The 137057-nt window shown below is 50.3% G+C and overlaps 5 protein-coding genes and 1 non-coding gene across 35 annotated transcripts; 3 read left to right on the top strand and 3 right to left on the bottom strand.

Moving 5' to 3' along the window:
* Positions 1-10278: 10278 nt before the first annotated feature.
* On the bottom strand, positions 10279-13907 carry HEXIM1 (HEXIM P-TEFb complex subunit 1). Its single transcript, XM_002748091.6, has one exon. It carries the CDS (start codon positions 13190-13192, stop codon positions 12113-12115), a length of 1080 nt encoding a protein of 359 aa, XP_002748137.3. The 5' UTR covers positions 13193-13907; the 3' UTR covers positions 10279-12112.
* Positions 13908-18081: 4174 nt separating this feature from the next.
* Positions 18082-29508, bottom strand: ACBD4 (acyl-CoA binding domain containing 4). Of its 23 annotated transcripts, none has more exons than XM_078373338.1 (12): positions 29051-29508; positions 26798-26970; positions 26372-26512; positions 26076-26200; positions 25692-25812; positions 25536-25620; positions 25166-25286; positions 24850-24936; positions 24496-24656; positions 24340-24415; positions 22906-23045; positions 18082-18838 (listed from the first exon to the last, which is right to left on the bottom strand). In XM_078373338.1, the coding sequence occupies exons 4-12, from the start codon at positions 26161-26163 to the stop codon at positions 18710-18712; spliced, it is 1008 nt and encodes a 335-aa protein (XP_078229464.1). In that variant the 5' UTR covers positions 26164-26200; positions 26372-26512; positions 26798-26970; positions 29051-29508; the 3' UTR covers positions 18082-18709. The 23 variants fall into 23 exon arrangements, with proteins under 23 accessions (XP_078229464.1, XP_078229470.1, XP_078229465.1 ...); XM_078373344.1 differs by having other exon boundaries at positions 24340-24397; positions 24496-24566; XM_054255924.2 differs by lacking the exon at positions 18082-18838 and adding an exon at positions 20924-21516.
* A 181-nt stretch (positions 29509-29689) lies between these two features.
* Positions 29690-51870, top strand: PLCD3 (phospholipase C delta 3). The gene is made up of 15 exons (XM_002806824.7): positions 29690-29966; positions 41366-41527; positions 41610-41838; positions 42214-42343; positions 43594-43822; positions 44137-44338; positions 44491-44635; positions 46211-46363; positions 47490-47642; positions 47750-47900; positions 49020-49136; positions 49802-49968; positions 50149-50284; positions 50365-50514; positions 50672-51870. The coding sequence occupies exons 1-15, from the start codon at positions 29804-29806 to the stop codon at positions 50758-50760; spliced, it is 2376 nt and encodes a 791-aa protein (XP_002806870.2). The 5' UTR covers positions 29690-29803; the 3' UTR covers positions 50761-51870.
* LOC118154155 (U4 spliceosomal RNA) lies at positions 35383-35520 on the top strand. Its single transcript, XR_004744052.1, has one exon. It is a non-coding gene; the product is annotated as a U4 spliceosomal RNA (small nuclear RNA).
* Positions 51871-56831: 4961 nt separating the features above from the next.
* Positions 56832-97767, bottom strand: NMT1 (N-myristoyltransferase 1). 2 transcript variants are annotated; one of them, XM_002748089.7, is made up of 12 exons: positions 97611-97767; positions 77928-78036; positions 72826-72970; positions 66077-66195; positions 65073-65164; positions 64132-64248; positions 62836-63006; positions 61903-62011; positions 59639-59809; positions 58928-59095; positions 57811-57948; positions 56832-57189 (listed from the first exon to the last, which is right to left on the bottom strand). In XM_002748089.7, the coding sequence occupies exons 1-12, from the start codon at positions 97739-97741 to the stop codon at positions 57169-57171; spliced, it is 1491 nt and encodes a 496-aa protein (XP_002748135.1). In that variant the 5' UTR covers positions 97742-97767; the 3' UTR covers positions 56832-57168. The 2 variants fall into 2 exon arrangements, with proteins under 2 accessions (XP_002748135.1, XP_008995050.1); XM_008996802.5 differs by lacking the exon at positions 58928-59095.
* Positions 97768-98042: 275 nt separating this feature from the next.
* On the top strand, positions 98043-135842 carry DCAKD (dephospho-CoA kinase domain containing). Of its 7 annotated transcripts, none has more exons than XM_054255934.2 (6): positions 98043-98183; positions 103401-103507; positions 124001-124164; positions 124832-125035; positions 129822-129909; positions 134562-135842. In XM_054255934.2, exons 3-6 carry the CDS (start codon positions 124053-124055, stop codon positions 134851-134853), a joined length of 696 nt encoding a protein of 231 aa, XP_054111909.2. In that variant the 5' UTR covers positions 98043-98183; positions 103401-103507; positions 124001-124052; the 3' UTR covers positions 134854-135842. The 7 variants fall into 7 exon arrangements, with proteins under 7 accessions (XP_054111909.2, XP_054111908.2, XP_008995051.3 ...); XM_054255933.2 differs by lacking the exon at positions 103401-103507 and adding an exon at positions 98768-98872; XM_008996803.5 differs by lacking the exon at positions 103401-103507.
* Positions 135843-137057: the final 1215 nt, after the last annotated feature.

The following is a 137057-nucleotide window of genomic DNA, read 5'->3' as shown; positions in this document are numbered from 1 at the left end:
CTTAACTTTTACAAAACTTTTAGAGACATGGCTGCCCTCCTAGAGGGAAAAACGAACTATAGTAATTCCAGTGTAATCTTGTAAGATTACAGAATCTTTAAAGATTTTTTTTTCCCACAGACTAAACAAAATCAGAGTATTTTGTGTGCTACTAGTGCATTGTTACTAGGTAACCTCTGTTTTTTGAAATTCCAAATAATTGAAAGACCACTTCTGTAGATCCTTAATATATGTAGCGTTTAGGAGTTGAGGAGATCTGCTTTGAAAGAATAAATTCTTAACCTTACATTATAGCTGTAGCAGCTTCTTAAAGAAGTTTAAAGTTTGAAGTGAAGTTCTTTTATTGAATTGCAGATTAAACCGTCTTATTTCCTACTGCTTGAAATCTAAATCCAGAGAGATTTGTGGCTCAAGGATATGTTCAAATAAAAGTTTTGTTGCTAAAATGTCAGTTAAAATTATGCCTAGGTAGGCTCTGAAGTAGCAGAGGCTCTGACATAGCAGGGTGACTGGCAGTGATTTTGTGGGTACCTTGTGATGAGTCTCATCAGTTACAGATGGTCAAAACATTCCTAAGCCTTTGGCCTTACTAGCAAATATCTTAAAAGTTTTACTGAACTTGGCACAGTGGCTTACGCCTGTAATCCCAGCACTTTAGGAGGCTGAGGCGGGTGGATCACCTGAGGTTGGGAGTTCGAGACCAACCTGGCCAACATGGTAAAACCCCATCTCTACTAAAAAAACAAAAATTAGCCAGGTGTGGTGGTGTGTGCTTGTAATCTCAGCTACTCAGGAGGCTGAGGCAGGAGAATCACTTGAACCTGGGAGGTGGAGGTTGCAGTGAACCTCAAACCATTGCCCTTCAGCTTGGGCAACAGAGCAAGACTGTCTCAAAAAAAAGTATTCCAGAACTGAAGTCCTGCTCCTCTTATTAATTTTCTTCAGTTGGAGTGACGACTCCATAGCATTAGCTGTTGTTTCCCTCTGCTCCCCAGATGTGTTACAACTGGATTACAAAATAGGGATCATCTTTGACTAGAGTTCTCAATCCAAAACTAGAACCACTTACTCCTAACTGAAGCATCAGTACACTTGATTCCTACTGTGGGTTGATTTTTGACATACACTACGGCATGTTGGCTCTACACTGACCAAGAGATAAGAAGAGTTAAGAAAAGCTAACCGACTTGGTAGGAGTTAAATAGTTACAGGAGCAGAAAAGGTTTGCAAAGATTATCTTTTTGGGTCTTCTGTCAAGAATTTAATAAGGGACGATCCTAGACACTTGTGATACATCATTATGAAGTAATTTTTTTTTTTTAATTAAGAGACGGGGATTTGTCATGTTGGCCAGGATAGTTTCAAACCCCTGACCTCAAGTGATCCACCCGCCTTGGCTTCCCAAAGTGCTGGGATTACCAGCGTGAGGTGTTTGGCCCATTAGGAAGTAATGGATGCTACTAAGTGGCAAATACTGTACCAGCAGCAGAAATTTGTTACTCATTTATAATACTTATAAATGAAACTTACTATTTTTAAGATTGACCCACAGCTTTTCAATTCTTTGCTAAGAAAAATTGGGAATAGGCCAGGCATGGTGGCTCATACCCGTAATCCCAGCGCTTTGGGAGTCTAGGCTGAGGTGGGCAGATCACAAGGTCAGGAGTTTAAGACCAGCCCTGCCAAAATGTTGAAACCCCATCTCTACTAAAAACAACAACAAGAAAATACAAAAATTAGCCAGGTGTGGCGGCAGGCGCTGGTAGTCCCAGCTACTATGGAGGCTGAGGCAGGAGAATCGCTTGAACCCGGGAGGCAAAGGTTTCAGGGAGCCAAGATCAGGCCCCACTACACTCTAGCCTGGCAACAGAGTGAGACTTTGTCTCAAAAAAAAAAAGAAAACTTGGGAATAAAACCGGTTTATTTATGGCCTCCTGGTTATCTAAGGAAAACACAGGACTGAAAATTAGGAGCTCCAAGCTCTATTTCTGTGTGTGCTGCCACACTTGGTTGGCTTGGCCAGAGGCCAAATACTGATGATGAGGCCAAACTGGTCATTTTCTTGCTGAGTCTATTGTTCATCTACTGTCCAACCAGACTTTCAACTTCCTCCTCAGCTCTCCCCTTTCAGATGTGTTGTGTTGTGCTTTTATGACAAATTCTACAAACTATGTTCATCAGTTTCCTCACTTGAAAATGGGATCAGTGCTCTCTCCCTCATAAATTCCCAGAGGAGTAACTGGTCTGAAGTCGATATGTAAACATCTACTCCCTGTAACTTTGTTATATGGAAACTTCACAACTAATGCTTCAAAGATTATTGGGGCAGTTGGAAAGCCTGCCTTACCAAAGTTGTCCATAGCATCACAGAAGAGCCATCCAAGTAGGCTGAATGAGGATCAGTCTTTCAGGTTACCCACTGGTGGTTGCTGTGAAGTCCCGGACACTCATTTTGCTTAATGGCCAAATCCTAAGGGCCAGTGACTATGTTTGAGTAGGATTCATTGACAGAGGAGGAGTGTTGTGGTTTTTTTTCTCTTTTTGGGAGATGGAGTTGTGCTCCTCACCCAGGCTGGAGTGCAATGTTGCAATCTTGGCTCACTACAGCCTCCACCTCCCGGGTTTAAGTGATTCTCCTGCCTCAGCCTCTTGAGTAGCTGGGATAACAGGCATGCGCCACCACACCTGGCTAATTTTTTGTATTATTAGTAGAGATGGGGTTTCACCATGTTGGCTGGGTTGGTCTCAAACTCCTGACCTCAGGTGATCTACCCACCTCAGCCTCCCAAAGTGCTGGGATTACAGGCGTGAGCTACCGCACCCAGCTGATTATTATTCATATGTTTCCTACTGCCTATATAATTGCAGAAAAGGAGTGTTTCTTTACAAAGCAATTCTCCCTCTTTGGGATGAAGAGGCTTGCTTCTGAACTGTTTGGTTTCCAAGTTAATTTTTTTTTCTCTTTTTTTGAGATGGAGTCTGGCTCTGTTGCCCATGCTGGAGTGCATTGTCGAGATCTCGGCTCACTGCCACCTCCACCTCCCGGGTTCAAGCAATTCTCTTGCCTTAGCCTCCCAAGTAACTGGTATTACAGACGCGTGCCACCATGCCCAGCTAATTTTTATATTTGTATTTTTAGTAGAGATGGGGTTTCACCATGTTGGCCATGCTGGTCTCAAACTTCTGACCTCAGGTGATCCGCCCACCTCGGGCTCCCAGTGTGCTAGGATTGCAGGCATGAGCCACCGTACCCAGCCAGTTAATTTTTTATGATCCTCTGTTTAGGTGTCAACATCCTGTTCTTGATATTTTCTCTATTTAAATCGTCCATATGATCAGGCGCAGCGGCACATCCCAGAACTTTTGGAGGCTGAGACGGGTAGATCACCGAAGGTCAGGAGTTTGAGAACAGCCTGACCAATATGGTAAAACTCTGTCTCTACTAAAATTACAAAAATTAGCTGGGCATGGTGGTGTGCACCTGTAGTCCCAGCTACTTAGGAGGCTGAGGCAGGAGAGTCGCTTGAACCCAGGAGATGGAGGTTGCAGTGAGCCAGGATCGCACCACTGCACTCCAACCTGGGTGACAGCAAGACTTAGTCTCAAAAAAAAAAAATTGTCCAAATATATTGCTGTTTTATTAAGTACATTTTTAGTAACTAGAGAGGAAGACAGAACTAACCTATGAGATACTCCTCTCTATCTCCTAATTTGGTCTTTTGCCTTTGCTTAAAGGTTGTTCAGGGTTAAATGGATATGCAGAAATCCTTTTTTTTTTTTTTTTTTTGTGAGACAGAGTCTTGCTCTGTTGCCCAGACTGGAGTACAATGGTGCAATCTCAGCTCACTGCAACCTCCCCCTCCCTGGTTCAAGTATTTCCCCTGGGATTATAGGCACACGTCACCATGCCTGGCTAATTTTTTTGTATTTTTAGTAGAGGGGTTTCACCATGTTGGCCAGACTGGTCTTGAACTCCTGACCTCAGGTAATTCGCCTGCCTCGGCCTCCCAAAGTGCTGGGATTATGGGTGTGAACCACCGCTCCTGGTCGGAAATATATACTAATGTAGATTTCAGAATTTCAGAACTCCAAATTAATTTCCTCATCTGGCCCTCTGGAGGCTAGATGAAGTTCTGTTTAATAGTTTACAAGACAAGGATTGCTCTCATTTTCTCAAATTCTTGTGTTTGGAGCACTCTGAAGTTGTCCCATTTTCCTTCAGGAATATATATATATATTTTTTGGAGACAGATTCTTACTCTGTCACCCAGGCTGGAGTGGAGTGGCACTATTTTGGCTCACTGCAGCCTTTGCCTCCAGATGCAAGTAATTTTTTTGTCTCACCCTCCTGACTAGCTGGGACTATAGGCATGTAGCACCATGCCTGGTTTTTTTTTTTTGTTTGTTTGTTTGTTTTTTTTGATATGGGGTCACATTGTGTCACCAGGTTGGAGTGCGGGGGTGCAATTTTGGATCACTGCAGCCTCCACCTCCTGGGTTCAAGTGATTCTCCTGCCTCAGTCTCTTGAGTATCTGGGACTACAAGTATGCACCACCATGCCCAGCTAATTTTTGTATTTTTTAGTAGAGATCGGGTTTCACCATGTTGGCTAGGATGGTCTCAATTTCTTGACCTCATGATCCGCCTGCCTCGGCCTCCCAAAGTGCTGGGATTACAGAGGTGAGCCATTGCTCCTGGCCAACTTTTTTTTTTTAATTATTACATATTTTTACTAGAGATAGGGTTTGACCACGTTAGCCAGGCTGGTCTCGAACTCCCGACCTCAGGCCTCCCAAGATGCTGGGATTACAGGGATGAGTCACCTCACCCTTCCAGGAATATACTTTTTTGCCCACTGCAGACACAGAGCTTTTCAGCCCTTTACACAAAGTCAGTGAATATGTCAAATAGAGTATATCTTCAGAAAATAATTTAAAATTCCTTACTGAGTTTTCCTCTTGAAAAAAAAAATTTTTTTTTGATACGGAGTTTTTCTGATGTTTTGCGCAGGCTGGAGTGCAATGGCAAGATCTCGGGTCACCACAACCTCCGCCTCCCAGGTTCAAGCGATTCTCCTGCCTTAGCCTCCCGAGCAGGTGGGAATACAGGCATGCACCACCACGCCTGGCTAATTTTGTTTTTTTTTTAGTAGAGATGGGGTTTCTTTATGTTGGTCAGGCTGGTCTCGAACTCCCGACCTCAGGTGATCTGCCCGCCTTGGCCTCCCAAAGTGCTGAGATTACTGGCATGAGCCAGCACTCCTGGCTTGAGACAGAGTTGTGCTCTTGTTGACCCAACTGGAGTGCAGTGGCACGATCTCCACTCTCCGCAGCCTCCGCCTCCTGGGTTCAAGTGATTCCCCTGCGTCAGCCTCTTAAGTGCTAGGATTACAGGCATGTGCCACAACACCTGACTAACTTTGTTTTTTTTTTAGTAGAGACGGGTTTCTCCACGTTGGTCAGGCTGATCTCGAACTTTTGACCTCAGAAAGGTGATTTGCTTGCATTAGTCTCCCAAAGTGCAGGGATTACAAGCGTGAGCCACTGTACCCCGCAAAAAAAAAATTTCGGTTACTTTTTTTTTTTTTTGAGGCCGAGTTTCACTCTTGTTATCCAGGCTGAAGTGCAATGCTGCAGTCTTGGCTCACTGCAACCTCCACCTCCCAGGTTCAGGTGATTCTTCTGCCTCAGCCTATCAACTAACTGGGATTACAGGCATGTGCCACCATGCCCAGCCAATTTTTGTATTTTTAGTAGAGACGGGTTTCTCCATGTTGGTCAGGCTGGTCTCAAACTCCTGACCTCAGGTGATCCGCCCACCTCAACCTCCCAAAGTGCTGGGATTACAGGCTTGAGCCACCGTGCCCTGCCTTCAGTTACCTGTTAGTCAAATGTAACTGCTCTTGGTGCTATATTGAAGGAAAGATCATGCTAGCTCTTAGTTTCGTGCAAAAATAATCACAGTTTTAGGCTGGATGTGATGGCTCAAGCCTGTAATTCCAGCACTTTGGGAGGCCAAGGTGGACAGATCACTTGAGGTCAGGAGTTGGAGGCCAGCCTGGACAACATGACAAAACCTCGTCTCTACTAAAAATACAAAAATTAAAAAGTAATAGGAAAACCGTGATTATTTTTGAGATGAAGTCTTGCTGTTGCCCAGGCTGGAGTGCAGTGGCACCATCACAGGTCAGTGCAACCTTCACCTCCCAGGTTCAAGCAGTACTCCCTGCCTCAGCCTCCTGAGTAGCTGGGATTACAGGTGCCCACCACCACGCCAAGCTAATTTTTGTAGTTTTAGTAGAGACAGGGTTTTGTCATGTTGGCCAGTCTGGTCTCCAACTCCTGACTTCATGTGATCCGCCCGCCTTGGCCTCCCACAGTGCTGAGATTACAGGTATGAGCCACTGCGCCTGGCAACATTCTCTTAAAAACAAAAACACTTTTATTTCTAGCCTCAACCATTTACACTTTGCATGAGAAAGAATATTAAGTGGAATTGTTATTCCAGTGATCTTGTGCAAATGTGAAAAATAGTTACTCCCCCCCCAGAACAAACCTTGAAACCCCACAAACTCAAGTGTATTTAAGTACTTAACATAGAAGTACTGTTTAACTAGAACCAGCTTTCTCATCACACTGTTGTGAATATTTGTTGCTAGCTGTTATGGGTGTAAGTGACCACAGGAACAACTGATGGATTACCTAATGTTTGACTAAATATAGCCAGCCCTTGAATAGGTAGACCATTTGGTTGTGGATGTCGTTGAAGTCTGTGGAGTCCATCTTCGGGGTTTCTCTAACTTTTGAAGTCACTAGGGCAGAGTATATTTATTTCCTTTTATCAAAGTAAAGTCTTGCTTTGTTGCCCAGGCTGGAGCGCAGTGGTGTGATCTTGACTCACTGCAACCTCTGCCTCCCAGATTCAAGCAATTTTCCTGCCCCAGCCTCCCGAGTAGCTGGGATTACGGGTGCCCGCCATCACGTCTGTCTAATTTTTGTATTTTTAGTAGAGACAGGGTTTTGCCATGTTGGCCAGGCTGGCTGGTCTCCAGTGCCTGACTCAAGTGATCCTCCTGCTGGGCTTCCAAGTGTTAGGGTTACAGGCATGAAGCCACTCTGCCTGGCCTGTCTAATCTTTATTATGCCTCCTCTCTTTAGAGATACCTAGTCTGTTTTTCAGAACTAAACCAATCTGTAACTCCCTGGGTCTCTCTCCTAAAACTGAAGTCTAAAGTACTCTGTCTCCTGAGGACTCTTGAAAAGCTGTTCAGCTGGCTGTGACAGTTTGGGAAGCAGTTTTTCCTGATTGAATACCTAGGCCCCAGTAGGAAAAAGAACGAACTGAAATTGCTAATTTGTAAGCCTGTTTTTTTTTTTTGAGACAGAGTCTTGTTCTGTCGACAGGCACCAGGCTGGAGTGCAGTGGCGCGATCTCCGCTCACTGCAACCTCAGCCTCCCAAGCAGCTGGGACTACAGACGCGCACCACCACGCCCAGCTAATTTTTTATATTTTAGTAGAGACAGGGTTTCGCTATGTAGGCCAGGATGGTCTTGATCTCGACCTTGTGATCCTCCCACCTCGGCCTCCCAAAGTGCTGGGATTACAGGCGTGAGCCACTGCAGCCGGCCAAGCCTGGTCTTTTGAGCAGCTCAAGTTAAAATGCTTGGCTGAGGACTTTAGTGAAAGGCTAGAGTGGGCTTGGGGATCATTTGTCATCAAAGCCCCCGGTTAATATAGGTAAATCAGTTGGGTGTGTTGGTACCCATCTTTATTCCCAGCTACTCAGAGGTGGGAGAAATCGGTCAAGCCTAGGAATTTGAGGCTACAATGAGATATGATAGTGCCACTGCATTCTAGCCTGAGGAACAGGGAGACCCCAATTCTTTTTTTTATTTGAGACGGAGTTTCACTATGTTATCCATAAGGCTGGTTTCAAACTACTGAACTCAAGCATTCTGCTTGCCTTGGCCTTCCAAAGTGCTAGGATTACAGGTGTGAACCACTGTGAAACCCCAGTTCTTAAAAAAATAAATAAATAAAGGAGGGGGGGCTGGGCACTGTGGTTCATACCTGTAATCCGAGCACTTTGGGAGGCTGAGGCGGGTGGATCACGAGGTCAGGAGTTCGAGACTAACCTGGCCAACATGATGAAACCCCATCTCTACTAAAAATATAAATATTAGCTAGACATGATAGTACGTGCCTGTAATCCCAGCTACTTAGGAGGTTGAGGCAGGAGAATCGCTTGAACCCAGGAGGCGGAGGTTGCAGTGAGCCAAGATCGCACCATTGCACTCCAGCCTGGGCGACAGAGCAAGACTCCATCTCAAAAAAACCAAAAGAAAACAAAACTTTTTTTTTCTTGAGATGGAGTTTTGCTCTTGTTGCCCAGGCTGGAGTGCAGTAGCGCGATCTTGGCTTACCACAACCTCTCCCTCCCAGGTTGAAGTGATTCTCCTGCCTCAGCCTCCCGAGTAGCTGGGATTACAGGCATGTGCCACCACGCCCAGCTAATTTTGTATTTTTATTAGAGATGGGGTTTCTCCATGTTGGTCAGGCTGGTCTCGAACTGCCAACCTCAGGTGATCCGCCTGCCTCGGCCTCCCATAGTGCTGGGATTACAGGCATGAGCACTACGGCACCTGGCCTAACATTTTTTAAAATTACCATATAGGGCCGGTGGCTCACACCTGTAATCCTAGCACTTTGGGAGTCTGAGGTCAGCGGATCACGAGGTCAAGAGATTGAGACCAGCCTGGCTAACATGGTGAAACCCCGTCTCTACTAAAATACAAAAATTAGCTGGGCATAGTGGTGCGCGCCTGTAGTCCCAGCTACTTGGGAGGTTGGGGTAGGAGAATTGCTTCAACCTGGGAGGTGGAGGTTGCAGTGAATTGAGATTGCGCCACTGCACTCCAGCCTGGCGCATGGCGACAGCGAGACTCTCTCAAAAAATAAAAAATAAAATGTAGGTAACTCATTCTCCTCTCTGCCAGGGGAGCAGTATGCTGGTTAAATGTTTCAGTAAGAAGTATATAAATAGGCTGGGCTTGGTGGCTTACACTTGTAATCCCAGCATTTTGGGAGGCTGAGGAGGGCAAATTACTTGAGCCCGGGAGTTTGTGACCAGCTTGTGCAACAGGGTAAAACCCTGTCTCTACAGAAAAAAAAAGTAGCTGGGCATGATGGGAAGCACCTGCAGTCCCACCTACTTGGGAGGCTGAGGTAGGAGGATCGCTTGAGCCTGGGAGGTGGAGGTTGCAGTAAATTGAGATCACAACACTGCACTCCAGCCTAGGTGACAGAGTGAGACCCTGTCTCAAAAAGAGAAAAAAAAACTAAACTAAAAAGTATAGAAAGTATTAATAGAAAACTGAAATTTTGAATAAAGCTCATCATTCTAAGAATATAAATGCACAGCCGGGTGCCGTGGCTCACGCCTGTAATCCCAGCACTTTGGGAGGCCAAGGCGGGCAGATCATGAGGTCAGGAGTTGGAAACCAGCCTGGCCAACGTGGCGAAACCTCACCTCTACTAAATATACAAAAATTAGCCAGGCATGGTGGTGCGTGCTTGTAATCCCAGCTACTCAGGAATCTGAGACAGGAGAATTGCTTGAACCTGGGAGGCAGAGGTTGCAGTGAGCCGAGATTGTGTCATTGCACTCCAGCCTGGGCAACAGAGCGAGACACTGTCTCAAAATAAATAAATGCAAAAAAGGTAAAATGCTAGTGGCTTTGAAAACAAAATTCAGACATACTTGCATAGCTTAAGGTAAATTGAAATAATAGTGAAGTAATGTATGAGAGTTACTTATAACTAGGTTTTCTAAAACATAATTTTTCTGATGATAAATGCATTTCTAGTCCTTCCAAGATTCATTTTGTAAATAGCATTTTTCTAGTATTAGAGGAAATAAGATTTTTATAGTTGAATCCCTTTTATTATTATTTTTTTATTATTTTTTAAAGATGGGGTTTTACCATGTTGGTCAGGCTGGTCTTGAACTCCCGATCTCAGGTGATCTGCCTGCCTTGGCCTCCAAAGTGTTTGGATTACAGGCGTGAGCCACCACACCCGGCAGTTGAATCCCTCTTAAAGAAGAGGGTCCAGTATCAGAGATGATCACTGCTACATCCTATAGTGCAGTCAAAATGAGGCTTCAGCTCTGCACTGTAAAGCCAGAGGGCACTGTTGCTGCCTTTCCAAGCAGCTGTTTTTCTGGGGCTGCTGCATGACGTCATAGCAGAAGAAAAATTAAAAACACGACGAAAACTTTCAAAATAAACGTTTAATACAATTTTCAGACCAAAGAAAAACATGATCATACATTGTCTCCAGTGGACCATATGTGCCAGAACAGGACCAACTCAGTCCAGCTTTGAGGGCCCTGATTCAGTCCTACTGGTTTAATCTCCCTTGATTTATTGATTTGTGTATGCTTCTTATGCATCACAAGGTGCATTTTACTCTTGAAGTCCGTCACCTCCACCATCGCCATTTAACTGCAAAAGTATGCTTCCTAATGGGAGGGTTTTCTTCCCCCTTCCCTGCAGGGGTTCTTATGCTTCAGGGAGTATGACAATCCTATGAATCTCTTGAACCTTCTCCCTAGAAAAATGTACATATAACACAAGTCTACAAATAATTTCATGGGGTTCATGGACCCCAAGGCCCACAATGGTTTCTAAGACCCCAAGTTAAGGAACCCCTATGCTAGTGATTTGAGCAATGCAATTGCCCTCGGGCAACACTGACACAGGGCAGGTGAAGGGCTGGGTTAACCAAAGTGACAGGAAGGAATAATCTTGTAAGTTCTATTTTGATTTTGGGGCAAAAATTAATTAGGGCCTCCCTGCATTTAAGAGCAGAACTACTCAAGAACCTAAGCAGCTATCCGCATAGTTTATGCAATTTAGAATAGGGCTGTGCAAGGGAATGCACAGGGTTCCTCATTCAGCTGAGGACCTCATTTAGCTCCTTAACTGGAAGCTTTACATTTGATCTGCAGTGAGGGGACATTTCTAATTTTAGTTTGACCCACATGGAAAGGTGGATAGCTCTTATTCGTTTTTTTTTTTTTTGGATAGAGAGCACTTAAGTATTGGACAATTAGGGTAAGTCCTTGGTATCCCCTAAACAGCCATTTCCTTCATAAATCCAGTATTTCCTACCTCTGAACATGTCAGCCAGCTGCCCGGCAAATTAACCATTACTTGCACTAAGTTTGCCAAGAGCCTCTTCCAGCCTTATGGGGGATGGGGGTGGGAAGACATGACAGAAAAGCAAATTGTTAGGAATGAAATGGGGCTGTCAGTTGTCTAACCTAACAAACTGCCAAATTAGATTTACATTTTTTGTTTTTAGGCTTTTGAATGGGCGAGGGAGTTAACTTTAAAATTTCAGATTGTAGCCACTTTCTACTCACCTAAACACTCAACACGGGTTTGTTTATTTTTCCAGCATCAAGAAAGAAAACCAAGGCACTAGAAAGCAAGCAAACTTAAGTATTGAAGATAATTAAATCTTTATATTTTGCCTGAAGTGTATATTGTAACATACTTAAACTCATTCAAGGAAAAAATTGGCAAATTGAAATTCTCCCATTAAAGATTGTTATTTTTGCAAACTGACAAATTTAACGATTTCAGTACCCCTCCCCAAAAATGCAGTCACATAAAATAAGTCAATACTATTTTGAATTAGCTCTAGAAATCACACTGAAACTGTTACATTTACAAATATTAAATTTATTATAACTAAAATGAATTTAATTGTTCTCAGATTTGGCCACCTTATAGCTCCGTTTAAGGAGGGGATTTTTTAAAAAACAAAAACGCATTATAACTTGGTCAAATTACTTTCACATTAAGAAAAAAACTTCTAAAAAGAAAAACAAGAAAAGCAACTCTTCAGTTTCACATAAAGAACAGGAGAAAGCACGCAAGCTACATCATAGCTAAATTTACGAAACCAACCAAAGCGAGGGGGATTTCTTTTCTGATTATGTGTCATAAAAAGGTCCACTGTCTTATATACACATGTATATAATGTTACATTCCATCACTGTAAAAAGTCCCTTTTGCCCCCCTCCCCCAAAAAGTTTCCGTCTAGTCTCCAAACTTGGAAAGCGGCCCTCGCTCCTGCTGCCGGTGCAGTTCATTCTCGGTCAGCAGCTGGAGGTTCTCAGCGCGCAGCCGGTCCAGCTCCAGCTCCAGCTCCCGCACACGCGCGTCGTCGCTGCCCAGCCGCTTGCTCTCCAGCCGCAGCCGGTTGTTCTCGTCCTCCATGCGCGAGAGGCACTTCTCCAGCTCCAGGTACTCCTTGACGAGCTCCTGCTTGCTCATGTTCTGCAGGCTCTCCGTGTGGTACCGCTCATAAGTCTCGGAGAAGTCCCGCTGCAAAAACTCGCTGCCGTCCCCTCCCATCCCGTCGCTGCCCCCATCCTCCTCACCCCCTTCTTCCATGAAGTCGTCATCGCTGGTGTCGTCGGATTTGGCGGCGGCCCGCTTGGAGTACAGACCGGTTTTGAGATCCGGCTCCTCCTGGTCGTGATCATCCATGAGAAACTGCGTGGTGTTATAGGGCGCGACGGGCTGGCCCTTTGCGAACATCTCGGCTCGGATCCTCGAAGCTCGCAGGCTCTGTTTTTCGTCGAACTTTTTCTTCTCCTCCCAGGTCAGCTTGTAGTACGGTTTCCAATGCCGCTTCTTTTTGGACGGGCGTCTCCTATGTTTTTTCTTGCCTAGCTGTCTCTGCTGCTGTCCCAACTCCTCTTCGCCCCCTGCGGCAGGAGCCCCCAACTTGTTGGCCTCGGAGTCATTACAAGACTGAGCGAGCAGCTCGGCCTCGGGCATCGGTTCCTCTTCTGCCGGCGGCGGGAAATCGCTGCCAGCAGACAAATCGTCCCCATTCTGGCCCTTCTCTCCCTCTCTCGGGCAGCTAGATTCTGGACAGGCCTGGGTCTGCAAGGGAGGCGGCTGGGACTCCAGGCTCCCTTCCCCCTCCGGCCCCAGACGGCCACCCAACTGGGGGAACGCTCTCGATTGCCACCTACTGTCCTCCTCGGGCACCCGCTCCTCCGCGCCTGGGGGGCGCTCAGGGTTCAGCTCTTCCTGGACAGCAGCAGCACCTGTACAGTTGCTAGTTTGAGGCTGGTGTTGATATTCTGACAAGAATGGCTCGGCCATGGCTAGTAGAGTCCTCGAAGTTTGAGAAATTTTGGCCAGTAAGTCCTTTAGGAAAAAAATGGGTTGTTCTTTAAAAAAAAAAAAAAAAAAAAAAAGTCCAACAGAGTCCTCTTCAGTTTGTAGTTACTGCAGTGACGCCTTTAGCCAGTCCTTCCATCAGCAAACTCCAATAGCAATTTGGGAGCTCAAGTCAGTAAAGGGTTAAGCGCCCACAGTGCGGCCAGCTAGCGGGTCCAGGGGGGTGCAGCGGCAGGAACAGTACGTAATGTGCGAAGGTGGGCCTCAAACCTCCAAGCGGAGCACCCCAACAATAAAGGAGTTGGTGAGCAAGGTGATGAGGGTAAGTCCACTGGGTGAAACCCAGCCCCGAAAGGGTTAAAACTACCGATGACGCTGCCTCCGAGGGGCAAGATCCACAAAGGGTTAAATCCCCTGCCGCAGAGCCCACAAGGGGTTAAAGTCCCGGAGTCACCTCCTCCCACTTCCACGGGTGTCGCTTCAACCCAAGCTCCCAGTTCCCCAGGCCCGGCCGGAGCCTCAGCAGAGGACAGACAAACTCATCTCCCCTTTGGCTCGATGCTCTGCTCTGCTCAGTTCTCCTCCGCCTCCTCCTCTTTTCCTCCCTCCCTCCTCCCCCTTCCCACAGCTCCCCTTCCGCCTCCTCCCCCGACTTTCCCTATCAACCTGCCTCTCCACCTGCCAACTTCCAACTGCTGCCTCCCAGCCCGCTGCACCCCTTTTATATAGAAGCGTGTTCGCTCCGCCCATGCGCATGCGTAACGGAGTTTCCATCGTGGGGAGCCGGGAGTCGTAGTTCTTATCTTTCGGGCCCGCCGTTCTCGCGCGCCGTGCGACGTAGCCAATCCCATAACGCGTAGGGGGCGTCACCCAGGTTGCCTCCTTCCATCGCTTTGCCCCCGCTAAAGAAACGCAAGCGACCATTGGTCAAAAGTCACCAGACTCGCTGAAGAAGGATAGCCAATCGCAGAGATGGGGCGGGTTCTGGACCGTACCATTCTGTTTCTGGAATACGAGAAGATTTGATGGCCTGTGTGAATGCACACAGAATGTTTTTATGAAAAGGTGCGTTATAAAGGCTATTGTCGTATTCTGTTCTCAGCGTAAGGGTTCCGAGGGTTATAAACCTTTAGTAACTAACGAAAGAATGGTTTATTCCTAAAAAGTAGTCCCTAAAATGTAAAAGAATTAAATTCTAAAAAGAGATGTCGGCCCACGATTGCTTACTCGCGAGTCTTAAGATTACAGAAACGGCTTCAAGGCGGGTGGTGAGTGCCTGAGACTGACACTTGCGGAAGGATATCGCGAGTACATTTTGTTAAAAACGAAAAGCGCATGAAGAAGTAAACAGATGAAGAATAAAAAGTGCCGCCTTAAAGGGACAGTGTGACTGCCTTTAGTGCAGCAGGCTCGCACTAGGCCTCGGAAGACGAAAGGGCTGGTTCGAGTCCCGGTGACGCCGACCCCCGGATTGGTCTCGGGACCCTTAGGTGAAGGTGGCCGAGTCGCAGCCTCAGCCCGGTCTTTAAAAGCCACCCCGCCCCAGGGGCCAATGCAGACTTGTGATTCGCGGCCAAGCCTCTTCCCTGGGCCGAGATCGGAAAGCGCGGGTGGGGGGAAGGGGGGGTGAAGGCCTCGCCCCCAGGCCTCAGCTTCTGTAGAAGAAAATGGCCTCCTGAGGCCGATTTGGTCTTTTCACTTCCCACCGGGATCATTTCCTGAGCCGGGACAGGGGAGGTCCGGGCCAGCCATGAGGCTGTTTGTTGGGGAGGGGTTCGGTATGAATACTGAGTTGAAATCATCAGCCCTGGCTATCCGAGAGGGTATCAGGTCTAACCCGCAGAGGCCCTTCATCAGTGGGCACTGGGCAAGACTGGGAGGGAAGGATGGAGGAGGACTTGCTCCGAAACTTGCGGTAGGGGATTATGGCACAGGGCCGGGGGGGACGATTTTCCCTGGAGCGTAGTTTCTCAGATAAATTCTCCAGACTAAAGCCCCCAGCCCTCCAAAAAAGGACTGAGAGGACCCGGAGAACCCTCCATACCAGTCACCAGGGCCTAAAGCGCCCTTTCCACTTCTCCCTCGCCACACACCTAGTGACCCTTTCTTCTTACTGCTTCCTTAATAGCATCCCTGACATTCCAGCCCGTTTACACTGTGCACCTTTTGCGCACAGAGCCATGTGACCTCACCACAGCCTGGCGAGTTAGGCACGATAGGAATGACTGTCTCCATTTTACAGATAAGGCATCTCTAAGACGCCAGAAAATAAGTGACTTGTCCAAGGTCACCTGATAACCAAGAGGCAGTCCTGGCTAGAGGGCTCGGGTCTTTGTGACTTCCCCATGCCATTTTTCTTGGTCACAAACACAAAACCCCGTTTTTTCTTAAAATCGGGAAAACTGGATTTCGTTCTTTCCATTCCTAACAGCTTCAACCTTATTCAGCCTCTATATCATTTGGCAGACAGGAGGGTACAAAAAGAGGTGGGATGCCATCCTTGCCTTCACATTGCTCATGGACTGTGGAGAGGCCATCAGACCACAGCCAGCCAAAATGGCGAGTGAGGGAAATCCTGCTGGGAGCTGATGAGCCGGGTGCGTGGGAGCTGGGAATTGTGGACAGGTATCAGGAGCAAGTGACTTCCAGGCTGGTTCTGAAGGATGAAGAGCTTTTAGGCAAAGTGGCATGAAGGGGCATTTTAGGAAGACCAAGCATCATGTGCCAGGAAGGGATTAGTCTGGGACTTCGGTGGCTCTGGGCAGTATGAGATATGGAGGCGGGGGCCAGTGGTGATGGGCACAGCCAGTGGAGATGCCTCCAAAGGGAGTCGCAAGCATGCGGGCCTCTGGGCACAGCTAGATGTTCTGAAAATCAACACCCTGGTTTGTTTCTCTGGGCTTCCAAGAACTCGGGGCCACCTGAAAAGCTCCCCGCTCCGTATGCCTTCATCCCTTAGAAGGCTTCCTGGGAGCAAGAACTGCCCCTCAGAGCGCTCCTAGAGGAAAAGGGGTTTTGCAGAGAATTTGGTTATCAGAGACCTCCAAATTGTTACCACATCTTCAGACTCCAGAGGATTCTGGAGTACCCCCAGTTAGAGCATTTGGAGGGTACAGCTGAGCCCAGCCTCAGTGTCCTGGATGGCACTCCACTTATGGTCTCATTTGTCATATTGGGGGAGGAGTGGACAGACGAATAGGTTGTGGAATTTTTTTTTTTTTTTAGAGTCTCGCCGTGTTGTCAGGCTGGAGTGCATTGGCGTGATCTTGGCTCACTGCAATCTCCGCCTCCCGGGTTCAAGTGATTCCCCTCCCTAAGCCTCCAGAGTATCTGGGATTACAGGCGCGCACCACCATGCCTAGCTGATGTTTGTATTTTCAGTAGAGATGGGGTTTCACCTGTTGGCCAGTATGGTCTCTATCTCTTGACCTTGTGATCCCCCCCGCCTCGGGCTCCCAAAGTGCTGGGATTACAGGGGTGAGCCACTGTGCCTGGCCTGAATTCTAGGATTCTGTCAGGGGGCCAGGCAACCTTACTATTAGCTGGGTTTTAACCCTTTGCCACGCATTTAACGTGCCCTGTCACTGCTAAACCCCAGGACTGCTTTATGAGGAAGAGATCAACCCTATTTCACAAACTAGGCCACCCGAGCTCAGAGCAGTTAAGAATCTTGCCCATGTTCCACAGCTACTGTGAAAGTGGTGGAGCTGGCTTCAGCACCCCGCTCCCCACCTGCTTCCCCCATCGAGGTGGCCCTGCCTAGTGCATCCTGCTTGCTGCAGTCCAGCCTTATCACAGCCTGTGACTCTGGCCTGAGCCATGCAGAGCAGCACCATCTAGCTTCAGGGATGCCTTCCCGGCTTGGAGAGGAGGGATGACTTTGGCTGTGGCTTCTGGTAGGGCCAATGATGGCCAAGCCTGGGGCGGTGGTCCAGACTAGGAGCTGACAGGGAACTCGGGAATCAGAACTGCTTCTTCCTCACCCAGGGGTAGGAAGGTCCTAGGGCCCAGGTGGTAGCAATGGCGGGGGGCGGGGGGCTCTAGTGGGGACCCTGGCCAGTGGACTTGGATGCTCTGGCACCAGTAGGCGCTCAGAGCAACCAGTTTCGCCGTTGAATAATACGGGCCGGGCTGGGCCTTGGCTTGAGCCAGGGTAGACCAGGGACGACAGGGCTGGTGCTGACAGAGGGAGGCCAAGGCCTCTGGCCTGTGCCCCCGGGAGGGCGATGCACAAGCAGGCGCTCGGCCCATCCGGACGAGGGCTTCCAAGCGCGCAGGGCCCTGCCCCCTACTCAGGGCGGGGCGAGGACGAGGCTCTCACTGGGCCTTAGCCTTCCAGAAAATTCCCTGGGAAGGCCCAGGCCCGCAGGTCAAGGTGGGGCACGGAGAACGGGCAGCTGAGGAGGGGGCAGCGAAGACTTCTGGGGTCGGGGGCTCCGAACCCCATCCCTACGCTCGCAGCGCTGGAGCAGCCGTCGTCCCCTTCGGGCGGGGACCGAACCAGGTCCCAGCCCCGCCCAGCCGTGTTCCTCTCCTCCCCACCGCCCCCCAGCTCGCTCGGCCCGGCGTCCCCGACCGGGCGGTGGACAGGGCCGCGCTCTGGGCCAACCCCCGGGTCCCGCTCTCCTGAGGGCGCCCCCCTCCCGGCCCGGGCCGCCTTTGGTTCCCCTCCCTCTCCCCTCCACACCGAGGCCTGTTTTCTCCTTCGCTCGCCCGGGGAGGAAGGAAAATATTCCTCATTCATAAACACCAACCGCCGGCCTCCTTCAGGGCCATCAAGGGGGCACTGGGTGGGGAGCAGAAAAGGGACTTGGGCCTCGCGCGTTCCCGGCCCCTCTCCCGCTGCCTCTGTGGGGGACCAGACAGCAGAAGATTATGGATTTCTTTTATTTAGTGAAACATTCGTTTGTAAGTGAATCTTCAATGAAGACGTTCCTGAGTGTGTATGGGGGCGCCGGGGGCCAGCAGGGGAGGAAGGCGAGCAAAATCTGAGCTCACACCCCTCCCCCGGGGCCTGCTCACTCCTCCCAACTGGTCCCGGCCTCCTGGCCTCCCTCCCGCAGCCTCCCGGCCAATCATTCTTCCAGGCCCCGGCCCAAGTCACAACTTGCCCAAGAGCTGAACCTCCTCGGGGAGATGCAGGGGTGGGAAGAGAGTCAGGTGACCCAGAGGATGGGCAGGGCAGGGGCTGAGACCCAACAGCCCCGCCCCCCCCACCCGTCACGGGCCAACCCAGCACCAGGACCTGCACCACAACTGCAGTCTCCCCGGAGAGCCTGGGGTGGTTGCGGTGGGGAGGGAAGGAAGCCTCCCTGTGAAGCTGTAGGGAGGGGTGGGTCTTATTTGACCGCCCCGCTCTCCGCCCCGCTTTAGAGGAGGAGGTGCGAAGACAAACACTGAAGGGAGGAGGAATTTTGAAGGCTGTTCTTCTAAAGCCTAGGAAGGCTCAGGGCACACCAAGATAGTATCAGTTGGCTGCAGAGACCCCTCCACTGACAGTCACCTCTTTTGGGTCCGAAACATTCGGAAGAGCCACTGGACAACGAAGGGCCACAGGAGGAAGAAGAGCAGCGCAGGACCCGGGAGCCCAAGGGGCCATGGCCTAGCACTGGGCCTGGGCTGTGGCCTCTGCAGCCGAGAGGGAGGGAGTCAGAGACCAGTCCAGGCCTCAGCACAGCCCTCCCTAGGAACCTGCTTCCAACTCAGGGGGAGATTGGGAAGACCTTGCCCCCGAGTCTGCACCACTAGAAGGGAAGTGGCCCCCAGGGTGGCCCTGACAGGTTGAATGCCAACTCCCTCCCACTTCTCCCTCCCCAGGGCAATCCCAGTGTCAAGAGAGGCTGGAGGGGCTGTGGGGCTGTGGGTAGAGACAGCAGCTTCTCTGCCGTCTTCTCTGGGCCACAAAGCAATGACCCGAAGACCCTATGTTGTAAAGGATGTGCTGCATATTTCAAATGAGGACCCTGGGTACCCAGATTTTAGTTTCCAAGTGTGGTTCTTCACTAAAAAGGAGCTAAGGCTTCTTGGAGAAGTGGCTGATTCCAGGTCTGGGGCAGGGAAGGTGGGAGTGAATGTGGGCGCCTTGCATCAGGAAAGCAAGGTCGTTCTTAAAGCTTCGTCAGATCATGTTATGAGAACACAGGACCCGTTTTGAAAGGGTCTCAGAATGGCCCAAGTTGTGACTGTGAGCATCAAAAAGAATGACTGTGACTCGTGGGAATACTGAATCTGTGAAACCCATGAGCCCACAGTGATACTCAAAATAAGAGAAAACTGAGATTTTGTCACCATTTAGGTGGCTTTTAAATTAATTTCTTACTTTAAAAATAGCGAAAGAGAAAGAATTAAGCACATATCCTCGCTTTCCACTGTATTCAGGGAAACCCAAGGTGATGAGGGAAACAGTACACAAATTATAGCTAATAGATGTTAAAAGAATCAGAGAATTTAAAAGTCAGCTTTTTTTTTTGCAATCACTAAATAAATTATTGACTCAGGCAAGGATTAGCAATTGTCAAAAACTGGCAGATGGAGTTGATGGGGAACTGGATATTCTCCAACTGCAGGAGGAAAACATGACTTCACAATGGTGGGATCAGACCCCCTTCAACCATGCCAGCGGCCCATGCTACAACCACTAATGGTGGGACATCCAGGTAGCATGTGTCCTCTGCTTTGAAAAAAACACCTCTGATATAGTCTGGTCCAAAATATTGTGGTCTTTGGTTTGTGTTTTTTTTTTTTTTTTCTTTTAAAGACGAGATTTCACCATGTTGGTGAGGCTGGTCTTGAACTGCCGACCTCAGGTGATTCACCCGCCTTGGCCTCCAAAGTGCTTGGATTACAGGCGTGAGCCACCATGCATGGCCTGGTTTGTGTTTTTTTGGGACAAGGTCTCACTCTGTTGCCCAGGCTGGAGCACAGTGACACCATCATCATTCACTGTAGGCTCAGTCTCCTGGGCTCAAGCAATCCTCCCGCTGTCGCCTCTGGAGTAGCTAGAACTACAGGTGCATGTAGCCATGCCCAGCTAATTTTTTTTTTTTAGATGGAGTCTTGCTCTGTTGCCCAGGCTGGAGTGCAGTTGGGGCATCTTGGCTCACTGCAACCTCCGCCTCCTGAGTTCAAGCGATTCTTCTGCCTCAGCCTCCCTAGTAGCTCATCTGCCACCACACCCAGATAATTTTTTTGTATTTTTAGTAGAGACGGGGTTTCACTGTGTTAGCCAGGATGGTCTCGATCTCCTGACCTCATGATCCACCAGCCTCGGCTTCCCAGTGCTGGTATTACAGGCATGAGCCACCATGCCCAGCCCTAATTTTAAAAAACAGATTTTGTAGAGACGAGGTCTATGTTGCCCAGGCTGGTCTCAAACTTCTGGGCTCAAGCTATCTGCCTGCCTCAGCCTACCAAAGTGCTGGGATTATAGGTGTGAGCCACCATGCCCAGCCCAAAATGTCTAATTTGACTCTAATCCAGTGCTTAGATCTAACTTCCAGTTCACACGAAATACATATCCAGGAACCACCCATGAGGACCTAATTAGACTTGAAAGGTGGAACATTCTATAGGGCACCCGCCCAGACTGGTGAGCAAGTCAATAGCAAGGAGAAAGACTGGCCTAGATTAAAAGAGAATTGGAAGGGGAACAGATGCAGTGTGTGGTCCTAGACTGGAAAAGCAGAGCAGCTGGAAAAGGCAGTTTCAGGATAATTGGAGAAATTCGAATTTAGATTGAATATTTGATGACATTAAGAAATTAGTAATTATGTGTAATAAAATGTTTGGGCTAGGTAGAATGTTCATATTTTAAGAGCTATGAACCCCACTCTTTCAGGGTGGAACATCGTGATGTTTATAATATATATATATATTTTTGGAGACAGGATCTTGCTATGCTGCCCAGGCTAATCTCAAACTTCTGGGCTCAAGTGATCCTTCCACCTCAGCCTCCCAAAGTACTAGGATTATAGGCATGAGCCACCATGCTGGCTTGTAGTCTACTTTTAAAATCTTCAACATTTAAAAGTAGTAAGTGGTAAGAAAAAAGAAAAGGGAGCCGGGCACGGTGACTCACGCCTGTAATTCCAGCACTTTGGGAGGCCGAGGTGGGCAAATCACAAGGCCAAGAGATCCAGACCATCCTGGCCAACAGAAATGCTGTCTCTACTAAAAATAAAAAAATTAGCCGGTCTTGGGGGTGCACACCTGTAGTCCCAGCTACTCGGGAGGCTGAGGCAGGAGAATTGATTGAACCCGTGAGGCGGAGGTTGCAGTGAGCCGAGATCGCACCATTGCACTCTAGCCTGGCGACAGAATGACACTTCATCTCAAAAAACAAAAGAAAAGAAAAAAAATAAAGCCCTGTTGAGGGGGAGGGGCAGTATTGAAAGGTTAGTCACCATGGATCTGAGGAAATCCCGCCACTGTGGCTCACACCCACCATGCTGAGTGGGTTAGGAGTCACCCCAGAAATACCCCACATCTGGGAACCCAGCCCTCTCCTGCCTCCACCACCTCAGGCTTTTCAAGAACAGATCCACTAAGAGTTAATGGCGGGTACCAGCTTTGCAGGGAGACAGACTAGGGGCCACTCCCAGCTCCATCGCTTAATATTAATCATAACAGCAGTAGTAACAACAGAACCAACTGGAGAAGGCTTTCTGTGTGGTGGATGCTGCGAATCCTCACAGCAGCTCCAAGAGGCTCGCCCAGGTTGTGTGCCCTCAGGGAGCCTTAGTTTTCCCCTCTAAAAGGGAGGTGAAAACCCCTATTTCAGCCGGGTATGGTGGCTCACCCCAGTAATCCCAACACTTTGGGAGGCTAAGGCAGGTGGACTGCCTGAGGTCAGAAGTTTGAGATCAGTCTGGCCAACATGGTGAAACCTCATCTCTATGAAAAACACCAAAAAAGTAGCTGGGCGTGGTGGGGTGCACCTGTAATCCCAGCTACTTGGGAGGCAGAGGCTGGGGAGTTGCTTGAACCAGGGAGTAGGAGATTGCAGTGAGCCAAGATCTTGCCACTGCACTCCAGCCTGGGCAACAGAGCAAGACCCTGTCAAGGGGGGGGGCGGGGCGGGGAGAAGGAAAGGAAGGAAGGAGAGAGAGAGAAAGAAGAAAGAAAAAGAACGAGGAAAGAAGGAGAAAGAAAGAAACCCTATCTCATAGGGCTGTTGTGTGGATTCAGTGGGGAGATGCCTGTGATGTTTGGCACCCAGTGGGTCTCCAGCAATGGCAGCTATTATTTAGTTTTCGGGAGCCCAGGTGTCAGGGGAGAGCAGATCTAGGAGTTGAGGGGAGTGATGCAAGTGCTGAACTGTTTGGGGTGAATTCTAATTCTGGGAATGGAAATCCTGACTGAAGGGCACCAGAGACCCAAATCCTCAATGCCCAGAGGAGACACATCCTGCCCCTTCCCACGCAGGATTAGTCTTAAGGCTCAGCTTCTCTCCAGGCAGAGGGAGGGGAGAAGGCAAAGGGCCCCACCCACTCTGCTTTCAGGGTAGAAGCACCTCAGCCCCCACTCCACCCTCACCTCCTCCTCCCCGCCTGCAGTAATCCCAGCTGCAGGAGCCACACCATTCTCTGGAGACAGATGTGGGCAGGTGGAGGACAAAAACAAAAGGGGCTGGATAAGGAACCCAGAATAGAGACCGGATTTTTCGGTCATCTTGTCCCACAGGGTGGGAGACTCACCTGCTCCGGGGGCTGGGGCAAGCTCTCCAGGCTTTGCAGCCTCCCCTGCACCTCCTGCATGCTCTCCTGTAGTGCTCGAACTGTCTCCAGCAGCCACGCGTCCAATTCCTGGGGCCCCGGCAGGCTGCCCCGCAACCCCTCTGCGGAGCACAGACGCACAGGGAAGGGGGCTCAGGAGTCAGTTCAGCTCCAGGCAGGGTGAGGGCAGGCTGGGGCAAGCCCAGGAAAGTGTGGGAGTAGAACCCAATCCCTGTACCAAGTGTGATTCTTGCAAAGTCCATCTATGTAGCTGAGTAATGCGTTGCTGGGGGTTTAATCCCAGCCATGGTCACTTATGACTTTAGTCGAGTCATTAACCTTTTTTTTTTTTGAGACAGTCAGGCTGGAGTGCAGTGGTATGATGCTCTCGTTTCACTGCAACTTCCACCTCCCCGGTTCCAGCCTCAGCCTCCTGAGTATCTGGGATTATAAGCAAGTGCCAACATGCCTGGGTAATTTTGTATTTTTAGTAGAGATGGGGTTTCACCATGTTGGCCAGGCTGGTCTTGAACTCCTGACCTCAGGTGATCTGTCCCCCTTGGCCTCCCAAAGTGCTGGGATTATAGGCGTGAGCCACTGAGCCCAGCCAAAGTTATTAATTTCTCTGGGCATCATTTTGTCAACTAAAAATTAGAAGAAGAGGCTGGGCATGGTGGCTCACACCTGTAATCCCAGAACTTTGGGAGGCCAAGGTGGGCAGATCATGATGTCAACAGACTGAGACCATCCTGGCCAACATGATGAAACCCTGTCTCTACTAAAAATACAAAAATTAGCTGGGCATGGTGGTGTGTGCCTGTAATCCCAGCTACTCAGGAGGCTGAGGCAGGAGAATTGCCTGAACTCAGCAGACGGAGGTTGTGGTGAGCCAAGATCGCGCCATTGCACTCCAGCCTGGGTAACAAGAGCGAAACTCCGTCTCAAAAAAAAAAAAAAATTAGAGGAAGATGTCATCTCCCTCACAGGGCTGCTTGCTCAGAGGAATAAAGGAGATACTTTTGAAAATGGCCATATGGGACCTGAAACACAACAGGAGTTCTAGAAGGGAAGAGGGCAGAACTCACTGTCTTCTGAGATTTTCCAAATAGGGGGTTCCAGAGGCCATGCAGCTGTAGGTGGGAGAGCCGGGCTAGGACTCCCATCCTGCTGGCCTTACTCAGCACCTGCAGAGGGTGCAAACTCCTGGGTGGCCCTGGGGGAGAGGAGGGAAGGTGGGGACTTTGCCCATCCAGGTAGGTATCTGGCAGGTTGGCAGCCCTTCCTGGACGGAGGCTTCTGGCTCAGTGCCCAGCACTGGACTTTCACCTCTGCCATAGGAAGGCAGTCAAGAGAAGGCCTGGGGCACAGGACCACAGGGAAGGGCAGAAGTCGGTGAGGGGTTGGACAGGAGCTCACCTTTCTCTCTGGGAGGCACGGGACTGTTCCTGGGGTCATGCTCTCCTCCAGGTGCTCCCTGAGGCGCAGCCCAAACCTGCCGAGATGAGTCAGAGAGCTGAGGGTGGGAGGGGGCCTACAGTGGGGTGGGAAAGGGGGAAAGGCGACTGGTCTCACCGGCTCAGGCTCCAGCTGCTCCAGCGAATCACAGAAAACCTCAGAGTCCAGGTCCCTGGGTGGATGGGACTCTGAGGAGGGGTTGGTAGAGTTACTGCCCAGAGGGAGGCTGTGCAGGGACAGCAGGGGTGTGCCCTGGGCCAAGCACCTGTTAGGAGACACTAGAGACACGAGGCATTAGCGACATCGCCTCCAGCAGAAAGGCCCTGGGACAGGATCCTAGAACACCGTCCCCACCTTTGGGAGCACAGGAAGTCTCAGTGTTTGAGGAGGGCACAGCATGGCATCCAGCCTTCTTCCCTCCAGCCCTCCCCCAGCCCGGGTTTGGTCCATGCCTCCTGCCCAAGCACTAACCTGGGCTTGGGGGTGCCAGTTCCTTAGGGAGGCAGGGAGACTCTGAAACGGCCCCAGCATCTCCATTCACAGCCTGTTCTTTCCAACCTGCCAAGACACAGCACCCAGATGTGGGACAGGGGAGAGGCGGGCCCCTCCCAGTGAGATCAAGCCCCTACTCTGCATGAGCCTTGATGCTGCCTGAGGGCTACCTCTTGGGGGTCTGGGGGTCCTGACAGGGATGTTGCCGGGAGTCCCCTCTGCCCCCAGCCCACCTGAGCCTAGACCTAAGACGGTTCACTCAGCACTTTCGGAGCTCCCAGCCTGGGAGTCTGACCTGTGACCCTTCTCAGGAAGGTCTCTGGGGGCCTCGGCATGTCAGGGATCACCTGGTACAGGGGCTCGAAGTAACCAAACATGTCCTCTGCCACCTCACCCAGGGGTACAGTGTCGATCACCTGTGAGGGAGGGGGTCTGTTGGGGAGAGAGTGGCCTTCTGTCCCCTCTGCCCTGCTCCTGCCCTGTCACACACTTCCACCCTGCATCCAGTCAGGGGCCAAAGACAGGCAGGGCAGTGGGTAACATGAAGGTGGTGATTCCCTTGGTAGGGGTCCAGGTGTAGGAAGTGTAAAGGGGGTCGGAACTGGAAAGGTGAGGGGCAGGCCACCTGGCTGGGAACCTGGGGACAGAGAACCTGCAGCCCCTACCTTCTGTGCCACCAGTTTCATTTCAGTGATGTAGGCAGACATGGCCTCCTCCCTGCTCATCTTGCCCAGACTGTTCCAGGCGTCCCTGAGGACAGAGGGCTGTGAGAGGGCTGCTTGACAGCTGAGGCTTGTTTGCCCAGCCAGCAGGGAGCTCACCACTTATATCGTCCAATGGGGTCCCAGAACCCAGGCCGAGGGACCAGGCAGGGCCCCATGGTGGCCTGCTTATAGTAGCTGTAGAATCGCAGCATCTCCTCGTAGGAGGGGCGGTAAGAACCTGAGCAGAGAGTTGGGAAGCCAGGGCAGAGCATCACTCCCAGCTCCGAGGGGCAAAGGGGCAGGGTAACCCCACTTGGAAAGAGCAGAGGTGGGGACAGGTCCCACTCAGGGCATCTGGACTGGGACTGGAAGCGGAGGGGACCCCCAGGACAGCCCAGGTAGGGACTTGTCTGCAAAAACTGCAGAGATCAGGACCATTCTTTCTTCAGAGTCAGACCCCAGCCATCCTGAACTCCCAAACGCGAGTCCCCACAGCCTCACCGTTCTTAGGCAGGTTCTGGATGACACTCACTGCCGCCTGGAACTGTTTCTGGCAGTCAGGCTCTGGGCTTTCGTTCTCAGTGCCCATGCTGTTGCAAGCCCTGGGGCCCTACTTTTGAGCGACTCTGCAAGAAGCAGCCTTCGTATAAAAGGGTCTCCAGCCCACCCCGACCCCCGTCCCCACGCACCATAAGCCAAGGATCCACTTCCCAGAGAGGCAAATTAAGCTCTTCAGCGGCCTGAGAGAGACACCCTGGGAGGTCAGAAGTTGTGGTTGAGGAGACTCCTTTTCCTACCTCAAGGCAGTGTGGTGGGGCCAGGGTCGCCAGGGCCTCGGTGTGTGGAGAGGCAGGTGGCAGGGGCCGCAGTGCCAGATGGGGCCGCAGTGCCAGATGTGTCCTCCCCCAGATGCGCCTCTAAGTGCCCATCTCCAACTCCTGGACAGGCAGGGGACCAAGAGAGGAGTAGTCAGGGCGGGGCGAACAGTCTCCCACCCGGCCCAGCCCGCGCCCCGCGGCGCCCATTACCGGGACACCTGGGTCCTCTCTTGCCACCACTCCGCGGCTTCCTACTGACCCGAGGGTTCGGCAGGGCCGGGATGGCGACGCAGAGCGAGGGGGAAAATTTACGCCAATGAAAGCATGTTTCACATTTGGCTTATCTACCTCAACCATTCAGCGCGGCCCTTTCAAGATTATGCAAATAGTTTCTCAGAGCCTCACCCAATCAGGCGGGGCTTAATCCAGGAGTCGAACTTCCCAGCCAAAGGCGAGCGGCAGCCCTACTGGTGCACACAGTGAAAGGTCGTGGCGTTCTAGCGCACCCTGGTGGATATCCGCATCTGTTCGCTGATACCCAAGCCTGGCGGATCCTCAACTCTTGAGACACTTAGGCACTGGGGATAAAAAGAGTCAAGTCCTAGGGTCAGGCGTTCTGGAGGAGGGACATCACAGCCGAGTTTTGAAAGATGGCCGGGCGCGGTGGCTCACGTCTGTAATCCCAGCACTTTGGGAGGCCAAGGCAGGCGGATCACCTGAGATCGGGAGGTTGAGACCAGCCTGACCAACATGGAGAAACCCCGTCTCTATTAAAAATACAAAATTAGGGCCAGGCGCAGTAGCTCACGCTTGTAATCCCAGCACTTTGGAAGGCAGAGGCAGGCGGATCACGAGATCAGGAGTTCAAAACCAGCCTGACCAACATGGTGAAAACACGTCTCTACTAAAAAAGCAAAAATTAGCCGGGAATGGTGGCGCGCACCTGTAATCCTAGCTACTTAGGAGGCTGAGGCAGGAGAATCGCTTGAACCCTGGAGGCGGAGGTTGCAGTGAGCGGAGATGGCGCCATTACACTCCAGCCTGGGCCACAGAATGATACTCGCATCTCAAAAAAAAAAAAAAAAAAAAAAAAATTAACCAGGCGTGGTGGCGCATGCCTGTAATCCCAGCTACTCGAGAGGCTGAGGCAGGAGAATTGCTTGAACCCGGGAGGTGGAGGTTGCGGTGAGCCAAGATCGAGCCATTGCACTCCAGCCTGGGCAACAAGAGTGAAACTCTGTCTCAAAAAAAAAAAAAAAAAAAAAAAATATATATATATATATATATATATATATATATATATATATATATATATATAGTGAGCAGGGTGTGGTGGCGCGCGCCTGTAGTATTCCCAGCTACACAGGAGGCTGAGGCACAAAAATCGCTTGGACCCAGGGCCGAAATCGGCCCACTGTACTCCAGCCTGAGCGACAGAGCAAGACTCCGTCTCGAAAAACAAAAGAGAGAGAGAGAGAGAGAGTAAGCAAAATGGAGATGGCAGAATGATGGTTACTAGAGGCTGGGAAGGGTACTGGCTGCGGGTGAGGGCGGAGAATGGGTACAAAAACAATTAGAATGAATGAGATCCAGTATTCTGTAGCACAATACAGCAATTATAGTTACCAATAATTTATTGTATCTTTAATTATTTAAAAAACAATTTTTGTAGAGGCAGAGGTCTCATTATGTTGCTCAGGCTGGTCTTCAACATGTGGCCTCAAGTGATCATCGTACCTCCGCCTCCCAAAGTCTTTGCTGGGATTATAGGCATGAGCCACTGCACCCGGCCAACTTATTGCATATTTCAAAATAACTGGGTGGGACGTGGTGGCTCAGGCCTGTAGTCCCAGCATTTTGGGAGGCCAAAGCAAGAGAACTGCTGTGAGACCGAGTTTGAGACTGCAGTGAGCTATGATCGTGTCACTGCACTCCACCCCAGACAACCAAGTAATGAAACCTTGTCTCTATTAAATAAACAAACAAACAAATAAATAAAAATAACTAAAAGTGGAATTGGAATGTTCCTATCACAAAGAAATGATAAACGCTTGAGGTGATGGATATCTCAATTACCTTGATTTGATCATTACACATTTTATACCTGTATCAAAATATCACATGCATCTCCATCATTCTCTGCAACTATTAAGTATCCATAACAATTAAAAGAAATGTAGACTTAGCCTATCCAACAACAACAACAACAAAAGAGTAAACCAGGAGAATAAGGAAGGTTATTCCTGGAGGAAGGAATGGAAAGGCGAAGATGATAACCAGGAAGAAAATTCAGGACTCCAGAGTGGCATAGGGACCCAAGCCGCTGTGCAGAATCTCTGGGCCTGGGAGATCTGAGGATGGGGTAGAGCCGGGGCAAGTAGGTGGCAAATCCAGGCCCTGAGTGCTAGCATGTCTGTGGTGTCACCCCGCTGGCCGCCACCGAGTGGCAGTGTGTGCCCATCTCTCTGCGGGACCCAGGCCACTGGCTGCAGAAACGCTGCCACCTGGACGTCCCGCACTTCGAGCACGCACTCTGGTCCGTGCATATAAATAGTTAAGTGCACACCCCACTCGGCCACCAGAACCCGCACGCGGATGCCCACCCACGGAGTGACGTCGCGGACGACTACACCGCGGGAGCCGGGCTGGGGTGCCGACCTGTCCAAGCCTCGAACCCAGAACTAGTTTCTGGAGACTCCAGGCGCGGCTCCGCCTCAGGATCCCCTGGTCCGTCAGCTCCGAGACGGTGGCTCTCAGAGGGGGCAGCACCTGGCCTGGCACAGGGAGGGTAATCCTATGACGTCACTGTCAACCTCCCCCACCCACATGCCCATCTCTTCGGGTTCGCGCTGCCACGCGCGGCTCAGCTCCCGGGATTCTGCGGTCGCTCCCGGCCCTGCGTCCCTTCCTGGGTTCTGGCTCGTCTACGGCGGGACCGGGACGCCGAAGGGAAGGAGGAGGGGGTCCTGTGTCCGCCTCGAGTCAGGATTCCCGGGAAGGAGAGGGTGTCTGTGCCAGAGGACCGCCCTCGCCCCCGGTGCCGGCTCCCACCCCCAGCGCCGCAGCATGGGGGCTCTGGTCACCGTCGCGGCCGAGATCGGAGGTTCGCTCGGACTAAGGGGAGGCGGACTCAAGGGCGGAGGCGAGCTCTGAGGCTCCCCGGGGTCCAGGCCACTGCCTGGCCCCGCCCCCGCACCGCCCTTGCCCCGCCAATCCTGCCCCGCCCCTCTCCGGCCCCGGCCCCGCCCCCCCACCCCGCCGCCGCCGCCGCCTCCGCCTCCGACTCCCTCCCGCGCTGCTAAGTTTCTTCGCTTGCCGAGGCGCTCAGAGCTGGGGCCGGGCCGGAGCGGCGCCCTGCTGCCCTGTCCCCGCGCGCAGACCCCGGGCCCGGCCCCGGCCTCTCGCCGAGCCATGCTGTGCGGCCGCTGGAGACGCTGCCGCCACCCGCCGGAGGAGCACCCGGTGGCCGCCCAGGTCTCAGCCCAAGTCGCGGCGCCGGTCGCGCTCCCGTCCCCGCCGACTCCCTCCGATGGCGGCACCAAGAGGCCAGGGCTGCGGGCGCTGAAGAAGATGGGTCAGTGATGGGCAGGGGGCTGCGGGGTGGTCGCGGACTGTTCCCAGGGGCGCAGTCTGGGGCGCTCCAGGGAGCTGTTCGTGGACTCCCCGGGCTGCACGGGGCTGGGAGGCTATGGTGAGGGGCGGAGGGCCAGCGCCGTCCAGCCGGGCGTCGCACCTGGGATCACCCAAGGGTCCCGGCGAACCGGGCGCCCAGGATGTTCTTTGCTTTCCACCAGGGGGCTCTCGCGCGGCGTCTGCAGGGCGAATTTGGGCACCGGGCGCTGATGGGGTCCCCAGGGAGAGTGGAGTGGGAGAGGGAGGCTTGGGGTGGCCCTCGCCCGCCTCCTCAGCAGTATCTAGGGTCTGCCAGGGCCTCTTGGGGTCTTGCGGCCCTTAGGAAGGATGTGAGTTTGCGGCTGGCCTCCGCGGAAGAGGCTGGCCTCCCCAGCGGTCCTCCAACCCGCGGCCCCACAGGGGCAGCCACAGCCACAGTGCCCTGGCAGGACTGGTCTAACCAGTGAGAAAGTCCGAAGGCCAAGACTCTCATCTCAGATTTAAGGCAGTCAATCGTGCAGAAGGAATGTAACTGGCTCACTGGAATGTCACAGAGGCAGCTGGTGCTGGATGGGTTACACAGGTGGTGTCTTGCAATCTTCCTTGACTTCCTGAGAGAAGGAGGGTGAATCCCTATTTCACAGGTGAGGAAACTGACTCAGAGATGGCAAGGAATTTGCCTGTGACCACACAGCCAACAAAAGGCAGTGTGAGTGGCACCCTGGCAGTGCTCCACCACGTGGCCCCTGGGACCCTCTCTGAGTCCAGGCAAAGTGGGACCCACAGGGTGGTAGAGGGTTTGAATGAGGGGGCGCTTCTGAGAGTGTTGTCTGGCATGTAAAGGACCTCCCTACTGAGGTGCTGCGTTGGAGCTGCTGTTGCTAGTCAGTGTTGGAGAGGCCAGGTGTGGAGCTCGGGAGCAGAAGGACAAGGCTGCCAGGCACCCCGTGTGAAACTTGGGGCAGAATTCAGGGTTCCCAATTGCCAGTTTTGCCTTCTTGTTTCCCACACTCATTCCACCTGAGCGCTATGTCTGGGCGCTGTGCCTGGCATTCTGCTTATTGAGACGTAAGACACCGTCTCTGCCCTGCCATCCATTCAACCACGTATGCATTGGACAAGCACTTAGGCAGTGCCCATCGTATGTTACAAGCACTTGTGGAGTGCCTATGGTATGCCCTTCCGTGGGGCTTCTGCCCTTAGATAGCCAAGGTTCCAGCAGGGAGGTCAGACAATGAAACAAAGGAACAGGACTCTGGGGACCAGGGACAGGGGGCAGCACATGAGGGGATGGGGAGCCAGTGAGGGCCCTGGCTGGCCCCAGCTGAGGAAGACCAGAATGGCAGAGGGGAGAGGCTGGGGATGTGGGGAGCTCCTCCAGGCCCTCCCTGGAGAGTCATGGACTTTATCTGGAGGGCATCAGGAGCCCCAGGAAGGGCTTGGGCAGGGGTGAGTGTGGAGAATGGGGGGCAGGTTGGATGAAGGCAGGGGAGAAACGGGGAGACTGAAGGAGGGAGGCTGAGGAGTTAGTTGGGCAAGGGGTGGGGACCAGGCTTGGGAGACCCTCAGGATGGACTCCAGGGCTCCCAGGAGATACATCAGGCTGGACTCTGTGATTGCGGGTGTCATTCTCTGGGCTAAGAAGTGGTGTGGTTTGGGGAGTAGCAGGTGGCCGTGGTGGGATAAGCTACCGCTGGGATGGCTGAGGGCAGCCCTGGGACCCAGCCCCTGCAGGGTCCTCGGTGCCACAGAAGGGCTGAGGGGAAGCCTGGTGCCCGTTGGCTTCTTCATTCCACACGTTTGCTGAGCGCCATCAGTGGGCCAGGGTGCTGTGCCAGGGGCTGGGGCTGCAGAGATAAGTAGCACAGAGCTTTGCCCTCGGGGAGCACACAGTTCAGTAGGCAGAGTCACATGCAGACAAATCATTACAGCTGAGCCCAGCCTCAGCACTGATCAGCTGAGTGAGGCTGCACGGGAGCTCTGGGCACCTCACCAAGGTGACACTGTCAGGAGCTATGTAGGTATCAGAACATCATCTCTGCCACCCTTATTCCCCATCACTGCCCTGTCCTGCTGAGTGACTGCAGAGAGAGGAATGTTGAATCCGAGTCTGTGGGGAATGTCCCTTCCCCAGGCCACAGAGAGCCCAGGGACAGGGTGGAGAAGGAAACCCAGTCTTGGGGCCCAGCCCCTCGGGCCATCAGAGGCCAAGGCCTAGGCCTGTCACCCAGATAGCCTCCCTGGCCTTGCCCTGCCCCTGCTGTCACCACACCCCTTAGCCTAACAGAGAATAGATTTTATGTCAAATCAGGTGGAGGGACTAGGGCAGGGAATGGCTCAGAGGGGCCCGAGGATGGAAAAGGCCTTTAGAGCCACACTAGGGATACCCAGATGAGCAGGGGAAGGAGGAAGAAAATACCCCCATGGTGAGTCAGAGTCCTTCGTGCCCCCAGCGCCCCACTCCTGGGCTGGGCTTCTGACTTGCAGGGATTCATGAAGAGAGAGGAGTGTAGTCCAGTGAGCACCTGCCCTGCGTGAGGCTCTGTGCTGAGCTTGCATCAGACCTGATCCTGCCCAATCCTCAGATATCCCCGTGTGGGAGGGAAGTCCCCGCCAAGGCCACATGCCTGCCTGCTGCCAGAGCCTAGTTTCCGTGGCAGCTCCCAGTGAATACTTTTTATTGTTGTTTATGACACAGGGTCTCACCCTCACCCAGACTGGAGTGCAGTGGCACAATCATGGCTCACTGCAACCTCCAATTCCTGAGCTCAAGTGATCCTCTCATCTCAGTCTCCCAAGTAGCTGGGACTACAGGCATGTACCACCAGGCCCAGCTAATTTTATTTTTATTTTTTGTAGAGTTGGGGTCTTACTATGTTTCCCAGGTTGGCCTTGAACTCCTGGGCTCCAAGGATCCTCCTCCCTTGACTTCCCAAAGTGCTGGGATTACAGGTGTAAGCCACTGTTCTTGACTAGCCTTGTGAATATTAATTAACCACTTTGTAACTGTCCCAGGTGCTTTTCGAATATTATCTCATTTAATGCTCACAATATTATGAGATGGGTGGTACCAGCAGCCTTCTGTTACAAATGAGGAAACAGGTTCAGAGAGGTTTGGTAACTTGCCTAGGGTTCCAAGCCAGGAAGTAGCTGAGACAAAATTTGAACCCAGGCAGTGTGGCCCACAGTCTGCTTGTCACACAGTGACTGATGGAGAAGCTGATACCTGCAGGGGGCCTGCTGGCCGCTCCTCTCCCACAGGGCCCTGCCAGCCCCCAGGAGTGTCCTCATAGGGCTGCCAAATAAAATACGGAACACCCAGTTAAGTTTGGATTTCAGCTAAACTCGTAATTTGGAATGTATTTATACTAAAAAACTATCTTTTGTTTATCTGAAATTCACATTTAACGGGTATCCTGGATTTACTCTGGCAGTCCTCTGTCCCAGAGCCCCATGTGTGCCTGTTCCCTGATGCTCCACCCCTTGCCCCTCATCCCCCCCTGGGCAGAGCGCTGAGTGGGCAGAATCCTGTCCACTTCCCTCCTGGCCTGCACACACTACCAAGTGCCCCCGGCGAGAGGGCTCACTCCATGGCCTGCCTGGGATGCCTCCCGCAGGGTGAGTGGGACTGCTGTGGGTGGCTGGGCAGGTGAGGGTCCTCAGAACAACCCGAGCCCTGGCAGACTCCTGGTCTGGGTGGGGGGAGAACGGACGGCCCTCCAGGCTCAGCAGGGGCTTGCTAGGTGGGACTGGAGGGCTGGCTTTGCCAGGGCCTGCAGTCCCCCCTCACATCTCTCCCTGTTCCCCACCCTGACTTCTGCACCCAATCAGGCTTCATGCCTGTTCTGGCCCCACAGAAAAGGGGGCTGCCACCCGCCTATCACTGTGTCTGGCCCAGGGCCAAGGAAGGCACCGCCTGCCTTTCCTGACTTTGTTGATTCTCCAAGGAATGTTCTGGACTCTGGCGCTGAGCCCCCGCCAGTCTCTAGCCCTGGGTGTGGCAGCCAGCTGGGACATGCTTGAGGTGTGGAGGGGGCTGAAGGATTAGCTAGGTGAGAGGGTCTTTGGGACCCCTCACCATCATATGTCCTCTCCCAGGGCCTCATGGCCCCGGCCACCTGGAAACACTCTGCTCCCTGCTCGGCCTTGGCCACGGCTGCTGGCTGTGGCAGTTCCCTGCATGACTCGCATTCTTACGGAGCCCTGTGTGTACCTCCCAAGTGGGAGCCGCCTGTTTCCCCCCAGCTGACCCACCTTCCTCCCTCTCCACCCATGAACCCTGTTCACACACACACACACACACACTGACACACTCACATTCATTCACACTCACAGACACGGACACACACTCCTGGTCTCTGCATTCACCAGACACACACCCTGCCCTTCATACCACCCCTTGGGGACACGCCTGGACGGAACACTCCCGCCTTCCCCTCAGCTGCCCTGGTGCCTGCCTCCTCCACGCAGCCTCCGTGCCCGTCCCTGCCTGGGGCGGCCTGCACTGTTTTTAGCACATGGGGCTTGCCTTCTCTGAGCTCAGTGATGCCTGTGAAAAGGATGGGATTTGGGGCCCCTTCTGGCTCTGACATGGTGGTTTCTGGTCCCTGGTCTTGGCTACCCTCACAGAACTGCTCAGGCCCCAGACCATACAAGCCCCAAACTGCCCGGGCTGCAGGTGGAGGTTGAGACACTGGGCTTGCCCTTTCCTCATCACGCCTGCCCGCTCTCTGGAGACTGAGATAAGCTGCAACTGGGGAAGGCGTCTGAGTCTGAGCTGTCAACACTGCACTGGGCAGGAGGTGCCGCTAGCTGTCCTGGTCGGGGGAAGGTCCCAGCTGGAGGCCATGGGACTGAGGGGACAGATGGATCAGAACACGTGGGTGCCTCTTCCCACCTGGGGCACTGACTCACTTCCCAGAGCCCTGCCTCAGTTTCCCTCTTTCTGATTATTTACTGGGCACCATGTGCTTGTACCCGTTGTGGACACACACAGTGCTTTGGGGTCAGACTCCCCCACCTTCCACCACATTTCAGCTCCACCGGGTGCTGACCTGGCTGTGTGCCCTTTTTTTTTTTGAGACGAAGTCTTGCTGTGTCGCCGAGGCTGAAGTGTAGTGGCATGATCTTGGCTCACTGCAACCTCCGCCTCCTGGGTTCAAGAGATTCTCCTGCCTCAGCCTTCTGAGTAGCTGAGACTATAGGCACGCACAACCACACCCAGATGATTTTTGTATTTTTAGTAGAGATGGGGTTTTGCCATGCTGGCCAGGCTGGGTGAGCCACTGCACCCAGCCCAGCTGTGTGCCTCTTCAACACCATTTTTGAGATATTAATTCACTTACCACATAATTTATCCATTGAACATACACAGTGGGAACTTTGCACAGTGGCAGTATCATAGCCAATGAGGTTTATCTGAGGTGAGATTATTGCTGATTGAAAACTTTTCCCAATACCCTGCCATGACTACTTGAAATATAGTTGGCATTGGCAATTGACAGTCCCTATGGAGACTTAATTACTTAAAAATGATGATAATGAAATAAAAAACAGAAAGTACACAGTGGGGAGCACTTTGGCAGGCAGAGGCGGTTGACTTGCTTGAGGCCAGGAGTTTGAGACCAGCCTAGGCATTATAGTGAGACCCCAACTCTACAAGAAAAATTTAAAAATTATTCACGTGTCGTGGCGCAAGTCTGCAGTCCCAGCTCCTGGGGAGGGTGAGGCAGGTGGATTACTTGAGCCCTGGAGTTTGAGGCTGCTGCAGTGAGCCATTATTGCGCCACTGCACTCAAGGAGACCCTGTCTAAAAAAAAAAGTATACAATGGTTTCCAGCATATTACATCATTAAACTTTAAAAATTATGGTAAAATAGGCCAGGTGCCATGCCTCACTCTTGTAATATCAGCACTTTGGGAGGCCGAAGCGGGCAAATCACTTGATGTCAGGAGTTCGAGGCCAGCCTGGCCAACATGGTAAAACCCCCGTCTCTACTAAAACTACACAAATTAGCTGGAAATCCCTTGAACCTGGGAGATGGGGGTTGCAGTGAGGTGAGATCATGCCACTGTACTCCAGCCTGGGCAACAGAATGAGACGCCATCTCAAAAGAAAGAAAAATTACGGTAAAATACATACAACAACCTTGGCCATTGTAACCATGTTTAAGTGGTTAATTCACTGGCATTAATTACATTCACACTGTTATGCAACCTTACTGTTACCTATTTCCAAAAGGTTTTCATCATCCAAACAGAAACTAACCGTCCAGAAGTGACTCCCTATTACCTCTCCATTCCAGCCCCTGGTAACCTCTCAGCTACTTTCTGTGGCTATGAGTTTTCCTGCTCTGGGGACCTCAAATGGTAGAATCACATCGTATTTGTCATTTGGGGTCTGGCTTCTTTTACTTGGTGTGATGTTTTCAAGGTTCATCATATTGAAGAATGCATCAGATTTCACTCCTTTACATGGCTGATACTACTACACTATACTGATGAACCATATATTGCTTATACACTCATCTGTCTTATCTGTTTTTTTGTTTTTTGAGACGGAGTTTCGCTCTTGTTACCCAGGCTGGAGCGCAATGATGCGATCTCAGTTCACCGCAACCTCCGCCTCCTGGTTTCAGGCAATTCTCCTGCCTCAGCCTCCTGAGTAGCTGGGATTACAGGCATGTACCACCATGCCAAGCTAATTTTTTGTATTTTTAGTGGAGATGGGGTTTCACCATGTTGGTCAGGCAGGTCTCAAACTCCTGAACTCAAATGATCTGCCCGCCATGGCCTCCCAAAGTGCTGGGATTGTAGGCGCCCATCTGTTGAACACTCAGGTTGCTTCCACCTTGTGAACCTTGTTTTCCCTCATTTTTACTGCTATTAATTTGTGGTTGTCTCCACTCACTCAATCACTGGCCCAGCAGCTGCTGTATTAAGCCAGAGATGGTTCAAGTAGATAGAAAACCCACGGGAACAGTAGGAGGCAGGCGGCTTGTGCACCTGCTCAGAGCAGGTAGGAATGAGGTCAAGGGGACATCTGTGGGTTTGGGCCTGGCAGGACCTATAAATGTTTACTGGGTGGCTGGATGGAGAGCCACAGCCCTCGCTGCGTCACTGCCCTCCCTCTGACCTTGCCTCCTTACCTCTGTTGGTCCTGCCCCCCACTGCCGGACACCCCAGTCCCCTAACTTCTCCAGGGTTCAGAAGCACAAGCAGTGGGGAAACAGAGGCACCCACCGAGGGACTCAGCACCTGGCCCTGCCTGGGACTGCACCCTCCTTCTGTTTGGCTTTTCCACAGGGTGTGTGGTTGGGGGGCAGTGCTAGTGTGTGGGACATCCTGGAATGTCACCCCTTCCCCGAACAGGTTCCTGGGGAGCTGAGGGTAGGGACTAGGAGTTGGGGCCCCCTCCATTGGGAGCCTGCCCCAGTGGGGGCCCAGTCACATGTTCCGGCTGCCTGTGTTGATGGCCTGTTTGCAGAAGGGTCTGGACAGAGCAGGCCCTGGTGACTCACCTCCATTTCCGGCCTTAGTCACTCAACCTCCACACCCATGAGCTTGGCATCAGAGGGCTGGCCTGGGTAGGGAAGGCGGCCCCTGGCTGCAGAGCCTGGTTGCCATGGCAACAAGCAGTCCCCTTTCCCATGGCCGGCCCAGTGGGTGTAGGAGGGTGTGCCCAAGTGTGGTAGCACTGCAGGTGCCCCTTGACTGTTCTGCCCTCACCCTGTCGTTGCTCAGGATGGGACGATTTAGAGGCTGCCTGGACCTTTGTCTGGAAAGAGGAGGGTTCCATTTTCCCCTTCCTGACCAGGGGTCACTGAGTGGGCATTCACTCAGAGGGCCACAGTCTAGACCCTGAGGGACCCTCTGGAGCTGTTAGGATCACAGGCTGGCCCCAGATGGGTCATGGCCTTCGAAGGGGGCAGATTTCTCCTCATGCCCCCGAGACGCTGATTTTCAGTCATGGTCAAAGTAGGTTTTAAAAATACAGATGGCTGGGCTTCATCCCACACCAGCTGGGTGAGACGCCGTGGGCCGTGGGGTCTGCAGCCTCTCCCTGGTGATTCTGATGCACAGTGAAAGTTGAGAAACCCTGACCTGCGAGGCCTCTGCCCTGAACTCCAGACAGATGGGGCAGGGCTGGGGGTAGAATTCGCTTAGTCACCCATCTGCCCATCTACCTGCTTGCACCTTCAGTAAACACTCGCTGGGACCCTGGCTCTGGAATAAGCAAAGTGATGAGGAGATAAGACCTCATTCTGCCCTCAGGTTTATTAAAATATATAGGTGGGTTTTGTGTTTTATTTATTTTTGAGGCAGAGTTTCGCCATTGTTACCCAGGCTGGAGTGCAATGGCGCGATCTCGGCTCACTGCAACCTCCGCCTCCTGGGTTCAAGCAATTCTCCTGCCTCAGCCTCCCGAGTAGTTGGGACTACAGGTGCGCACCACCATGCCCAGCTAATTTTTGTATTTTTAGTAGAGACGGGGTTTCACCTTGTTGGCCAGGATGGTCTCCATCTCTTGACCTTGTGATCCACCCTCCTCGGCCTCCCAAAGTGCTGGGATTATAGGCGTGAGCCACCGTGCCCGGCCTGTGTTTTATTTTAATTAAAGCAAAAAGTGCTGTTAGTGGTCAGAGAGGGAGAACTCCCACTTGAGGACAAATAAAGGAAAGCTTCCTAGAGGAAGTGATATCTGAACTGGTCCTTCCAGGACTCAGATAGAAGGAAGAGGAGAAGGGAGAAGGATCCTAAAAAGGGTCCAAGAGAGGGTGAGAGGAGTTGGTCCAGAATGCAGACTCAATTCCTTAGGTCAGAGTTTGCAATTGGGCAAGCAGGAGCCTTGGGGTGGCAAAGCCAAACCCAGTATAGGGGCTTGTCGAAATAAAGGGAGGAAGAGAGGCCCACTGTTATACTTTCCTTCAACCCACACAAGGGCTATTGGTTTTTGTTTTTTCAGTTTGATTTACTTGCCAACATTAGAAAATCTGGAGGCCTCCCACATAGATCTAGATTCCAGTTCTCTGGAAACTCTGGGCCCTCATCTGCTCCTGGCTGCGCTCCACCTCCAAAGGCCATGGACTCCCTATTTACCCAGTTCCCACCTCTTCTATTGTCTTCTGGCTCAAAAATCTTTGGTTGTGACTCTCGTTGAGGCATTGTGGAGCAGGGTGTGGCACCGTCCGGGCTGGGCATCACGTGTTTCAGGGGGCCAGAGCCAGGAGAGCGTGGCACCTCTCCAGGGCACAGTGTTGGTCATGCTGCAGAAACCCCTAGATTTTGGATTTTGCAGCAGGTATGATTGTGGTCTCCATTTTATGGATGGAGAACATGAGGCTTAGTGCCAGGTTAGGGCCACTGGGCCGTGTATTAAATAACTGGGAAGTGACAGAGTTGAGACTTACTCCCAGACTTCTGAATTTAGAAGCACTAGAAGAGCTGTGCGTGCAGGGCCCAAGGGCAGAGGCGCTGGAGCCCAGCCTCCAGAGTCCGGAGCAGCCTCTACCACTCTGGAATTCCGGCAGGTTACTTAAGCTTCCCTGAGCCTTAGTTTCCTTGTCTGTCAATACATGAGCAGGGCCTGCACACAGGAGGTGCTTTGTAAACATTTGCTTTTATTTATTTATTTTTTTAGAGACAGAGTCTCACTCTGTTGCCCAGGCTGGAGTGCAGTGGTGCAATCTCAGCTCACTGCAAACTCCACCTCCTGGATTCAAGTGATTCTCGTGCCTCAGCCTCCCGAGTAGTTGGGATTATAGGCGCATGCCACCACGCCCAGCTAATTTTTTTGTATTTTTAGTAGAGATGAGGTTTTGCAATGTAGGCCATGCTGGTCTTGAACTATTGTCCTCAAGTGATCTGCCCACCTTGGCCTCCCAAAGTGCTGGGATTACAAGCATGAGCAACCACTCACAGCCAGTTTTTAAAATTTTTTTAGAGACAGGGTCTCAGATTGTTGCCCAGGTTCTTCTGTAGTTCCTGGCTTCAAGTGATCCTCCCATCTTGACCTCTGTGGGATTACAGGCATGAGCCACTGCGCCTGGCAACATTTGCTTTTATTAAGGAAGGTGGACACTGTGGCTGGAGAGTGCATGTGGGCTGACGGGCCGTGTGGTGGGTGGCATTGGCTGGGCAAGAGGGAGCACCAAATGTCACAGGAGACCTTCCTTTTGGCAGGGCCCCACCAGGTACAAAGAGGACACCTGGAGATCAGCCGGGCAGGGCTGGTCCTGGAGACCTCAGCCTGTGACCTTGGAGCCAGGGTGGGCTCTGCTGCCCTCCTTGTCTTTGGGAAAGCAGAGCCAAGGTGCTTGGGTTGCAGGAAAAGAGATCTAGGTTAGATGGTGAGACCTTCCTGATGGCTGCGGTTTCACATCAAGGAAAAAGACTCTTGGAGGCAAATTCTGGACTTGAAGGTTGGAAGTCATGTTGTGGGGGATAGTGGCAGAAAAGGCAACTTTTTTTTTGAGATGGAGTCTCACTCTGTTGCCCAGGCTGGAGTGCAGTGGTGCCATTTTGGCTCACTGCAACCTCCACCTCCAGGGTTCAAGCGATTCTCCTGCTTCACCCTCCTGAGTGGCTGGGATTACAGTCATGCCCCACCACACCCAGCTAATTTTTGTATTTTTAGTAGAGATGGGGTTTCACCATGTTGGTCAGTCTGGTCTAGAACTCCTGACCTCATGATCTGCCCATGTCGGCTGCCCAAAGTTTTTTTTTTTTTTTTTTTTTTTTGAGATGGAGTCTTGCTCTGTCACCCAGGCTGGAGTGCAGTGGCATGATCTCAGCTTACTGCAACCTCCGCCTCTCAGGTTCAAGCGATTCTCCTGCCTCTGCCTCCCAAGTAGCTGAGATTACAGCTTCGTGCTACCATATCCAGTTAATTTTTGTATTTTTAGTAGAGACAGGGTTTTACCATGTTGGCCAGGCTGGTCTCTAACTCCTGACCTAAAGTGATCCGCCCTCCTTGGCCTCCCAAGTCCTGAGATTACAGGCGTGAGCCACCGCGCCTGACCAGAAAGGGCAACCTTTAGTGAGGCCTGAGTCCCAGGCACTACCTGAGAGCAGTTCCAGGCTGAGGGACTGCAGGGCTGCTGCTTGGAAGGACGGAGATAGGATCCCGGTGGGGACTGGGGGCGGGGGGCGCTTAGGGCCCCAAACCCCAAAGCCAAACGCAGTGCTGGAGGCTTCTTACAATAGGGGAGGAGGGGAAGTCTGTGAGGGGCAGGAAGCTCACTGTGGGGCGAAGGCCTGGGTTTGGAGAGGCTGAGGGATGGGGCAGCAGGTCCTAGGGTAGGGCGGGGGAGCCTCCGGGCAGGGATGGGCTGACACCCCGGGTCCTCCCGCCCCCGGCAGGCTTGACTGAGGACGAGGACGTGCGCGCCATGCTGCGGGGCTCCAGGCTCCGCAAGATCCGCTCGCGCACGTGGCAGAAGGAGCGGCTGTACCGGCTGCAGGAGGACGGCCTGACCGTGTGGTTCCAGCGGCGCATCCCGCGCGCGCCGTCGCAGCACATTTGTGAGCCGCCGGGGGGCGCCGGGCGGGTGGGGAGGCGGAGACAGGCCCGGTTCTCCGTCGCCCTGATCGGCCCTCCCCGCAGTCTTCGTGCAGCACATCGAGGCCGTCCGGGAGGGCCACCAGTCCGAGGGCCTGCGGCGCTTCGGGAGCGCCTTCGCGCCGGCGCGCTGCCTCACCATCGCCTTCAAGGGCCGCCGCAAGAACCTGGACCTGGCGGCGCCCACGGCAGAAGAGGCGCAGCGCTGGGTGCGCGGCCTGGCCAAGCTCCGCGCGCGCCTGGACGCCATGAGCCAGCGCGAGCGGCTGGACCAATATCCTGCTGGGGCTGGGAGGGTGAGCCCCATCCTTGGAGAGCCCCCAGGCCCGGGGAAGTCAGGGCTCTGTCCTGAGGGCACACAGTCTAGGTCGGAACCCTTGGTCTTTGGAACTGAGGGTGGGGACACGCGCCCTGGCCAGGCCCAAGCTCCCACCAGGAAAGGTGGCGCGGCTCCTCCTTCAGGGAGGCCTGACGCCTTCTGAGGGTGGAGACAGGGCTTCCTTTCTTTGGGGAGCCCCAGGCCCGCGGAGGAGACACTGCTACTGTGCTCCGGGAGCCTCCAGACCCAGGTGGGGGTGCCTTACCTGGGGGAGGGTGGGTGGGTGCGTGAGAGCCTGGCATGTTGCTGGTATTTCCTGAGCAGCCACACCTGGATCCACACCTACCTGCACCGAGCTGACTCCAACCAGGACAGCAAGATGAGCTTCAAGGAGATCAAGAGCCTGCTCCGAATGGTCAACGTCGACATGAATGACATGTACGCCTACCTCCTCTTCAAGGTGGGCTTCCACCCTGAACCCCGGCCCCTGGCTCTGCCGTCACTCTGACCTCTGCCTGCCCCCCACCGTCCAAGTCATTCTCCACCTGCAGCTTTCTTGGAGATAGTAGCTTCTCCTTGCACAAAGGCAACACCTGGGTTTAGTTATCCTTTTGCCTCTCCTGAGGCCACTGGGCCAGGCAGGGAGTGGGGAGCCAGAGCCCAGAACTTTTGTCACCCTCAGTCAGAGCCCAGGGGTGGGGTCGTACCTTCCCACCCCTCCAAAGTGAGCTGCAAAGCTGTTTTCATTTCCCCGAGTCTGCGGGGCACCTTTTGCATGTGGGTGCACAAGTCAGGAGGCAGCCTGCGGCATGCATGGGCACAGATACACCTGCACCCTTCTCTGTGACCCTCCTCTGCGGCACAGGTGGACACCTCATGCATGGGAGCACGGGGCACACAAGAGTGGGCTTGGCAGCGAGGGCCCACTGGAGCACATGGCAGACCCATGTGCATGTGGACTGTGGGACCCCCTGTGACCCCAAAAGACAGGAGAGCCCATGGCAGCTGGACCCCTGGCCACAGCTTCACAGGGTACTCCATGAATTCTCATTGGCTTGTTCTCAGTGACCCTGGGTGTGACTGCGTGCGTGTCAGGATAGTACTATGTCCACCTGGGAGAGTATGAGGGCCCTGTCTTGGCCCAGGGTCACCATTTTTCCTCCTATAACTTGATTTTTGGTGTAGGTCTTGGCGCAGAGGGGCAGACAGTGAACCCGAGAGATGTTCCTTAAAGTCCAGCTCTGCAGGCCAGGCTCAGTGGCTCGCCCTTGCATCCTAGCACTTTGGGATGCCTAGGTGGGAGGATTGCTTAAAGCCAGGAGTTTGAGATCAGCTCGGGCATCACAGCGAGACCCCATCTCTACAAAAAATACAAAAAATCAGCCAGGTGCAGTGGTGCCTATCTGCAGTCCCTGCTGTCCAGTGATTTGGAAGGCTGAGGAGGGAGGCTGCAGTGAGCTATCATCAGGCCACTGTGCTCCAGCCTGAATCATAGAGGAAGACCAAAAACAACCAAACCAAAAACCAAAACCCAAAAAATCCCACCCTGCAGTTTCCCAACTGTGTGAGCTGGAGTCATAGTCTGACTCTGCTTTTCCACCTGTGCCACGGGAACATTGCCTCCTCAGATGTGGTAGATGACAGATGGGTCTAAGGGGCCAGGTTTCCTGGAGTGTCCGCCTTCTCTGAGCTTCTCCCGCTGCTCCCCAGGAGTGCGACCACTCCAAAAACGAGCGTCTGGAGGGGGCTGAGATCGAGGAGTTCCTGCGGCGGCTGCTGAAGCGGCCCGAGCTGGAGGACATCTTCCATCAGTACTCCGGTGAGGACCGCGTTCTGAGTGCCCCTGAGCTGCTGGAGTTCCTGGAGGACCAGGGCGAGGAGGGTGCCACGCTGGCCCGCGCCCAGCAGCTCATCCAGATCTACGAGCTCAATGAGACAGGTGGGGGGCAGCACGGCCAGGTCGTGGCACCTGACAGGGCCGTGTTCCCAGCTCAGTGGGTTCTGCTGTGGGCTGGCTGTGGGCACTGTCTCGGGCAGGTTATCTCGCCTCCTCCAGACTCAGCTTCCAAATCTGTAAAATGGCACAACAGTGTGTCTTCGTTCCAGGGTCTGGTCGGAGGTTAAGTGGCACGTGGAGTCTAGTCAGTAGATAATAATGACTAGTCGTTATTCCTGAGTGGGCCTTGGGGGCATTTGAAGCTGGACATGGGGGATCCCCATCTGGCCGGATGCCCTCTCCTGCCACCCCTGCAGCCAAGCAGCATGAGCTGATGACACTGGATGGCTTCATGATGTACCTGTTGTCGCCGGAGGGGGCTGCCCTGGACCCTGGCCACACATGTGTGTTCCAGGACATGAACCAGCCCCTCGCCCACTACTTCATCTCCTCCTCCCACAACACCTATCTGACCGACTCCCAGATCGGGGGGCTCAGCAGCACTGAGGCCTACGTTAGGTACTGTAGTGGGGGATGAATGTGGCCGGGAGCCCGCTTGGAGAGGGACATGAGGCTGGCTTCCTGGGGCCTTCCTGGTTCAGCCTGCCTGCTGCCCTTCTCTGTGGCACTCACGTGACACCTTGCCCATCCACCCATCTGTCCATCCACAGGGCCTTTGCCCAGGGATGCCGCTGCGTGGAGCTGGACTGCTGGGAGGGGCCAGGAGGGGAGCCCATCATCTACCATGGCCATACCCTCACCTCCAAGATTCTCTTCCGGGATGTGATCCAAGCTGTGCGTGACCACGCCTTCACGGTGAGCCCCTGGGATCCCCAGCCCCAGAGCCTTCCCAATGACCCCGTTCTGCACCCACATGCCAGCTGCCCTCAGTCCTTCTAGAGGAAACCCTTGCCTAGAGAATCATTCATTCACTTGGTGCTGCTGGGATAAGTGGCCACTAGGGTGGACTGAGCAGAATGAGCTGCTGCCTTTTATTTGGGAAATATGCTTGCACTCTCATATTTGGGAAAGGTCTTAAAATCACCGTTTTTAGAAGAAAACCTTGGGGGAAGGGAAGGACACTTTAATCATGATTTCCAAAGAATAAATCAGTCGCAAGAGAAGCTCAACAGTGACATCTGCAAAAACATTGCAACTTCGGTCACAGTGTGCAAATCTTACCATTCGCAAATGAGGGGAGGAGGGTTTTCAGCATAACTGAACACGGTCGATGTTATTCACATGTAAAGAGCATTTCTGGGGCAGATGAGGTGGCTCACACCTGTATTCCCAGCACTCTGGGAGGCTGACACAAGGATCACTTCAGGCCAGGAATGAGCAAATAGCGACATCCTGCCTCAACAAAAATAAAAATTAGCTGCGTGGGGGCATTTGCCTGTAGGCTGAGTTGCTGAGGAGGCTGAAGTGGGAGGATTACTTGAGCCCAGGATTGGAGGATGCAGGGAGACTGATTGCACCACTGCACTTCAGCCTGACTACAGAGCGAGAGGAGAATAGCTCGAACCGGGGAGCTAGAGGTTTCAGTGAACCAAGATTGTGCCACTGCACTCCAGCCTGGTGACAGAGTGAGACTCCATCTCAAAAAAAATTAAATTAAATTTTAAAAAATCAGCTGGGCACGGTGGTTCATGCCTGTAATCCCAGCACGTTGGGAGGCTGAGGCAGGCAGATCACAAGGTCAGGAGTGTGAGACCAGCCTGGCCAACACGGTGAAACCCCATCTCTACTAAAAATACAAAAAATTAACTGACAATGGTGGCGGGTGCCTGTAATCCCAACTACTTGGGAGGCTGAGGCAGGAGAATCACTTGAACCAGGAGTAGGCAGTTGCAGTGAGCTGAGAGTGTGCCGTTGCACGCCAGCCCGGCCGACAGTATGAGACTCTGTCTCAAAAAAAAAATCAGCTGGGCATGGTGGCTCACACCTGTAATCCCAGCACTTTGGGAGGCCAAGGTGGGTGGATCACCTGAGGTCAGCAGTTCGAGACCAGCCTGGCCAACATGGTGAAACCCCATCTCTACTAAAAATAAAAAAATTAGCCAGGGGTAGTGATGGGTGCCTATAATCCCAGCTACTCAGGAGGCTGAGGTGGGAGAATCGCTTGAACCCGGGAGACAGAGGTTGCAGTGAGCTGAGATTGCACCACTGCACCCCAGCCTGGATTACAGAGTGATACTGCATCTCAAAAAATAAAAATAAAAATAAATCATTCCTGCAGCCACCCTCAGCCTCCCGGAGAGTCTACTCCTTCCCTGGGTTCTTCAGAGCCCTGCCTTTGCCTGCCTGTCCTGAAGGGTCTGGGAGCCAGGTGTTGGGAGGTACTGGCAGAGGGAGGAGAGTGGCTCTGAGCAGCTGCTCTTCCCTCCCCAGCTGTCCCCCTACCCTGTCATCCTATCCCTGGAGAACCACTGCGGGCTGGAGCAGCAGGCTGCCATGGCCCACCACCTCCGCACCATCCTGGGGGATATGCTGGTGACTCAGGCCCTGGACTCCCCAAATCCTGAGGAGCTGCCATCCCCAGAGGTTATGCCCCAGCCTTTAGCCTGGGTGGAGGGAGGGTCTGGTGGGGTCCACCTCCCACCCCTGCTCGTGCCACCTCTCCTGCTCAAAACCCCTCGCCTCCCACTGCCTTAATCTTTCTCCATTCTTCGTTCGTCTGTCGTCCCCTGGTCTTGTCCCTCTGCTGCCCTCTGGCTCTCCATTCTTCACTAGATGCCCCCCACACACACCCTCTTCTGTGACCTGGCTCTGCCCTGCCTGCCCTGTGTCCCTGCCTGGAGAGTCCTGCAGGTTCTGCCATTCCCGCCTGCAAGATCTGGGTTGACGCTTTCTCTACCTGGAAGTTCCTTCCTGGCCATCCACACTTGCCAAGCATCACCTGCTTAGAATTCAGCTCAGCTGCCACTGCCTCTTCCTGTGACCTCATGCACTTCCCCAGCTCTCGGGCCAGAGGAGGCCTCCTCCTGTCCCCCAGACCCCAGAGCGCGTCCTCTGCCCTCTTAGGACATTGATTCTTTTTGGGCTCCTTGAGAAAACTCTCCTCCTACTCTCAATCCCCAGTGTGCAGGCAGGGTTGACTCACTTTCTTGTGTGTGTGAGACGTGCTTTCTGTTATTAGTGTGAAAATCACACCCATAAAAGAAAACTGAGCTGTACCAGGGGCTGCAATGAAAGTGCTCCCCCCCCACCCCCGCCGCTGACCTGTTCTCTTTTACAAGCTCCAGCTTTCTTGCATGTCCTTTGGGAATCTCCCCACGCACATTACCTATGAACGGATGTGTACTGTCTTCTCTTTTAAATGTAATCACAGGGTCCTGTGATTACAGGTTGTAGCCTCACTTCTTCGCCTAAGATCTTTTCTGAAGAGGGCCCCTTCCCTTTCAGTCCTGAGTTGTCTCGGGCATTTTAGTGGCTGCTGCGTATATTCTGGTGTTGAGGGACCTTAGGAACCATCCCTCCCTTCCCAGTAGCCTCCTAGGCCGTTCTCCACTCTTTGCTATTGGAAACATCCCTCATCTATGTGTCTCCTTTCCTGTCTCCTACCCCCAACCAACCCCTCACATGGTGGTGGTTGAATAACTGACTGGCCCACTCACTGCCCCAAGGGCAAGAAAGCCTAACCCTTCACCCTCCACGTTGGCCCCCACAGCAGCTGAAGGGCCGGGTCCTGGTGAAGGGGAAGAAGCTGCCGGCTGCTCGGAGTGAGGATGGCCGGGCTCTGTCGGACCGGGAGGAGGAAGAGGAGGAGGAGGAGGAGGAGGAAGAAGAAGAGGAGGCAGAGGCTGCAGCGCAGAGACGGCTGGTGAGAGCTGGTGGGCTGGGGTGGTGGAGGGGAGTGGTGGAAGGTGGGAGGACAGGTGAGGGGAATGGGGCCCGCTGAGCCCTGATGAGGCTGGTCTGGTCTCCCAGGCCAAGCAGATCTCCCTGGAGCTGTCGGCCCTGGCCGTGTACTGCCAGGCCACCCGCCTGCGGACCCTGTACCCTGCTCCCGGCGCCCCCCAGCCCTGCCAGGTCAGCTCCCTCAGCGAGCGAAAAGCCAAGAAACTAATCCGGGAGGCAGGTAGGAGCCAGGGCACTGGGTGTCTGGGGCGACACGGTGCTGGGGACGCCTCCTGAAGTGGGTCTGGAAAAGGAGTTGAGGGGCTTTAGGGGACAGTAAAGAATCAAGGCTGGGCACAATGGCTCATGCCCGTAATCGCAACACTTTGGGAGGCCGAGATGGGTGGATCACCTGAGGTCAGGATCAAGACCAGCCTGACCACATGGAGAAACCCCATCTTCACTAAAAATACAAAATTAACTTTGGGATGCCAAGGCGGGCAGATCACCTGAGGTCGGGAGTTTGAGACCAGCCTGACCACATGGAGAAACCCATTCTCTACTAAAAATACAAAAATTAACTGGGTGTGGTGGTGCGAGCCTATAATCCCAGCTACACAAGAGGCCAAGGCAGGAGAATTGCTTGAACTCTGGAGTCAGAGGTTTTGGCGAGAGCTGAGATCACACCATTGCACTCCAGCCTGGGCAACAAGAGCAAAACTCCATCTCAAAAAAAAAGAAAAAGAAGTCAAGAGGACCGCAGAGAGGGGCTGGGCTGAGGGAATGAGGGCCCTGCACATTTCCAGGGTGGACGGAGGGGAGAGTGGCAAGCTTCGGGTGGCCTGCTGTCTGCCTTCAGAGCCCCGTGGTGGGGCGGGCCATAGAGGGTGATGGGTCAGGCCAGACTGGGGCCTGGGGGAGCCTAGCAGCAGGTGTGACATTGGGGAGGGGTTCCTGGGGCAGGTGATGCTGAGAGGACACATCATCTGGAGGAAGAGGAAGCAGCCAGGTGAAGAGGGGGAGGGGTTTCCAGACAGGAGGAAAAGGTTGTTGAAAGCCTGGAGGCATGACCTGAGGGGAGTTTCAGGAACCCCGGTGGAGCTGGAGGGCTGCAGGCATTCAGTGAACATCAGTAACAGGGAATTGGGGGCTGGGGATGTGGGGCCAGGCTGTGTGGCTGGAGGGGTCCCCACAGTCTCCACAGTGAGCTTCCCTCTCACCGTAGGTCAGAGGAGAATGGGGAGCAGGGGCAGGGCAAGCTGGGGATGGCCTTGGCCTCTGTTCCCTGGAGGTTACAGGCCTGGGCTTTGGGTGAGGAACCTCTGGGGTCTGTCACAGTCTCACCCCAACTCTGCCCCAGGGAACAGCTTTGTCAGGCACAATACCCGCCAGCTGACCCGCGTGTACCCGCTGGGGCTGCGGATGAACTCGGCCAACTACAGCCCCCAGGAGATGTGGAACTCGGGCTGTCAGCTGGGTAAGTTGGGGCCACAGGAGCGGGAGCGGGAGCGGGAGCAGGCAGGGTGCCGCAGTGTGGGGGAGGCCTTGGCAGTCAGGGGCCCACACAGCCTTCCAGTCAGTGGAAACATGCATTTTGTTGATTATTTTTAAAGTTGCCAGCAATGTAGGTGGGAAAAGCAAATCAGGCTCGTTTGTTCTTGACAGTGTACAAGTCTCGCATTTTTATGATGGTAGAAATTAAAACCTCCACTCCCATATCCCCCGGACACACACACACACACACACACACACCCCCACACACACCTGGCAGTCCCACTAACTCAACACCAATGAGGGCAAGCTCTGGGAGACACTGAGCCCCACCAACGGAGGGCCGTATCGTCTCCTGGGGGTGAGGCTGGAAATCCCAGACTTCCTCAGACCCCTGATCCAAGCATGGCCCTGAGGTTGGGGGCTATTTCAGCACCTCCCACCCCAGCCTTGAGGGATCCCAGGGCAGAGATACAGGTGACAGTGGGGGCTGGGTCCTTGACCCACTCCCCTGAAGTCAAGTAGGGGCAGAGCAGCACTAAGCTAACAATGGGACCCCAGGCCCTTTGTAGAGAGAAATGCAGTCCCCTCAAACTGAGTAGTGAGGACAGGGCTGCTATGAGCCCTGCTCTGATCCTGCTGTGTCCACAGTGGCCTTGAACTTCCAGACACCAGGATACGAGATGGACCTTAATGCCGGACGCTTCCTGGTCAACGGACAGTGTGGCTATGTCCTGAAACCTGCCTACCTTCGGCAACCTGACTCAACCTTTGACCCTGAGTACCCAGGACCTCCCAGAACCACTCTCAGCATCCAGGTCAGCAGGCTGGACTGGGCCCCAGCCTGGGGTCAGACTGGTTCTGGACCCTTTGTGAGGTGGAGGAAGGCAAGGGAGGTTGGGGACAGGATGGGATTGGGGGGTGGTCTGAGCTTGAGGCCCATGAGGGGATGGCCAAGGTGGGTGTGGGCCCCAGCCACTCCCTTCCTCACCCCACAGGTGCTGACTGCACAGCAGCTGCCCAAGCTGAACGCCGAGAAGCCACACTCCATCGTGGACCCCCTGGTGCGCGTTGAGATCCATGGGGTGCCCGCAGACTGCACCCGGCAGGAGACAGACTACGTGCTCAACAACGGTGGGTGGCCATGGGTGGAAGCGGGGTGCAGGGTGGGTCCTGGGGCCCCCTGGGCTCTGATTGCCACCCCTGTGCTCTAGGCTTCAACCCCCGCTGGGGGCAGACCCTGCAGTTCCAGCTTCGGGCTCCGGAGCTGGCGCTGGTCCGGTTTGTGGTGGAAGATTATGACGCCACCTCCCCCAATGACTTCGTGGGCCAGTTTACACTGCCTCTTAGCAGCCTCAAGCAAGGTTGGTGGAGGCCGGTGGGGATGGAGAGGGATGTGGGTCCAGGCCCTGCAGACCCTGTTCACCTTTGTGCCTCGAATTTCCTGCCCTGAACCAGGCTGGGCTGGGCCAGACCCCCAGGGTGGGCAGAGGACCTGAGGCCTGGTTGTCCTCCCCACAGGGTACCGCCACATACACCTGCTTTCCAAGGACGGGGCCTCACTGTCACCAGCCACGCTCTTTGTCCACATCTGCATCCAGCGCTCCTGAGGGCCCGGCTCACCTGCCCTGGGGTTCCACGAGTGCCAGTCCATGTACCCTGCAGAGCCCTCTCCTCCTCTGGAGTCGGGTGGTGGGAGTGCCAGCCCCCAGCCCGCCCACTTGGCCCACTCAGCCCACTCACCAGGCGCTGGTCTCACCTGGGTGCTGAGGGCTGCCTGGGCCCCTCCTGAAGAATAGAAAGGTGCTCGTGTGACTTCAGTGAGCTCCAGCCCTTCAGTGGGCCCTGAGATGGCCTAGCTCTTCTTGTCCTCATTGTGACTTATGAAGAGCCAAGCCTGTTGCTGCCAGGAGACTTGGGGAGGCAGGACACCTATGGACCCTTGGTCCCTCTCTGTCCTCCAGTGGGCCATCCCAGCCTCCTTCCCCCAGAGGAGCGCAGGCACCCCACTTAGCCCCAACCCGGGCTTAGCCGGTCCCCGAGCCCTCCTTTGCCCCAGGCCTTCTGGACTACTCCCTTCAGCTCCAGAACCTGCGCTCCCCTTCCCTTTTTTTTTTTTTTTTTTTTTTTTTTTTTTAAATAAGATGGGGTTTCACCATGTTGGTCAGGCTGGTCTTGAACTCCCGACCTCAGGTGATCCGCCCACCTTGGCCTCCAAAGTGTTTGGATTACAGGTGTGAGCCACCGAGCCTGGCCCCCCTTCCTTCTTAAAGCAAGAAGGGGGCGCTGAGGCATGGAGTCCTGGAGAATCTGGTAGTAGGTTTTGGTTTTTATTTTTTGAGACAGGTTCTTGCTTTGTCACCCAGGCTGGTGTGCAGTGTTGCAGTCACGGCTCACTGCAGCCTTGAACTCCCAGGCTCAAGCGATCCTCCCATCTCAGCCTCCTGAGTAGCTGGGACTACAGGAGCAGGCCACCACACTTGGCTAATTTTAAAATTTTATGTAGAGACAGGGGAGTCTCCCTATGTTGCCCAGGCTAGTATCGAGCTCTTGACCTCAAGTGATTCTCCTGCCCCAGCCTCCCAAAGTGCTGGGATTTACAGGCGTGAGACACTGCCTGGCCTGGCAGTAGGTTTGTAACTGTCATAGAAGAGCCCTGGAGAAGAGAGTAGAAGGAGCCTATCTATTTAAAAAATAAAGAAGCACGTTTATTTTACCCTGAGCACTCCCTGAACACCTCTATGCTGCCACCCCCACAGGCCCATGAGGAGGGACAGCGCTGGATGAGTCCCTTGGGCCTCTTCCTCAGCAAGGTGTAGACTTGTCTAAGCCAGAGGGTAGCTGCAGGAGATGCCACAGCTCAAAATAGCCTGACCCCTTCTCCTGGCTTAAAGCTGCTGTATCACAAGACTGAGGATGCCAGTCCAGGTCAGTGCCTCCTCCCAACACACACACACACACACACACATACGCGCACACACACACACGAGGGACCTTGAATGAGGAAGGGACAGGAGTCTGAGGGACCCTCAGACAGATTGCCACTCTCCAGGCTTAGCGTTCAAGGCCCCTGTCTGCTCAGTAGGGCAAATCCCAAGGACATGGGCTTCCTTTCCCCCAGCTGGCCAGTCTCTTACATGAAGGTTGGAAACGCTTCATTATAGAAATGCTATAGGCCTCTATGGAAACACTGGGAGAGTGCACTGCACACCAGATGACAGAATCTGGAGACAATCCTGCATCCACCCTGACAGCAGACTGACAACATGGAGGCCTGGAGTTTTAGGTCCCACCAGACAACAGTGCTGACACTGGATAAGGGCAGAACGTGACATTAGTCCCGTCCCCAGAGGGTGGCCTGGAACTGGGCTGGGATAGGCCTTGAATTGCCCCCAAGCCCCAGAGAAACTAAAACACAGGGCTGGGGCAGACTCCACCTTCCAGCAACTCCAAGAACCACTGTGGAAAGTGGCAGCATCTCCCGCTCCTTCATGCTGGGAGGGGCGTCTGGGTCTCATGAACGTGTGTGTCTGAAAGAGAATAATCAGCATCAAAAGGGCCCAGAAGAAATGGGCTGGGCCATGCAGTATAGGCACCTAGCACTCGGCTGTCAGGCTGCCAAACTGCAGCCCCAGGGTGGGAGGTGCTACCAGGTGAAGTCCAGTTCAGCAAATGAAGAGTCAAGAGTTGTTAGTGTTGCCTGACCCCTGCAAGGCCTGGTTGGGGGGTCTGGGTCACGTGAGCCCCAGACCCAGGGCTGAGTCCCCATCCTGTTTGGCTTCTCTGGTTTGGTATCTGGTACTGAGAGGAAGGGCCGAAGGCTAGGATGAGGGCCCAGTGCTGGGAAGACTGCCTTGCAAGGGCAAGAGTCTTTAAGGAAGTGAACTGGGAGGCGGAAGCAAGGCAGAAATCATAGCTTTTAACCCCGGAGGCCTATGGATAGAAACCACACATAGGGCTATGTTCTCTAAGCCCAAAGCTAAGGACGGGAAAGAAGGCATAAGCCACAGGGGCCCAAGTGACTTGGTTTGGTGTAGGAGGGTTAGGGGGCCTAAGAGGGGTCAGGCAGGCCCTGTGTCCTCTCAGCTTCCCTGGAAAAGGGCTTAGAGGCACGGGCCAGGGAATGGATAAGTTCCGGAGGATAAGAACAGGGGGAATGGGAAGTCTTCAACACAGCTACTGGGACCCAGCAACTTGCCATGTTAAAATGTACCCCTGGACCACCCGGCCAGTGGCACAGGAGAGACACGGCACCTGGGCACAGTGGGAAGGCGCAGCGCCTGCACCCCCACCGAGGAGCCACTGCTGACTTGGACTGAGGGGGCTGCTCTGTGCCTATGTGGGAAAGCTGGGCCAGCTCCTGTGCCGAGGTGCTCGGGTGCTGGCTGAAAGCCTGGCTGCTGCTCTAACTTGGGCGGGAACCTGGGTCAATACCAGCTCCTCTTTGGCGGGTGGGAAAGGTCTGACAATACCAAGTATGCCCTGGAGAAGGGCAGCCTTGCCAAAGGAAGGCCTTTGGAAGCCGGCCTGGTGCTGTGGGCTTGAGGGCCTTGGTGGCTGGGCCCTGCTGTCCTGGCTGTCGCCCAAGCCCCAGCACTCCGTCTCTTCTACTGCCACCTGCTGACCAGGAATACCAGGAGGACAGAAAGGTTTGTTCAGCTGCTTCCTTTATTAGAAACAAGTGAGATGTATTGAGCAGAACAATGCATTTGGTATTTCCTCCCCAACCCTGGAAATGGATGCCCCCCCATAGCCCAAAGAAAAGCCAAGACAAAAAGATGAAACTCCCCCTTTCCTGTTCCCAGACGTGGCACCTGCCTGCCAGTCAGTATTTTTTAACTGAATTGTCCTAAACAGCCTCCCTGGGTGCAGCTGGCTTCCCGCTTCATTTTGCAGCAAAGCAAAACTGAAGCCTCAGGCCTCCCCTGATTCTGGGGAAGGTGGGCTAGGCCGTCAAAGGCTGCCTCACAGGTGGGTAGGCATTGTTGGGGGACACTCCTGCCCCTCCCCTGATCTGACATCTGGTCCCCCTCCCTCTCCTAGACTGCAGCTCCATGCAGCTCTCCAAGGGCCTTGGGCCCTCAGGTTGGTTAAATGCTGGTCATCCTTGGGGAAAGAATTCAGGACCACAGGGACTCCCCTGGGCTTCCGAGAGCCAGCAAGCAGGGGGGCAATGGCAGTTAGACGGGAGTTGTGGGGAAGGCCTGACATTTTCCATAAACCTGGTGTTCAAGTAGCTGGGTGTGGGCCAGCCTTCAGATAAGACAGGAGCCTCTTCAGAAACAGGCATGTGTGGGGAAACAAGCTGATGCAGGCCTCAAGCTGGAGCAGAGGCCTCCTATCAGCTCTCTCCCTACACACAGACTGGAGTCTGTGGTCAAATGCAGAGTCAATCCAAAGGCAGGAGGTAAAGGTCATCTTCAAAACATGGCAGCTGGGAGGACTGGGTGGCAGAGGGTGGGGGCCAGGCCCGGGGAGGGCCTTCCTACAGTGGCTCCTCGAGGAGGGTCAGTGTGAAAGCCTCAGGGTCCTTCCTTTGCTTGATTCAAGCCAGTCACACTGCAGGGCTCCTGCGGGAAGGCCCTGACTCTGGGATGATGCTCTCTGAGCTCTCTGGCCTGAAGTCCCAGAAGGGGTCGAATGAAGAACGCACGGCTTCCTGCCTTTTTGTCCCTATTGGGACAAAAAACGAGACAGGCAGCAAGCAGCTTGAGCCAACCCCTGCATACCTGGGCAGGGTCTTCACCATAAGATAAAGCAGAGTCCAAGGAGCAGGGCACCTGGTTTTGGTGAGGGAGACGCTGGGGCCTTGCCAGGAGATTTTTCTTTCTTTCTTCCAGAACAGCCACTGGGGCCTCATCATTTCCATTCCATGACCTGGGTCAACCGAAACAGAGCTCACTCCAGAGATCGCGCAGCCCAATTCTCAGAGGCAGCTCAAGTTGGGACCTGGCCCAGAATGCATCAAGACTAGGACAGGGAGCCTTTCCAAGTCCCAGGTTCCCCCAAGGTAGGAAAGACTTGGGCACTCTGTTCTTTGATATCCTCAAAGATCTGGACAGGGTGAGCCACTCTGGGGCCTGAGGCGCCGGCAACTGTTATCTGAGAGGCCGAGAAGCAAGCCTCTGCCTCTCCGACTCCTCCCGTCTGCGGAAGGCAGTGCGCATCTTGCTAAGAACAGCAGCTTCTTTGGTCTCGGTATCTTGGAGTCAAGGAGTCAAACGTCAGTCATGCAGCACAGGAACGACGGGAAAAGGGAGGCCCCTGCAGGCCTCTGATGAAAATCCACCGGAGTGGAGTTGCTGGCTCTAGCAGCAGTCTCTGCAGAGAGCGGGCAGCATTCCCAGGGGTGGCACAGTCCCCATCCCAAACATACGATGACTTCTGGTTTTGGGAACTCTGCAGAATTAGCCTCCGACAAGCCACACCAAAACCCACAGCCTGAAACAAGCCCCTGCTGGCCTGCAGAGTGGCTTCAGTGAGTGGCACAGGGCTGAGCCTAGCCTCCTGGCTAAGGCTTCATTTCCATGAGTGGAGAGGTGACAGCAGCAAGGAAACCCCGTGCACCACACGATGCTACCTCTTCTCCACCACTTGCTTCTCTCTAGAGCAAAAGTTACATCCAAACCTGGAAGTGGATTCCTGACAATTCCACAGCCCAATTCTGCCCAGGCCGCTTGGCTGAACACCACTGAAGCATGCCTGTATCGACAGCCACGTGACCAGAGGCTTGATTACTTTTTGGGAAACTGGCAGCACTGAAAACTGTCACTACCATAAAACCACAAAACAGCACTGGCGAAAATCAGACTCAGACAATGGTTATGGGAAACCATTTCTGTTGCCGAGTCCTGATCTGCCTCTATTCACCACTCCCTGAGCCACTTGCAGGCTGTCCATGCCATCGCAATACAATTGTCAAGAAAGGGGCACAAGAAATGGCTGATGGGTTGGAAGGCACAGGCCAGGGGAAGCTGGTGGCTGAAGGGATCTGGGTATCAGCCCCACACCACTCCTGCCCAGCCACCCCGGGACATCAGGGTGCTAGCTCTTCGCTGTAAGATGAGCTAAGCAGGGCTTGCACTGACACGGTCTTCAAAGGTCCCTAATGCTGCTGTAAGGAGGTCCAAGGGCCTCTCCAAACTGCCAGTCATCATCCCAGGCAGCAGAAAAGCAGACTCTCACAGGGGACTCATCCCTATGAGGTTGGCAACAGCTGGCTAAAGAGCCCTATTAAATCAGTTGGCAGGATGACCTACAGGGAGCAGGCCAAGGGGATGGAAGAAGGGACTCAATCAATGAGATCTGCCTCCACAGACCGTCCCATTGCTGTGTCTCAGAATGCAGACAGGTCTGGCCCTGCAGGGAAGTCCCTGCCCAGGGTCAGCCCCAGCCAAGGGCTCCACGAGGCATCCCATGAGATCTGAGCCTGGTCCACCTTCCCTTCCTTCTCAAGGCCAGTCATCCCAGCTGATTCAGAAGGGAAACGGGATGAGGTTCTCCAGATCCTTTTCCCCAAGGTAAGTCAGTGTCTCCTCTGGAGGAAACAATAAACTGTACCAACGTGTCTGCCACTGTCCTCAGTTCCCAATTTTGAGGAATGATCTGGATTCAGCTTTTCATTAAAGACCAAACATCCTTGTACATTTGGAACATGAAAGATATTTAAAATATTTATATATATATAATATATATATAGTTTTATTATTCACCCATTAACTCCATAATATGCCAATCACGAGCTAGTTTTCAGCAGTTACATTCCCTTGACCACGGCTGCATGAGGATGTGATTAACTGGAAAACAGGGAGACCAGAGACACAACCGGAGGTGATGTCACGCAGCCCACGCCATCGCAATGCAATTGTCAAGTTCGCTGGCGGATTGGTAAAGCCGGTTCAGTTCTGCTCCCTTTGCCAGGGATTCTCACGTGTGTGAAAATTGGACCAACAGAGGTGGGGTTCCATTTCCTGGTTCGACTTTTCAGTGGCTTTATCCAGAATGTCACTGGTGTCTGGTTATTGTAGCACCAGCCCAACCTAAGAGCCAATGGGGAGAGGCAGAGCTGAGTCGGAGAGTGGCCCAAAGACTCTCCCACAACTCCCAGCCCGAAGTTCCAAATGGCTAGGCCCAGGTCCACGGCCTGTGCTGTGGGAAAAGACTCACACCCAGCCGGCCCCGCACCCGACCTCCACACCAGGGTTCACACGTCCATCAGACCTCCCAGGGAAAACTGGCCCACACTCCAGCTCACCCCACGTCCCCTGTGGCGCTGGGAGAGGAAGAGCTAAGAAAGTGTCACGCCAGGAAGAGGGCAGCAGCTCAGGACAGGAAAGCTCCTGGCGAACCCCAGCCCTACCCTTCTGGTGAACTGTGGGCAACTCAACTTCCACGGTTCCCTCAGATGGGAAGGCCCCGCTGGAGATGACCTTCCTGTTCCTGTGTCTCTGTCCCCTCTCCCATCCTCATATAAGTTGCTGAGAGGGCAATGCTGACCTGCTGGTCTGGCCAGCAGAGGGGGGTGGGGGGCATTTTCAAAGGCTCAGCTCCGGGTAAGAAGGACGAAGACTGCGGCTGTCTCCCCAGCCCATGGCCCAGTTTCTGTTGGAGACACGGACTCCCTGAGCCAGGCGGCTTGGACTCTGGCGGGCAGTGCCTACCTTCTCTGCCCCCATGCTGGGGCATTTCCAGTTGTAAAGGTAATACTGCAGGTTGCCGTCCCCTATTCCAAACTTGAGCTTCTCCAAGAAGGTTTTGTTCTCCATGAGATCCAGTGCATTGAACACATCAAACCCTTTCTGCAAAGCGGCAGGGAGAAACAAGACAGGTGAGGACAAGTGAGGACGGCCTCCTTCCTACCCCTCTGCTGTCATTTCAAAGCTGTCCAGTGGGTAGCCATAGGAACAAGGTGCCCTCAGACGCACCACTGCTTCCACAGGAGTCTCCATTCTCCAGGCAGTTCTCGGGACACTCTGAGCAAGCCCTCCAACCTGGCCTCTGCCCCGTGTCCCTCTGAGTGTACATGTGTGTACTTCGTGTCCAGGCTGAGTGCTTGCTACTCCTGCTTATGCCTTCCTGAAACTCTAGTCATTTCCACAGTCCTCTCTGGAGTCCAAGCCCTGAGACCCTTCCTTGGAGAAGCTGGCTCCCGTCAGCCACCTGGGGTTTGTGTGGCTTCCTTACTCCATGGATGCCCAACTCTCTGGCCCTCAGTGCACCTCATGTTTTATGACACCAGCTGTGTCACTTGGAGACTGTGAAGATGCTTCCTAAGCCTCACCAACTGGAGCAGAAGCTCTCACAGGGCAGGGACCAGCTTGCCCACAGCAGGCTTGGCTGGGCACAGGAAGTCACCAGGACCCAGTGAAGCACTGACTGATGGGCTCTCCACCCCATGCTGGCAGTCGGACACACCGATGACTCACCAAGACAGAGAGCAATCACCCCTTTCCCACGATGGGAAAGCTGTGAGGAGAACCCCTGTCTTCCCAGGGCAGGCCTGGCTATTCAGGCTCCTTGGCAGCGCCTCCTGTGAGAACGAAACTCACTGAAATAAATCAGGAGGAGTTCAATGCCTTCACTTTGGATGCTCCTTGCTCCCTCCTGGTTTTGAGTTTTTGGCTGAAAACTGCAGGAACCCTGCCTAAGCAGAACAGGAGGTGAGGAGGACTCAGAGCCTCCCCACCCATGGGAGGCTGTGTCCCGGGAGCTGTGCTCACCACGGCTCCACTGCCCCTTCCCCACACATCTCCAGAGACCCCCTAGTCTGCTCCTCACCATTTTGGCGAGAACAAGGGCGTCGCTCATGAGGTCTAGAAGAGGGGTCTGGGTGTGAACATTGTAGAAAGAATAAGCAGCTTTGAGACTCTTGTGGGTTGGATGGTTCATGATGGTGGAGGGCAGCGTATAAAAGCTCAGGAAATCCGTCACCTCTCCGTTTGCGTTCTGAAGGGAAGGCAATAAGGCAGCATCAAGCAGGCAGAGTGGCACTGTGGCCCCGGGACAAATGTGTCCTCTCACTCTACCTTCAGGCAGCTCTGCCCCTCTAGATAAACGGTGGAAATGGCATTCGCTCGGGGCACTTGAGGACAGAGCCATGATCGTGGGGTGAACCTGCCAAACCTCTTTCCCAGCATGGGCACCCTGGGACCTCTTCTTGCAGCTCACATGCCCTGAGACTGTGTCTCCTATGTCTGGTCAGTACTAGGTTAAGCTGGGACAGGCAGGGAGCTGAAGGCTTTCCTGAAGGATTCAGGGCTCAGGTCTCTCTATTCCGTTATCAAAGTGGGGTCGAGGGGGAGAAGGGCTCAAGCCAGATCCAGAGGTATCTTTTCAGCAAGTTCAAGTGCCAACTCCCTGTTTTTAGGGAGGACCAAACACGGATGGTCAAGGAAGTCTGGGGTGCCAACACTTGAGCCCTGGGAAGCTGGCCACTCAGGGCTGTCGCTCTGGAATGAGTTCAAGGCCTGGAACCGCTTCCTGACTCACCTCCACCACAAAAGTGTCGATGATGTTCTCCTGGGGGTAGAACCAGTGCTCCACCTCCTCCTGGCTCATGACTGGCGTGAGGTGAAACTGCTTCAAGTACCTGGTGAGGAGCTGGTGCACTACTGGAATGTCCTTTTTTTCCATTGGCCGAAGCCCAGCTGTCTTGGGAGTCTGAAAGCAAGACAGAAGAGATGGAGTGAGATGAGCTGATCACCCTGGCTCCAAGGTGAGGATAGATCAGGCCCGCAGGAGAGAATGCCGGGTCACTGGGTGGTTCCCTACACCTTGTGCGCGTCTCCTCAGGCACAGGGCTTGCCTCTTCGCTATCTTTTGGGCCTTTCCCTCCTACTCCAGGCTGGCTCAGATTGCTGCATCAATCAACCATCCACGGCCCCAGGCTGACTTCCTAAGAAAACATAACCCTTCATGCCCCACCCTTGTTTCAAACTCCCAGACTTTCTACCCTTGGGCCAGCTGGCCTTTCTAGCTATGCCTTTCGCCCCCAAAGCCCAGAGGTCCTCACAGGCTTCTCACTGAACCGTAACTGATGCCATCCTACATTCACTGCTCTCTCTCTGCTAGACTTACAGCACTTCACAGACAGACCCCAGGGTCCAGCCAGGGTCTGCCCACCCAGACACCGTTATACCAGTACCTCCCTGAGAGACATGATGCAAGTTACGTTCAGAAGAAAAGCATCAGACTCCCAGGATTTCATCCCTAGTCAGCGTCCCACCTGACAGCTGCTTTTGCTAGAAAAACGCTTCAGTGGAATGAAACGTGATCCTGTGGAGCAAATTCTGGGGCTAGTAGAAACATCCCCAGAGGCTCAGATTGCACAAAGATAGGCTCCAGCCAATCTGCGAACGGGGTGGTCACAGCTCACAAGGCCTCAGTGAGTGCCCGATACAATGCTTCCCAGTGCAGGAATTGCTTGTACAACTTCAGTTCTAGAAGCTGTAGACTCTAAAATTCCTTGCTAACCGTCCTCTCTCTAGGGAACACTCAATGACCTCATTCTACATGGCAACTCCCACAATGATACCTCATGGGTGAGACATTCTTCTGGCTGCTGTAGCACTTTAAGAATGCTCTCTGCCCGCCTGCCCACCAGCCTAGAACGCAGGGCAAATCTATCATGAGAACAGAGGGAGAAGGCACATATCACAGGGGACTCCCTAAACCTGTGCTTTTGGCAGTGTCTAATAGTACTGCAGTAGTCTCTCAAGATGGGATGCTAATGACCCCAATCCGCTGGTGGATTAGCCTCATTTCAGAGTGCTCAATCCTGTTAGGAGGCTGAGGAGTCCAGGCAGACAGCCCTCCGGTCAGCAGGCCCTCAGTAACTGTGTGGACTGACAGCCAACTGGAAGCACTCTGAGGAAAGAGAAGGGAATTTAAGAATTTCTACTGGGCTGAGCACAGTGGTTCACACTCTGTAATCCCAGCACTTTGAGAGGTTGAGGTGGGCAGATCACTTGAGCCCAGGAGTTCCAGACAAGCCTGGGCAACATGACAAACCTCTGTTTCTGAAAAAACAAAATTTAGCCGGGCATGGCAGCACACGCCTGTAGTCCCAGCTACTTGGGAGGCTGAGGTGGGAGAATCACTTGAGTCTGGAAGGTCAAGGCTGCAGTGAGCTGTGACTGTTCCACTGCACTTTAGCCTGGGCAACAGAGTAAGACCCTGTCTCAAAAAAACAAAGAAAGAAAGAATCCCTACCTTAGGATCCCGAAGCCACAGTTGGAGCATTTGTTTCTTTGGGAAACCAGGAAAACTGAGACCCAGAAAAGAAAAGCAGCTCACTTAACGTTGCCCAGTCCTTCAGTGCCAAATCTGGGTGGGGGGGACTGGGATTAGAAATCAGCGCTTCATCCTTCACCTGAGCCAGCAGAGGGGAGCCGCAGACCCTCAACTGCCTCTGCACTGGGCTTTCGAATGCACTGCCATGTGTATGAGGGCTCACTAAGTGGATTCATCTTTCTATTTATGCTTTACTTAGGCTAAAATTGATGAGAATAGGTGTTGTCTGAGCCTTTCAACAGATGGCAGAGAAGCTAGCCCAGGCACAGGCTCAGAGAGTTTGACTAAAATAAAATCTTGCTGCAGATAACAGAAATAGAAAGTCCAGGAAATGTGAAGACTATGGGCTGATTTGCTTTTCTGGTAGGAGAAAGCCTGCTCTCCAGAGCCCTTCTCTCCTGCTGGAGCCAGGCTTTCCTTGACCTCTCTGCCCCCTGCCCAGCGCCCAAGGGCACACTCGCCTCTGGCAGTCGGTACAGCTTCATGGTGCGCTGCATGGTCATATTTCTGCTCAGGTGGGAGAACTTCACTTCAATCAGCTTCCGTGGGTTTAGGGACCGATGCCAATACCTGTGGGGACAGAAATGTCCTGTTTTCAGGGTTCTGGCCAATTCCTATTACAAGGACAATGGCAAGAGACCCCAGATGGCCAGCAGGTGGCGTGAGAGACACATCAGGCCCCTCCGGAGCCAGTGGTGTTACCCCGTTCTCCAGCCTCCCCCAAGTGAGTGCTGCCAAAGCTCCTCCTAGATTTTTTTCTCCCTATTTTTCTTTCTCAATTTCAAAAACAATTTCTTTGCTCCAGTTGTTGTCTGGAGAGAGTAATCCTCACTCCTAGAATCAAGTCAATGGAAAAGGCTGCAGTCATGCCCAGAAGATGATGGCAGAGGCACCCGTCCTCCTCCCTCCTTTTCTGCCTTCACACCTGCTGTTTTTACTTTTCAAGTTCTCTAGGGAGAGATTATTCAATTGTTTTAAACAACTTTCTAAGGTAGAGGTTGCCCTTAGATCACATGTCAGACTCGCTCTATTTGGTGCACACAATATTCAAAACAAATTGAGCCAAGCATTCAAAACTTTAGGATGTTTCCCATAAAAATCCAGATTTGGGCTCATCCTTAAAAATGAAACCACAGCACTGCCCTCCACCATCTCCAACTGGCAGCAGCCAACAGACACCAAGAGCCCTCCAGACAAGGCAGGGACTTGCCAATTGGCCATCCTTACAACCCTCCTGCCCTCTCCACGCTCCCCATCTGGCTCCTGCAGGCACCTAGTGCCCACCTTACCAGATACTACAGAGATGGGATGCTAAGGGCGGAGCGGCGACTCACAGTGACATACTACAGTGCAGACACCAGTATTTTTAGGGCCTTACAGGAAGACAGTTTTACCTGCAGGTGCCAACAGGCTTTGGTAGTACCACCCCGGCAGTGTAAACAGCCTGGAAGATGCCCTCCAGATGAACCCGCCTGGTGATCTCTCGGATCAGGACTGGAGCCACCCTCTTGGAACGCAGCTTCTTGTGGACACACAGGAAGTTGATCTCCACCATCTTCTTCTCTCTAAGTGGGGAAGATCCAGGCGACAAGGTTTTTAACAGGGAAGGGAATGGTGATCCCATCAAGCATGTGCAGCCACACCTAGAAGGGTCAGCAGCACAGGTGTGCTTTTAGCTGCCACCTGCACTCAATACTGGGCCTCCCTTCCCACCACATTCCACCAGGTCAGGAGCCCACCTCACTTCAACAGTCTATTTCCAAAGGAAAGTGGGACTCAAGCAAACACTTTTATCTGAAAGTACTACCATCATCTGCCTGATGAATCCCTAGGAGTCGGCTGGGGAATCCCACCTTTAGCATGCAGGGAAGCAGCACAGGGAACCCACCGGGCAGGTCAAGGCAATTCTAGGGTTTCAAGGTTCTGATTCCCTCAAGAACACAGCTGATAAGCCCTGAAGACTGTGGCACGCAGATGGTTTCGACATTTCCAGGGAAAACGAAGAGCAGGGATCACAGGCCCTAAGGACTATCTGAACCTGGGTCACACTGGCTCTGGCCCCTTTCTGCTGCTGCTCAAGTGCTTCCATGTGTGACTGGTACAGGCGTTCAAAATTGAGCCTCTGATTAGCTGGGTGTGGTGGCAGGTGCCTATAATCCCAGCTACTTGGGAGGCCGAAGCAGGAGAATTGTATGAACCCTGGAGGTGGAGGTTGCAGTGAGCCAAGATTGCACCACTGTACTCCTGGGCAACAGAGTGAAATACCATCTCAAAAAAACCCAAAAAGCCTCTGGCCAGATACAGTGGCTCATGCCTATAATCCCACTCTTGGGAGGCAGAGGTAAGTGGATCACTTGAGCTCAGGAGTTTGAGACCAGCCTGGGCAACACAGCAAGACCTTGCCTCTATAAAATTTAAAAAAAATAATAAAAACAAAAACAAGTCTCTGTGGAGCAGGCACGCTGGGCCTCAGGGTGGCCCCCTTCCAACCTGGGCCACAAATAAGGGAGCCAGCGGTGACGCTGGGCAGAACAGGTGGTTCCTATGATGAATCAGCAGTCCTAGCACCTGGGCGTCCTCCCTTCCTGGGACCTTCCCTTTTCCTTTCATGGGGTACACGTGCAGCTTTTTTCCTCCCTCCCAGCAGGATGACAGTGTTGTAGTGGGTGGGGGTAGGTGCTGGTGCTTACGTGTCATAGATATGGATGTTTGCTGGTATGGCACTAATGAACCCAACCAATTTCCGGCTTGAGACCACTCGAACCCCACAGTGCCACTGGGGGAGCCAGCCGGGTGGCCGGAGAGCCCTGGAAAAGAGAGGCTGGGGTTGTAGTGCTTTTTGCCAGCAGGCTGGACATGCTGTTTGGGATCCACAGCCAAATTTGGTTCTGATCTGGTGCTACCACCTCCCTGGGGGTTAACCACTGAATCTTCTTCAGGGCCAAGCCCTCCTGGACACACAGAATCGAGCTGTCACCAATTCTGGCTACTCAGCCCACTTGGCCTAGTTACTCACCCAATCCAAGGTTATCATACTGAGGATTTCATGCCTGATCCAATTTCTGTGTGTTCACTTTGACAGCTTGAACCAAGGGATTGGCCTCTTTGGCTCAGAGCTCAGTAGTCCCATGGCTGAGAGCTGATGGTGGGAGCTCTGGGATCCCGTCTCCCTCTTTCTGATGCAAATTATTCCTTCCTTTTCAGGTAGTCCCTCTCTGTTTCAGCCCATGCCTCTCTCTTCCTGTATATTAAACATAGCCCAGGCAGGTGGATGACCCAGCATACAACTGAGCATGCTTAGGAACTGGATAGAAAATGAGCCTTCTTTTTTTTCAGTCTTAGTAGGTCTCATGCCCCTTCCTTTCTTATATATAGTCACCAGACAATGAATACCTCTTCCCTGGGTACCAGCTCTACAAAGGTCTCTCTCACCCAGTCAATCTGTCTTAATCAAGGCTGCAATTTCAGGCTCCAATGAAAGCAAGTCTCCTTCAGATGCAGGAACTCAAAAATGACACACTAATTTGCCATTCAAAGGTTGGTCCCTGGCAGGGATGAAAACTCTGGTGCCTATGGTGGTTCTGCTTTATGCCTTGCCCTCAAGAACCTCAAGAAAGCCCCTACAACTTACCACAAAAGAAACTCTGGGGAATAATCAAATCGGAACATGTTGTCATCATCTTCCACATAGTTCTCATTCAGGAGGGTGTACAGTTCTTTCAGCTGGAAAGAAAAAAGCAGCTCACTTGGAGGTATTCTGCCAGGTAGGGGACCAACTCCAATACCCCGGGGCTCTAGGCTTTTCAGAAGGATGAAGCAAGCTACCAAAAACAATGTGAGATCTCACAAATCCTTCCATCCCCTGGCATGGCAGGGACTCTTGGAGCAAGCACCCTAGTTATAAGTAGAAAACGGAGCCATCACGGGGTAGAGCTGACATTTTCTTTTTTTTTTTGAGATGGAGTCTTGCACTGTCGCCCAGGCTGGAGTGCAATGGTGTGATCTCTCGGCTCACTACAACCTCTGCCTCCTGGGTTAACATGATTCTCCTGCCTCAGCCTCCCAAGTAGCTGGAATTACAGGCACACACCACCACACCTGGCTAATTTTTTGCATTTTTAGTAGAGACAGAGTTTCACTATGTTGGCCAGACTGGTCTTGAACTCCTGACCTCAGGCCCACTTAGGCCTCCCAAAGTGCTGAAATTATAGGCATGAGCCACCATGCCTGGCAACGTTTTTCATCATCTTTACAAGGGAAACAAATCCCTCTGGTCAAAACAAGGGGCTCTGGGAGGCTGGGGTGGAAAGGGGAGGACAGACCCTCATTTAGCAGCCCTAGCTCATCAGTCAGGAGACAGACTAGAAAGAAAACAAGGAATGAACAAACAAGAATACATGAAAAACAGGTATCTATCTTGGGGAGCTAACAGAGGTTAACTCAACCTGCCAGAAAAGCTAAGAGCTATTTATGTGGAGTCTTGGGTATGCCCCGGGAAGCTACAGATGGGTGTCTGTTCAGACCTCTTTGGCTCAGCTCTCTAGGGCTCAAGTAGGCATGGTCTCCGTAAGACTTCAGGGCTGACTGTGAAAGTGGTATCCTACCCACAGTGCAACCTTCTAAGGGCTCACTCACCACACCTCGGTCACCCAGGTCCAAGGCATCCCAGGTGAAGCCCTGAGGCAGGGTGTAGGGCTCCTGGCGGATGTTGTCCTTGTCAGGCTCCACGGGGCCATGGGTGTTCACCACTTCACCTGAAAGAAGAGCACAGCTCGAGCCTCACCCTTTGACCCCTCGGGGCAGCAAAGGGCTCAGCTCAAAACTCACCCAGAGCAAATTCCTCCCGTCCCTAAGGGCTTTCCAACTGAAGAACATTCTGTGCTTGGAAACTGTAAACCACGTTTCCAGCTACCCTTAGACCCTAACTGAAGGCCAATTCATGGCAAAACCTCAGGACAATCACTGGGATCCAAGGTGGTTTGTGTTTTGGAAATCCATTTAAATCTCTCTTGGGTCACTGAATGACAAACATTTATCTTTACTAATTTGGCTTCCTGCCTCCTGGTTGGTGTAAAGAGTGTTGTCAGGGTCCTGGCCCAGCCCCATCAAGCTGGATGGGTCTGTAAGGAGTCACAACAAGGCTGCTTTTGTGTCAACAGCAACAACAATGTACTGGGCCCATTTCTGAACCAGATGATGCCTTCTAGGCGCCAGGTTCAATCGTGGCCCTGCCAGCCTTGGCTTTCAGCAGTGTGAGCCAGTTAACTGTTACTGCCAGCTAAGGCTCTCAGTGTTTAGAGTCCTGCAAGTGCCTTTGGGCTGAATCACCAAGTTACACAGTGCTGCCGGGAAGTCACCCTGACACAACACCCCTCCCTTTACAGCAGATGCCCCTCCTCTGTGGGAGTGCTCCAAAGATGCAGCCCTCATTCCTATCCACAGTTCAGCTGGACTCACAAATGCAGAGAGATTCACCACTCAATTCTTGCCCTTGGGACGATTTCAGTTCTACAATGAGCTCACTCATGTTGACAGTGGGAAGAATGCTATGTTTAGTGCATTTTGGAAAACCAAGTCTTCAAAAGGGACCAACTCAGTAACAGTGTTCCTAACAAAGGGCTCTGTATAGACTAGGTACTCAATTCTTGCTTTACTGACTTTCAGCCTCCTGATCCCAAATATTTCTTTTTTTTGAGACAGAGTCTAACTCTGTTGCCTAGGCTGGAGTGCAACAGTGCAATCTTGGCTCACTGCAACCTTCACTTCCCTAGTTCAAGTGATTCTCCTGCTTCAGCTTCCCTAGTGGCTGGAATTACAGGTGCCCATCACCACACCGGCTTTGTGTGTGTGTGTGTGTGTGTGTGTGTGTGTGTGTGTGTGTGTGTGTGTGTTTTAAGTAGAGATGGGGTTTCGCCATGTTAGCCAGGCTGGTCTCGAACTCCTGGCCTTAAGTGATCCACCTGCCTCGGCCCCCTAACATTTAGTTCTAACATGTAACAGGCAGCTCTAGACTTTCCGAGAATGAATCTATGGGGCAAGTGTGGTGGAAAGGGATTCATTAGGTCACAGCGGACAATACCACCGCTGGCACTGACCATCTCACCCCCTTCCATTAGACACATAACTGAGCACCAACTGGGCACCAGTGACTCAGTGACCATGCCAGGCCCTAGTGTACAGCAGGAAAAAGGACCAAGTCCCTGTCCTCACAAGACATAACATCTTCTGGAGAAACAGTAAATAAATGAGTCATGATCCACATGCTAAGGGTCAAAATCCAGCAAGTGCAGGGACACACAGCAGGGAAGCAGCCTGCTCTACTGGTAATCAGGGTCCCCAACAGGTTTGTTGGATAGAGGTCATATTTTTCTTCCCTAGTTAGGAAACTCATGACCAGGTGCAACAGGGTCTTGCTCTGTTGCCCCTGGGTAGAGTGCAGTGGCATAACCTTGGCTCACTACAGCCTCAACGTCCTAGGCCCAAATGATCCTCCCACCTCAGCCTCCTGAGTGGCTGCGACTTACAGGCTTGTATGACCATGCCTAATTAATTTGTTTTTTAAATTTTTCATAGAGATGAGGTCTCGATGTTGCCCAGGCTGGTGTCAAACTCCTAGACTGAAGTGATCCTCCTGCTTCAGCCTCCCAAAATGCTGGGATTACAGGCATGAGCCACTGCACCTGGCCAAAACCCACCATTTGGTTATTCATAAAGTAGCTCTTGTGAATTTGTTTAAGTTGATCTGCTTCCAACTAACAGCTTATGTATATTAAAAAAATTTTTTTGAGCCTAAAAAGCTGAGGGCCAGACCCTCTAGTCTTATCTAGGTGCTAATTCCCCAACTTGTATTGAATTTATACCTTTTCCTATACACTTTAGAACCTTCTTTTTCCCCCCTAAATGATTTCCATGTCCGTTAGGTCTCCCCTCCTGTAAAACAACCTCAAGGCTAAATCTTCTGATTTAGGCTGGCTACTAGGTCCTACATGCAACAGGCACTTCCACTCACTCACTCCTTCACCAAGTGTTCACTGAACCCTAGAACCTCCCAGTTCCGTGGCAGGGGCTGGCAAATGAAACAGACACAGGTCTTCACCATCAAGGACACTAAAGAGATGAGCAAGGAAGCACCTACCACCCGGCATGACAAGGGCTAATGAGAATGAAGTACAGGGTGCCACGGTCGGGGGGGGGGGGGAGCGGTGTGTGTGTGTGCGTGTGTGCAGCCTGCCCTCTCCCTTACAAAGCACAGCAAGATAGCAGCCAAGTTTCTCAAGGCCAACATGAACCAGTACATAACCAAGGATGACACTTGAAACTTGCTTTAAAAGAATTTGGAAGTTTAAAGAAAACCCTGAACTTTCAATGGGCTTCTTTCTGCACACTCTTTCCCTAAAATTCTTTCTGCGACATCAGATATCAAAGACCCCAAACTGGCTAAGCGCAGTGGCTCATGCCTGTTACCCCAGCACTTTGGGAGGCCAAGGCAGCTGAATCACCCAAGGTTGGGAGTTCGAGACCAGTCTGACAACATGGAGAAATCCTAGCTCTACTAAAATTACAAAATGAGCCAGGCGTGGTGGCGCAATGCCCATGATCCCAGCTACTCAGGAGGCTGAGGCAAGGGAATTGCTTGAACCCGGGAGGCGAAATCATGGTGGTCCAAGATTGAGCCACTGCACTCCAGCATGGGCAAAAAGAGCGAAACTGTCTCCGAAAAATAAAAAAAGACCCCAAACTAAGCAATGCAGTACAACTGTGAAGGACTCTGGAGAAATGAGACTGAGATCTGGAAAACATTAAACCAAACAAAGACCAAGGAGAGGTAAAAGAAAGGGGAAGCTTCTCTCCGGGATCCATGGAAACCAGGTGAGTGCACATTCTCCCTTTGATAGTTACTTTTTAAAACAGAGTGGCCAGATTGGATTCCACTGAGCCGAGGCAGAAAGGATACTGCTTCCACTGACATAAGTGGCAAAGGGATGAAGAAAAAAGACGTAATTTGAAGGGGGGATCAAAGGTTCCTCTGGAGGCTGATGGTTGTTACACAGACTAAAACACTTCTGCTAAGAAGGCCTTTCATTTTTATTTTTTTCATCTTTGAGACAGGGACTCGCTCTGTCACCCAGGCTGGAGTGCAGTGGCACAATCATGGTTCACTGCAGCCTCGAGCTCCAGGCTCAACGATCCTCCCACTCAGCCTCCTGAGAAACTGGGACCACAGGCATGTGCTACCATGTCCGGCTAATTTTTAAATTTTTTTGTAGAGAGGAGGACTTACCTTGTTGTCCAGGCTGGTCTTGAACTGCTGGGCTCAAGCAATCCTCACACCTTGGCCTCCCAAAGTGCTGGGATTACAGGCATTGAGCCACCACACTTGGCTTAAGAAGGCTTTCCATGGTAAACCTAGGATAATTTTAAGCTTCTAAAGAATTGCAGGTCTCAGCTAGGCGCAGTGGCTCACGACTGTAATCTCAGCACTTTGGGAGGCTGAGGCAGGACAGCTTGAGCCTAGGAGTTCGAGACCAGCCTGGGCAGCATGGTGAAACCCTGTCTCCACAAAAAATTTTAAAATTAGCCAGGGATGGTGGCAGGCACCTGTAGTTGTAGCTACTCAGGAGGCTGAGAGGGGAAGATTGCTTGAGCCTGGGAGGTCAAGGCTGCAGTGAGCCATGATTGTACCACTGCACTCTAACCTGGGTGGCAGAGTAAGACGCTGTCTCAAGAAAATAGAGAGTCATGTAGGTCTCTTTAGTGGAATACCATTTAATTAAAACTCTCCCAAGAAAGTGGGGAGTGCTGTATAAAAACAGTGCAGCTGATATGTATGAGATTTACAATCCTCAGTCCTCCATTTAAGTGAAAAAAAATTAGAGCAAGAAGCTGTAGGTGACACCACCCCTGAAAAACTCAGAACTAGGGTGGCGCCTCAGCCATGCAGACAGACTAACACACCTGGCAAGGTGGTACTTTCTACAGGCTGACACAAACAAAGGAATCTAACCGGTGCTTGACTGACCCCGGACCTCAAAGGCAGACTCATCAGATGCTCAGGGCAACTGCTCTTCCACAGAGTCCCACACCACATACTGCACAGAAGGCAAAGCCGAAGAAATAAAACCAAATCTTGTTCTTCCTTCCTCAAACTGTCAGGGCCCGTATGAGCAATTGTGTGGCTTTCTCTTGAGCTTTCTGAGAACTAAACTGAAGCACGTTCTACATTTACAGGAAAACAAAGTATTGCTGGACTGAAGGGGAACAGAAGCAAATTAATCCCAATCTGCCTCTTTTTAAATTTATTTTTGAGACAGAGTCTTGTTCTGCTGCCCAGGCTGGAGTGCAGTGGCGCAATCTCGGCTCACTACAACCTCTACCTCTCAGGTTCAAGTGATTCTCCCGCCTCAGACTCCCAAGTAGCTGAGATCACAGGCCCGTGCTACCATGCCCAGCTAATTTTTGTATTTTTAGTAGAGATGAGGTTTTATCATGTTGGTCAGGTTGGTCTTAAACTCCTGACCTCAGGTGATCCGCCTGCCTCGGCCTCCCAAAGTGCTGGGATTACAGGCGTGAGCCACCATGCCTGGCCTCAATCTGCCTCTTTACCAGGTGCCACTATTTATGAAGAATGTAGCAAGGTTACTCATTTGCAAATTCCTCAGGAAAAATAAAATCAAATCAAAACTCCAAAATACCATCTGAAAACAGGACCAAGAGGTATGATACGCCACCAACACCTCATCAGGGATTTCATTCAGAGGTGGGATGTGTGGCTCTCTGCATCCTTCCTGCTCCTCAGTGAGAAACTGGTCACTGGGACCCCACCCTGTGGCCCAAAGCCTTGCTGGAAGGCTTAGCCAGGGGGCCTGGGACCTGGCCTAGGCAGGCAAACACACAACATGGTGGGGGAATCGGCACCCCTCTTGTCCCTGGGCAGCGCTCTGCTCTTCCTCTGCTGTAGGGATGTACCTCTTGGGCTTGCTGCTGTTATAATCAAGCTTCTAAGAACTGCATCTGCTCTAGAGCAGAGCTTCTCAAACTTTCAAAGTGGACAGAAATCCCCTGCCAGTTCTGATTCTACAGCTTTGGGGTGAGGCTTGACAAACTGCATTTCTACTAGCAATTAGGCGACGCCCATCCTGCAGGACTGCAGGCCACATGGAGTAGCTGCTCCTTACCTTTGCAGCAGACAGATCTCCTTGGGCATGGCTGTCTTCCTCCCCTCACCAGTCTTCGGCCTTACCCTGACGAGCCCTGCCCCACCCTTCTCCTCTGCACAAAATGTGCTAGTCAAGTCTCACTGTGTTTCTAGAGGGGAGCAGTAATGTGGACATTATATTTAAAAGTCATTTATATTTGGTGCTGAAACTTATGTTTTTTCAACATACTTACTTTCCTAGTCATAAAGAAAACTGGAACTAGGCTATCAATGGGTCCAGAATCATGATACAACCACTTCAGAAACTCTGTCAACTGAGTCCTAAAGTTAGCCATCAAGGTCAGCTGTGGCTCAGTCTTGGTAGGCACGTCTAACAGGATCCAGTCCCTTCCAGGATCTTTTTCGACATTCTGCCTGTTCCACCCCTTTAGTGGTTCATTATAGTTTTTTTAAGGAGTGTTGATGAAACCTATGTACAGTATTCCTGGTGTTGAACCTTCATGGCTGAGCAAAATCTCAAATTACTTTGCATTTAGTAAGCATGCATTGGCTAAGAGACAAAGGGCAAGAGGCTGGGCACTTTGCCCATTCCAGGAATAAACGTGTGCCCAAACAAGACAAACTCTCTATAAGCCTGAGTGGAGAAAAAGATCTCTGGGCAGACATTCTCACTCATTGTGTGCCAAAAGTTTTGTTTTTTGGGTTTTTTTTCTTTTTTGGTTTGTTCATTTTCTGAGTTGGGGGTCTCACTTCTAACACCTAGGCTGGAGTGCAGTGGCATGATCTCAGCTCACTGCCACCTTGACCTCCAAGATTCAAGTGATCTTCCCACTTCAGCCTCCTGACTAGCTGGGACTACAAGTGCATACCACTATGCCTGGCTAATTTTTTTTTACCTTTTGTGGAAACAAGGTCTCACTAGGTTGCCCAGGCTGGTCTCGAACTTCTGGGCTCAAACGATCCTCCCGGCTCACCCTTCCAAAGTGCTGAGACACTACTATTGACAAGAATCATTATTTGTACTTAACCTGTGCTGTTATAAAATGGTAAGGTCTCTAAATGATAGTCTTCTATGCTGCATTTTAAAGACAACTCTCTGAAAACCACCACCAAGGAACTCCAGGACTCTACTGCCCTCCCTACAAATTCAGCATAAAACCCTCATGAAGGTACAGCCGAGGCAGATCCTTTGCCCTCGACTTGGCGAAGCAAGCAAGTACATACATACCCAGCTTGGGGACGGGCTGCGTATCCCAGAACTGGTAGCTTCGCTTGCTAGCCTCCTCCATGGTTTTGGCAGGTCCCTGACCCACTGAAAACAGCTCAATGGCCTTCTGTATTTCCTGGATCCTCTCTGCTGGCAAAGAGTTCATCTGAACAAGACAAAGTTGGGGAGAGAAAAGGCCCATTATGTTAGTAAGACTTTTGATTAACTATGAGTTCAAGAGTTAAGGGGGGCTGGGTGCAGTGCTCAGGCTCATAATCCCAGCACTTTGGGAGGCCGAGGCAGGCAGATCACTTGAGGTCAGGGGTTCGAGACCTGCCTAACCAACACGATGAAATCCTGTCTCTACTAAAAATACAAAAATTAGCCAGGCGTGGTGGCAGGCACTTGTAATCCCAGCTATTCAGGAGGCTGAGGCAGGAGAATCACTTGAACCTGGGAGGTGGAGGATGCAGTGAGCCAAGATGGTGCCACTGCACTCCAGCCTGGGCAACAAAGCTAGACTCCACATCAAAAAACAAAACAGTTAAGGGGTACAACACAAAGAAGGGGTTTGGTTCCTCTGTCCTAATCCCAGTGGTCGTTATGACTGTAGAAAAAGTGGTTGACAATGAGCTATGTGACAGCTGGGTGCTGCCTGCAGCGTTTCTCCCCTTGTTAGTCTTATGTTGTTTGATGGCAAAAGCAATACATGCTCAATGTAAATTTCAAACAATGCAGAAATGTGTAAGACACACAGAAAGTAAAAACCCAATAATCCCATCCCCCAAATATAATCCTTGTCATCAACAGTCTTCACTTGGGAAGGTGAGAAGAGGCAAATACAATTCCAGAAGTTTTTTTTTTTTTTTTTTAAATATAATAGAGACAGGGTCTCGCTATGCTGCCCAGGCTGGAACAGTGGCTATTCATAGGCGCAATCCCACTACTGATCAGCATGGGAGTTTTGACCTGCTCCATTTCCAACCTGGGCCAGTTTTCCCCTCCTTTAGGCAACCTGGTGGTCCCCCACTCCCGGGAGGTCACCATTTTGATGCCAAACTTAGCGCGGATACCAGATCAGCATAGTGCACTACAGCCCAGAACTCCTGGACTCAAGTGATCCTCCAGCCTCAGCCTCCCGAGTAGCTGGGACTACAGGCACGCACCACCTCGCCTGGCAATTCCAGAGTTTTTTTGCATGGAAGTTTCAAATGTACACACAAGCTTTTCAGAAACGAAAATTAGATAATATAGTATTATTGTACAAACTGCTCTTTAAACACTATGTCTTAGAGACCTTTCCAGGTGAAAACACATGGACCTACCATTCTACCAACCAGTATGTATGACCACAATATATTTAGCCAGCCCCCTACTCATGGGCATTTTGGTGATTTTGTTCTTCAGTAATACAACGTTGTAGTGAATTTTCTGGTTTTTTTTTTTTTTTTTGAGACAAGGTCTCGCTCTGTCACCCAGGCTGAAGTGCGGTAGCACAATCATGGCTCACTGTGACCTCAACCTCATGGGCTGAAGGGATCTTCCCACTTCAGCCTCTTGAGTAGCTTCAACTATAGGCATGTGCCACCAAGCCCAGATAATTTTTGTTTGTTTTTTTGTAAAGACGAGGTCTCACTATTTGCCTGGGCTGGACTCAACCTCCTGAGCTCAAGCAATCTGCCCACCTCAGCCTCCCAAAATGCTGGTATTACAGGCGACCACACCCAGCATAAATTTTCTTATACATCTATTTTTACCCACTGGGATATACATTTCTGTAGGATAAAGTTAAGTAAGAGGCTTACTGGATCAAAAGGTATACGCATTTGAAATTATTTATCATCAATTTGCTCTCTAAAAAGAGACCATCAATTAATAACCCAATAAACTGTATGAGAATAGCTCCAAGCCAGGCGCGGTGGCTCCTGGCTGTAATCCCAGCACTTTGGGAGGCCGAGGTGGGTGAATAACCTGATGTCGGGAGTTTTGAGACCAGCCTGACCAACATGGAGAAACCCAATCTCTACTAAAAATATAAAATTGGCCGAGTATGGTGGCACATGCCTGTAATCCCAGCTACTTGGAAGGCTGAGGCAGGAGAACTGCTTAAACCTGGGAGTCGGAGATTGTAGTAAACTAAGATCGTGCCACTGCACTCCAGCCTGGGCAACAAGAGTGAAACTCCATCTCAAAAAAAAAAAAAAGAGAGAAAGAGTAGCTCCAGACAGAGCCTTATCATTAGATTTACCAAGCCTCAGCTAAGAGTGGTGGCTCACACCTATAAACCCAGCACTCTGAGAGGCTGAGGTGGGAGGATTCCTTAAGCCCAGGAGTTCAAGACCAGCCTGGGCAATACAGTGAGACTCCATCCCTATTTTAAAAAAAAAAAAAGTTTACCAAGGCTTAAGCTATGCTAATCTAAGAGAAAAAATTATGGCTTTAATGGTCATTTCTTCTGTTATGAGTTTAACCATCTTATTATTCATTGATTAAACATTAATAGTTTTTCTTTTTGAACTGCCTATTCAATTAATTATTTTAAACTGACTAATACATATATTGCAAATATTTTCCCAGATTGTTGTTTATTTTTTGACTTTTACAGTTTCATATTTGTCAATTTTTATTTTATGGCTTCTTCATCCTACGTCAGGCTTAGGACAATAAAAAAACATTATGTGGGCCAGGCGCGGTGGCTCACGCCTGTAATCGCAGCACTTTGGGAGGCCGAGGCGGGTGGATCACGAGGTCAAGAGATCGAGACCATCCTGGTCAACATAGTGAAACCCCGTCTCTACTAAAAATACAAAAAATTCGCTGGGCATGGTGGCACGTGCCTGTAGTACCAGCTACTGAGGAGGCTGAGGCAGGAGAATTGCCTGAACCCAGGAGGCGGAGGTTGCAGTGAGCCGAGATCACGCCATTGCACTCCAGCCTCGGTAACAAGAGTGAAACTCCGACTCAAAAAAAAAAAAAAAAATGTTCTTCTAATACTTTTATTTACTTTTCTATTTTTCACTTAGATTAAAGGAAAGGAAGAATACAAACCAATATGTTCATATTGCTTAGTCCTGGGAGGTGATTTTTAATTTTCTTCTTCTTGCTGTTTATTAAATTCTCGGCAAGGTGTGGTGGCTCACTCCTGTAATCTCAGCAATTTAGGAGGCCATAGCAGGCAGAACTCTTGTACCTGAGTTAAGAGACCAACCTGGGCAATGTAGTGAGACCCTGTGTCTACAAATAATAAAAAAAATTAGCCGAGTGTGGTAGTGAGCGCCTGTAGTCCCAGCTACCTGGGAGGCTGAGGTGGGAAGACTGCTTGAGTCCAGGAAGCAGATGCTGCAGTCAGCCATGTTCACACTTCTGTACTCCAAACTGAGTGACAGGGTCTCAAAAACTAAAATAAATAAAAAGGAAAGACCTCCACCTACCTTGCGAGGATAATGGTTTGGGGCTAATTTAAATGAAGTGGGACATGGTATTAAATAATAACGATATTTTTTTGTAGTGGGTTTTACATTGGAAATAGTAAAAAATTACTGGAAGTCCTATTTCAATAAGGTAGTAGATTCAAGTTGAAGCACAACATTTGAGGCATACAGCAAAGTGTGGTTATATTGGAATGAGAATGGATTTTTTTTACCAGGTTTATAAACTATTTCAGAGGCAGTTCTTTGTTTTTTTAATTTTTTTTTGAAATGGAATCTCGCCCTGTTGCCTAGGCTGGAATGCAATGGCATGATCTTGACTCACAGCAACCTCTCTCTCCCAGGTTCAAGTGATTCTCCTGCCTAAGCCTCCTGAGTACCTGGGATTATAGGTGCACACCACCACACCCAGCTAATTTTTTTTTCTCCCCCCGAGATGGAGTATCACTCTGTCGCCTAGGGTAGAGTTCAATGTCTCGATCTCAGCTCACTGCGACTTCCACCTCCTAGGTTCAAGCGATTCTCCTGCCTTAGCCTCCTGTAGATGGGATTACAGGCACAAACCACCACACCTGGCTAATTTTTGTATTTTTAGTAGAGACTGGGTTTCTCCATGTTGGTCAGGCTGGTCTCGAACTCCTGACTCCAGGTGATCCACCCACCTTGGCCTCCGAAAGTATTGGCATTACAGGCATGAGCCACCGTGCCTGGTTTCAAAGGCAGTTCTAAAAGGTGAATTACGGATGTTTGAGTTGTTCCCCTGCCCATGAGCCTACTGTGAAGAAGACAACGCTTATCTGAAATTGTTTTATTTTGTAATGTTGTTTTATTTAAGAAACAACACGATCCTTACCCATACCTCTGGGTTTCATGCCAGCATGTCAGTCTTGGGTTTTAAGCCTTAGGCCAGTGGTTCTCATGGAGACTCAGAAAGACTCTGTGGGACTCATGGTTTTCCTTATAAGGACTATGGCATTAAGATAATGTTTGCAAATATATAAAGGCCTTAAGAAGAGGTCTTTGGCTGAACAGAGTGGCTCACGCTTGTAATCCCAGCACTTTGGGAGGCTGAGGCAGGAGGACTGCTCGAGACTAAGAGTTCAAGATCAGCTTGGGTAACACAGTGAGACTCCACAAAAAAATTTTTTTTTAAATTGGCCAGGTGTGGTGGCACACACCTGCAGTCCCAGCTACTTGGGAGGCTGAGGTGGGAGAATCACTTGAGCCTAGGAGTGGAGGCTGCAGTGAGCTATAACCATGCCACTGCACTCTAACTTGGACAACAGAGGGAGAACCTGTCTCAAAAAAAAAAAAAGGGGGGGGCCTTTCATTGTCATAGTGGTGGGGACATAAGACAGAGAAGACTGAGAACCACTGCTCTAGGCACTAGGGCTGTCACATGTAGCCCCCCCCCTCCCCGGGGCACTGGTACAGCAGCACATGCAGTAGGAACCTGTCCATTCTGATGAACACCATGCTTGGGAGTCAGTGTCTGACCTGCTGTGTCTTTTAGGGTACTAAGAGCAGTTTTGCCACCTAGTCTAGGGTAGCAGAAGACAGCACAGGGATCCAACTCTTCCATCTTGAAGTAATACCAGTGGTGAACATCAATCTAAGTTGTTCCTATACATTTACCTCAAAACTCTCTCATGTGACGAAGTGACTCAGTCACACAAAACAGAGCCTTCTTGTTACCTTCACAGGCTGATCCTGGGTTGACTCTGTCTCACTGCCTTTTTCTTTCTTCTTTTTTTGTTTCTTTTTCTTCTTTTTGGCTCCAGTGTCATTGGCTGGACTCAAACCACTGTAACAAAAAGTAAATACTGATGCAGGGTTTTTAAAAAAAAATCTGTTTTGTGCTACCCCTGACAAAGAGCTTTCTGTGGAGCCAGACCTTCCTTAATCAAGCCTGTTGGCTTCAGAGACTGAAGAACCCAGGTCCAGAAAAGGCATTTGGAGGACACTAGCTCTCCTCCCGACTCACGCCCCCTCAGCTTTCCGGGAGGGAGTGCTGGGCAAGGAATGTCCTATTTGTGTGAAAGGGCCTTTTCCGTTCTTGCTTTTATTTTATGTTTATTCTCTTTAGATTGCCAGGGTAATGGCACCAAACACGAATGATAATTGTTAACAAGGCATTCACACAACACTTCCTTGAACTCTGAATGTAAAAGGATGACAGCCAAAAGGCAGTGGTGGGCTTTTTCTGGAATGCTTTGCCCTTCCTTCTCCCACCTCACAAATGTATTAGGTTTCATGAGTTTCCCAGCTGGATCTGAAGCACAAGACAGTGTGAAAAAGTAGCGAGGGATGAGGAAAAAGGCAGATTAACATTGCTGCAATCTGTGTCCAGAATGGTCAGTTATGATAAATACCTAAACCTAAATCGGCCGGGCGCATTAGCTCACACCTGTAATCCCAACACTTTGGGAGGCCGAGGCGGGTGGATCACTTGAGGTCAAGAGTTTGAGACCAGACTGGCCAACATGGCAAAATCCTGTTTCTACTAAAAATACAAAACTTAGGTCAGGCGCAGCGGCTCACACCTATAATCTCAGCATTTTGGGAGGCCGAGGCAGGTGGATCACAAGGTCAAACGATAGAGACCATCGTGGCCAACATGGTGAAACCCCATCTCTACTAAAAAATATAAAAATTAGCTGGGCGTGGTGGAGCATGCCTGTAGTCCCAGCTACTCGGGAGGCTGAGGAAGAAGAATCACTTGAACCTCGGAGGCGAAGGTTGCAGTGAGCCGAGATTATGCCGCTGCACTCCAATCTGGCAAGAGAGAGACTCCGTGTCAAAAATAAAAAAAATCAGCCGGGGCTGGGGGCACACGCCTATAGTCCCAGCTACTCAGGAAGACGAGGCAGGAGAACCACTTGAACCTGGGAGGTGGAGGTTGCAGTGAGTTGAGACCATGCCACTGCACTCTAGTCTGGGTGACAGAGAGAGACCCTGTCTCAAAAAAAAAAAGAAACAGAGAAAGAAAAAAAAGAAATGCCTAAATCAGATCTGCAGGATTGAAGACAACTATGTTGCCAGCTCAGACTGAAAGACTGTCACTGGCAAAACCCAGCATTAGGAGTCTTGGGAAACTAAAACAACAGCACCCAGTTACTCCTGCCATGGAGAGATTACAAGAAACATCTATGTGTGTATGCACATGTGCACATGTGTACATGATCAAGAGGACTTCTTATGCTGCTTTCCCCTGTATGACACACCCAATGAATGAAGCAAAAAGATTCTTAGCCTCATTAATTTTTTTGTTAAATTAAAAAATAGAGATGAGGGTCTCCCTATGTTGCCCAGGCTGGTCTCAAACTCTAGGCTTGAGTGATCCTATTGCCTTGTCCTCCCAAAGTGCTGGGATTACAGGTGTGAGCCACCATGCCTAGCCTCTTAGCCATGTTGAAAAGTCAAAATTGGCTAGGCGCAGTGGCTCATGCCTGTAATCCCAGCCCTTTGGGAGGTCGAGACAGGCAGATCATGAGGTCAGGGGTTTGAGACCAGCCTGGCCAAGATGGTGAAACCCCGTCCGTCTCTACTAAAAATACAAAATTAGCTAGGCATGGTGGTGTGCACGTGTAATCCCAGCTACTTGGAAGGCTGAGGCAGAATTGTTTGAACCCAGGAGGCAGAGGTTGCAGTAGCCAAGATGATGCCACTGCACTCCAGCTCTCGACAGAGCAAGACTCCATCTTGGGAAAAAAAAAAAAAGAAGTCAAAATTTGGAGTCCAACCTGAGTACAGTGAATCCTAATCTGTGGGATCAACTAAACGTGGAGATAATTTTAACTGTATATTCTAAATAACCGATTTTCAAACAATTAAAAGGCCCAGCATGGTGGCTCATGCCTGTAATCCCAACACTTTTAACACTTTGAGAGACTGAGGCAGGCAGATCACTTGAGCTCAGGAGTTCAAGACCAGCATGGACAACATGGCGAAACCCTGACTCTACAAAAATCAGCCAGGTGTGGTGGTGCACTTGTAGTTCTAGCTTGCAGTCCCAGCTACTCAGGAGGCTTGGCTTGAAGCCTGGCAGAAGGAGGCTACAGTGAGCCAAAATCACAAAACTATACTTCAGCCTGGGCAACAGAGCTAGACACTGTCTCAAAACAAACAAACAACCTAAAATTAAAACAATATAAAATGCATTTTCCCATTAACATTATGGGAAATACAATTTATAATTCAGAAAGACTTCAGGGTCTCAGAATGCCTTAGAGTTACTATGAATATTACTATCATTTCATAGAAAGTGATACTGTGTATCTACGTACAGGGAAAAGGTGATCCAAAATCACATGCTGCCATTTCCCTTCACAGAATGTCTTCAGTTTCTCCTATCTCGTCCCGTTCCTGGTAGGAATGCTTACGTCCGGACTCCAGGAACTTACCCTTGGACTTGTTACCTCCAACCTTTTCTGGATCTCTGCCTTCACAATCTTTCTGCATCACCTAAACTTTATATAGTTATGGGACTTACCTTTGTGAAAAGGGCTTTCCATGTGTCCCTCCCATGCTTGAAATCCTAGAGTGCCAGTAGCTTCTTAACTTGGAAGGTATCAAGCCCAACTTTTCTCTACACCCATCACCCTGAGTTCCACTTAGGCTGTCCACCCTCGCCTCCCACAGCTTCCATTCGGCCAGGCCTCTCAATGCCCCTGATGCAGAAAGACTGTGAAACCAGGGAGAGATCCAGTTAAGTCCGGAGGTGCCTTTAGTCCAAGCATAAGGTCATGAAGTCAAGATGCAAGTGCACCTACCTGGTATATTAACGAGACCCAGAAGGCGCTAACATGGAGGGAAGACTGAGAACACTCAAAGGGGAAATAAGGTAACTTCCTTAAAACCAAATGCTCAGCAAAACCTCCAAGGCCATGGCAAAGAACAGAAACCATAGTCATTTATGGCCTAAAGATAACTTCTTCTTCTTAATAACTCAATTTTGTTATCGCACACAGGACCATCTGCAGCCTATGACAACTTTGTGGTTTTCCTACTCTAGATACTTTCACTTCAGTCTCAGGATTATGTGCAGCATTATAAGATTTAAAAACTGACTGATGTTAGGAGACAAAGCAGTGTCCCACTGTTGGATACAATTTGTAAGTCCATATTCATATCAGCTTGTGAAACAAATTATCTGGCTCCAGCATATGAATTAGCATAATAACTTTTTATAATTCTACATAAGAAACAATCAAAAAGGTAAGGTGAATAATTGCTATATATTAACCAACTGGAGACTTACTAGACACAATTTCACATGGGGAAAATAGAAAAAATTACTTCTTCCAACTTTGAAAGTCTTTACAAGTATGAAAAACCGTTGTAAAAACTACCTTCCTGCCTTTTTCTTGCTATTCAGTGGAGATACTTTCATGTAGCTATCACCTCATGAACCCAATTTTTGTGGAAGGATCTGGGGCTGAACTCTTGTTCTGTTTTATGCATTGCCAATACAAGTGTTTAGAAATCCCCAAGACTGAAACTACAATCAGAGAGCAAATTTCATTTTGCTTATATTGGCTTGAATTTGTACATGCAGCCAGTTACTGAGCAATAATCCTGTTTCAACTTGTACATCAAGCACATAGCTGAATAACAAAGATAAGTTTTTTTTCCTTTTTTGTGTGTGGGTTTTTTTTTTTTTGAGACAGAGTTTCACTCTTGTTGCCCAGGCTGGCTGGCATGCAATGGCATGATCTCAGCTCACTGCAGCCTCTGCTTCCTGGATTCAAGGTATTCTCCTGCCTTAGCCTCCCGAGTAGCTTGGATTACAGGCATGCGCCACCAAGCTCAGCTAATTTTTGTATTTTCAGTAGAGACAGGACTTCACCATGTTGGTGAGTCTGGTCTCAAACTCCTGACCTCAGGTGATTCACCTGCCTCAGCCTCCCAAAGTGCTGAGATTACAGGCGTGAACCACCATGCTTTTTAATGAGTCATTTTCACTGAGCTACCAAGTATTGAGCCCCATCTGTGAGGACACATTATGAATTCACATAGTCTTACAGTCAACACCCCTAAACAGGAAGACAACCAATTCAGCAAAAGCTGACTTACAAGGAGCCCGCTAGGGTTAGCTTTCATGGTAATTACAATAATTTAATTATTCACCAGAAATCAAGCTCAGAGACTTTGAGAGTAGGATTTCACAAAACATCCTAGCAAGCCAATGCTACATCACAGAAAAATGGCCTCAATTTAGACTTAGAGAAAACAAAACTCTAGGACCTCACAGAAGCCAGGCTAATCCTTTTCCAAGAATCTGGCATCATTTTATGTTTGTTCATTTTTTTTTCTCATTTTTGAGACGGAGTTTCACTCTTGTTGTCCAGGCCGGAGGGCAGTGGCATGATCTCAGCTCACTGCAACCTCTGCTTCCCAGGTTCAAGTGATTATCCTGCCTCACTCTCCCAAGCAGCTGGGACTACAGGTGCTTGCCACGATGCCCACCTAATTTTTTGTATTTTTAGTAAAGACAGGGTTTCACCACGTTAGCCAGGATGGTCTTGATCTCCTGACCTCGTGATCCACCCTTCTCAGCCTCCCAAAGTGCTGGGATTCCAGGTGTGAGCCACTGCACCTGGCCTGTTTATTTTTTTTCTTTTTAAGATGGAATCTCGCTGTCGCCTAGGCTAGAGTGCAATAGCATGATCTTGCAGCCTCCTCATCGCAGGTTCCAGTGATTCTCCTGCCTCAGCCTCCTGGGTGGCTGGAATTACATGCACATGCCACCATGTCCAGCTAATTTTTGTACTTTTAGTAGAGACAGGTTTCACCATGTTAGTCAGGCTAGTCTTGAACTCCTGACCTCAGGTGATCTGCCCACCTCATCCTCCCAAAGTGCTGAGATTACAGGTGTGAGCCACTGCGCCCAGCCTCATTGTTTTTTAATTTTTTTTTTTTTTTTTTTGAGATGGAGTCTCACTCTGTTACCCAGGCTGGAGTGCAGTGGCATGATCTCAGCTCACTGCAAACTCTGCCTGCCACGTTCAAGCAATTCTCCTGCCTCAGCCTCCTGCATAGCCGGGACTACAGGAACACGCCACCATGCCTGGCTAAATTTTTTGTTTATTTTGAGACGGAGTTTCGCTGGTTACCCAGGCTGGAGTGCAATGGCGCGATCTCGGCTCACAGCAACCTCCGCCTCCTGGGTTCAGGCAATTCTCCTGCCTCAGCCTCCTGAGTAGCTGGGATTACAGGCACGCGCCACCGTGCCCAGCTAATGTTTTGTATTTTTTTTTAGTAGAGACGGGTTTCACCATGTTGACCAGGATGGTCTCGATCTCTTGACCTCGTGATCCACCTGCCTCGGCCTCCCAAAGTTCTGGGATTACAGGCGTGAGCCACCGTGCCCAGCCTCATTTTTTGTATTTTTAGTAGAGATGGGGTTTCACCACGCTGACCAGGCTGGTCTTGAACTCCTGAGCTTGTGATCTGCCCACCTCAGCCTCCCAAAGTGCTGGGATTACGGAAGTTTCACCACACCGGCCAGGCTGGTCTCAAACTCCCAAAGTTCTGGGATTATAGGCGTGGGTCCCCAAACCTGGCCTTTTTTCTTTTTCTTTTTGTAAGACAGAGTCTCCCTCTGTTGCCCAGGCTATAGTCCAGTGGCATGATCTTGGCTCACTGCAACCTCTGCCTCCCAGGTTTAAGCGATTCTCATACCTCAGCCTCCTGAGTGGCTGGGATTAGAGACACCCGACACCAGGCCTGGCTAATTTTTGTATTTTTAGTAAAGATAGGGTTTCACCATGTTGGCAGGCTGATCTCGGATTCCTGACCTCAAGTGATCCACCACACCGGGCTCTTTGTTCATTTTTGAGATAGGGTCTCACTCTGTCACCCAAACTGGAGTGCAGTGGCACCATCAGGCTTAACTGCAGCCTCCAACTCCTGGGCTCAGGCAATCGTCTTGCTTCAGCCTCCTAAGTAACTAGGATTACAGAGTGCACCACCATGCCTGGCTAATTTTAGTCAGGTCTCAAACTCCTGGGCTCAAGTAATCCTCCTGCTTTGGCCTCCCGAAGTGCTGGGATTACAAGCATGAGCCACCGCACCTGGCTGGCATCCTTTTCAAAGGGATTTGAAGTCTACACCCACTGGCTGGGCATCCTAGGGCATGCTGCCATTCAGCACACTGAAACCAAAATCTCTTAGAGATTTAAGCTGCCAGTCACCTTAATGTAATTCAAAAACTGAGATTGGCCAGAATCAGAATCTTAGAATACAGCAAATCAAAGTCCAACTTGTTTCATTTGGTTTCAAACTAAAGAACAGAGATTTAAGTAAAGTTTGCCTTGGTGCAGCAACTTCCTTCCTGAGGGAGGAAGTGCCTCCTCCCTCAGAAGGGAGATGGCAGTTCATACAAAAATTGTGAGGTATACATTCTAAAGCTGATCAGCTCAAGCCATCAATGACCAATCTAGCAAATACAGGGTGAAGTAGAATAACAGATCCAGGAACAGAGCAGAAAAGCAATCAAGAAATATCTTTTTTTTTTTTTTTTAATTTGAGATGGAGTGTCACTCGTCACCCAGGCTGGAGTGCAGCGGCACGATCTCGGCTCACTGCAACCTCCGCCTCCTGGGTTCAAGCAATTATTCTCTGCCTCAGCCTCCTGAGTAGCTGGGATTACAGGCGCCCACCACCATGCCTGGCTAATTTTTATATTTTTAGTAGAGATGAGGTTTCCCCATATTGGCAAGGCTGGTCTTGAATTCCTGACTTTGTGATCCACCTGCCTTGGCCTCCAAGTTCTGGGATTACAGACATGAGCCACTGCATCCAGCCAAGAAATGTCATCTTTTAACGAAGGCCAAAATATTCCAAGTTCAAACTTTTTTTTTAAGAAATCCTAAGGATGCTCTTATATAAATTCAGACCGGGGGTGGAGATGGAAAATGAACTTCAATACTTATTTCTAGAAATAGAATGCAGTGCTGGGTGTGTGAGTAAGGGCAAGGTAGCAGATGAATGGCAGGAGAGAACTTCCAGAAAACACGAGCAGCGAGGGTCCATATGTGGGCCTCCTCTCAGTACTACTGGATGATGCAATCTGCTCAAAACTACATGCCCACAAAGAGAAAGCTCTGTCATAGGGGAGGGGAAGCTGGGCCTCCAACACTGGAATCTCAGGACAATCTGGCTTAACCTGTTATTTACAGATGAGAAAACCAAGGCCCAGAGATGTGAGGCAAACTGGCTATCAACTAACCAACTAGCATCTAGAGAGGAGCCACTAATCTCTAAAAGACCTGGGGCCATTTCTACCCAAAGGCTATAGGTTCCTTCCCTATAAGAATTGATTTGAGAATTCTCCAAAGCCAAGAGAATATTGTTTCCTCACATTGGGCTACAGAACACAGCTTTGGTGTTTGATAGCAGCAAGCACCAGAAGTAATGAGGAAAGTGAGTCATAATTTATCCAAAAAGCCAGCTCTGACTATTCCAGTTCTCTGATGTCTGTTTTAAAACTATAATCTCCTAAAACACTTTATATATAATAATGTATTGCTTTCTTGGCTTCCTAATGACATTAAAAATTTGATAAGCATAGGGACTACATCTCTACATTTTTATTTTTTTGAGATTGAAGTCTTGCTCTGCTGCCCAGACAGATGGCATGATCTTGGCTCACTGCAACCTCCACCTCCTGGGTTGAAGCGATTCTCTTGCCTCAGCCTCCCAAGTAGCTGGGATTTCAGGCATGTGCCACCATGCCCAGCTAATTTTTATATTTTTAGTACAGATGGGGTTTCACCATATTGGCCAGGCTGGTCTCAAACTTCTGGCCTCAAGTGATCTGCCCACCTCAGTCTCCCACAGTGCTGGGATTACAGGGGTAAACCACCATGCCCGGCCAGGACAACATCTTATACAGCTGTTCCCCATGGCACCTCTAGTTATGCTGAGCACACAGTTAAGAGTCCAACAATTGGGCCAGGTGTGATGCAACCCAGTCTCTACTAAAAACACAAAGAAATTAGCTGGGCATGGTGGTGGGTACCTGTAATCCCAGCTACTCGGTAGGCTGAGACAGGAATTATCACTTAAACCTGGGAGGTTGCGGTAAGCTGAGATCTTGCCATTGCACTCCAGCCTGGGGAACAAGAGTGAAACTCCATCTCAAAAAAGAGAAAGAGTTCAACAATTATATTCCTAACTGATGCTTTATAGGCATAATAGACTATAATAAAACCTTGAAAAGGTAGAGCCCAAAAGAGGGTCAGCAAAACATCTTTAGTACTGTTTGCACACGACAGTGTGTTAATCTATGAAAGCAATGGAAATGCTGTGCTCTTGAGCCACTGATTGAGATTGTAAATTACAAACTTTTTTTTTAATAAAAAAAAAAAACAGGCCGGGTGCAGTGGCTCACACCTGTAATCCCAGCACTTTAGGAGGCCAAGGTGGGTGGATCACTTGAAGTCAGGACTTCGAGAGCAGCCTGGCCAACATGGTGAAACCCCATCTCTACCAAAAAATAACAAAAGTAGCTGGGCGTGGTAGTGCCCGCCGGTAATCCCAGCTACTCAGGAGGTTGAGGTAGGACAATGGCTTGAACCTGGGAGGGGAAGGTTGCAGTGAGCCAAAATCGCACCACTGCAGTGGAGTGAGACTCCATCTCAAAATAAAAATAATAAGAGGCCAGGCATGATGGCTCCCAGCACTTTGGGAGGCCAAGATGGGTGGATCACGAGGTCAACAGATCGAGACCATCCTGGTCAACATGGTGAAACCCTGTCTCTACTAAAAATACAAAAATTAGCTGGGCATGGTGGCGCACGCCTGTAGTCCCAGCTACTCAGGAGGCTGAGGCAGGAGAATTACTTGAACCCAGGAGACGGAGGTTGCGGTGAGTCGAGATTGCGCCATTGCACTCCAGCCTGGGTAACAAGAGCAAAACTCTGTCTCAAAAAATAAATAAATAAAAATAAAAATAATAAGAAGTGGCCGGGCACGGTGGCTCACACCTATAATTCCAGCACTTTGGGAGGCCGAGGCGGGTGGATCACGAGGTCGAGATCGAGACCATCCTGGTCAGCTAGGTGAAACCCCGTCTCTACTAAAAATACAAAAATTAGCTGGGCATGGTGGTGCTCGCCTGTAGTCCCAGCTACTCGGGATGCTGAGGCAGAATTGCTTGAACCCATGAGGCGGAGGTTGCCGTGAGCTGAGATCGTGCCATTGCACTCCAGTCTGGGTAACAACAGCGAGACTCAGTCTCAAAAAAAAAATAAGAAGAAGAAGAAGAAAAAGAAGTGGCTGTTTCTTTCTTTTTTCTTTGTTTCGAGACAGGGTCTTGCCTTGTCACTGGACTCCAGGCTGGAGTCCAATGGCACAATCATGGCTCACTGCAGCCTCAACCTCCCAGGTTCAAGCGATCCTCTCACCTCAGCCTCCTGGGTAGCTAGGACTACAGGCACAAGCCACCATACCTGGATAATTTTTGTATGTTTTGTAGAGACAGGGTTTCACTATGTTACCTAGGCTGCTGGTCTTGAATTCCTGGGCTCAAGGGATCCACCTGCCTCAGCCTCCCAAAGTGCTGGGATTACAGGTGTGAGTTACCACATACAGCCCTAATTTTCTTATTCATTGTCTTCTCTCTCCTTAGGCTCTGTCCTAGTCCTTGTAGAGTTAAAATAGGTCCAGCTAGGTGTGGTGGTGTGAACTTGCAGTCCCAACTACTCAGGAAGCTGAGGTGGGAGGATCTCCTGAGCCCAGAAGTCTGATGATGTAGTTGTATATCACGACCATGCTTGTGAATAGGCACTGTACTCCAGCCGGGGTGAAAAAGTGAGACCCCATCTCTAGTAAGCAAGCAAATAAAACACACACAAAAAAAGCCCACTGTAACTGTTTCTTTCTTTTCTTTTTCTTTTTTGAGACGGAGTTTCACTCGTTACCCAGGCTGGAGTGCAATGGCGCAATCTCGGCTCACTGCAACCTCCGCCTCCTGGGTTCAGGCAATTCTCCTGCCTCAGCCTCCTGAGTAGCTGGAATTACAGGCACGCACCACCGTGCCCAGCTAATTTTTTGTATTTTTAGTAGAGACAGGGTTTCACCAAGTTGACCAGGATGGTCTCGATCTCTTGACCTAGTGATCCACCTGCCTCGGCCTCCCAAAGTGCTGGGAATACAGGCGTGAGCCACCGCGCCCGGCCTCTTTTTCTTTTCTTTTCTTTTTTTTTTTTTGAGACAGTTTCGCTGTTGTTGCCGGGGCTGGAATGCAATGGTGCGATCTTGGCTCACTGCAACCTCTGCCTCCCAGGTACAAGCACTTCTCCTGTCTCAGCCTCCCAAGTAGCTCAGATTGCAGACATGTGCCACCATGCCCAGCTAATTTTTTTGTATTTACTAGAAATGAGGTTTCCCAAAGTGCTAGGATTACAGGCATGAGCCACTGTGCCTGGCCCACTGTAACTATTTCAAATGGTTTCAATGTCTTAAACATAGACCACAGGTTTACAACATAAGGAAAAAAGTTAGGGAAATAAAATTCACAACTTTTGGTCATTTTTTTTTTTTTTTTTACCGTAGCTCTCAGATCTCATGGCCATTTGCCTTTTTATTTTTACTTTTTAAAGGCTAGTCAAGTGAAGAAGTGGGAATGGAAAAGGAATAAAGATATATATAACTGGTTATGACAAATTAGTTATAAACATCACTGCACTCTTGGACTGGCCACCACTTGTTTTCTACCTCTAAAAAAAAAAAAAAAAAAACAGGAGTTGAAGACCAGCCTGGGGAATAAAGTGAGACCTTATCTCTACATACACACATACACAAAATCAGCCATGAGTGGTGACATACGCCTGTAGTCTCAGTTACTCAGGAGGCTGAAGTAGGAGACTGCACCACTGCACTACCATCTGGGTGGCAGAATGAAACCCTGTCTCCAAAAAAAAAAAAAAAGGGAAAATTTTCTGGGCTGAAATTCAAGTTTTTCAGAGAAACTTATAAAAATAAACCCTGACCTCTAATATCCTTTTGATTCTACTTTCAGACATCAGGAAATCCTTTTCCAAATCAATTAACTCTTGAAGTATGTTAAGTTCACTAGTAATCCTATTAGTACTCAGAAAGCCCAAGAGAGGTGAATGAAGTGGCAAAGATGCCCAGAAGGAAACAACACGGCATGAATCAGTATCAGCTGTCTAGTCTCTGTACTTCTGCAGCTAAGGATCACTCAGCGCAATACCTCCAACTCTGCACATTCCCACCCATTAGTTATTTGTATCAAAAACTGCTTGTGAATCCCAAATGATGGGAAAAATAAAAACACTTTAGTACTACCATCAAGGTACCCTGGGGCTGGGCATAGTGGCTCATGCCTGTAATCCAAGTACTTTGGGAAGCCAAGGTGGGCAGATCACCTAAGGTCTGGAGCTCAAAACCAGCCTAGCCAACATAGAGAAATCACATCTCTACTAAAAAATACAAAAATTAGCCAGGTAGCTGTAATCTCAGCTACTTGGGAGGCTGAGGCAGGAGAATCTCTTGAACCTGGGAGGCAGAGGTTGCAATGAGGCAAGATTGCTCCACTGTACTCCAGCCTGGGCAATAGAGTGAGACAGTCAAAAAAAAAAAAGGGCCTATGAAAAGAACAGCAGGTTCTAAGAAGGGATTTACAAAAGACTGCTTTTGCTGGCACCCTTGGCCCTCCCTGGGATAGTAAGCCAGAGTACCGAGGGTGAACAAGCCAATTCTTGTCATGGACGATAACTGCTTTTTAGAGGTCACAAAAGCTCTGATATACTAAACTGCTTAAAACTGGAATGAGACAAATGTGTAAATTCTACATTGAGTTTGTTTGGTGAGCTAGACTTTGACCTTGCAACTCCAAGGTAAAATCAAATGCTGTTCAGAGACCATTATCAAGAATATTTTGAGTGGTGGCTTGATGCTGGCAGAAATTCCACCCACTAGGATGACTTTTTTATTGCCTTTTTTGAGATGGAGTCTCATTTTGTTGCCCAGGCTGGAGTGCAGTGGCATGATTAGAATAACTTCTGAAAAAAATCTTTGTCTATCATGGAAAGACACACACTGGATCCCAAGTTTGGGAAAGTCCACAGGCTGTTAAATGGATCCAAAGATAGGATTCACACTGCTGCAGATTCAAGATGCAAAAGTCAATTCAGCAGGGAAAAGAAATCCAGCAAGTTCAGAATGGATCCTCTGAGATGTCAAAGAGACCAGTGGAGATGCACATCTCAAGCCTCACTATAAAAACTAAAGTGTCTAGAGATCGAGACCATCCTGGTCAACAAGATGAAACCCCGTCTCTACTAAAAATACAACAAATTAGCTGGGCATGGTGGCACATGCCTGTAATCCCAGCTACTCAGGAGGCTGAGGCAGGAGAATTGCCTGAACCCAGGAAGTGGAGGTTGCGGTGAGCCAAGATTGAGCCATTGCACTCCAGCCTGGGTAACAAGAGCGAAACTCTGTCTCAAAACAACAACAACAACAACAAGTATTTGGCAAGGCACAGTGGCTCACGCGTGTAATCTCAAAACTTTCGGAGGTTGAGGCAAGTGGATTGCTTGAGGCCAGGAGTAAGATCAGCCTGACCAACATGGCAAAACCGTGTCTCTACTAAAAATACAAAAATTAGCTGGATATGGTGGTGCCTCCTACAATCCCAGCTACTCAAGAGGTTAAGACATGAGAATCACTTGAACCTGGAAGGCAGAGGTTGCAGTGAGCTGAGATCACACCGCTAAACTCCAGCCTGGGTGACAGAGTAAGGCTCTGTCTCAAAACAAACAAACCAAAAAACCCCTAAAGCCTTCATAAGTGAAATAATGGAGGATATAATCCACATAAAAGGCTTAGCATAATGCCCACTATATAGTGTTAACAGTAACATTTACTAGATACCATAGTGACTCCTCAGTTGCCTCTCAGAGAGCAACGCTAGAAAGTTTTTTTTTTTTTTTTGAGATGGAGTCTCTCTCCATTGCCCAGGCTGAAGTGCAGTGGTGCCATCTGGGCTCACTGCAACCTCTGCCTCCCAGGTTCAAGAGATTCACCTGTATGTAGTTCTAGCCTCCCACACAGCTGGGACTACAGGTGCATGCTACCAACACCTGGCTAATTTTTGTATTTTTAGTAGAGACGGGATTTCACCATGTTGGCCAGGCTGGTCTCGACCTCCTGACCTCAAGTAATCTGCCCACCTTAGCCTCACAAAGTGCTGGGACATTTTTGAGGCAAATACTGAAACTGTAGGGGAATTCCAGTTGAGTATTTTTGGCGCTCTCAATAGAGAACACCATATCTTGTGTCCCTTAAAGGTAACAATCACAAGGACATCTTTGAGGAATCAGAAGAGAGGCTTAAAGGGTAGAGATTTCAGATAAAAAGCTAAAGAGAAAGAGCTAAAGAAGCATCCTCCTGAAGTTACCAAATGTATGGCTCAACTCTATGGGCTCTATAGGGAAAGGGTTAACTGCCAACTTAGTAAAACTGAGGAATTTTAGAGTGAGCACATTAGTTGAACAATGTGAAAAATCAGCAAAACTGCTTTGCCGTGAGCACGAGTCCCTGAAATAGGCTCTCATTTACTTTCCATTTCTTCTGCTTTCCAGTCTCTTCTCTTTGAAGCAGCTCTTGATTAGTTTCTTTTTAACTGCCGCTTAATTGGGAAACAAAATTAGAACACTTATTTGATATCAGTGATGAGGTTTCTCTTTCCATTCTGCTTTGATCTAGTTTTGGAAAAGCAAAAGCTGAAGGAGAAATGAAAAAGGAACTAAAAAGATTTCTTCTTTCCAAGAGCTAGCTGCAGCTATAAGCCATCAAACAAACAGGGAAAGAACGACTCTTGGAAAGCTGAAGAAAAAAACAAAAGAATGTAAGGCAAGATTAACAGAATTTATTTTCAGGAAGACTTTTCTTTCCTCCTAAGTTTTCGTAAGGAATAATATCTCATAATCAGGAGTGAGAACTTATAAAGAATCCATGTTAACCTGTCCCATGGAGTAAGAGAGCAGTATGGAGATGAGACACCCCTTCTCAGAGGGCTCCTGATCTGTGCTTACCAGGACCTCAATGATGCTGAAGACATTACAAAATAAATTCCGAAAGACTCCTAGAACACAATAGTCTACAAGTTCTTTTTTGTTCCAAAACACTGAGACAAACTTCACTTATAACCCCCAAACTAAAATCTGCCAATTGATGAGATTTATTCGTTGCCAATACTTCTTGGAAAGACTTTCATTAAAAAAAAAAAAAAAAAAAAAAAAAAAGGCCAGCAAGGTGGCTCACGCCTATAATCCCAGCACTTTGGGAGGCCGAGGCGGGCGGATCACGAGGTCAAGAGATTGAGACCATCCTGGCCATCATGGTGAAACCCCGACTCTACTAAAAATACAAAAATTAGCTGGGCGTGGTGGTGTGCGCCTGTAGTCCCAGCTACTCGGGACGCTGAGGTAGGAGAATTGCTTGAACCCGGGAGGCAGAGGCTGCAGTGAGCCGAGATTGTGCCACTGCACTCCAGCCTGGCGCCTGGCGACAGAATGAGACTCTGTCTCAAAAACAAAACTGGCTGGGCACAGGAGCTTATGCCCAAAGTCCCAGAAGTTTGGGAGGCCAAGGTGGGAGCATCACTTGAGGCCAGCAGTTTGAGACCAGCCTGGGCTTTATATATAGTGAGACCCCATCTCTACAGAAAATTTTTAAAAAGAAAATTAGCCAGGGATGATGGTACATGTCTACAGTCTTAGCTACATGGAAGGCTGAAGTGGGAGGATTGCTTGAGCCCAGGAGGTCAAGGCTGCAGTAAGCCATGATCACATGAATGTACTACAGCCTGGGCGATAGAGGGAGACCCTGTTTCCAAAGTAATAATGATAATTAAAAAATTTAAAAAATTTTATAAGAAAAATTGAAGAGCTGTATGCACACATATCACATATGTATGCATGTACACATATATATAACTACATGTATACCTGAAGGGTTTGGGGATTTTTGTTTTTTTGAGGCAGAGTTTTGCTCTTGTTGCCCAGGCTGAAGTGTAATGGCAAGATCTCGGCTCACCGCAACCTCCATCTCCTAGGTTCAAGCGATTCTCCTGCCTCAGCCTCCTCAGTAGCTGGGATTAGAGGCATGTGCTACCATGCCCGGCTAATTTTGTATTTTTAGTAGAGACAGGGTTTCGCCAAATTGGTCAGGCTGGTCTCAAACTCCTGACCTCATGATCTGCCCGCCTCAGCCTCCCAAAATGCTGGGATTATACTTGTGAGCCACCTCACCCAGCTTGGGGTTTTTTGTTTTTATTTATAGGGATGGGGTCTCACCATATTGCCCAGGCTGGTCTTGAAATTCTGGGTTCAAGCAATTTTTCTGCCTCAGCCTCCCAAAGTGCTGAGATTACAGTCATGAGCCACTCACTACCCACAACCACATAAAGTTTTATATTCATCAAATGCTTATGCTGATTTAATTATGGAGGAAACACAAGACTAGAAAAGTCAAGAACTCATATACAAAGAGACATAAGAAACTAATACAACTGCATTTCCTATGAATCCAGTGCATGAATTTAGCTCATTTCATTAGCACAGAGCACTGTGACTTTAGTTCCTGAAAAAAAGGCCCAGGAGGCTGGGTGGGGTGGCTCATGCTTACAATCCCAGCACTTTAGGTGGAGAGGGTAAGGCAAGGATCACTTGAACCCAGGAGTTTGGGACCAGCTAGCGCAACATAGCGAGATATCATCTGTTTAAAAAAAAAAAAAAAAGGCAGTTTTAACTATCATTAACCTTTAGTTTATATTACACATTTTAGACTCTCTAGCATTTAAAGGAAAACTTCTCTGTCAATTTTTACACGAGTTTTGAGAACATTTTAAATAATATGAAGTAAAGACAAAAAACATTTCAAGAAGCAAAACAGTGGAAAGCTTCCACAACAAATTGGAACTTCTTGGTTTTTGTAGGTATTTCATAAAAATTGTAGAAAGGCTTACAATGAGAATTATTTGGGAAGAGAAAACGTGTATGTAAGAAGAATGTGACATCCTCTCACCTGGTGAGGGGAGATGAAACTCCATTAATATTGGGCCAGGCACTTTAATATCTGCCATTCATTCAAACAGCAAATACTCATTAATGCCCAATAAGTGGCAGGCATTTCAAAGATACAATCCTGTTTACATGTACCTTACTGTCGGATGAGACAGGGACCAGATACATTAAGAAAAATTACCAGGAGCCGACGTGGCTCCGGCCAGTTGTCCTGGCGCTTGAAGAGGTGAGGCTATGAGTTCAAGGCCCACCTGAGCAACATAAGAAAAATTACCAAGTATGTTATTATATGTATTGTTATTATAACTATTGTTATGACAAAAGCTACAACAAATACAGTATGTGAGAAGAGCAGAGGGGCAAGCTGGGAGGTTAGGGAAGATCTGAAGAAGAGGGAGGAAGAGGAGTGCATTTCAGATGTTCTATCATTTAATCCCTACAATTCTGGATTAAATACCTTTCCCAAGGTCACAGGACTTTTAAGTGTCTGAGCCAAGCTTTGAGAGCAGATTTTGAGACTAAAGGCTTGCTCTGTCACCCAGGCTGGAGTGCAGGTGTGCAATCTTGGCTTACTGCAACCTCTGCCCCCTAGTTTCAAGCAATTTTCCTGCCTCAGCCTCCCGAGCAGCTGGGATTACAGGCACCTGCCACCATACCTGGCTAATTTTGGTATTTTTAGTAGAGACAGGTTTTTACTATGTTGGCCAGGCTGACCACAAGCCATCGGCTCACCTCAGCCTCCCAAAGTGCTGGAATTACAAGCGTGAGCCACCACACCTGGTCTAAGACCAGATTTAAATGACTTCAAAGTCCATGCTTCCATGTGCCAGGCTGCATTTTCCCAAATTGCTACTTCTCCCCAAACCATTTCCTCTTAAAGTTCGTTGAAGAATGATGAGCTCTACCCCAGATTCTAAGTGCCAAAATTAGACTCTCTCCTCCAGACTTGGCCCTTGATTTTTCACCTGCTACCTCCAAACTCATTTTCACATACCTTTTAATTTGGGACGCTAATAAACATAGTTTTTTCACCCAGACTATAACCATGTACCGAAACACCACCAAAGTATCAAAGTTTTTTATTACTTATTTGTACTACAAATAAAATAACTTTTTTTTTTTTTTTTTGAGATGGAGTCTTACTCTGTCACCAGGCTGGAGTTCAGTGGTGCGATCTCAGCTCACTGCAATCCCCGCCTCCCGGGTTCAAGCAATTCTCCTGCCTCAGCCCCCCAAGTAGTTGGGACAGCTATTTCGTATTTTTAGTAGATACAGGGTTTCACCATGCAGCCCAGGCTGGTCTCAAACTCCTGACCTGAAGTGATCCACCTGCCTCAGCCTCCCAAAGTGCTGGGATTACAGGCATAAACCACCATACCAGGCCAATAAAATGACTTTCTGGCAGACAGTTTGGCAAAGTTATTCACAGATTATAGAGCACAAAACCAAGGACACTGGTCAGGACAACAGTTAAGAAGAGAAAATAAAAGCAACTACAAAAAGGGCAAAGAAAACGCCACACTTTCACTTCTGGCATGACTTTCACATTCAACAACTCTCATCTGTGATTCAGACCTTGACTCAGGAGAGCTTCTCTTTCCCTTCTTCCTGTTCCTACTTCCTCTTTCTCAGCTCTTCCATTTTTAGGAATATCAAACTTCAAAACAAGACTTCTATACATTAGATCTGTTGTGAGTTATAGCAACAGAAGAGTCATAAAAAACTAAATTTGGGAAGCTCCCCTTTCCTCTACATTCTTCCTGTGATTTTTAATGCCGACTGAAGAACATAAAAGCTAGATCTGTGAACCTAAGATTCACCATAAGCTGATTTATAAACTACTAGATACAGTCATGCTTCACTGAATGACAGGGATATGGGCTGGGAAATGCCTGGTTAGGTGATTTTTGTCTTGCAAATATCATAGGGTGTACTTACATGAACCTAGATGCTATAGCCTACTAAATGCCTAGGCTATATGGTGTACACTACAGTAACATGCTATACAAATTTGCAGCCTAGGAGCAATAGGCTGTTGCATGTTACTATACTGAGTACTGTAGGCAACTGTAACACAATGGTAAGTATTTGTGTAAGCATATCTAAACATAGAAAAGATACAGTAAAAATATGTCCTACAATCTTGTGAGACCACCTCTTCTATGAAGTCCTTGGGCAGTGCGTGACTGTAATACTTTGCTCTCCCCTCTCTACAAGGTAGCAGATTTTTTTAAGTTTCTACAAAGCCCTCAACCTTCTACCTTTATATCTGACCTACCACAAATACTGCGAATAACAAGCTGGCTATGAAAAGCAGACTACCACAGACTCAGCAAGAGTTATACACCCAAAGATCTCTCACGACTTTCAGTTTAAAAATATATGTACAAATATAGACAGGAAGATGGAGAGAGAGAGCGTGAGTGCCAGTGCCAGACGCTAACCATGTGAAGAAAGATGAATGATAAGCTGTGGCTTACAGAAGCAAAAACTAATTTGGAAAAAGAACTCAGCACTCAAATGCCTCGTGCGTTTCTTCATCCCTAGGAATAAACGGCAACTAATGGCAAGACCCTCAAGTACAGGATAGGTAGTATGGAGCTCAAGGATTCCAAATACTCTCCAAGAAGCTACATTGCTCAATTTCTTGAAGCCTGGGGCTACTTTGCAAAGTTAATAAGGCAAAGATCTTGGAAGACCTAATTATATTAATATATTGTTCAGGGCACTTATGGATTATTTGGAGCAATGGACACTATGTAAATCAAAAACATTACCATATCGGTAATTACATAGGGTTATAGGGTGAGTTTATGTTTTGGGATTCTCTGGTAGTGATAGTTTACAACATAATTATATATACAGTGTATAGTCTGATGAATCTTCTCACCGAGGGTAAACTGCTGCGAAATGTTTTATTATTCGTTTATTGCTAGTCACGTTGTTCACACAACACACCTCTAAGTAGCGTTCCCTTTGAACTGTACTGTTACTAGACTGTCCTGTGTTGTACCATCGAAAACCATCGTCCAACATGCTTTCTTCCCAGGACTGGCCTGAAGCACACGAGTGGAACACTGCATAGAAGAACTTTTATATGATAAAAGTACTGAACGTCTCCGGCCCTTAATACCCAGAGCACCCACCCCTGGTAAATGACAAAGGCAGTAACCAATCGCCAGGCAGGATCCTAGTGACTTAGCCAATAAGAATATGAGGGTGGGACTAGACTAAACTGCCGGTGGCTTCCCCGCACCCCAGAGACCCAGGCTGTGGGAGGCTGGACAGGAATTGGGACTCCCGAGGATTTCGTTACCCCCGGTTGTAGCTGTTGTCCTCCTCATTCTCGCAATCGCTGCAGTGCTCATGGCCGTTCCCGTTCCCTTCCATCATCTGCGGCAGCGGAGGTGTCGGCGGCTTCACTGCTGTCTCACTCTCGTCCGCCATCTTGAGTTGCGAGAGCCGGGCTCCGCGCCCCGCTACATGGGATGTTCCTATTGGACAAGGGGGATTTGCGCTGCATTCTGGGTTTTGTAGTTTTTCTGGAGAAAGGACGCTGCCACTAGGAGCGACTCTTTCCCAGACAACTGACTACAATACCCAGGTATCGCGAGGGGCGGCTCCGGTCGGGTCAAGGGGCGGGGCCACTAATACACGGAAGTCTAGGCGTTCGGCCACGCTTTGAGGAAAGAAGGGCCGCAAGGTTGGTGGGACCGACTCTTCGGATCCGGAGGCTCTCTGGCATCTTGGGAGTTGTAGTTCGTTCCTGGTTTAGGGTGTCTGGCATGGAGGTTCCAAAATCCAAGGTTTGATTTCAGCCTGCCCTTACCAGTGCCTGGGCCTCTGGGAGCCGTTATTGGCTGCCGTTAAGGACCGTTACCTTTCCTGGGTAAGTGAAAGGGCCCGAGGCCCGCGGGTGCGACCCGCCTGGAGCCCGAATGCCCTGGGCTTTCTTGGAATGGGCTTTTCTGCAAGAAGCCGTGTTGGCTCCTGGCCGCCTTCACTCGGGAGCCTGGGCAACCCCCGGTCATTGGCAGTTCAAGGTCTCATGAGAGCCAGTGGATTGTTGTGTGCGGAGCACTGACCCTAAGCCAAGAGTCCAGACTCCGCTAGGGAGGCTGAGCTCGCTGCCTCATCTTGGCCTCCAGGTACTGATCTTCGCCAAGCTCTTTAGCGCACACATTGTCCCTTTCATTCTCCACAAGAGTCTTCCACGACCTTTTTTTTTTTTTTATTTTGAAAATAGGGTCGCCCTTTGTCGCCCAGGCTGGAGTGCATTGCGCGAGATCACGACTCACTGCAGCCTCAACTTCCTGGGCTCAAGCTATCCTCCCACCTCAGTGGTGGCTCAGCCACTAGCGAGTAGCTAGTACTACAGGCGTGAGCCACCACACCTGGATAATTTTTGAATTTTTTGTGGAGACCAGGGTCTTACTTTGTTGTTTAAGCTGGTCTTGAACTCCTGGCCTCTAGGGATTCTCCTACCCCAGCGCCCCAAAGTGCTGGGATTACTGTCGTGAGCCACGGCACCCAGCCCACATCGACTCTTCAATGAGTTCTTATATGCCAGGCTCTGTGGTAAGGCTTTTCGTACATTATCTATTTAACTCTCTCAACAAGCCTCCAATATAGGTGCCATTATTATTCACTTTTTTTTTGAGATGGAGTCTTTCTCTGTTACCCAGGCTGGAGTGCAGTGGCACAATCTGGGCTCACTGCAACCTCCCCCTCCCAGGTTCAAGCGACTCTCCTGCCTCAGTCTCCTGAATAGCTGAAATTACAGGCACGCACCACCATGCCCAGCTAATTTTTGTATTTATAGTAGAGACAGGATTTCACCATGTTGGTCAGGCTGGTCTCAAGCTCCTGACCTCGTGATCCGCCCGCCTCAGCCTCCCAGAGTGCTAGGATTACAGGGGTGAGCCTCTGCGCCTGGCCATATTCACCTTTTTGACAGATGAAAAAATGTAGCCCTGCGAGGTTGGTAAATTGCGCAGTCACATAGCTGGTTAAGTGGCAGATCTGTATACAAATCTGGTCTGTCTGCCCTAGGCCCTCTGAATTCTTTGCCACCATAAAAGTCCCATTTTCTGATACACTATTCACTCAAGGAAATCAGTTACTAGAAGGTAACTGTGACTCCAGTGTGTATTCTACATCAAGGGAAAAAGGTAACTGCCCATTTTAATCTGTTTTTAGCCCTGATTGAATGTTTCAGTCCCTGAGTCTCACTCTTGTGATTGAGTAATCTCAGCTGAATCCTGAGAAGAGTGCACAAAGATGGGATTCTCATTCTTGGAAATTTCCTATTCAGGTTGAGTGTGGTGGGTGGTGAGAGGACTAATTCTTACCATCAGTGCGCTCCATGGCCAAAAAGGGAAATGAGCTTTGCCTTTGGGAAAGATCTTATCATGAGAAGAATGGCAGGGCTGGCAGAAACAGTTCCCAACTGACTCAGAGAAAGAAAACACAAATAAAACACAGAGTTAAATATAGTCAACTCTGTTTTGATATCAGTGGCATAAGCATAAGTAATTATGATCCAAAGCAGCAGATAACTCCCAGTCATTTTTTTTTTTTGACTTTGGAAGGCAGTCAAAGATGCCCACTCAGTCTGAGAGCTGTCACCACACTCAACTCTCTGGGGCCCAAGACTGCTGTTCAACACAGTTGCCCTATTTGCAGGTTCAGGGAAGGGGAGGTCAGAGATGATGATAATGATAATAAAGCCAGGCCAGGTGCAGTAGCTCACACCTGTAATCCCAACACTTTGGGAAGCCGAAGTGGGTGGATCACCTGAGGTCAGGAGTTTGAGACCAGCCTAGCCAACATGGAGAAACCCTGTCTTTACTAAAAATTCAAAAATTAGCTGGGTGTTGTGGTGCACACCTGTAATCCTAGCTACTTGAGAGGCTGAGGCTGAGTACCAGGTACTGCGCTTGACCCCACAATATCTTGTTAAAATTAATATAAAATTTTGGTCAGGCACGATGGCTCATGCCTGTAATCTGAGCACTTTGGCAGGCTGAGGTAGGCAGATCACTTGAGGCCAGGAGTTTGAGACCAGGCTGGCCAATGTAGCGAAACCCTGTCTCTACTGAAAATAACAAAAAAATTAGCTGGGCTTAGTGGTGGGTGCTTGCAATCCCAACTACTTGGGAGGCTGAGACACAAGAATCATTTGAACCTGGGAGGTGGAGATTGCAATAAGCTGAGATTCTGCCACTGCACTCCAGCCTGGGCAGCAAAGTGGGACTCTGTCTCAAAAAATAAAAAATAAAAGATATTGTGTATATGTGATTACTTTTTTTTTTTTTTTTTTTTTTTTTTTTGAGACGGAGTCTTACTTTGTCACCCAGGTTGGAGTGCAGTGGCCCAATTTCCACTTACTGCAACCTCTGCCTTTCAGGTTCAAGCGATTCTCCTGCTTCAGCCTCCCAAGTAGCTGGGATTGCAGGTGCCTGCCACCACACCTGGCTAATTCTATACTTTTAGTAGAGACGGAGTTTCACCATGTTGGCCAGGCTGTTGTCAAAATCCTGACCTCAGTTCATTCGTCCACCTTTTCCTCTCAAAGTGCTGGTATTACAGATGTGAGCCACTGCACCTGGCCTGTGATTACTTTTTTTCTTTTGTAAGATGGAATCTTGCTCTGTCACCCAGGCTGAAGTGCAGTGGCATGATCTCGGCTCACTGCAACCTCTGCCACCTGGGTTCAAGCAATTCTGCCTCAGCCTCCCTAAGAGCTGGGACTATAGGTGCACGCCACCATTCCCAGCTAATTTTTTGTATTTTAGTAGAGACGAGGTTTCACCATGTTGCTCAGGGTGGTCTTGAACTCCTGAGCTCAGGCAATCCGCCTGCCTCAGCCTCCCAAAGTGTTGGGATTACAGGTGTGAGCTACCGCGCCCAGACCTGTGATTACTTTTTTTAAATGGCCACTTGGTAATATTGCCACATTTCGTTTTGGTGCCTAAATTTACATTTGGGTTTACAGTTCCATCGGTATGGAATGATCACCCAAAGCAAAACAGTGTAGTTTCCTAAATTGGATATGTGGATGTCTTCTCAGAGTTCCAGGGGTTCTCATATTTTTCCTCTCCACTCCCCATAAAAGAGAGCTTTCCACTTTTTTCACTTTTTTTTTTTTTTTTTTTTTTCTGAGATGGGGTTTTGCTCTTGCCTCCCAGGCTGGTTGCAATGGCTCGATCTCCACTCACTGCAACCTCCGCCTCCCGGGTTCAAGCGATTCTCCTGCCTCAGCCTCTCAAGTAGCTGGTATTATAGGTGCCTGCCACCACACCCAGCTAATTTTTGTATTTTTAGTAGAGACGGGGTTTCACCATGTTGGCCAGGCTGGTCTTGAACTCCTGACCTCAGGTGATCCACTTGTCTCAGCCTTCCTAAGTGCTGGGATTATAGGTGTGAGCCACCGCGCCCAGCCGAGAGCTTTCCACTTTGAATTCTTATTGGTGAAAAGTTGGCCAGGTTCTGCCTTATGAAGTTATGCAGAAATATAGCTGGGCGAGGTGGCTCATGCCTGTAATCCCAGCACTTTGAGAGGCATGGGTGGATCACTTGAGCCCAGGAGTGTGAGACCAGCCTGGGCAACATAGAGAGACCCTGTCTCTAAAAAAAAAAAAAAAAAAAGTACAAAAATTAGCGTGACATTGTGGCATGCACCTGTGGTCCTAGCTACTTGGGGGGCTGAGATGGGAGTATTGCTGGAACCCAGGATCATGCCACTGCATTCCAGCCTGGACAACACGGCAAGGCCCATCGCTACATAAAAAGGAAAGAAGGCTGGGTGCCGTGGCTCACACCTGTAATCCTAGCACTTTGGGAGGCCGAGACGGGCAGTTCACCTGAGGTCAGGAGTTCATAACCAGCCTGGCCAACATGATGAAACCTCATCTCTACGAAAAATACAAAAATTATAGCTGGGAACGGTGGCAGGCACCTGTAATCCCAGCTACGTAGGAGGCTGAAGCAGGAGAATCACTTGAACCTATGAGAAGGAGGTTTCGGTGAGACAGTGAGACAGGATAATGCCATGGTACTCCAGCCTGGGCGACAGAGGGAGACTCCATCTCAGGAAAAAAAAAAAAAAAAAGGAAAACATAATATATAAAAGAGTGCAGACAGAGTGTGACTCCCTGGGTTCTAAATCCTGGCTCTGCCTCTGACTTAATGAATGATCTTAGGCAAGTCACTTAAACTCTCCGAGCTTCAATGCTCTTGTCTGTAAAATAAGACTTACATAGAGAGTCCGGGATAGTCAATACCCACTTAATTATTATTTCCCTTCCTAGGAGGTCAGCATTACTACTATGATAACTAAAGAAAAACTTTCTCATAATGTCCATCACAGATCAAGGCCCTTGCTGTACTGCCAGCATACCAGAGATAACTTTTTTTTTTTTTGAGATGGAGCTTTGGTCTTGTCGCCCAGGCTGGAGTGCAATGGTGTGATCTCTGTTCACCGCAACCTCTGCCTCCCGGGTTCAAGCGATTCTCCTACCTCAGCCTCCCAAGTAGCTGGGATTATAGGTGGGAGCCACCACACCTGGCTGATTTTTTATGTATTTAGTAGACATGGGGTTTTGCCATGTTGGCCAGGCTGGTCTTGAACTCCTCACTTCAGGTGATCCACCCTCCTCGACCTCTCAAAGTGCTGGGGTTACAGGTTTGAGCCACTGCACCCCACCAGAGATAACCTTTCTTCTGGTGGACCTAGGAAGCCGTGAGCTAGGTTGTGATTTATTTATTCAAACCTCAGGAAAACTGATGACTTGTCAGCCTCTGTGGCAGAAACTGAAGAGTCAGGGATAGAACAGTTCTAGCACAGTGCCTACGAAAGTAGGGAGCAGAGGCTATCAGAGGCGGGACCCTTAACCCGGGCCAGGAGGTCCTAGGGGACATGATGGCTTAGCTAAGTGTTCATAGGGGCAGTAGACAAATGGGTGGATGCTCTAGGCAGAAAGTATAAAAGTCTAGGTGCCTGAGACTTGGGTGCTTTTGAGCTATGGCAGTGAGAATGATATGACTTAGGACTGGAGCTTAGAAGTGAGAAGTTTATTTGTTCTTTGGTTTTTTTTCCTTATAGAGACAGTTCTAGCTTTGTCACCCAGGCTGGAGTGCAGTGGCACCATCATAGCTCACGGCAGCCTCAAACTCCTGTGCTCAAGTGATCTTCCCACCTCAGTCTCTCAAGTAGGTAGGACTACAGGCACATGTGACCACACCTAGCTGACTTTTTAAAAATTTTTTTTGTAGAGTTGGGGTCTTGCTATGTTGCCCAGGCTAGTCTTGAACTCCTGGTCTCAAGTGGTCCTCCCACCTCAGACTCCCAAACTGCTGGGATTACAGATGTGAGCCACCATGCCCGGCCTGGAGCATTTTGAAAGTTTAGATTGGAGAGGCAGGCAAGGTTCAATTGCTTGATCTTGGGAGGTGGAGCTGAGATTGTGCCACTACACTCCAGCCTAGGTGACAAAGCAAGAACTTGTCTCAAAAAAATAACAAAACAGTGAGGACACATGGACACAGGGAGGGGAACATCACACACTGGGGCCTCCTGTCAGGGTGGGGGGCTAGGGAAGGATAGAGAAATACCTAATGTAGATGACAGGTTGATAGGTGCAGCAGACCACCATGGCACGTGTATACCTATGTAACAAACCTGCATGTCCTGCACTTGTACTCCAGAACTTAAAGTATAATAGTTTAAAAAAGAAAGAAGGAAGGAAGGAAGGGAGAGAGGGAGGGAGGAAAGAAATGTAACAAGCAAGGGCTGAGGCAGGAACACAGAGTGTATTGACTTTTTATGTTTGTACAATGCTTTATTGCACACATAATGCACCAGCATACCATCTCATTTGATCCCCAACATCAGCTATCCTGTTTGATCTTGCAGGATGAACAGGACAGGTATTACTCTTGCCTTACAGTGAGAAAACAAAGAAGTTTTGTTATTTGTTCAATTTCACTGCTACTTACTATGAAGTTCAGACTTGAACATTGATTTTTTTTTTTGAGACAGAGTCTTGCTCTGTCACCAGGCTGGAGTGCAGTGGCGCAATCTCGGCTCACTGCAACCTCCGCCTCCTGGGTTCAAGCGATTCTTCTGCGTCAGCCTCCCGAGTAGCTGAGACTACAGGCATGTGCCACCACACCCGGCTAATTTTTGTATTTTTAGTAGAGATGGGGTTTCATCGTGGCCAGGATGATCTCGATCTCTTGACCTCGTGATCTGCCCACCTCAGCCTCCCAAAGTGCTGGGATTACAGGCGTGAGCCACCGCACCTAGCCAGATGTTTTAACACAAAGCCTGGTACAGTAACTAGATTCCCTTCCTCCTCCTTCTTTCTTAAGGAGGAACATATGGTGAGATGTGTGTCTAGAGCTTGTGATCTGGGCCAACCTGGAAGGCCTTAAGTTCCAGGCTCAGGAGACTGGATTTCCAGCTGCTGAGGACCTATAGGAGGGTTGGTTGGTTGTTTGGAAGCTTTTAAATAAAGGATAAATATTAATGATATTTGTGAACTATGGCATACATTTAGTTGCATATTAATATTTACTTAAACAGGCCAGGTGCAGTGCTCACACCTGTAATCCCAGCACTTTGGGAGGCCGAGGCAGGTGGACTGCCTGAGCTCAAGAGTTTGTGGCCAGCCTGGGCAGCATGGCAAAACCCTGTCTCAACCAAAACTACAAAAAATTAGCCAGGCATGCTAATGCATGCCTGTGGTCCCAGCTACTCGTTGGGAGGCTGAGGTGGGAGGATCACTTGAGCCTGGGAGGCAGAGGTTGCAGTGACCAAGATCATGCCACTGCACTAACGTGGGTGACAGAGTGAGACCCTGTCTCAAAAATAAATAAATAATAAAATAGACGTACAGAAAATAAATTTAAGAACCAGAAACCAAAGAAGTCATCTCCAATGGACTCAGGGTTGTTCATCAAACAAACTGTGAAGCAGCGCTGTATTCCAGGCATCATGCTACTTGTTAAGAACGCAGGTGACTGAGATGCAGGCCATTGTCAGCATAAAATGAGACCATGTAAGCAGCTGGAGCCGGCTCAAAGTTTATTATTGCCATCCTGAATCACAAAAGACATATTTGAGCTCAAGAAGCCTTTGATGGCATCACATGAAAACTGCAAATGCCAAGTTTCATTATGGAGGAGGCGCCTGGGTTGAAGACCCTGTAGCAGCCCATCAGCCGTTCCTATGGGATCCTCCTGGGGCAGAGGTGCAGCTGCTTTTGGCAGACTGGACCTCAAGGATACCTCCTTAGACAAGGCTCTCACTTGTACATGAATAGTTATAATACAGTAAGGCAGCATCTGAGAAAAGTAGGATCATCTGGCGTTTCCTAACACTGTGTCCCAGGAAGATCCAGATAATCTGGAAATACAGGACAGGTCTGGCCCTATCCCTGCCTTGGCCAGTCATGGTTACTGATGGGAATCTGGGTATCCCTTGGATGTGTCAAGAGAAGGGAGAAGATTGAGAACCACAGGACTAGATTATCCATATATTGTTTGATCAAAGAAGGGAATTGAGCCATTAGATCTGGCGCTATAGAATAGGAATTAGATTTGTTCTGCATGGCCCTATGGTTTAAAACTAGGAGAGATATTATCAAAAAACCTTCTAACTGCCAGGACTGGACTTTAAAAATAACTGTTGCCGGGTGCAGTGGCTCATGCCTGTAATCCCAGCACTCTGGGAGGCTGAGGTGGGCAGATTACAAGGTCAGGAGATTGAGACCATCCTGGCTAAGATGGTGAAACCCCGTCTCTACTAAAAATACAATTAGCTGGGCACGGTGGCATGCGCCTATAGTTCCAGCTACTTGGGAGGCTGAGGCAGGAGAATGGCTTGAACCCAGGAGGTGGAGGTTGCAGTGAGCCAAGATCACACTGCACTCCAGCCTGGGCGACAGAGTGAGACTCCATCTCAAAAATAAGCAAATAAATAAAGAACTGTCTTGAGTGGCAGTGAGTTCCCCAACACGGGACATGTACATTAATAGATGGTGGAGATAATGTGGAAGAGATTCAAATACTGGCACAGTATTTGGACTAAATGGCTTTTTTGGATACAAGACAGAATCCTATTTATTGGGTTATGGCAGTAGGTCTCCTTGACTGCTGAAGTCAGGAACAAAGCTTTCAGAGACTGAGGTGATCTGAGAAAGATGTTAAATTACTTCATTCCTCAATATATTGAATCCCTCTTGTGCAGGGCACTGGGTATTACAGTGGTAGATGGACAAGATTTCTATCTTAAAGGAAGTAGAGAACAGAAATACAGTTTAAGGAGAGGGAAGGGAGGCAGGGTAGGTGTTAATTTAAAACTTCCTACTGGTGGGGCATGGTGGCTGTCGCCTATAATTCCAGCACTTTGGGAGGCCGAGGTGAGAGGCTCACCTGAGGTCAGGAGTTCGAGATCAGCGTGGCCAACATGGTGAAACTCAATCTCTATTAAAAATACAAAAATTAGTGAGGTATGTCAGGTGTGGTGGCTCACACCTGTAATCCCAGCACTTTGGGAGGCCAAGATGGGTGGATCACATAGGTTAGGAGTTCAAGACCAGCCTGGTCAAAATGGTGGAATCCAATCTCTACTAAAAACATAAAATTAGCCAAGTGTGGTGGCACAGACCTGTAATAATAGCTACTTGGCAGACTAAGGCAGGAGAATTGCTTGAACCCGGGAGGTGGAAGTTGCAGTGAGCCATGATTGCCCCACTGCACCCCAGCCTGGGCAATAGGAGTGAAACTACATCTCAAAAATAAAAATAAAAAAATTAGCCGGTGTGGTGGCACACACCTGTAGTCCCAGCTACTTGGGAAGCTGAGGCAGGAGAATCGCTTGAACCTGGGAGGCAGAGGCTACAGTGAGCCTAGATCATGCCACTGCACCCCAGCCTGGGTGACAGAGTGAAACTTGGTCTCAAAAAAAAACCCAGAAAAACAACAAAAAAAAATTCCTGCTCTATGTGAGGAATAGCTAGATGCTTGCTTTTTTTTTTTTGATATAGAATATTGCTTTGTCTCCCAACTGGAGTGCAATGGCCCGATCTCGGCTCACTGCAACTTCTGCCTCCCAGGATCAAGCAATTCTCCTGCCTCAGTCTCCCTTGTAGCTGGGATTACAGGCATCCACCACCATGGCCAGCTAATTTTTGTATTTTAAGTAGAGATGGGATTCAGCCATGTTGGTCAGGCTGATCTCAAATTCCTTACCTTAGGTGATCCACCTGCCTTGCCCTCCCAAAGTGCTGGGATTACAGGCATGAGCCACAGCGCCTGGCCAAGATGCTTTATTTTTTTTGAGACAAGGTCTCACTTTGTTGCGGAGGCTGGAGTACAGTGGTACCATCGTGGCTTACTGCAGCCTTGACCTCTTGGACTCAAGTCATCCTCCTGCTTCAGCCTCCCAAGTAGCTGAGACTACACTGTTACCATGCCTGGCAAGTTTATTTTTTGTAGCTATCGGGGGGTAGCCTCATTCTTGTTTAGGCTGGTCTTGAACTCCTGGAGGCTCAAGTGATCCTCCCACCAAGGCCTCCCAAAGTGCTTAGATTACAGGTGTGAGCCACTGTACCTGACTTATGTATTCTTTCAACAATGCTGCACAGTTGCAATTACCCCACTTTAAGAGAGGAGACAGGATGAGAGGCTGAGTGACTTGCTAGGCTTGTATGGACAAGATGCGGGTTCTGCAATCAAATTACTTTGTATGAGAGGGCTAAACATAGTTTCCTCTTGTGTAAAATGGGCATGATGATAGTATCCATCTTGAGGACTGTGTGGGCTGAGATAATCTTACAAAGTGCTCATGATCACCACTACGAAGGTTGCACAAGTAGTGAGTGGCCGAGCTCGAATCTGAAGTTAGGACCCTGCAGTTTCGCCCCTCTCTTCTCCCTCTCCTTCCCCGCTCCCGGCAAAGGAAAAGTTACAGCTCCGGGCCAGGGATTGGGGGATCTCGGTGCAGCGCTCCGGGGCCGAGCTAGCCCCGCCCGCCTTTTCCGGTCCCGCCCACCCGCTGGCCGGACGTCCGCTCCGCGTGCGCGCGCCCCCGAGGTCCCGCCTCGCGCGCTGAGCCACCCTGTAAGCGCCGCGGAGATTGGGCTAGAGGCGGCCGCCTAGGACCGGTCCGAGGCGCTGGGTACGTAGTGCGCCGCGGGGGCCGGTGGGAGCGGGCCGGGCACCGGGGAGGGGGCGGGCCCGGCCCGGGCTGCGGCTGCTACACTGGGCTGCCTCCGCGCTGGGCGTTCCAGTGTCGCGGCCTGGTGGGGCCTACGCGCCTTTTTTGAAAGCCTGAGTTACGATGTATTGAGCGCATCGTGTGCGGCCCGCACTAGGGCAAGAGCTTTAATTTTCACGGCCCATTGTCTTGACAGCAGCCCTGCAAAGCAAGGTGTTATTTCCTGCCGGGTCCAGCCCCGCAGGGTCTAGTGGGTGTTCTTTTGTGTGCAGAGACGATAGATCGCAGGAAAGAAAGACACAAGACAGAGATAAGAATTTAGCTGGGCCCGGGAGACCACTACTACCGCGGCGTAGAGTCCAGTAGTGGCACTGAATGCCTGGACGCACTGATATTTATTGTATACAAGGCAGGAGGCAGGGTCAGGAGAGTGAATCATCTGACATGATTGATAGGGTCAAGCAAATCACGTGCCTGCAGTACAGGGGCCCCTCCCTTTCAGGTAGCTGCTACCAGGAGGGGAGGCACATACGTCAGCATCTTTCTATGCATTTATCAGAAAGATTAAAGGCTTCTAGGATTCCTCTATTCTTTTCACGACTTCTAAGAACTTAAAAAGAGCACCAGGTGGGAAAGCGGAACATGAAAGTGGGCAAGGATGGTGACCATCGGAGCACAGCACCACAGAGAGGCATTTAAGCCCCTGAATGTCTGCAGGCAGGCCTGGCTTATGATAGGCCTTCCTCAAGAGCCAGGCAGAGCAGAGTGTTCTCTGAACTCCCCCAGTGAAAGGGAAACTCCCCTTCACGGCCTGCTAAGTAACGGGCGACTTCCCAGGAACTGGTGCTACCGCAAGACCTGCCTGCTTAAGTAACAGGCCCCTTCCCAGGCGCTGGTGCTACCGCAAGGCTCCCGCTCTCACTTCCTGATCACTTCTCACGATGTCCCTTCGGTTCCTAATTATATTTCACCTGATTATGTCTGTACTATAAGACTAAAAGGATTCTATTCTATAATACTAAAGCAAAGATTAATAAAGAATAATGATTTAATAGGATTGATTATATTGATTATATAATTGATTATATGACTGTTTCTAAATATATTTGGTATCATTGCTAAAACTAAGTGAATGTTCCTTTGTGTGCGGAGACGATACATCCCAGGAAAGAAAGACACAAGACACAAAGAGAAGAGACGAATTCAGCTGGGCCCGGGGGACCACTATTACCAAGTAATCATTTATTATACTGGGACAGATTGTGCCTCTGTGAAGGCACAGGTGGGAAGAAGTCTCTTCCTTCCCCAGCTCCACAAACGAGGTGTTGGCATCTCAGGTGTTTGCTTATAGAGTTTTCAAAGATTTTTCACTCTGTCCCTTAGTTAAGGGAAAATGATTCAAACTACCTGAGTGAATTTTTACATTAAGTCTCAATTCTAAAGATGAGGAGGCCGGGCACGGTGGCTCACACCCGTAATTCAAGCACTTTGGAGGCCAAGGCGGGTGTATCACCTGAGGTCGGGAGTTCAAGACCAACCTGACCAACATGGTGAAACCCCGTCTTCTTAAAAAATAAAAAATAGGCCGGGCGTGGTGGCTCACGCCTATAATCCCAGCACTTTGGGAGGCTGAGGCGGGTGGATCACGAGGTCAAGAGATTGAGACCATCCTGGTCAACATGGTGAATGAAACCCCGTCTCTACTAAAGATACAAAAAATTAGCTGGGCATGGTGGCGCGTGCCTGTAATCCCAGCTACTAGGGAGGCTGAGGCAGGAGAATTGCCCGAACCCAGGAGGTGGAGGTTGCGGTGAGCCGAGATTGCACCATTGCATTCCAGCCTGGGTAACAAGAGCGAAACTCCGTCTCAAAAAAAATAAAAAAATAAAGGCCGGGCGCGGTGGCTCAAGCCTGTAATCCCAGCACTTTGGGAGGCCGAGGTGGGTGGATCATGAGGTCAAGAGATTGAGACCATCCTGGTCAATGTGGTGAAACCCCATCTCTACTAAAAATACAAAAAATTATCTGGGCATGGTGGCGCGTGCCTGTAATCCCAGCTGCTCGGGAGGCTGAGGCAGGAGAATTGCCTGAACCCAGGAGGCGGAGGTTGCGGTGAGCCGAGATTGCACCATTGCACTCCAGCCTGGGTAACAAGAGCGAAACTCCGTCTCAAAAAAAAAAAAAAAAGAAAAAGGAGGAAATGGAAGTCTTTGAATATGTTTTATGTTTTAAATGTGTTTTTGTTTTTGTGGGAAGGAGAGTGCTCATTTTACCTGAATAATTTTAAGATTCGGTTGGTGTAGCACAGTGCTGGCATAGGCCCGGTGAAGCGGGTGAAATGCTAGAGAGATAGAAAGTGTACGGGTAGGTTCAGGTGGTTTTTGTCTTAGCAGGGCCCTAAATTCCCACCAAATTCTCTTCTGTCTGTTTTGAGCAAGGTCTGAATCTGTCCCCCTGGTAAAACCTTTAAAGCGTCTCAGCCTCTCTTGGTGCTTGTACCTTAAGAAGAAAAGAGGAGGGCTGATAGCTGAAGGGGCTTAGCTTTGTTTTGAAAATTACCGGCGGGGTCACTCACACCTATAATCCCAGCGCTTTGGGAGGCTAAGGCAGGTGGATCATCTGAGGTTAGGAGTTCAAGGCCAGCTGGTCAACATGGTGAAACCACTGTCTCTACCAAAAATAAAAAATAATTAGTGGGGCATGGTGGCGAGCGCCTCTATTCCCAGCTACTTGAGAGGTGGAGGCAGGAGAATCACTGGAACCTGGGAGGTGGAGGTTGCAGTGAGCTGAGATCCGAGATGGCACCACTGCATTATGTCTCAAAAAACAAAAGAGAGAAAGAAGGAACGAACAGGCATGGTGATTCATGGCTGGTAATACCAGCACTTTAGGAGGCTGAGGCAGGCAGATCACCTGAGGACAGGAGTTTGAAACCAGACTGGCCAGCATGGTGAAACTCCATCTCTACAAAAAATACAGAAACATTATCAGGGCATGGTGGCTCATGCCTGTAATCCCAGTACTTTGGGAGGTCAAGGTGGGTGAATCACGAGGTCAGGAGTTTGAAACCAGCCTGGCCAACATGGTGAAACCCAATCTCTACTAAAAATACAAAAAATTAGCCAGGCATAATAGTTGGCGCCTGTAATCTCAGCTACTTGGGAGGCTGAGGCAGGAGAATCGTTTGAACTTGGGAAGCAGAAGTTGCAGTGAGCGGAGATTCCAGCCTGGGCAGTAAGAGCAAGACTTCGTCTAAAAAAAAGAAAAAAAGAAAATTACCCACTGTCACAGTTTTAGATTGACAGCTTTACATTGTATTTGAAAGTTTCATTAGTCACAGAGGATAAAATTTCTGGTTCATTGTGAATATTGGTATTTTAAAATAAAGCTGTGAAAATTCTCATTTAAATCTGCAGTGAAGTCTAAATATATACCATTTGATTTGATTTCCCCTCATCTTTTGGAAAAAAAAAAACCACTTTTTATTTAACCATCGAAATTTCTAATCATTCCTTTTTCCTTTTTTTTAAAGATGGGATCTTGCTCTGTTGCCCAGGCTGGAGTGTAGTGGCAGTCACTGGTTACTTGCAGCCTTGACCTGGGATCAAACAGTCCTCCCACCTCACCACCAAAGTAGCTAGAATTACAGGTGTCTGTCACCACATATGGTTGATTTTTCTTTCTCTTTTTAGTAGAGATGAGGTCTTGCTATGTTGTTCAGGCTGACTCCTGGTCTCAAGCAATCCTCTCATCTCAGCCTCCGAACGTGCTGGGATTTAGAGGTGTGAGCCAGCATGCTTGGCATTTTTTCCTTCTTGAACTCATATTTCCACTTTGTTTCCCCCCAGAAGCTTCTTCTAATGTGATAGTTTTTGGTTTTTTGAGACAGGGTCTCCATCTGTCACCCAGGCTGGAGTGCAGTGGCGGGATCACAGCTCACTGCAGCCTTGACCTCTTGGGCTCAGGTGATACTCCTACCTTAGCTTCGTGCATAGCTGGGACTGCAGGCTTTCGCCACCATGCTTGGCTAATTTTTTTTTTTTTGTTCAAATGAAATCAACTTTATTAGGAAAGTAATGGAATAAAGAACGACTATACCATAGGCAGAGCAGCCCTGAGAACTGCTAGTGGGCTCTTTTTATCCACTGCATTCCAGCCTAGGCAATGGAGTGAGACTCTATCTCGAAAAAAATAATAAGCTGAGTGGAGCTATTTTAAGCTAATGTATCTATCCATGTTTATTTGTATATTTACTAGAATGAACAGAGTGCTTTTTTTTTTTTTTGGCTGTAACCATTGAAAAAGTTTCTTTCTGTAAATTAAATACACAGGAATTGAAGGCATTTTGTTTCAGCAAGATCACTCAGTGCTTTGAACACCTTCTGAATTATGGGCTGAAAAATCACATTATATTATGAATAATCTGTCAGTACACATTCCTTTAGGTCCCCTTTAACTTCGTTGAAGGCCAAGGTTTAGAAACCACTTGACTCACGCAAGGATTTGTTCCTTGTCACTATAGGCAATGACATTGTTAGCATGAATACTAACCTTTGGAATTGCCCTTTGTGGATGCCAGGGGATTTTCACCCTTTGGGACTGTGTACCTCAGTATGATTTAGCATCAGTGAGTGGTTATGCCTTTCTCTGAAAAAATGAGATGGGTGAGTGTGAAGGAGGAGCTGAGAGGACAGCCAATGGGAATTGAGTTGGAAATTTATGACCCTTAAGCTCTGCCTTTGTGCCCCTCAGAAGATCTTCATGCATCCCCTAGGTGTTCTCATTCTCCTGTGTGTAGGCCACCCGGCAGGACCCTGGGCAAACATGGAACTCCTTTTAACTTCCATTTCCTCACTTTGAGAAAGTGCTGCTCTTACACCAGAGTTCCTGCTGCTGGGAAACACCTTCCTAAGCACTCCCACATTTTCCTCATCTCTAAGCCCCATATATTGTCAGCCCTGGAATGTGGAGGTGGGAAGTGCTGTGGAAAGGTTTTGTGATTCTCATTTTAAGATAGTTGAGTTCCAGCTTGCCCATGAGCTGAAGATTTTGCTGCATGGCTTATGTATTCATTCAACAAGTATCTTTTAAGGGCCTATTTGTCAGGCCCTGTTTTTGGCACCTTGGATATAGCAGTTGCCCAGATTCAGAGAGAGGCACATTGCAGGAAGTATGCACAAAGCCATATAATGTTTTATTGGGTGGTGGGACACTGGTCAGTGCTGTGAAGAAAAGTGGGACAGTAAGGAGACCAGAGGGGAACACAGGGGTGCTGACCTCCTCACTGTCGACATACCTAGTAGAACACCTTTCTCTCCCTGTCCACTGAGAGTGGTGCAGCCCACTCTGTAAGGAAGTTCCCCTAATAAATGCTTTAGGCTGATCACCCTGGTGTTTAGTGGTTTTTTTCTTTAGTATCCCAACCAGCCCCGTCTTGGGACAGTTTTGAGACAGTCTCCTCTGTCGCCAGGCTGCAGTCCAATGGCGCAATCTCAGCTCACTGCAACCTCCACCTCACGGGTTCAAGTGATTCTTCTGCCTCAGCCTCCCGACTAGCTGGGACTACAGGTGCATGCCACCACACCTGGCTAATTTTTGTATTTTTAGTCAAGACGGGGTTTTACCATGTTGGTCAGGCTGGTCTCCAACTCCTGACCTCAAGTGATCCACCCACCTCAGCCTCCCAAAGTGTTGAGATGACAGGCATGAGCCGCCTCACCTGTCTGCCACTGCTTTTCAGGTGATTCCAGCCAATTCCAGACGGGGGTTGGGTTCAGCGGGACAGGACATAACAGTCTCTGATGGGGGATGATTGGGCAGAGAAGGGAGTAAGTGGGGCAGCCCTCTGGGAAGAGCCTTGTCTGGAACTGTTGGGACATCAGGACACAGCCTAAGGCCATGTGTCTGGAGGTCAGCGATCTAAGGGGAGAGAAGTTGGAGATGCTGGGAGGACACCTATGTCTTTCATGAGGCCCCTGTAGGACTCTCTGTGGATTTGGCTTGTATCCACTGAGATGGGAACTGTTAGAGGGCTGTGAGCAGAGGCCTGACAAGATTCTGACTTGCATTTCAAAGGGTCACACTCGCTGCTTTGTTAGGAACAGACTATTAGGGAGGAAAGGTGGGGCAGGAAATGGCTTAGCAGCTAGTGCCAGGGATTCTGCAGCGAGATGGTGGTGCTCATGCACCAGGGGCTCTGGCTGGGCTGTGCAGGTGGGAGGAAGGGCATGAGAGGCCAGGAGGACTCCGAGGCTTTTGGCCTATACAAGTGGAAGGATGGAGGTATGTGCTGTTTAGGGAAATGGTATTATGAGCAAAACCCAGAATTGTATAGAAAAACATTCTCCCAAACTGGGAGGGAGCCGAGAGACCAAAGAATGATTTGAACAAGTCCAGCTTAGCAAGTAGGTGAGCGTATTAGGACTTAAATGCAGGGCACTCCTGGGCAGCAGCAGGACAGCTCTCGGGCTCTGTGCCACCTCCTATCTCCAGGCTGCCTTTAAGCTAATTTTCTGGCTCTTTGACTCCTATGTATGTGTGATGAGACTTGTTTTCCTTGGTATGTTCTTAGTTATGCCATAGGATGTTTGGGTTTTCAGGGACACCTGCTTCTCGGCTGGGCACCATGGCCTTGGCTCACTGCCCAGCCTGCAGGGTTTAAGCAGCAGACATACACCCTTAAGAAACCCATCACACTGCAAATGGAGCAGACTGCAGTGATTGTGACATGCTATTGTGTTGGCAGGGAAGATGAGGTGACTGTGACCTATATCACCTCATTGAATCCTGATATGACCCCATGAGTAGTCATTACAAATCTTTTTTGAGATGGAGTCTTGCTCTGTCACCCATGCTGGAGTGCAGTAGTGTGGTCTTGGCTCACTGCAACCTCCACCTCCCAGGTTCAAGCTCAAATCCTATTTTATACTCAAGGAGAGTGAAGCTCAGAATGTTGAAATAAGTTGCCTACAGCCACACAGCTAGTTGAGAGACAGAGCTGATCCCAACCAAGGTCCCTTTGACTCCTAACCCTCTGAAAGTGTACAGTCCCTGTGATCCTTTTTTTGCATAAATGGCAGCAAAGTAGTCCAGTGCAAACAGCCTCCCTGCCCGCCCATGAAAGCTCCCTGAGTGATGGTTTGTGCCTGGAGAGTGCTCAAGTAGAGAAGAGAGACCTGTCCCCTCCCTGCCCTTGGTGTTGGCAAAGGGAGCAGGGAAGAGGCAGAGGGAGGCAGAGGCCAGCTCCTCTCCTTGTGGTTCTCTCCAGGTAACTGACAGCCCGGAGGAGGTGACAGCTTAATGGGCCTAGCCCACAGAGAGAACTTGGACTTGAAGGTTTAAACAGCAACCTCTCACCAATAATGAAAGATTAGGAGTAGGGAAACCATATATAAAAGTAGCACTTAATAGTTAACTGGAAAACAGTATATTATTGCAACTGCTGATTCCTCGAAAAATAATTGGGTCCCAAGGCAGGGAATGACTCGTTTTCATGAATGATTTTATTGATCATTGGTGCAAAACAGATACACCCCCTTCGGAAAGCAGTTCAAAGGCGACGTGTCTGGCTGGTTGGGCGGGCCCAGTGTGAAATCCTGAGAGGCGGCAAGGGGAGGAGGACAGAAGCTGCAAGCCGAGGGAGGCAGGTCCTGACCCAGCACATGCAGGGGTGGGGCTGAGTGGGAGGTGAAAAGCAGCAGAATTTACCTCCAATGTAAGTCCTGAGCTCTCCCGAGGGAAGAGACAGGGTCTCACAGAAGAAAAAAAAAAATCACATGAACAGAAATAAAAGTACAAAGCGTGATTCATCCAAAGGAGGGAAAGCTAATGGGAGTCATGCAAGATGCCAGGGGCTGCGTTTGGGTTGGTGGATTGGGTGAGGCTGCTCCCAGGGGATGTGACAAACTCCCATGCTGCTTCAGGTCCTGATGTGCCTGTCGTTAAGTCAGGGTTTTGTTCTGCACTCAGGCTGGAGTGCAGTGGTACAGTCATGGCTCACTGCAGCCTCCAACTCCTGGGCTCAAGCAATCCTCCCACCTCAGCCTCTTGAGTACCTGGGACTACAGACACGGGCCATCATGCCCAGCTAATTTTTTTTTTTTAAGAGACAGGATCTTGGTTTGTTGCCCAGGCTTGTCTCTAATTCCTGGGCTTAAGTGATCCTCCCAAAGTGCTGCGATTACAGGTGTGAACCACCATGCACAGCCCCCATTGCTCTTGATACCCTTACCTGCTTACCACTACCACACATACTGGTACTCTAAGTTTGTTGTTGTTTTACCCCTTTCCCTGCTCCCTCTCCCATGAGAGCAGGCACTCTTGTTTCAGCAGTGCCTGGTGTCTGATTGGTTGACATAGTCAGTACAGGGTGATTGAAGAGGAATTAGCCCTGAGGTGAGTCTGGCCTAAGGAACACAGGCACAGGCACAGAGGCTTTGGGGTGGAAAAGAGCCTGCATGTTCAGGGACAGAAGGAAGATCAGTGTGTAGGCACCAGGCATCGACGGGGTGAATGAGGGAGTCACACAGGGCCTGGAGAGCTATGTGAAGGGCCAGGAGGAGGGGGAGGAAGGCAGTGAAGGTTTTAGGCAGGAGTGACATGATCAGATGACTCCTTTAAGCCATGACCCTGGCTACCTTGGGGAGAAGCCCAGAAGGGACTAGGGGGTCAGAGCACAGGTGCTGGTAGCTTAGGCTAATAGAGTGGGCCTAGTGGAGTTAGAACTTGGCCAGACCTCCTGGAGCAATAGGGTTTTATTTAGCCCACTCATTTTTCCTAAGAGAAACATTGCCAGAGGAGGAGATTCTAAGACAGACCATTCTCTGATTGTATTTAATCCTCATGGGGCCACTGGGCCCAAGAAGTAACAACTGAGAGGCAATCTGGAGGCACCTGATGCAGAAGAGCTCACTATTTATGGAGCACAGTAGAATCTGATCGTCATCTCACAGGCCTTAGAGCTCACTGCAGATTTGGGATGCAGACACCAGCTCTAACCCAAACTCCTTGCCCTTCTCTTTGCATGCTGCTGCCTTTCACTGACGTGCAGAATGAGGAAAAGAAAGGATGGAGTGTGGCTTCCCTGGAATCGGAGGCCTGCTTTTTCTTCTGGCTCCTCCTTGGCTGCTGAATCCCATACCTGGGATTGGTTCCAGAATCCAGCTTCCATTTCTCCTGCACAGGCCATTGGCTCCTTCTCAGTTACTGTGGGACTTGGGGTTGTCCTTCCTCCTCCTCCAGCCAAGCCAGCTCTGTGAACAGCTTTTGGTGTTGAGGAGGAAGATTCCCAGACCACCAACAGTCATGTCCTCCCGAGACCTGGGATTGCAGATGTGTGCCATCATACCCAACTACTTTTTGTATTTTGAGTAGAGACGGGGTTTTGCCATGTTGGTCAGGCTGGTCTCGAACTCCTGGCCTCAAGTGATCTGCCCATCTTGGTCTCCCAAAGTGCTGAGATTACAGGTGTGAGCAACAGTATCGGGCCCTAGAGGAGCGTTTATTGACTGCTCCTGGGAAAGCACTGAATCACCTAAGGGAAGGAAGAAATCACCAGTGACTCTCAGCCTCCCTGGGGAGCTGCACCGTTCTTGGCTTTGAAAGTCCAGCCTCTCACTCACAGGGGTGGGGACTGAGGCTCAGAGGAGGGAAGTCACCTGGGGCTCAGCTGTTTCTGGTATGGAGTCCTTACCACCCTGGGCCAGGCTAGAGAGAAGGCTTTCTGCAGTCACAAGGGTAGTTTTATCACAGAATTCAGAGACCAGGACTCAGGACTCCTCTTCCAGTTCACAGCCTTCCATTTTAGCTGTGGTTCTGGGCATAGCTGATTCAGATTCAGTAGGCTGGGGTATATGGAGCCTGGGTGTCTGTATCTTTTGTAAGTTTTGCATTAAATTCAGATCATAGCCAGGTTTCGCATTTGCTGGGAGGGAGGCCTCTGTGTAAGTGGAGTGGAATGAGGGAAACTGGATTGGATTCTGGAGAATGATGACTTGACCAGAGCAGGAAGAGGGTCATGAACACAGGTAATCAAACGTGGTTTGTTCATGTGGACCTGGTAAGGAGCTGCCGGCAGGTCTAAGTGGGACCTGGAGGCCACTGGGCACCTAAGCCTTCATTTCCTCCTTGCCCAGCCTTGGGAGCACTGTGGGCTGCAGCTTCCTACTTGGCAGATCCCAGAAGATGTGTCCGCAGCCAAGTGAGTGGAAAGGCACTCCTACAGCAGGCCCAGGGCCAGCACCCCCTGACTATTCCCGCTTACCTGTCAGCACTCTGTTCTTGAGTGTTTTCATCTGTTACTGTCTAGCTCTCCAGCGTTCCCAAGGGGCAAGACTTGTGTTTTCCTTTGGTTACCCAACAGGTCCCTTGCACCATTCCTGCAGAGCAGAGGAGCTCAGTCGATGGTTAGTGAAGGAACGAGCTACAGAGGGGCTTGCTGGACGGGAACAGCTGTTATTTGTCAAGGCCCTTTAAGCCAGGGACCCGGAGCCTCCCCGGGCATGTGCTCCTTCGTCCCCTTGGCCTTCCTGATGGAGGCCAAGCAGCTATTGGTCTGTTTCCACGGATGCTCAGTCAAGGCACTGAGAAGGGAGGATACTCATTAGGTAACCCGGGAGGCTGGAATTTACATCTGTGTTCTGGCCACTGTCCACACACTTCCTCACCCCCGATTCTGCAGCAAGAAAACAGTATGATAATCAAGAAATTATTTCTGTTTGGCTCTCAATTGATTTGCCTACAAACAGATTCCTCTTCCTTACTTTGTCTAATTAGTCTAAAGGCAAATTAATTTTTCATTCCTTGAGTACATTAAAGGCAGGGGTCTAGACTAGGGGTCAGGAGCCCTGAATTTCATCCAGCCTTTGCTAATAGCTGTTGGTGGGAAGTCCCCTCCCCTCTCTGGACTGGAGTCTCCACTGCTGTAAAAGAAGAGTTAGAATTTATTCTGAGCCCTGTTACATATCAGAACTGCCTGGGCAGGTGGATCACCTGAGATTGGGAGTTGTAGACCAGCCCGGCCAATATAGTGAAACCCATCTCTACTAAAAATACAAAAATTAGCTGAGCATGGTGGTGGATACCTATAATCCTAACTACTTGGGAGTCTGAGGCAGGAGAATTGCTTGAACCCTAGAGGCAGAGGTTGCAATGAGCCAAGATGTGCCACTATACTTCAGCCTGGGCAACAAGAGTGAAATTCCATCTCAAAAAAAAAAAAGTTCTTGCTAGATTTTCTATTCCAAAGCTTTAGTTGGGTGGCTGACATTTTATTTTTTGCTTGTTTTTACAACTGAACCCTGTCCTTTTTATAACCTGGAGGGAGATCACCAGCTTCAGACTGAGGAGAAAGTATTATTTTTTTAAGAATAAAAAAAAATAAGCCGGGTGCAATGGCTCAAGCCTGTAATCCCAGCACTTTGGGAGGCCAAGGCGGGTGGATCATGAGGTCAAGAGATTGAGACCATCCTGGTCAACATGGTGAAACCCTGTCTCTACTAAAAATACAAAAAATTAGCTGGGCATGGTGGCGCGTGCCTGTAATCCCAGCTACTCAGGAGGCTGAGGCAGGAGAACTGCCTGAACCCAGGAGGCGGAGGTTACGGTGAGCCGAGATCGCACCATTGCACTCCAGCCTGGGTAACAAGAGCGAAACTCCGTCTCAAAAAAAAAAAAAAAAAAATTAGAGGACGATGTCATCTCCCTCACAGGGCTGCAAACTCATTTCAGTGTAAGCTCAAACAAAGTGTAATTAGGACAGTAAATCTGCTGCTTAACAACAGCAAAAAAGAAAAAAAAAGTCCTGTGACAGAATTCACAGTCCTGGGGAAGTGATCTGAGGCTGAAGGAAGGGCGGGAAAGGCCTGGCCTTTGATTTAATTGCTTCTAGCCTGGGAACAAAGTCCAAGACATGGTAATCTCATTTACTCCAGAAAATGCACCATGACTTTCTAAAAGTCTATGGTGTGACAGCCTGAGGTTGGAGAATGGTTTCATGAGGGACATGGTTTCATGAAAGTCTTTTTTCTTTCTTTCTATGCCTTGCAATGTAACTGTAACGCCTGCTTTTCACCCTGTGTCACTATCCTCGCTTCCATTTTGGGGGCATTTACATTTATCAAGCAACATACCATGGGCTGCATATGCATTTTCTTTCTTTTTTTTTTTTTCTGAGACGGAGTCTTACTCTGTCACCCAGGCTGGAGTGCAGGGGTGAAATCTCTGCTCACTGAAACCTCCTCCAGCTCCTGGGTTCAAGCAATTCTCCTGCCTCAGTCTCCCATATAGCTGGCATTACAGGCACCCACCACCACACCCAGCTAATTTTTGTATTTTTAGTAGAGACAGGGTTTTGGCCAGGCTGGTCTCAAACTCCTGAGTTCAAGTGATTGCCCATCTTGGCCTCCGAAAGTATTGGGATTACAGGTGTGAGCCACTGCACCTGCTTTTTTTTTTTTTTGAGACAGTCTTGCTGTGTCACCCAGGCTAGAGTGCAGTGGAGCCATCACATCATAGCCCACTGTATCCTCAAATTCCTGGGCTCAAGTGATCCTCCTGCCTCAGCCTCCTGAGTAGCTAGGACTACAGGCACACCCAGCTAATTAAAAATTTTTTTATATAGAGATAGGGGCTTGCTCTGTTTCCCAGCCTGATCTCAAATTCATGGCCTCAAATGATTCTCCCACCTTGGCCTCCCAAAGTGCTGGGATTACAGGTATGAGCCACTACACCAGGCCCCCCATGAGGCAATTTTTTTTTTTTTTTTTTTTGAGATACAGTTTTACTCTTATTGACCAGGCTGGAGTGCAATGGTATGATCTTAGCTCACCACAACCTCCGTCTTCCGGGTTCAAGCTATTCTCCTGCCTCAGCCTCCCAAGTAGCTGGGATTACAGGCATGCACCACCATACCTGGCTATTTTTGTATTTTTAGTAGAGACAGGGTTTCTCCATGTTAGTCAGGCTGATCTCTAACTCTCAATCTTAGGTGATCTGCTCGCCTCAGCCTCCCAAAGTGCTGGGATTACAAGCATGAGCCACTGCACCCGGCCGAGGCAATCTTATCCATAAAATCTCATTTTATGGATGAGAAAACTGAGGTTCTGAGAGGCAAGCGACTTGCCGGGGGTTTGCACTGCATGTAAGTGGAGGAGCTGGATGTGAAGAAGTCACTCCCCAACCTTTGTGCGGTGCTGCCATTGCTCAGTCTGAGGGAGCCACAAACCACGGTGGCAGCTCAGAGTTACACCACCAGCATCACCCAGCCTCCTGGCCTTTCCCTCACATTCCTTCTTGGCAAGACCCGTATTTTTCTAAACCTCAGGGTTAGTGGCTGCTGAGCCACTGCTTGCGGCTCAGCTCCTCATCTGGGCCACTTCCTGGTTGAAGAAGAGGCTGGTGCGTCTCCATCTAGACCAGCCACCCAGGCAGTCCTAGTGCTTGCATTCAAGGGGGAGTGATCCATGGGACCTTCTATGGGGAGGAGGCTTTGGGGCAAAAGAGGGCCCAGGCATCTAGACTCTATTTGTCTCTCCTGCAACTTCTGTGGGTAGCTGCAGGCAGGCCATTTCTTCCCTATGAGCCCCAGTCTCCTAAACTAGAAAGTAGAGGCCAGGAGAACCCATGGGCATCTGAAGAGTGCTGTGGGCCTGTGGGTAACCCCCCACCTGGTCACTGAGGAAGGAGAGCTGTGCAAACCCCAGGCACAATTAGTGCCTGAAGAATTTCTTAGTTTATAGTGCTATTACTTAGCTATTTCCTTTATATAATCTTTTGTTATATTAGTTTATAGAATTAATGCCTGAAGTATAACTTACTGCTTACATATATCTAGCTTATGTAGTCATACTTAGTACTTAAATCTAGCATAGTTTCGTATACTCATTCTATATAATCATATAGGTATTGTAGTCGGAGCTGTACTGACACATTTAGTGCTGATTTATAGAATCCTTCTATATAACCACATAGTACTTTGTAGTAGGAAGAATGCCTAGAGCAGTCACAAAGCAGAAGCAGTACATGGGAAAACAGCCAGACCAGGACAAGAACCAAAGACCCAGGCAGTGGCGTCCCTGCCTGAAAGGGCATACACTGTATGGCAGGCTTGGAGCAAGAGCCTCTCCTTCTGATAAAGGACTTGTAGTACCTTGTATCCAGTTCCTGTGGAAAGTAGGCCTCAGGCCTGAGATCCTGGAAATAACCAAGGGAGAAGAATCCCTCTGGTGTGACTGGGTCATGGCGGCTGTACACCCTGTCAGCCTTTTCTTTTCTTCTGTGCTAGCTCAGATCATCCTCCCATAAATATCTTAAAGAAGAGCACAAGTCTGTCAGCCCCCACTGCATTGGCTTACAGTATCTTTCTATTAGAAATCCTTTGAAGTCTCCAGCCCCAGATAAGAAGGGTTGTGCAGGACACCTGCTGCATACAGCCCACCTCCTTGCCTCAGTGACATAATGGAGGTGGACCCCTTTTCTGTACATGACACTCTACTGCGCACGGCCCACCTCTCTGCCCAGGTGACATAATGGGGTGGCCCCATTATGGCTTGTGACTCTTGTGATTATGTATGCCCTATCACTAAGTCTATAGATAATGACCTCACGACCCTTCCCCCTGCTTGTACATAATAATAAATACAGATGCTTCTGGATGTTTGGGGCCTGGTCTGTCTCCGCTCATAGGTGGTGTGGCCCCTTGAGTCCAGCTGCTCTTCTCCATTCTTCAGTGTCCCGTCTCTTTACTTCTCGGATCCTGCATCTCAGCACAGCATAAGGGACACCCACAACCCTGAAGGGCCAATAGCCCTATATGGGCCTGCCGCAGAGAGACAGATGACTCCTTCCTATAGGAAGTTGGCCTCCAACAGAATCCTGCCTCCAGGAAGCATGCTGCCTAACAGCACATGGCCTTGCCCTGCCTGCTCAGCATTTTGTTGTTTTGAGATAGAGTCTGGCACTGTCGCCCGGGTAGGACTGCAAAGGCGGTATCTCAGCTCACTGCAATGCACTCCGCCTTCCGGGCTCACGAAGTTCGCCTGCCTCAGCCTGGCGACTAGCTGGGATTACAGGCACACACCACCACGCCCAGCTAATTTTTGTATTTTTTTAGTAGAGATAAGGCTTCACCATCTTGGCCAGGCTGGTCTCAAACTCCTGGCCTTAGGTGATCCACCTGCTTGGCCTCCCAAAGTACTGGAATTACAAGTGTGAGCTACCACGCCCGGCCCCATTTGCCTTCTTTGTGAGTGTTTTTTAAAGAATACTGGAGGCCTTTCCTGGAGGGTTTCTCCTCTCCAGATGGCCCCAGAGTACCCCAAGCTCAGGGCATGGCCCTGCCTAGCCAGGCTCTCTCCCTTCCTTTGCCTCTTCTGCCCCAATCATTTTGGCCCAAACTGATTGGGCTGCTGGCCTCTGCCAGGCAGGTCCTTCTGGTGCTCCTCTGGGGGACCGCCCCCATCGGCCACGCTTGCCTTTCTCTCTAGTGATCCCTCGGCTCCTGGCTCCGCAGTCTCGGGACACCTCTTTCCTGGGAAGATGTTCTTGGTGGGCCTGACTGGGGGCATTGCCTCCGGCAAGAGCTCAGTGATCCAGGTGTTCCAGCAGCTGGGCTGTGCAGTGATTGACGTGGACGTCATGGCCCGGCACGGTGAGTGGGAGGGGTGGGTTGGGGGATCAGGCACAGCAGCTCCCCGTGCTTCTGGCCTTCTTTCACGCCTCCCTTTTTATAAGTGTCAGAGAAGGGGAAGGCTCCTGTCGGCCCTGGTCTGACTTCTGTCCCTGCCCCATGCTTGCCTTCTCTGCTCTTCTATTTACTCTTTTTTTTTGAGATGGAGTTTCACTCTTGTTGCCCAGGCTGGAGTGCAATGGGGCAGTCTCAGCTCACCACAACCTCCGCCTACCAGGTTCAAGTGATTTTCCTGCCTCAGCCTCCCAAGTAGCTGGGATTACAGGCATGTGCCACCTGTAATTTTTTGTATTTTTAGTAGAGACGGGGTTTCTCCATGTTGTTCAGGCCGGTCTCAAACTCCCAACCTCAGGCAATCTGCCAGCCTTGACCTTCCAAAGTGCTGGAATTATAGGCATATGCCACCATGTCCGGCCTTATTTACTCTTTTTAGAACAGCTCTGCCCCATTACCAGCACAAGGTGTACACTCGGCTCTTTTCCTTCACTGCTTTCTCTCCCCTCATTTTGCTTTTGTTCCACCTGGAAGAGGCAACTGAGTTCTCCCATCATTTTGCCCCTGGTCACTAAGGTCCTCTGGCTGGCCCTGAGGCTCTAGGGAGTGACCCAGCTTCTTCCTCCTGCCACAGTCGTGCAGCCAGGATACCCTGCCCACCGGCGCATCGTAGAGGTCTTTGGCACTGAGGTCTTGCTGGAGAATGGCGACATCAATCGCAAGGTCCTGGGGGACCTGATCTTTAACCAGCCAGACCGTCGGCAGCTGCTCAATGCCATCACCCACCCTGAGATCCGCAAGGAGATGATGAAGGAGACCTTCAAGTACTTCCTCCGGGGTAAGTGCCGGGGTCTGGGCCAGGGTGGGGGCAATGCCCTCTCTCTCCAGGACTGGGGCTCTTCTCCTCTGAAGAAAGTTTGGCCAGGGTAGGGGAGCTGCTTATCCCAACTGATGAGTTCACAGTGCTCACTGGCACCCCCTGCACGAAGAGCCCCATACCAGCCCTAGAGAAAAGAAGCTCATGCCCTCAGCTTTTTTTTTTTTTTTTTTTGAGACGGAGTTTCGCTCATTACCCAGGCTGGAGTGCAATGGCGTGATCTCTGCTCACCACAACCTCCGCCTCCTGGGTTCAGGCCATTCTCCTGCCTCAGCCTCCTGAGTAGCTGGGATTACAGGCACACGCCACTATGCCCAGCTAATTTTTTGTATTTTTGGTAGAGACGGGGTTTCACCATGTTGACCAAGATGGTCTCTATCTCTTGACCTCGTGATCCACCCGCCTCGGCCTCCCAAAGTGCTGGGATTACAGGCTTGAGCCACCATGCCCGGCTGCCCTCAGCTCTTAAGGAGGCTGACAGTTTAATGAGAAAAGACACATGAGGCTTTTGAGCCATGATTCCAGGAAGTAAGTTGGTTTCTCTAGTAGGGATGGGAGTAATAAGAGCTAGTGAAAAATGGATCTTATATGTAAGATCTGAGTTCAAATGCCGACCCTGACAGTTTCTAGCTGTGTGACCCCATCAAATGATCTAGCCCTCAGCTCGTTTTCTCCCCTGTGCAGCGGTGATGATATTATATGAGGCTGGGTGCAGTGGCTCATGCCACTGGACGTGGTGGTGTGCACCTTTAATTCCAGCTACGTGGGGCAGGCTGAGGCAGGAGAATCACTTGAACTGGGGAGGTGGAAATTGCTGTAAGCCAAGCCAAGATTGCACCATTGTATTTCAGCCTGTCTGGACAATAGAGGCTCCATCTCAAAAAACAGAAAAAATAATGCAACGTGAGCATGTCAGGAGGACTGAGGGTCCACGTCAGCGACTGTCAGTTATCACACATGTAAACTGCATTCGGGGTCAGGTTTGGTTCTGGCTGAGCCATCTGGGAAAATGAGTTTGTAGACTGGAAGTTGGGGAAGGACCAAGATGGCCAGGGCAGGTGGGGGAAGGGTACTAAGTGGGGACTGTCTTCTGTGGGTTAGGCTCCATGGAGAGTTACGTACAGGGGCAGGGACAGCGAGCAGTGCCCAGATGGAAAGGAGGGGAGTGTTTGAAAAGCAGGGGTCTGGGGCCAGTTGGCAGGAACCTTCTTCCAAGCCATATGCCATGGTTCAAGCCCTGTTCTATTTTATTTTGTTTTTAGAGATGGGGACTCACTGTGCTGGCCAGAGTGGTCTCAAACTCCTGGCCTCAAGCAATCCTCCCACCTTGCCCTCCCAAAGTGCTGGGGTTACAGGCATGAGCCACCACACCTGGGCTAAGTCCTCTTCTTCAGGACAGTATTGCACAGGGATGGCCTGACGATTACTGTCCAGGATGGGGTCAGTCACCAGGAGAAATGGGAGAGAGATCAGAGGGCAGTGGCTTGGGATCCAGCGAGAGGTTGGCCTAGGGATGCTGGAGATTTGCCTGCCAGCCTTTGGCGTGTGTGGCCTCCATGCACTGAGGTTTTCCTTCCATGAGGGCATGGGGGAACTTTTTTTTTTTTTTTTGGAAACAGAGTCTTCCTCTGTCACCCAGGCTGGAGTGCAGTAGCATTATCCCAGCTCACTGCAACCTCCCAGGATCAAGCAATTCTTTTGCCCTCAGCCTTCCGAGTAGCTGGGGTAACATGCACATGCCACCATGCCCAGCTAAGTTTTGTATTCTTAGTAGAGATGGGGTTTCACTATATTGGCCAGGCTGTTCTCCGACTCTTGACCTCATGATCTGCCCACCTTGGCCTCCCAAAGTGCTGGGATTATAGGCGTGAGCCACCATACCTGGCTGGGGGAGCCTTTTACACTGTGACCATGCCCAAGCCTCTTATTCTGCCATGCCTTGAGTGGGGAACCTCCCGCAACTGTCATCCCCCTCTGGCCAATACCTCCCTCCAAAAGAGATGACTTGACAGACATCCATGACGACCCCACCACCCTCCCTGGGCCAGGCCGGGCCGGGCTGGAGCTGGCTCCGGCATTCTCCCTGCTGAACCAGTGTGTGCGCTCAGCTCAGCACCTTGCCACCTCAGCACTGCGCTGTAGGCCTCCTCCCCGCCTCCTCCCTCAAAAAGAGTCTCTGGACTCTTTGTGCTGCCTCCTATCTTGCAACAGTGTCCCCTCCCATCCCCCTCCCAGAACTAAGTCATTGGCCTTTCATTCCTGCCCTTTTTGCATTGTCTCCCAGGCCAGTTACCGGTACATCTGCAGGGCTTCAAGGCGGCAGTGGCTCTCCCCTTCTGAAATTAAACATCGGATAATGTCACCCGCTCCAAAGCTCTTTTACTGTGTCATCTACCCAGCCTCCCGCCTCCCCAACCACCATCACTTAAATAAAAGCCAGAGAGCCCTTTTCAGCTCGATAAGGTGAAAAATGGGGATGACAGCTGTGGCTTCCACAGTCCTAGTTTTTCCCTGATGAGTATAACAAATACAACTGTCAAAGTTGGTATAATCAAACGTCAGATAAGATCACCAGCTGTTGGGGACTTCTCTGTGTAGGCAGACGGATGTCTTAATAGAGTCAGGATGGTTTGCAGAGCTTATCAAGCAGGAGGGATGTGACAGCTGAATAGCCCTTTGCTGGTGAACCAAAGAGCTGACCATGTACTCCCCAGAGGGGCCGGAGACAGAACGGCGATGGGAGGGGAAGTGATGGGAGCTGAGCAGGAGAGGGAGATAAGAGGCCCGGAGAGGATCCGGTCTTGGCTCCTGCACCAAGTTATGGGGGCGCACTGCACTGCTGGCCTCCCCCTGCAATAGTACCATCATTTGGGGGCAGCTAGCGAGGGACTGCTGAAAGGCACTGTGTGGTTCACATTTATTCAAGGCTCATTTCATCTTGACCATCATCCTGTGAAGTTGGTTTTGTTGTTGTTGTTGTCTTGTTTGTTTTTTGGTTTTTTGGTTTTTATTTTTTGCTCCTGTTGCCCAGGCTGGAGTGCAGTCGCGTAATCTCAGCTCACTGCAACCTCCGCCCCCCAGGTTCAAGCGATTCTCCTCCCTCAGTCTCCTGAGTAGCTGGGATTATAGGCACGCGCCACCATGCCCAGCTAATTTTTTATATTTTTAGTAGAGACGGGCTTTCATCATGTCAGCCAGGCTTGTCTTGAACTCCTGACCTCAGGTGATCCACCTGCCTTGGCCTCCTAAAGTAGGTATTATTTTTACTTATTTAATTTATTTTTTTAGACAGAGTCTTGCTCTGTCACCCAGGCTGGAGTGCAGTGGTCTTGGCTCACTGCAAACTCTGCCTCCCAGGTGCAAGTGATTCTCCTGCCTCAGCCTCCTGAATAGCTGGGATTACAGGCACCTGCCAACATGCCCTGCTAATTTTTGTATTTTTAGTAGAGATGGGGTTTCACCATGTTGGCTGGGCTGGTCTCAGATTCCTGACCTCTTGATCTACCCGTCTTGACCTCCCAAAGTGCTGGGATTACAGGCGTGAGCCACCGAACCTAGCCTCTTTACTTATTTACACAGATGACAGATGAGGTTTACACAGAACGGGGCCTGAGGTCACACTACTAGCCAAGGTATGTCATCAAACCCATGGTTCTAACACCCTTGTTCACCTGCGGGCTTCTACGCTTATTGAGCGGCAGGTCCTGGGGAACTGGAAACCAAGCAGCTGAGATTGCCACCTCCACTGTCCCTGCATCACTTTGAGTGCCAGTGTCCCATGACACCCCTGGAATTGGTGTGATGTGTGTCTGGTTCTGTGCTTGGAAGTGTTTGGAGTGGGGCACTCTGGGGGTGCAGTCTCCTGCCCCAGCCAGGCCTGAGGTCTCTGGGCTGAGCAGCATTTCCCTGTCCCTCATCCTCCTTGCTTTCCTGGAGCCCTCCCAGCTTTGTACACATGCAAGGGGTCACTGGCCTAAAAAGAACAAGGAGCATGTAGCCCACAGCAGCCTAAGGATGTGCTCACTCACAGTGGGTAGGAGTACTGCCCTTGACTGGCCTTGGCTTGCAGTAGGAGGGGCAGCCAGTGCCTTTTACACTGCAGGAGTGTTGTACAGTATTAGTCATAATCACCCCCTCTGCCTCCAGATCCAGGCCTTACCCTGGCTGTAGGTCTGCCTCTGATGGGAGAGGCAGCTTCTCTCTGCTGCTGCCACCTCCATGTGAGCCTCTTATGGAGAGCTCGTAGAGACAGCCAAGCTTGGCACCTGGCTCTTTGGGGAGAACCTATCCTTTGGGTGTTTTTGTTTTTCCTGAGGAATAACAACTCTTGGGATTCAAGATCAAGGTGAACTAAACCTTTAGTGCCTGCCCTGATCACCTCCTTGCCTCACACAGCCTGAGGCCGCTGCTTCAGCCCACAGAGTAGAGCCTCTCTGTCCTTGTGCTGTGTTGGTCCTCATTCCTAGAATCCTCACCTTCTCATTTTCAAGTATCAAAAGACCTGCCCACTTTTCACAGCCCACACAAGTGCCAGCCCTTCTACAAGGTCTTCCCTGATCAGCCATCCAGAAATGATTTTCTGCAGTGTTCTGCCCTGCATGGCATTGAACTGGCGAGCGTGGCAGGGGGGTGGGTACTTGCAAGGTCTGCCCTTCTGCTGGGCGCTCTGGACAGTAGGGCCCAGAATAGTGGTGCTCAGCGTGTGCTTGCGGAATTGAACTTGGGGGTTTTTCACCCTCTTCCCCAGGATACCGCTACGTGATTCTGGATATCCCCCTGCTGTTTGAGACCAAGAAATTGCTGAAGTACATGAAGCACACCGTGGTAGTATACTGGTGAGTACTGGTGAGTGTGTGGCATGCCCTGGCTGGAAGGAAGGACCGCTAGGGTATCTGGGAAACAGCTCACATCACTTTGCACTTTGCCCTTTTCCCAGGGGGTGGCCAAGAGGCACCAGGGTTTGGGCAGCAGTGGCCAGAATCTGTAGAAACCAAACTTTGTGCCTGACTGGGATAGTCCTGGGGGCAGGTGTGGGAAGGGACGGCCCCCAGGCTTCTCTAGTGTTTGGGGAGCGCTCCCCCTGCTGGCCACTGCAGTCACATCAGACCAGATGCCTGGCCTCGCCCTGGGCCACCCTGTTACTCAGTGGCTCCTTCCTCCTGTAGCATCTTTATTACTTCACACAGTTTACCCCTCAGCAGGAGGCGGTCAGGACAGGTGTCGATATTCCTGAGTTGCTGAAGATAAAATTAAAGCGGGGGCAGGTACAGAATGTGTCCAAGATCACCCTGTTATGAACAGAAGTTTTCGTGGAAGGGACTGTCACAGCCCAGCTAAGGAAGGAGCTTTGTTCTCAGAATCCCCCAGGACATGAAGCCAAGCAGAATCCAGGTCTGACGAACAGAGGAGGATCAACCTGTGGAGGAAAATGAGTTCCCGTCCCAGTGGGGTGAGAGAGTAGATGAGGCTGCAGGGTGTCTTTGCCACCCAGAAACTTCCTGGATGCCACCCACAAATACAGCAGACACATAGGTGGGCAATTGGCTCTGTCAATATTTTGGGCATAGGTTGGCTCTCCAGAACCTAAGGCCATGGAGGCTCCCAGCATGCTGGGGGTGGAGCCTAGAGCACTCAGTGCCTTGAGAATCCCCCTGCCTTTCCCCCTGGGTCCCCGTGGGCTGTCACTGAAAGTCCAATCTGAATCCATGAGCCCAGTACAGGGACACTGGCATCCTCTCAGCTCCCCACTCGACCCTGCTGCCTCATGTAAACCTGCCGCCTCTTTGGGTTCTTCATTCCCTGCTTGTAAAGGTGTCAACTAAGGTCAAGCAGACCCCAGGAAGACCTGGAATTCTCTGTGCCTTAGTAGCACAAGTGGAACTTTGTACCTAGGAAAAAAACATTTTTTTTTTCCCAAAGAATCTTAGAAGCTAGGTGTGATAGCTTATGCTTGTAATCCTAGCACTTTGGGAAGCCAAGATGGGTGGATCACCTGTGGTCAGGAGTTCAAGATAAGCCTGGCCAACATGGTGAAACCCCATCTCTACTGAAAATACAAAAACTAGCTGGGCATTGTGGCAGGTGCCTGTAATCCCAGCTACTCAGGAGGCTGAGGCAGGAGAATTGCTTGAACCCAGGAGGCAGAGGTTGTAGTGAGCAGAGATTGCACCATTTCATTCTGGCCTGGGTGACAAGAGTGAGCGAAACTCCATCTCAAAAAAAGAAGAAAAACGGGGCCGGGCACAGTGGCTCACGCCTGTAATCCCAGCACTTTGGGAGGCCGAGGTGGGTGGATCACAAGGTCAAGAGATCGAGACCATCCTGGTCAACATGGTGAAACCCCGTCTCTACTAAAAATACAAAAAATTAGCTGGGCATGGTGGCCTGTAATCCCAGCTACTCAGGAGGCTGAGGCAGGAAAATTGCCTGAACCCAGGAGGCGGAGGTTGCGGTGAGCCGAGATCGCGCTATTGCACTCCAGCCTGGGTAACAAGAGCAAAACTCCATCTCAAAAAAAAAAAAAAGAAGAAGAAGAAAAACGGATCTTAGAGTATAGATGAGAAGACAGAGCAGTCGCCAGATGACCGTGTGCCCACTCAGCCACTTGCCCTTCCTGTGCTTTCCTTTGAGCTTGGTCTGTTTGGTGAGAGTGGAGGTGGCCATGGGTTTTGGTGGGTGAGTGGGGCTTTGCTTGATATATGTGCTCTCCAGGAGACCTTCAGCCCCACTCTCCAGTCAGGACCATTTGTCAGAGTCCTGGATGCCACTCATGCCCTGCTTTCAGCGGGTGTGGGTGTACAGCCCTTGAGAGATGCCATAGAGGTAATGATGCTTTTTACCAAAGGGTTCTAGGCTTTACAAAAATAAGGATTCCCTTGTGGATTTCTTTAACTGACAAACTAACTGGTGCATTTGAAATTACTTAGGACATCTCCCAAAATGTGATTATACCAAAACATGATTTCATGGTGGTTTCTTTTTTTTTGAACCAGGGTCTTACTCTGTCACTCAGGCTGGAGTGCAGTAACACAGTCACAGCTCACTACAGCCTCAACCTCCTGGGCTCAAGCAGTCCTCCAACCTCAGCCTCTTGAGTAGTTGAGATTTCAGGCATGCAGCATCACATCTGAATAATTTTGTATTTTTTGTAGAGATGATGAGGTCTTGCTGTGTGGCCCAGGCTGGTCTCGAACTCCCAAGCTTAGTGATCTTCCTCCTCGGCCTCCTCAAGTGCTGAGATTATAGGCATGAGCCACTATGCCCAGCCAATTTCATGTTTTTGAAGAATTTGCCAATTGTGGGATAAGTAGGTAAGAATCCTATCACTATAAATTGTACCAAGTCTTAGACTAACTATGATGGGACCATTTCTGAGCCCCAGGAAGGGCTGTTGGAGGTGCTGCCCCACATCCAGGAGGCTCTGTGGTCTGGGCCACACCTTCAGGAGGATGTGCACCTGCTGGGAGCCCCAGGCCATCTCCATTCTCACACCAGATGCTCCCAGCCACAGATTTGTGGTCTCTCTGACGAAGGGTGGATTTAGTCCTATTCTCAGCCAGGCAGGTATTGGCCCCACAACCTCAACAGTACACTGACCCCATAACAGAGGAAATCTGTAGCTTCTGTAGTTCATTTTCGTGGAGAGTGGCTGCACTTGTTTCTGGCCTCACTTGGTCTGCTTCCCAGAATCCCTAAGAAGGAACCAAACTGCCCAGGTGGGAAGATCGCTTGAGCCCATGAATTTGGGACCAGTGTAGGCAACACAGCAAGACCTCGTCTCTGTATTTTTAAAAAAAATGGCCAGGTGTGGTGGCTCACACCTGTAATCCCAGCACTTTGGGAGGCCAAGGCAGGTGGATCGCCTGAAGTCAGGAGTTTGAGATCAGCCTGGCCAAAATGGTGAAACCCTGTCTCTACTAAAAATACAAAAATTACCAGGGCATGGTATTGTGTGCCTGTAATCCCAGTTACTCAGGTAGGCTGAGGCAGGAAGATCTCTTGAACCCAGGAGGCGGAGACTGAAGTGAGCAGAGATTGCACCACTGCACTCCAGTCCAGGCAAGCGAGACTCTGTCTCCAAAAATAAATTAGCTAGGCATGGTGTGGCACACCCCTGTAATCCCACCTACTTGGGAGGCTGAGGCTGGAGAATCATTTGAACCCCAGGGGGTTGGAGGTTGCAGTGAGTCAAGTGCAGCCTGGGTGACAGAGTGAGACTCTGTCTCAAAAAAAAGAAGGAAGATTGGGAGGCAGAGATGGGTGGATCACCAGGTCAAGAGATCGAGACCATCCTGGTCAACATGGTGAAACCCCATCTCTATTAAAAATAAAAAAATTAGCTGGGCATGGTGGCGCGTGCCTGTAATCCCAGCTCCTCAGGAGGCTGAGGCAGGAGAATTGCCTGAACCCAGGAGGCAGAGGTTGCGGTGAGCCGAGATCACGCCATTGCACTCCAGCCTGGGTAACAAGAGCAAAACTCAAAAAAAAAAAGAAGAAGAAGGAACCAAACTGTAGTGATCAAACCCTTCCATTTTATAACTGGGAAAACTCAGGCCTAGTGACAAAGCAGAAAGACCCCAAATGGTAGAAACAGCTGCTGCACCCCTTTCTGCTCTTGTCCCCATTGAGGGGCTGAGGTAGCTCTGAGAGCTAGAGGGGTGTTAGCAGTGACCCCATTCCAGAGGACTGACTATAGCCCACGAGGGAGTTCCCTAAGGAAGGACCCAGATGGTGATCTCAGGTGGGTGATGGAGATATTCTTTGAATTTCTCTTGGAGTTAGGAGACTTGGTATTGCTCAACTTAATCTGCAGTGCCAAGTCCTGTCCCACAACTAATAGGGACCAATTCTCATGTCCTCGATCCTCTTTGAAGCACCTGGGGCTGGTCTGTGCCACATTATCAGTGGCATTAAGCACAACAGATACTATTTCAGCACAGTCCTTGTGCTCTAAAATGTAAAGGGGAGGGGTTCGGCAGCAAGGAGAGGGTCTTTGTGGTGGTTCAAGGAGATCTTTTGGATGCTGCAGGCCCTGGCCCCCAGGGGCACTGCTGGAAGCGTCTAGCTCACAGGCATAGGCCTTTTGGTAAAGGTCACCCATCCAGGGATCCAGGATATAGCTGGTTCCAGGTGATGAAATCTTCCCATCTTATGACTGGGGAGTCTCAGGTCTAGTAACAAAGCGAAGAGAACCCAAATGGCAAAAAAAGAGCTGTGCTCAAAGTTCCCCTCCTTGTTGGTATTAAGGGGCTTTCGGTATCCCATAGAGCTCTGGGGTCCTCACAGTGAGTGGGCGGGGTGGGAGGCTGCCAGTGAGTGCCCAGGCCCCCTTCCTTGGCGGTGGGACTCTGAATAACCCCCAGCAGGGTAGGGTTGGAGGGAAGATCCAGTCCCCATGCTGTGCTCCGGCTGGGCCAGGCAGGGCTTCCTACCTGTAACGAGTGAGAGGGAGTCAGGGATCTACAGTGCCCTTTTGCCCTGTCCTTAGCGACCGGGACACACAGCTGGTGCGGCTGATGCGGCGGAACCGCCTGAACCGCAAGGATGCAGAGGCTCGCATCAATGCCCAGCTGCCCCTGACAGAGAAGGCCCGCATGGCCCGCCATGTCCTAGACAACTCGGACGAGTGGAGCGTCACCAAACTCCAGGTCATCCTCTTGCACGCCGAGCTGGAGCGCTCCCTGGAGTACCTGCCGCTGAGGCTGGGGGTCCTCACAGGGCTGGCTGGCATTGCCATCCTCCTCTACCTACTCACCCACTACCTTCTGCCTTACGCCTAGCAGGGCACTCAAGGCAGGGAGCCCAGGCCTCCATCTGTCTCCTTGGAGGCGGAAGCCAGGTAACACTCCCTGTTTCCTCCCAGCCCCCTCTACACACACACACACACACACACACACAAATGCTCTGAATTGGGGCTGGGTCCCTGTGCCAGGCCATCCCTTCTTTGGAGTACGTCCTGTCTGAGGCCAAGAAACAGCCTGCTGTCCTTCCCACCTTCCCCAAGCACCACCTGCAGAACAGCAATCCTGACAGTGTGTGAAAGCAAGAGACTGCCATACATTTCTGTGGGTGGGTCTAGGGAACACTGTCTCTGCGGCCCTCCCCATCACTGGAAAGCCAAGGGTTCACTGGGCTTGAACCCCCTCTAAGCACCAGCCCCGTCATGGCCTAAACCTCAGTGGACCATGAGAAATCCCATTGGACCAAGGGTTTCCACATTCAGTCAGTAAGACCCTCCCCTAGGCTGAGACCTGGCCAGCATGCAGTGAGGGTTCTCTTGTGGATAACGCTGTGGCCAAGCAGGGCCAGGCCTCTTCTGGAGACCCCCCACCTCCCCATGTGGGGTTTGTGCAGTGCTCCCACATCGCGCTCATGCCTCCCACCCCTGCTGTCACCTGGACCTCTCAGTTCTCCAAGTGCACCATGCTTGCTGTTTCTTGGCTCTGTGCCTTCAACCTGCTGCTCCTGGCCTGGGATACCTTTTATTTTTTCTTTTTTTTTTTTAAACCTACAACCAGCTCTCAGTTCAGACACTGTCTGAAGCCCCAGGCTAGGTTAGGTGGTCTAGGATACCAACTCCCCCTCAACATTTCACCTTAATCTGACAGTACAGTAATTAGCCAAAAGCTGCCTGTTTTTTCCTACTAGATTGTAAGCCCTCTGGGGACAGAGATAGTGTCTTATTCATTCTGTGTTCTTAGCGCAGAGCCTGGTTTGCTGTTGGTGCTTAATAAAGTGTGTTGATCTGAAATGCCCCAGACCAACCAAAGTTCCCAGACTTGGCTTCTTCCTACACTGGGCTGAAGTCCTCCTAGAGCCCAGGGGGAGGTGAGGGCCCCAGGAAGTACACTCGCCATCAGACTTCTCCCTGGGTCCCAAGTGGACTGCAGTCAGGCCCGAGGCACCTTTGTGGGAGGTGGGTGGAGGGCTGGGGCAGCATCTTCTTGCCCCGCCTCCCCATCTGCCTTTCCCAACCCAATTAGACCAGCGCAGACATCAGCCTTCCCTGCCAGGGCCTGCAGGCCTGCTGATGTGTCGATCCTGCAGCCAGCAGCCTATTAAGGCCAGAAATGAGTGTGACAGATGTGAATGTTGTGGTGGCCATACTTACTGCCCCCTTTCCCAGAACGTTGTGCTCAGTCTAGCCCATTAACTTACTGCAAATCCCTAAGGAGGCAAGGAAGGGCTGGATAAGGCAGTGGTGAGCTGCTGGGAGGTGGCCAGGCAGGATGAGAGTGGCAGGAGCCTGCTGCTTCCTCAGTTTGGTGCGACCCAGCAGGAGATGAAAGAGGAGAGAAGATATGGACCCCCACAGTGCCCTGTTACCCAATAACTGAAGAAACGTCACTTCCTGAGTATCCACAGCATGCCAGGCACTGCTGGATGTGTAAGACCCTATAGTTAACATAACTGACTATTTCCATCCCAGGCTCAGGAAGATGGAGGGATTTGGTTTGGGTTGCAGAGCCGGGCTTCTGAACTCTCTCTTGTTCCTTGAGCCTCTTGTCAGAGGGAGCCAGAGCCTAGGGTTGGGGCTTGGGCGCAGGTTCTGGCTCTGCTTGCCATGTGACCTCCTGCCTTTAGTTTCTACTCATGCATCATGAGGCTTCATAGTGGAGGACGCTGAAAATTAGCGCACTGTAAAGTTCCAGAGAATTTACTTCTTCCCTGACCTGTGTTTGAAGCAAGAATGTCAGAGGATGGCCAGGCATGGTGGCTCATGCCTGTAATCCCAGCATTTTGGGAGGCCATGGTGGGCGGATCACAAGATCAAAAGTTAGGGACCGGCCTCGCCAATATGGCAAAACCCTATCTCTACCAAAAATACAAAAATTAGCCGGGCATCATAGCAGGCACCTGTAGTCCCAGCCTCAGGAGGCTGAGCCAGTAAAACTGCTTGAACCTTGAAGGCAGAGGTTGCAGTGAGCTGAAATCGCACCATTGCACTCCAGCCTGGGTGACAAGTGAGACTCCTCTCAAAAAA

This window comes from Callithrix jacchus, chromosome 5 (genome assembly GCF_049354715.1).
Source record: "Callithrix jacchus isolate 240 chromosome 5, calJac240_pri, whole genome shotgun sequence".
In the NCBI taxonomy this organism is placed as follows: domain Eukaryota; kingdom Metazoa; phylum Chordata; class Mammalia; order Primates; family Cebidae; genus Callithrix; species Callithrix jacchus.
This window is presented reverse-complemented; position numbering and strand designations above follow the sequence as displayed.

Coding starts and splice junctions, on each gene's coding strand:
- ACBD4 (XM_078373337.1), bottom strand. CDS start 26,163: ATGGGCACTGAGAACGAAAGCCCAGAGCCTGACTGCCAGAAACAGTTC. Junction 25,287..25,535: donor TGAAACTGGTGGCACAGAAG/GTAGGGGCTGCA, acceptor CCTCCCTCACAG/GTGATCGACACTGTACCCCT. Junction 24,937..25,165: donor CTTCCTGAGAAGGGTCACAG/GTCAGACTCCCA, acceptor GTGTCTTGGCAG/GTTGGAAAGAACAGGCTGTG.
- HEXIM1 (XM_002748091.6), bottom strand. CDS start 13,192: ATGGCCGAGCCATTCTTGTCAGAATATCAACACCAGCCTCAAACTAGC.
- PLCD3 (XM_002806824.7), top strand. CDS start 29,804: ATGCTGTGCGGCCGCTGGAGACGCTGCCGCCACCCGCCGGAGGAGCAC. Junction 41,528..41,609: donor CGCGCCGTCGCAGCACATTT/GTGAGCCGCCGG, acceptor CCCTCCCCGCAG/TCTTCGTGCAGCACATCGAG. Junction 47,643..47,749: donor CTGCAGCGCAGAGACGGCTG/GTGAGAGCTGGT, acceptor CTGGTCTCCCAG/GCCAAGCAGATCTCCCTGGA.
- DCAKD (XM_008996803.5), top strand. CDS start 124,053: ATGTTCTTGGTGGGCCTGACTGGGGGCATTGCCTCCGGCAAGAGCTCA. Junction 124,165..124,831: donor GGACGTCATGGCCCGGCACG/GTGAGTGGGAGG, acceptor CTCCTGCCACAG/TCGTGCAGCCAGGATACCCT. Junction 129,910..134,561: donor CACACCGTGGTAGTATACTG/GTGAGTACTGGT, acceptor CCCTGTCCTTAG/CGACCGGGACACACAGCTGG.
- NMT1 (XM_002748089.7), bottom strand. CDS start 97,741: ATGGCGGACGAGAGTGAGACAGCAGTGAAGCCGCCGACACCTCCGCTG. Junction 64,249..65,072: donor TCCCCAGAGTTTCTTTTGTG/GTAAGTTGTAGG, acceptor TCTCTTTTCCAG/GGCTCTCCGGCCACCCGGCT. Junction 62,012..62,835: donor AAGCCTGTTGGCACCTGCAG/GTAAAACTGTCT, acceptor CTGTCCCCACAG/GTATTGGCATCGGTCCCTAA.